This window comes from Accipiter gentilis, chromosome 10, assembly GCF_929443795.1.
Source record: "Accipiter gentilis chromosome 10, bAccGen1.1, whole genome shotgun sequence".
NCBI classification, from domain to species: Eukaryota; Metazoa; Chordata; class Aves; order Accipitriformes; family Accipitridae; genus Astur; species Astur gentilis.
Genome location: NC_064889.1, coordinates 38076654 through 38188665, shown reverse-complemented (window position 1 = coordinate 38188665; position 112012 = coordinate 38076654). Strand labels below are relative to the sequence as shown.

At 45.4% G+C, this 112012-nt stretch overlaps 3 protein-coding genes and 1 long non-coding RNA gene across 6 annotated transcripts in view; 3 read left to right on the top strand and 1 right to left on the bottom strand.

Moving 5' to 3' along the window:
* Window positions 1-10988: 10988 nt before the first annotated feature.
* On the top strand, window positions 10989-46669 carry ABCA5 (ATP binding cassette subfamily A member 5). Of its 2 annotated transcripts, none has more exons than XM_049813136.1 (40): window positions 10989-11089; window positions 13824-13928; window positions 14596-14709; window positions 15447-15651; window positions 16741-16899; window positions 17119-17216; window positions 17830-18059; window positions 19555-19696; window positions 20534-20722; window positions 21073-21220; window positions 22029-22197; window positions 23800-23858; window positions 24414-24524; window positions 24734-24909; window positions 25339-25458; window positions 26262-26400; window positions 26574-26664; window positions 26878-27017; window positions 28606-28725; window positions 29738-29939; window positions 30189-30358; window positions 31183-31316; window positions 32269-32406; window positions 32993-33106; window positions 33481-33651; window positions 34593-34706; window positions 34964-35101; window positions 35606-35680; window positions 36210-36301; window positions 36831-36957; window positions 37054-37171; window positions 37277-37368; window positions 37519-37694; window positions 38225-38300; window positions 38392-38486; window positions 38887-39006; window positions 39230-39379; window positions 40372-40451; window positions 40708-40763; window positions 41491-46669. In XM_049813136.1, the coding sequence occupies exons 3-40, from the start codon at window positions 14605-14607 to the stop codon at window positions 41596-41598; spliced, it is 4947 nt and encodes a 1648-aa protein (XP_049669093.1). In that variant the 5' UTR covers window positions 10989-11089; window positions 13824-13928; window positions 14596-14604; the 3' UTR covers window positions 41599-46669. The 2 variants fall into 2 exon arrangements, with proteins under 2 accessions (XP_049669093.1, XP_049669092.1); XM_049813135.1 differs by lacking the exon at window positions 10989-11089 and adding an exon at window positions 13535-13706.
* Window positions 46670-46760: 91 nt separating this feature from the next.
* On the top strand, window positions 46761-73088 carry LOC126044022 (ATP-binding cassette sub-family A member 9-like). Of its 2 annotated transcripts, none has more exons than XM_049813134.1 (39): window positions 46761-47280; window positions 50264-50376; window positions 50898-51108; window positions 51321-51479; window positions 52376-52476; window positions 52847-53073; window positions 53863-54001; window positions 54495-54680; window positions 55271-55403; window positions 56076-56247; window positions 56991-57049; window positions 58035-58145; window positions 58630-58805; window positions 59136-59255; window positions 59606-59744; window positions 60281-60371; window positions 60989-61128; window positions 61587-61727; window positions 62267-62426; window positions 62719-62885; window positions 63308-63435; window positions 63862-63999; window positions 64571-64684; window positions 65115-65285; window positions 65448-65561; window positions 65734-65844; window positions 66441-66509; window positions 67053-67144; window positions 68156-68276; window positions 68622-68739; window positions 69002-69093; window positions 69849-70027; window positions 70497-70572; window positions 71086-71180; window positions 71781-71903; window positions 72160-72300; window positions 72459-72538; window positions 72627-72682; window positions 72808-73088. In XM_049813134.1, exons 1-39 carry the CDS (start codon window positions 47166-47168, stop codon window positions 72895-72897), a joined length of 4968 nt encoding a protein of 1655 aa, XP_049669091.1. In that variant the 5' UTR covers window positions 46761-47165; the 3' UTR covers window positions 72898-73088. The 2 variants fall into 2 exon arrangements, with proteins under 2 accessions (XP_049669091.1, XP_049669090.1); XM_049813133.1 differs by having other exon boundaries at window positions 61587-61736.
* A 2253-nt stretch (window positions 73089-75341) lies between these two features.
* Window positions 75342-98964, top strand: LOC126044025 (ATP-binding cassette sub-family A member 10-like). Its single transcript, XM_049813137.1, has 39 exons — window positions 75342-75435; window positions 77167-77276; window positions 77678-77888; window positions 78303-78461; window positions 78706-78806; window positions 79626-79852; window positions 80182-80320; window positions 80694-80879; window positions 82030-82177; window positions 82692-82863; window positions 83422-83480; window positions 83901-84011; window positions 84104-84279; window positions 84666-84785; window positions 85148-85286; window positions 85421-85511; window positions 85834-85973; window positions 86598-86717; window positions 86889-87084; window positions 87819-87985; window positions 88731-88858; window positions 89225-89362; window positions 89908-90021; window positions 90313-90483; window positions 90819-90929; window positions 91572-91700; window positions 92541-92609; window positions 93066-93157; window positions 93596-93716; window positions 94069-94186; window positions 94694-94785; window positions 95161-95339; window positions 95927-96002; window positions 96282-96376; window positions 96793-96912; window positions 97142-97282; window positions 97557-97636; window positions 97718-97773; window positions 98356-98964. Exons 2-39 carry the CDS (start codon window positions 77175-77177, stop codon window positions 98452-98454), a joined length of 4893 nt encoding a protein of 1630 aa, XP_049669094.1. The 5' UTR covers window positions 75342-75435; window positions 77167-77174; the 3' UTR covers window positions 98455-98964.
* Window positions 98965-108603: 9639 nt separating this feature from the next.
* LOC126043943 (uncharacterized) overlaps window positions 108604-112012 on the bottom strand; it is a 7796-nt gene continuing 4387 nt past the window's right edge. The window contains exon 5 of the long non-coding RNA XR_007507543.1: window positions 108604-108986. This is a non-coding gene — a long non-coding RNA (uncharacterized LOC126043943). The remainder of the gene's footprint in view (window positions 108987-112012) is intronic.

The window sequence follows — 112012 nt, the reverse complement described above, 5'->3', positions numbered from 1 at the left end:
ATTGGACAAACATGCTGCAGTTTCAGGGCACTACTGAAAAATCTCCCCGCGTTTGTAAACACGAGATTTGTGCTGAAATATGTATTTGTTTTAGGCACGACTTCGTTGCCAGCATTCGCTTTGATCGGGTCGCTTGGAAGGCGAGCCATGTCATGTGGTGGGTTTGTCCAGTAAAAATACAATTAGAGGCTTCGGTTTCAGTGTTTGCGCGAACGATCGCTTGTGGATCACCGACAGGCCAAAATTTAATCCCACGGCTCTGTCCACAAACAACAGCGAGCTCGAGGGGTGCAGCTTCTCAAAGTCGTCCCGCTTCACTCCTGCAAGCCCATTGTCAGAGTTCTGTTATATATTCCCATTTCTTACATCTCGGCGGGGAGGGCTATGTTTTCCCCTGGTTTACATCCCTACGCTAAGAATTGGTTTGGAAAATTCAGATGCTTGTCATGTGTGGTTTATAACTGTTATAAGCATAGATGGTGTGAAACAAAAGCACAACTGGTGTCCAAAACACCTCTGGTACCTCCTCGTACATCCTCGAACGCTAAGACCAGGTTTTTGGGCTCAAATCACGGTTTTCCCAGCGTGTCACACGGCGTGAAGGTGCCGTAGCTATTGCTCTGAAACTGTTGTGTATTTTGGATGACAACCCTGTGCAGGGACGGACAGAAGTCACGGTGCCTGGGAAGTGGGATCTTCCAAAAACAATATACGCTTTGCAAATGAAGAAATGGAGCGGAGCGGAGCAGAGGAGCTTGGTGAGCCAACTTCCATGGAGCCGGAGGTGGGACGGGCTCCAGCAGGACCTCTGCAGAAGGACCCAGTGGCTATTTCGGTTTCCTTCGGTTCCGGTTCATGTTTTTGTTGGATTCTGCTGCTTCCAGCCATCGCCTCCCTTCATGGGAATGGGACCTGGGGAGAAGGAAGGATATTGGGGGGCAAGGGTAGCCAGGGTTTGGCACAGTCTGTCCTGTGAGAGAGTGTAACGGTGGCTTTTAGAGACAACAGGCAAGACAACGATATTTTCAAGCGTGATCCTATCCCTGTGAAATTTCCTGTCATTTTTTAGCTGAGGTAGTGGTCAGCCCCCGTAGAGAAGCGGATCTGATTGCATGCGGACAGGTGAATGCCAGCCATTTCCCTGATGCTCCGGGGATACAGCACGCTCGCACCACCGTGCCGGTAGAAAATAAAAAAAAATAGTAGGAATAAGCACACTAAAGGCTCCGCTACGGGGCAGGCAGGCAGGGCAGGGCTCTTTGCTACAGAAGGTGAAGAAACGGTAGGAAGTTCTCCAAGACAAGAGGGACCAGCTGGAAAAAGGGATACCCCCGAGAGGATGTCTGGGATAGGAGCTTGAAGAAAAGCCAAAGCAAACAGCGGGTGCAGATGCTGGGGAGGAGAATACGGCTTGACGAGAGGGAAGGTGAGAAACAATGAGCCGGCCACAGCGTGAGCCGCTTATGGGAGCAGAGACCATCTGCTCTTCACCGGCCTGAATGGTGCCGAGCGATATCCTGCATTCCTTTGTTCCCCGGTTTAAAGGGAATTGCAGGCTGCGAGCGTTTTGAAAGCCAAACACGGTTCCTGAGAGTTCAGCTACGTCTTAACTTTTCTCTGAATTTCCTCCATCTCCTGCTCCTCAAGACTCTTCTCTTGCAGCCGTTGGCTCGTTGCACGTTTTCCCACCTTGGATCTCGAGGAGGTGGATGAAGAGCCCAGGAGGACGCTGCAGTTGGCAGAAGTGAAACAAACCGTGCTGCCCTGGTGCACGCAGAGTTGGGAAAGTCTCTTTTTGTGGCTTTAGCCAGATAGCTGGGATAAAATGACCCAAGAAGTACATGCAGCTCATAAAAGCGGCAGAGGCCAATAAATAAAAACTACTTTCAACTTAGTAACCTAAGTAATAGTAAGGTCTTAGAGCCGTAAATCTGGCTAGATAATAATAATAATAATAATAATAATAATGGGTTGAGCACTCTCTTCCAGGAGGGGTGAGGGTGATGCTGGAGTCTATTAACCTAAAGAAGAGGGGCAGAGATGGATGTGGAGAGCCATGACATCTAAGAGCCAGATAGGATTTTTTTAATATTTAAAAAAAATGTGAGGTTAACACGCAGATGAACTAAAGCAGCCTCATGCCTCTGGAAATCATTTACTTGGGGGCTGGGGGAAAAGGTGTTTTTATATGGCGTACATTACACTGCATGTCCCTCCTTCTGAGACTTGCATTCGTGCTCGTGGTGATGTTTTTGTCTCTTGTACAAAAAGCCTGAAATTTTACCAGGTACGTTTTACGTGGTCACCTTTTTGCTGTGTTGCTGTACAGAGGTGTCCACGCTCAAGACATGCCCTGCATGCAGAAAGCCCCCATCGGCCGTCCTGTTCCTCTGTCACACGTTTTAGGGTTGGCATGGTAGAGGCAGAGCTAAATGTTGTGGTGGCTTTTTCCTTGGCTGTTGGTGGGGGTTTTAACGCTGCAAATATTGCTGGGGTTTTTTTACTGTTTGCATTTCCTCCTATCTGTACTCCCTGCATATATATATATACGTATATAATAGGTTTTCTGTTTACTCTGGTGAAGTAATGGACCCAAATGCATCCTTCAGGCATCTTGTGAGCACTTAGTTCAGCCTTCAGCCCCAGACCTTTTGTGCTTTGCTGGATTTGCAGCGCTGGCTCCGGGTCGTTCCCACACGGCGTGCGTCCCCAGCCCCGCGGCATCGCTCGGTGACGCTGCTGGGGCTGTTCTTGGCTGGGTGTAGGTGGAGGCACAACCTTTGGCCCGGCGGATGGCAGTCCCTCTGAGTCATCTGCCTCGTTTCTCTCGCTCCCTGGCTTACATAGGCATTTAGGTTTGGGGTTTTTTTTCACCTTGTGGCACTGCTCTGTACTTCAGACTTTGTTTCTCGCTGTTTTTCCCCCGACTCCTTTGTTCCGCCGATTTTTTTTTTTTTTTTTTTTTTTTTTTTTTTCAGCAAAACGAGTCGCAGGTTCATTCGACAACACAATTAAGGGTTCAACTGTAAATGGGTCATTACTCTAGATTCCCCCTGGATGCAGACCCGGGCCTCCAGATGCTCCTGCCCAGGGAACAGGGTTCCACGGGGGGTCCGAGCATCGTGGGGGGGTCCGAGTATTGTGGGGGGGGGTCCGAGGGCTTCCTTCGCTGCCAGACTAGAGGTGCCTGTAAGCTCTGCGGGGTAGGGATGGTCTTTATCACTCGGTGCGTACAACCACCACCACGTGAGTGTTTTTGTGGTGGTGGTTTATTAAACCTTTATTCTTTTTATGTAGCCCCCAGCGTAACGTGATCTGGAGTTAATTACTGGAGCTGGGTTTTTTTTTTTGTGAATACATCTGACGAGTTTGTTAGAGGTAGGCTTTTGCGCTCCTGTTTAACGTGATAGAAATTTGGATGGCTCGCTGTAAACGTCAGCAGCGGGGGGGCTTGGACGCTGAAGGGGAAGGCGACCACGAGCCCTTTTTGCAGGGGGGTTCGCCTCTGCACGGCAGGTCTGTTGGCAAAAGCCCTGCCTCGGATGTAGGTGCCTGATGATTTTTTGGGTATGGATGCAATGGTACACGGTGTCCCAGGTAGGAGACCACCTGGAAATTCCTGGTACAGAGCATGCAAGGCAAGAAGAAGCCCAAATCCTGAGGGCTAGAAGCTGACGCCTTACTGGCAGCCAGGGAGAGGAAGGAGGAGGAGGAATCCACTGCAAAAATGTTCTCGAACACGGTTAAATGAGGCTGAGCAGCTCCAAAAGTGAGATTCTGAGAAAAGCAGTGCTAAATAAGGGCAGGTAGCAGCCTCTGTCTGAAGGGATATTTTTATTGGGCCGGCAACAGGAAGCATAATTTTCCTTTAAATGACAGGTATATCTAGAGTATGCTGTAATACAGAGCCAGCCAGTGCGGTGTTTTTTTAAAGCGGGAAATTATATTTCATAATCCATACAGCAAAATTCACTGGGAAGGGAACACGGCTGGTGGTGGGCAAGTGTTTGACGGCCGCTGGATCAGGGGCTGCTGCCACGCATGAAGGCAGTGCTGATGAAAAATACCTGATTTCTGCTACAACCCCGTCAGCGATGGGGCACGTTTGCCCCCTTTGAACTGTGCTGATTTAAAATAGGCATTTTGGTTCTTTTTTCTGCAAACGTGGGGTATCATTCATGACCAGAATGAATAGAAGTTTATACCAACGTGGCTGCGATTACAGTGTTCTATATGCATTGAGTACAATATATATATATATTATTCTTGTACCCCTGGCACTGCTGTTGTTCAGAGTCTGTCGATGCTTCAGTTAGAAAACTTGTTTTTTCCAGAGGTTTCTAACTTCCCATAAAAGTCAATACTGGGCTGAAACTCTCTGTGCCAAGTCTTAGGCCAAGATTGCAATTCCTTTTACGAAATTTCATTTTGAGCCAGTTTGAATGTTGTTATAGAAGGTGGATAAGGGCAGAGAGTAAAATTTGTGTCTTGCATGCTATGAGCAAATCTGACTCCTAAGAACTTGCATTTTGCGTAACTGTTTATAGAGGTGCAAAATGCTGCCGTTCTCGACAGGGTTTTAACCCTTTTTCTTGATACGCAGCTATAAATTGCTATTGGTATTGGCCTGTACTTGATAATCGTGCCCTGCTTCTGAATATTGGGGAAGTTTTTGGTGGCAAAGAGCTTGTGGCTTTGGCAGCGGCAGAGCACCCTTCTCAGCTGGGTGCAGCTGCAGCCTCTGAGCAGTAAATGCTGAAGGAAGTTGGGTTTTGCACAGTTTATTTTAGTCTCCTTCTAGCTCGCAGAAAGAGGCAGGTCTCCAGATTAGGTGCTCTGAATTGCTGTCGAAGGGCTTCCCTGGCAGAGGGTCCGGGCTCTAGCGTTAGGTGATGCAAATGCATCATCCTTGGTGCTCATAAACAGGTTTATTGATGCAAACACATCGTTTCCAGTAAATATGGAGTATATCTCCTCTTTAAAGCCTGTTCTGTCTTCTTATAAGCCATCGCTTCTGTTCTGGCAGGTGGAATAATTGCTTACGGAGAAAGCTACCTGATTTCTGAGAATAAGTTTAACCGTTGATGGCAACTCATCTGATTCATTAAACCTAAAAAAAAAATTCCGGACAACCTGCTTTTTTAACAGCTTTACTTTGTTTCAATCTGGATGAAACCAGAGCAGGGAAGCAGCTGCGGTTCCCGTGCGGTTCCCGCTCCGCCAGGCACCCCCGATGCTCCTAATGAGGGACGGTGCCGCATTCTGCCTCGCAGCCGAACAAAACTCCCCGTAATGAAAAAAGGCACAAGGAGATTACTGTGGTTTTGTTCTCCCCGCCCGTGCCCTGCTGAAGTGCTGGGCTCTCAGGAAACGCTGTCTCCGAATAGAAGCAGGACACAACGGGGAGCCCAGTTTTTCGCCTGTAATTTGGTTCTGCCCAGCGCGGTCTCTAATAACGATCCCTCGAAGAAAGAAAAGAGCCGATTTTCAATGCAGACCCTTGGCAGCGAGAAGGCAGGCTGCTGGCACGAGGCAGAAAACCCGCTGCCGGCGCTCGGCTTCGATAGAACCGCGACCTTTTTGGATGAAGGAGGAGCTCTGCGTCGGATGGGAATATCTGTGTCCTCTGACGGCGTGCCGAGAACAGCTATGGTTCACAGTATAAATGCCGTTTCTTTTTTTATTTCTGCTTTCTGGGAGGCGAAGGTACTCTTAGAATGCAGAAGGAAGAGCGTGCCAAGGGCTCCCGGCGTAAGTAGCCCTTAGGTTGTGGTCGCTCGGTCTCCCGAGGTCAGGAAAGCGTCTGCAGCGGAGCAGAGGGACAGCCAGCGCCCGAGCCGTGAGAAAAACGGATCGAAACGGGGACAAGAAATGGGCCGGGAGCAGGACTCGGGTCAGTTAATAAGCAGGTGGTGAGTCCAAAGGAAAATGTAAAATGATCTGGTTTTATCTGCGCTTGAATCTCAGCGATTTATGTGCTGGGCCTCTGGTTCTCAAAGGGCTCAGCAAAGCTTTTGTAAAAAGAGAAGCAGTGAAAGAGCAGCTGCTTACCTGAAGCTTCTGCATCACTGGACAAAATCATTTTGGCCTTCCTGGGCTTTTTGCAAACTCTCTGCTGAATGGGAAGAGCAATCGGAGCAGGCGCATTCTTTCCAGCTGCAACATAAAAGCCGTAGGGGACAGAAGGGCCACATCCACCAAACTGAAATTCGAGAATAATGTTCCAGCTCTGGCCATTTATTTGTTGTCGTGATGCTGAACTTGTTCTCCACTCTCAGCCCAGCACAAGAAAGGATGGGTGGAACCTCCCATATCTGATTGCAAGAAATAGAGCCTGCTCTGCTGTCCCCAGCTCCCTCTCGCTCTGTTCCACGTCCAGCTGTAGCAGGTTTTGCACAGTCCTTTACACCAACAAGATGAGCAGGGCAGCTACCGAAGAATTTGGAAATGGTCCTTTGTGATTTTAATGCTTTTTCTTTTTACTTTCGAAAGGCTGAGTCACTACCTACTTAAAGAAAGGAAATTCAGTTAGTCATGTTTCCTTTCCAAAACACGATGGATTAGTGCATTACAACTGCAGCGCATTGAACTGTATTTCCATAATATCCTGTTCACTGAATCCCTTAGGTGAGTGCCTGTGCCCAACTTTCTTTTTCAAAGAAATACTTCTGTAAGGAGATCCTTTAAAAAGACAGTGGAAGAAAGGGCCGACCGCAGGCTGGCAGGGTAGAAGTGCCATTCGGCATGTGCTGCTGTGGCTTCAGAGCTCCCGATGCGACGCAGAGCCCATCAGCCCAAAGCCATGAGAACTGGAAAAAAAAAAAAAATCCCCGCTGCTTTGGCATGAGCTGTCAGCCATTCGGGTACAGAAAACAAACTAGAGACTTACTAGCAGAAGCACCGGCAAAATACGGAGTTTGGATGTTGACGTTTTCTTTAAAGTTTTAAATTCTATATTCCATCCGTATTACTTATATACCCGGAGCGGAAACAACGTGCTAAGGAGGAGCTGAGGAGCCAGGACCACCCTGGCACCAGCAGCATCTCCGCAGGCGTTGGGTACCTCAAACCGAAGACAGACCGACCGCCGGCACACGGACGGCGATGGGGCCGCCCTACAGCTGGGGGACAACCTCTGCCGGCGGGCGCGAAAGTCCCCAGCCCGCTCGGGGTTTGTTGGACTGGGGCTGTCACATCACCCCACCCATCTCCAAGCACCCCCCCATTAATTCCCCCTGCTCTTCAGAGAGTTTCAACTCAGACTTACTTTTCCCGAATGCTTTTTTATTTTACCTTTTGTCATCAAGCTCACGGAATTTAGTTTAAGCAACAACTACAGCGGGTTTACGCTGGACTCCTGAGCAGCGGGAAGAAACATCCCAAACTTTCAAATAAATGCGTAAACGTTACAGCCCGCTCCCCGTGCTCGGTTTTTTTGCCAGGTGCCGGCTTGGTTTGTTACTGGCTTTGACGCTGATGGAGCTGCAGAAGGGGAAGCATCGCTATTCTAAGCAGAAAAAAGTTTCCGTGAAAAAAGTCAGATGGCCGGTACCTCCCAAACCTTTGTGCAACCGTGCGCTCAGCTTCGTTGCATTTGGTGCCGCTACCTGGGCGTAGCTGCTTAGATCTTTATTCCTGTTAAAGAGATGAAATTGCTTGCTTTGTCTTTAAAGTTTTTCGCTCAGAAGTAGAAGTTGGACGGGTTTCTGGTGCCCGCCGCTCGTAATAAGCGGTGCCCATCCCCGCCTCAGACGCAGACTCCTTTTGGCCTTGAACAAATTACATCACCCTTGGCTTTTTGTATCTATAAGCGGAGATTATGTTTAAAGCATCTGAGCATAGAGGGCTGTTGGAAAAATTAATTAGGTAGTGGTTTTAATGTACTTTGAAGATGAAAAGCCTTGCAGTGCTTTAGATGATAATTCCTCTCCGGAGGCTCTCTCCCCATCGTGCAGGTTGGGTTTGACTCTCGTAGCGATGCCGCCGCGCGTGTCCTCGGTGGCTCTCCGGCCACAAGCAGCACCCAGTACCACGGGGATCTCGCCCGTCCGCCGGTAAAATGGATTTTAGGGGATGTTATCTTCCCGTAGGACACAGCCCGATGTTTTGGAACACCGCCACGTGAAGCTGCTGCCGTGCTTTGGGCGGACCGTTTGTTTTTTCTTGCTCTGAGCTGGGGGCCGGGGGGGGTTCTTGCTGCAGACCCCGAGCTCTGAGCCCTGGGAAGGACGAGGTTTGAGCGGAGGGGTGGTTGTGCTAAAATACCCTAAACTCCGCGGAGTTTGAAACTTTGCAGGTAGAACGTGAATATGAGTCGTTAAAACTTTGAAAGTATAAACAGAGACCACAACCAAACATCAAAGTGACCAGAATTCAGCCCCAGACGGGCTTTTATTCTATTTAATGCTAGATGGATGAAGATAAGGAGTTTAGGGTTTGTTTTAGTGAAGCTCAAATTATGTCATTGTATTTACGCTGTATTCATTAAGCAAAACTAAAGGGCATTATTTAATTAGACTACTTTTATCTAATTCTCTTTGTTAAGGTGGAAACTAATGAAAAGAAGAAAGTTTCCAGTTAAAGCAAGCCTTTATGATTTTTTTTTTTGTTTGTTTTTTTTCTCCCCCTGAAGGAAGCGCTAGCATAAAGATTGGATGGGATTTGATCATTTTCTGTATGTGAGGTATCTGAAAAAGCCTGGACCCACCGCTGCTGGGCCACACCGCACTCAGGGGACACCTGATGGAAGCAGCTTCCTCCCCAAAACCTCGTCCCCAAAAATGTCCTCCCCAAAATCCTCCTCCCCAAATCCTCGCCGTGCCGGCCCACGGGATTTCTGCCGCTCAGGGGCTGCAGCAAAGGGTGACTCTGCCTAACGAGGGCCCTGGGACCAGGGCTGGGATTGAATCCGGGATATTTCCGATCATCGCTGTAGGCAAAAGTGTGAACGCAAAGGTTTCTGCGTGGCCGTGATACCTACTCGTGTAATCGGTGCTTTCCGCTTCGTACTGTGCTTTGAGACCCTTTTCTGCTTTCCAGGGGAGGACGCAGCCTCCTCCGCTCCGTTTTCCGAGTAAAAATATTGAGTCCGTACTGTTCTTACAGAGCTGCGCTTCAGCGCAGGCGTGCGTGACGCTCGCGCGGCTCCTCGGGTGCAAAAAAACCCCAACTCGGGCAAGAAATTTCAAATATTTCTCCGTCAAACTGCTGTGCTCCTCTGCAAGAAGCCGAGCAGTCGGTCCTTGCTGGAGCACGAGGAGTTCACGGATTTTTTTTTTCCTCAGCAGGCACACAGCACCTCTGCTGCAGGACTCCAAGTGCCCAGCGACGTTCCTGGGTTTCATTTTCAGCTCAGCCTTTCCCAGCAACTTGCAGGAGGCATTCGGAAAAAAAATGGGGATGTCAGATCGTGGTCACGGGAATGGGTTAATTAAGATCTCGGTGGGTTTGATCCCATTCTGGTTGTCAGCAAGAGGCTGTCACGGACTAAGGTGAAGGGCCCAGCCGGAGGGTGGTGGGAATATTTGCTGGAAAGGGAATAATTCCGGTGGGAAACATCACGCACCGTCGAGGCGCCGAGGTAGGGAACCACCAGGCGTAAATGACGGGAATTCAGCATTTGTATTCAAGGCAGCGTTTTCAACGCTTTCATTCTATTTTGGGTAATGCAATAAAATATTGGTGACCTTCGGGATGCAAGGAGGAACCAGCACCGCTGGATGTGTGGAGTCGCTCCCACCCATCCGTAAATCTCCGGGTCCCCGGGGCCGTACTTCCAACCCTTTTCCTTTGCTCCCTGGTGAAAGGGGGGCGGGTGGTCCCTGGGAGAGGGGGTGCCTTGGGTGGGGGGGGGGTCCTGGGATGGAGGGTCTTGGCAAGGGGGGGGGTGTCTCGGGAAGGGGGTGCCCCCAGAAGGGCGTCCTGGGATGGGGTGGGTGTCCCAGGAGGGGGGTGTTGGGAAGATGGGGGTGTCCTGGGATGGAGGGGTCTCGGGAAGGAGGTTCTTGGGAGGGGGTGTCTCAGGAAAGGGGGGGTCCTGGGGCAGAGGGGTCCTGGGAAGGAGGGTCTTGGAGGGTGGGGTGCTGGGGAAGAGGGGGTCTCCAGAGGTGGGGGGGGGGGGGTCTCAGGAAGATGGGGGTCCCAAGAGGGGGAGTGTTGGGAAGGGGGTGTCCTGGGATGGAGGGGTCTCGGGAAGGAGGCTCTCGGGAGGAGGTGTCTCAGGAAAGGGGTGTCCCCGGGGGGGGGGGGGGGGGAATCCCATGAGTGGGCATCCTGGGAGGGGGGGAGTCGCAGGAGGAAGGGGGGTGTCTCAGGAAGATGGGGGTCTTGGGAATGGGAGGTCTCAGGAAGGGGGTGTCCCAAGAGGGGGGAAGGTCTTGGGAAGATGGGGGTCCCAAGAGGGGGGGGTCTCAGGAAGATGGGGGTCTTGGGAAGGGGAGGTCTCAGGAAGGAAGTGTCCCTGGGGGGGGGTGTCTTAGGAAAACGGGGGTCCTGGCAGAGGGGGAGTCCCAGGAGGGAGGGGGTCTCAGGAAGATGGGGGTCCCAAGAGGGGGGGTCTCAGGAGGGGTTGTCCTGGGACAGAGGAGTCCTGGGAAGGAGGGTCTTGGGAAGGGGGGGAACTGGGGAAGAAGGTGTGTCTCAGGAAGATGGGGGTCCCAAGAGGGGGAATGTTGGGAAGGGGGTGTCCTGGGATGGAGGGGTCTCGGGAAGGAGGTGTCTCAGGAAAGGGCTGTCCCCGGGGGGGGGGGGAAATCCCATGAGTGGGCGTCCTGGGAGGGGGGGCGTTGCAGGAGGGGGGGATGTCTCGGGAAAATGGGGGTCCCAAGGGGTGTGTGTGTGTGTGTGTGTGTCTCGGGAGGGGGGTGTCCTGGGACAGAGGGGTCTCGGGAAGGGGGTGTCCCGGGAGGGGGAGGGGGGTGTCGGTGCCCAGCCCCTCCCGTGCCCGGCAGCGCCCCGGGGGCGGTGGGTGGGCAGCAGCCCCCGCCCCGCTCCGCCCCGCTCCGCCCCGGGGCGGTGGTGGTGGTGGTGGAGCAGCCCGGCCCCTGCGCCCTGCGCCGGGCGGGGAGCGGAGCCGAGCGGGGCCGAGCCGGTGAGAACCGGGGGGGGGGGGAGACGGGGAACCGGGGTGGGGGGGGGACGGGACACCGGGGGCGGCTCTGCCGGTCGTTCTCCGCTGCGGATGGAGGCGGGGACCGCGGGGGGGGGGGGACACACACACACGGCGGCTGCTGTACCGGGGAAAAGAGCCCCCCCCCCCCCCCCCCCCGAAAAAAAATAAAAAAAAAAAAAAAAAGCGGGAAGGGGAAGGAAAAAAGGAGAGGAAGAGGAGGAGTTTTGCTGTTGGTGGGCGTCATTACTCGAGAGTAAATGCTTTGGGGGTGGGGGGGGGTATTTATTTTTGTGGTTAGTGAGGTTTTGGGGCTGGGGAAATGGTGAGGAATCGGTATTTATAAAGGAAAAAAAAAAAAAAAGGAATGGGGGTTTTTCCCCACCCCGGCTCCGCGGCTGTAACTGCGGGAGTCCCCGGGGGGCGATGGGTTTTGGGGGGGGGGGGGGGGGGGGGATGCGGGGAGGTGGGCTGGGAGCGGCCCCGCTCGGGTTTTTGGGTTATTTCGTTCTCCTGCAGCGAAACCCGGAGGAGCTGGGAGGGTTCGTTCTGCAGATGCTGGGCTCCGTGGTGCTCGGCAGCCCCAGGCGCGGTTGGTTTCCCTTGGGATTCAGGGAAGGGAGAAAATCCAGCCCGGTTTTCAAAATGCTTCAGTAAATCGTTTCGCTTTCAATAATTCAAGCGCAGTAAAAAGCGCTTCAGAGTTTTTCGTAAGGAGCGTTTAGGCTGCCGTCTTCTTGCAGCAAGATCAATAATTTATTTTTCTTATCTTTCTGCAGGTGTTGTTCACTGATAAGTTGGGGTTTTTCCCTCGAGCCGCAGCTCATTTAGCTGAGGCTCAGACACATACAGCAAGTTTTTTTAGCTTCAAACCCAAGGGAAACGTAACACGCAGCATAAAAATCACATAAACTGACCGTTGTCAGGTTGATGGTTGGGGGAGCAAGGGAGGTTTTCCTAAGTATCATCTGATTGTTACTCTCCTCCGCCCCCCGTAAAAAGCACTAGCATCTCTGATGTGGAATTAAAGCACAAAAAGAAATGAATTTCCTTGAGCTTGCTTTGATCGAGAAGCCCACAAATAGTTGAGTTTCAGCCCCTTCTGTCAGCACAAGATCAGAAGGAAGAGGCTAAATCGGGGGGGACTTTCAGCGGTTAAGAGTATTTTCATTTTGTCTGGTATTATTCAAATAAATGTCTTGGCCGCTTCTTTTTCTGTTCGGCCTACAGGTTCATTTTTTTCATCTGGAGTTTCTAGGAGGGTTTGGTTTGGGGGTTTTTTTCCCCCAGATACAATTTTTCACCGTTCAGGTGATGCTTCTTCAGTGTTCTTAATTGTGCGTTATGTAGCTTCATTAGCTTATGGGGAGATGGCAGGTATCGAGAAATTAATTAATGTTCTTAAAGTGACCCTTCCTCCAACCTAGGTGATAGAAATTAAAGCATGGAAACGTTCCGGTGAAGATGTGGAAGTATTACTGTCTCCGTTTTTTATAACTGGATAGAAAATAATTAAAGAAACAGTAACTGGCATTAGCGATTGAATCCGATTAAATCAGCTTTGCCCGTTTTCTGGATTTCAGTAAAACAGAGGAGCGTGACTGAGGGAAGGGGTTTAATGCAGCCGTGTAGCATTCAGCAAGGATCTCGACGGAGCTTCTCCTCTTGGAAGTGCTCTTGAAATCTGCTCCTGAACGCAAACGGCACAAGCGCAAACGCTTAACGGGGCACTCTGTGAGCAGAGGGGAGAAGCGTGTTATTTTTTACGACCTGTAAGCAATAGCTGCTGCTCTCGATTATTTTTAAAACACTCTGCTGTCATTTCGAAGCATTTCTTGCTGAAAAATATCCAGAGGAGTTGTATGCGGTTTTTTTCTGCGAGAATTAGTTGTTAGCATAGGTCGATGTTTAAGTGTTTTGTGGTTGGTTGGTTTTTTTAATCAAAGAAATTTTTTTTAATTTTTTTTTTTTTTCCCCCCTCGTTTTTGAAGTAGATTCGATGGGACTTGATCGGAAGCACTCCCAGGCTCTAGGTGGGATCTCTTCCCAAGGTTTGCTTTTCAGTGACGTGCAGCCGTGTCCCACGCGGGTCCTCGCGCTGCGTGTCCCTGCGGGGGGTCACTGGCCCGCGGGGGACCCCGACACCCACCGGAGGAAGCCGGGAGCTGTGGGTTCGGTTCCTCGCGGGCACCTTTCCCCGCCTCTCTTCCCTCCTACGCTCAGAGAAAACGCAGGCTCCGACAGAGCTGTCTCTCTAGGAGCAGTTTGTGTATTTGAAGTTCTTCAAGCTGAGCTCGTAGCAGCGGTCCTGACATCTGAGCAACCTCGTGTGTTTCTTTAGTTGATGTCTGTGCTCCAAAAATAGATTTCCATATTAAAATACAGCTGGGGAAGGAAGCTGGAGCCGTGTGTTGTCTGACAGATAACATGAGAAACCGGGTCCTGCTCTGAATACGCAGTCCCCAAAGCCATCAGGTCGCTTTTTTGAATAAGCGTCGGTAGCTGTAAAACCTGGACTACGGATAAATTCTTAAAATCTGTGCCGTCTTTTGGCTGAAACGTTGAGAAACGGCTCAGTGGCATGCAGGTGTTGCTGCAGGTGGGACTTTTCGGCCGGAGCGGTCGAGGGGCTGGAAGGGGTTGGTGGGGTGAAGACCCGCGCGAGTTCTCGCGCTGTCTCTGCCCAGCGGCTCACGATTATATTTTAATTTCGCAGGTGAAGAAACGGAGAGAGATGTAGATTGACCGGGGGCTTCGAACCTCGGACAGCAAAACCGGGGACAGAAAGCTGGTAGTTCCCCAGCCTGCCGTCTCTTGCCAGGTACGTCCTGGTGGAATGGGATGCTGGAGTTTTCAATTTTAATTTACCTCCCCCCCCCCAAAAAAAAAAGATTATCTTCAGCACTACTGTGCTGTGCGGCTGGCTTAATGAAAAGGTAAAAAATAATGAAAAGGAAAATAAGTGCTGTTGGATCTGCTCCAGAATGAAAAGGGGTTACTCGCGGTAAATTGAACAGTTTGCCTGGGGTGAGATGGCTCGTGGTTTCGGATGCGTGGGGTTGGCTGGCTGCCCTGAGCCCATGTGATGGACACTGGAATTGCGCTCCGAGATAAATACTTTGGTTCGGAGTTTATACGTAGCAAAAGGAAAATAAGCCCAGGTTAGCTCGAGTCTTGTGAGCTGGCGTAGAGCTGGTCCTGCCTTTGGGTGGAAGATTGCTCGGGTGGCATCCCGAGGCTTTCCCCAGCCGGTTTCCCCAGCGCTCTCATTATAAATGAGTACTAGCAATTTCTTCATGTAACCGGCATCTAGCATATATATATAGGAAGGCGTTAAAAATATGAAAAACTGAAAATGGAAACTTTATATGAAAATATAAAAATACGAGATGCCGAATGCTGCAACTGCCTGGCTTTTGCTTTTTAAATTGTTTTGTCATTTCCTATGGATTTGGTTTTTGTTTGTGGTTTTTTTCCCCTTAAACTAGGCTTGAAAAATGGCACCAGCAGCTCCAAGAGAAGCGGGAGTATGGAGACAAACCAGAGCTCTCTTATTCAAGAACTGTCTTATTAAATGTAGGACTAAAAAAAGCAGCGTTCAGGTAAGCGGAGGGCTTGTTTACTGCTGCCTTCATGTCTGCAGTTATTCTGCATTTAAGTAGCTCCTGAGTCAGAGGCACTGCTCAGTTTTATTATAATGTTCCTGAAGCTTCAAGGTCTGCTCTGAATTTTAGGTTGAAATAGGCTTTTTCAGAAGGTATTTTGTGATTCTTTGGTTGAAAATGTATCCTAATGTGAAAGGCATTCCCCAGAAAATATCCTTGAATTAATATTGCAGTCTTAAAACACTTCTAAAAACTTCGGCACCTCTAACTGAGCAGTATAATGGGATTAGACCTCTCCAGAAGATTTTTATCGTCTCTTAACGGTTTAGCCCTGTGCATAGGTGAAGTGTATGATACTTTAAGATGAATTTTGGGGTGAAGAAGAGACAGTACAAAGCTTGGCTAGACTTGTTTAATGGTTCATGCTTCGTGTTCCGCTACTTTCCAAATAGCGTAAGTGTGCTGGTCTTTAAAGCATGTAGGAATTATCCCTTTATACCTTAAAATGGCTTCTTAGGTTACCAACGCATGCGATTAAAATCCTGCTTCAGCGCCAGAGAAGGATTTGGCATTAAAATTATTGCTGCGTTGAAAACATGCGGGGAGCGTTACAGTCAAGTAGTCAGACTCACAGTCCCTCCTTTAAGCTTCGTGTAACTAAGACAAATTTTTGGAAATCCTCGTTCCGACGACTGCTCTTTGAAGTTTTCGTATTTCTTTCTTTCTGTGCGCAGGAGGTCCTTTTCCCACTCTTTTTCTTGTTTTGGCTGATTCTGATGAGCATGATGCACCCGCACAGAAAATACGGCGAGGTCGCCAACACCAACCTCGGCACCCTGGATACCTCCATGCTGGTGAATTTTGTCATCGGGTACACGCCGCCAACCCGAATGGCGCGAGAAATCATGAAGAAAGTGGCTTTTGATAACTTCGAAGATGGTATTCAGAACCTAAGCATTTTGTTTTTCTCGGTATATCTCATGCCGTGGCTTGTGTTTGAAGAGGGAGCTCGCTGTCGCTGCTGCTGATAGAAAAAAAAAAAAAAGCATTTGTTTTCCATCGCAGATAGAGAACAGACTGTGAAGGCGGTTTTTTTGCTTGTTTGGCAAATGTTCTGGCACTGCCATCTCAAAGTGGTTCCCATTCTCCTGTTGCAGCCAACAAGTGTTATGTGGCTGCAGGAAAGGTTTTGGCAGGACACAAATGCAAAGTACAAATTGCCCCTGAACAGCTCTAGGGCTAATTAATGCTTGTCCTGTGACATCCTGGGGCAAATTCAGGAAATGATGCTGTCCTGCAGATATTTTAGGTTGTGTTTTCTATCCTGTTGTTACTATCAAAGCAACATTTTTAATTTATATTTTTTTTATGTGCTGATTCCCATTAACAATGTCACCTCTTCTTTTGAAAGCGAGTTTTCTTTGTTTCTTTTTTTTTTTTTTCTTTAAAGTGCTTTGCCTACACAGCTCACACATGTAGCGGGCACTTATCTCTCCAAAACCACTCTGATGTATTTTTAGTTTGGTATCTTTGATTCTCTTCCTTGTGGTATGCGTGCTTCAAAGGTACTGTGGAGAAACAGCCCAGCCCGGCGTCCGCATTTTCCTTACGGGTGCCCCCCATCCTCTGCTGAAGTTGGTGGCAAAATACCATGTTTTTCATACATTTAGCCCTCTGCACTGGTTAATCTGCCCTGTACAAGAAAAGTGCTGGTGCTGGAGAATAAACTCACGGGTAGCCGCCAGAGGATTAGGGCACAGAAGCTGTTGGAGCAGCAAAAAATAAGGGGAAAAGGGGAAGATTTGGGGGTAAATTTGAATTCCCCACCCTGCTACTGAGCGACACTCCTGCAGGTTTCTGTTCAGAATACTTCCTTCACTGGGACAAAAATACAGCCAGATATATATATCTCCAAACCCAAACAAATCATTAATGATTAACATGATGCTTTTTTAAAACTGTCGCACAGTTTTTCTTCCTGCTGTGCTGGTACCTAAATCGACACGATAATTTCTTCTCTTCTCCCAGGCATCATCACAGAGGAGTATTTAAGCGAAGAGGAGCTGCAAGAGGCTAGTGCTTTTAAACGCTCAAACTTCGTGGGTGTAGTGTTCAACGATGCCATGTCCTACCAGCTGAGGTTTCCCGATTCGGTCGCTATGTCTTCCATTTATATGGAATCGAGAGGTAAATGCGCACGCTTTTATATGTACTCCGTAAGGGGATAAGCTGAAAAATCACGCCCTCTTTTTCCTTTTTGGCCTGATGGTGCATATATTGGCTTGTGGAAGTTTTTTTTCCACCATTTATAAGGGATCGCCTTAAGCTGCACCATCTTTACATTGGGGATAGGGCAGCTGTAACTCTGGCTTTTTGCATTTTAAAATGCCTTGCTTTATTCTGCAGCCAGTTGTTCCAACCTGCGGAAGGGATGCGAATCGGTAACGTACTGGAGCTCGGGATTTACGGCTCTGCAAGCCTGCATCGATGCTGCAATTATACAGGTAAATCTGAAAAAATAACAGAATAAAACCAAGGAGGTTCAAATCCGTGGACTGCCTTGCGTCTGGCTGGTTTTGTTCTATTGTCTGTTAATTGTCTAAAATGCTATATCAAAAATTAGCTTGAATCCCGTGAAAAGGCAGAATGTTTCATGTGTGTTTTGCCGTATTTTGTGCAGAAGTGTTCTTGTCCGTTGAATAATGCGGACGTTTGTCTTCGTTTGTGTCCGAACGAGCCTGAACCATACGTCACAGCGGTCGTCAAAACACGAAGGCTTGACAGCGCTCGCCCCAAAATGCTATTTAAGATGCTGTACCGAAAGGGGCTGCAGAATTTGCCTGACCATTTTATTGTCAGTATTTGTCAGCAATGCCCTTTGCCCTATTGCTCTCCCGTCATGCCGCTCGCGGTGAGAGCGAGTCTCATTTTTTAGGTGATCGGAGTTGCAAAATTGTACGTTTTATCTCCAGGTGTTTAGATATTCTCCAATTTCTGTGCTTTTGGGCTGGGATTTGGGGACAGTAGGGTTTCAGGGTCTCCAGATCTCTCCCTGTCAGCGGGGATGGAGACCGGGCTGAGGGATGCAAAAATAACTTTTCCTTCTTTTCCTTTTAGCTGAAGACTAATCAGTCGGTTTGGGAACAACTTGAATTGACGAGAGCAATGGTCATGGGAGAGGCTGCCGTGGTGGAAATAGATAATTTTCCTCGTGCGATCATTTTAATTTACCTAGTGATCGCTTTTTCACCGTTTGGGTATTATTTGGCAATCCATATTGTGGCAGAAAAGGAGAGGAAGTTGAAGGAATTCTTAAAAATATTGGGACTTCATGACACTGCCTTTTGGTATGTGAGTGTTTGGTATAACGCATTCTTTATAAAAGAAATATAAAATATATAAAGAAATATATAAAAGTAACACTTTCTAGGAAAACAATTCTATCCCATCCTCCAGTTTTTTAATTGTTTTCAGTGTCATTAAGTGAAAACAGTTGAAAAGTGAGATACTCTGTAAAATGGAACACAGAGATACTTGCAGTACCATGAAAATAGGCATGTTTTAATAAGTGAATACCAGAGTAACACTTGCATTTTTGTGCACGTAAAGTTACACCAGACTTACAGGGATTAAATGTGATGATGCGTGAGATTTTTATGTAGTTTGGTTTTAAATATTTTTGGCTCACTCCCTCCTTTTCTGGAGGCTCAACAGGTGACCTGCAGTCTCTCTTCAGAGCTTAGCAGCAGTTTCCCCGCCGTATAATTAAATGAATCTAACTCTATCATTTTAACATGACAGAGTATTCTAAGCAACAGATTTTAATTTGTTTCCTTACCATGATGGAAATTGTCTTATGCAATATAATGGTTTGGGTTGTTGGGGGTTTTTTTCCAAATGAGAGGATGTAGGAATCTGAAGTCATTGATAGTCGCAGAGATAAAAGCGGGTTTAGCTTTGCCCTTCGCCGCAGCGCCCGACAGCTTTTTAGCATCTTTCCCTGCTGCACCGTAACAGCCAGCCGGGGTTCTCTGGGTTATTTTTTTTTTTTTTTTCTGGTTGCTTTTGTCTTCTTTCTGTACCCAAGCTCTTTTCTGGCAGTCGGTTCTGTTTGTTTGCGGTATGTCCTTGGGGATAAATCTTATTCAGCTGAGTCCTTCACCCGCAGCGTTGGTCCTCTGTCCCCACTCGCCCCTCACGCAGCAGCATTTGAGTAACTCCGGTCTGGGGAAAATGATTTTACTTTTCCCAGGGTGAAACGGGAGCGATCTGCAAAGGCACGCTGGTAACGCAGCTTTGATCCGCCACTGAATATAACTCGGAAATTTGTTTCTGAGGAAGCTGTGTCACTTTTTACTACCTGTACACAAACCGCCCTTGTTTCCCGAGGTCAGAATTGCTCACAGACTTGCAGCTCTGTTTTTAAAAAGAAAAGGATTTTATTACCCTGCCCAGCTACTGGAATGACTAATGTATTAAATTTTAAATAGAATTTCTTTAATTATTGAAACCTACTACTCAGTTACCCTCTTTTGGTTATGCCATGGAATTAATTATGCAAGTTAAAAAAACCCAAACAACCACCATGAATCGTCTAATTGTGTTTCTTTTTGATGCCATGGGTATTGATGTGCGTGCTCTAATGGCTAGAACATTTACAGGGATGTTTACAAGAGCTCTTTTGATTTGGGGGCTCTTGTTTTGTTGCAAGCTTGTCCTTTGGTGCAGCTGTCTGGAAGATTAAAGAATGGAAGTTTTAGCTATTTTTGTGCGTGAATAGTTCAGGCTATGAATTTGTTGACTGATTTCTGTTCTCTTCCCCCACCCCCCTTTTGCTCCTAGGCTTTCTTGGGTGCTGCTCTACATGAGCCTGATTTTTGTCATGTCCATTCTTATGGCAGTGATTGCGACGGCCTCTTCCCTCTTTCCCCAGAGCAGTGCCTTTGTGATATTTCTCCTTTTTTTCCTGTACGGAATCTCTTCAGTAAGTATTCCTGGTCTCGTTGAATTCAGCCATCCCATCCCTGTGGTCTGCTCTGGTTTGGGATGGTGTACAGGTCTCAGCCGTCGCTATGAGAAGTATCTTTCCTTACTGAAATATCTGAGTTTATAATAGGACGAAGGGTAATGATTTTGAACTGAAAGAGGGTAGATTTAGAGTAGATATAAGGAAGAAATTCTTTGTTGTGAGGGTGGTGAGGCAGTGGAACGGGTTGCCCAGAGGGGTTGTGGATGCCCCGTCCCTGGAAGTGTTCATGGCCAGGTTGGATGGGGCTTGGAGCTAGATAATCTTTAAGGTCCCTTCCAGGCCGAACCGTTCTATGATTTTATGATAATCATCTGTCTTTGAACTGGAAACAGTGCTGTTTTGAAGTCCAAACCCATGCCCCCGTCTCAACATTTGTCGTTACTATATAGCATAATGTTAAAACCCTCTTTAAAGGTCAGAGAATTAATTTATACGTCAAATTACTTGTCTGAGTTCATAAGCCACCAATGCAGAAATAGTTATTTGTTTACTGTCTGTCATTTACAGAAGGTGTACTAACCAGGGTGAATATGCACGCTCAGCTGTACGGCTCCTTATTTTTATTTTATAATTTCTTTTTCTGCGCTCTGTCACCTGGCATCTTTGGGAAATCTGTCCCTCCCGATGGTCTCTTTGTAAGGGAAGTGTGGGACGTGGGGAATACTGTAGTGACTATACCAGGAAAATGATATGATTGAAGCCGTGGTCTTTCTACTTTAGTTTTTCTACACCCTGTGTTGTTAATTTTTTTTTAACATAGTACCTTCTTGTACCTTTTTAATCTGTTCTTAGGTTTTCTTTGCACTTATGCTGACACCTCTATTTAAAAAGTCAAAGCACGTGGGTATAGTGGAGTTCTTGGCGACGTTGGCTTTTGGTTTTGTGGGCCTTAATATTGTCCTGCTGGAAGATTTCCCCAAATCTTTCGTTTGGATTCTCAGCCCCTTGTGTCAGTGCAGCTTCTTGATCGGTGTCGCGCAGGTAAATAACCTGCTACTCCTCCGACTGCAACCTCATCGCGCTCGTTTGTCTTGCATCGTTTTCAAATAGGTCTTGACGTAAATAAATATATATTTTTATTTTTTTTTAATAAACTGATGATGGTGGGGAAAAAATGCCTATTTTAATAGCTTCCTGTGGCAATTTAATATCAAGTAAAATACAACGCACCATCAAGCAACTGTTATTCTTCGTGTTTGTTGCTGTGATCTCAGTCACTTTTTCATTAATTTTTTGTTGTTGTTGCTAAATTTTGCACCGTGCTGTTGCGTCTTTCCGGGCTGGTAGAGTGCTGGTGTGTAACAGCTCCATTTATCTGTGTTTGTTGGCAGGTCATGCATCTAGAAGATTATGAAGATGGTGCGACATTTTCAAATCTAAATCACGGGCCTTACCCGCTCTTTATCTCTCTTATTTTGTTGGTGTTGGATAGCATATTTTATCTGCTTGTAGCCGTCTACCTTGATCAGGTTATGCCAGGTACGTTGATGAGAAAAATGGAACTGAACTGCGCTGGCGTCGCCCATTCCTGAAGTCCTGAGCCCCCCAGGGTGACGTGGCTGGTGGAGCTGGGTGGCATTTCTGACTTAATTTCAACGGTGGAGAAAGGAGATGGTGCTGTTTACAAATGTATTTCACGCTGTGACTCAGAATAATTTTGGCTGCAATAATGTATATTCTATTAAAACCGAGATATGAGGGGGGGTTGGGTATTTGCATATTTGGAATTGACGGCCCTTAGGTACGCCAGCTAAACTTTTTTCCCCTCTTTCTAGAGGAAAAGCTTCTTTACCGGGTTAACTAGTGGCTCAGCCTTTGCAATTTGCTCTTCTTCCAGGGTTGAAAATTAAAGACTGCTCTGCCTGTTCCAGACCTTTCCCTGTGACGGCAGTAGTTTAACGTGAAACGCAGAATCTAAGTTGTTAGTCTTGCGACTAATGCCGGGTTAAGCCCTTCAGCTCCCTTTCCTCTGATCTCTCTGGATTTATGGTGCCTGTGTTTTAAGTCAACTGTTCTTTCAGCACTGGGGATTTCTCTTGCATCACAAGAGATTTGCCCATATAGTTAAATACTGAGCAAAACTGGAACGTGCTAGCGGTGTCGATGGGAACCGTGGCTTCGATGCGGATAAAGTAAATTTGGCCGATGAAATCCCTCCAGGACGGGGGTGTGGGCTGGCCCCTAAACCTTTAGCAGGATAGCTCAGGGCTTTTACAGCTAAAACCCAGGAGCTGAGGAATATCTGTAGTTACCGTTAAGAAGTTCTCTTTTCCCCTTTACTGTCCAGGGGAGTTTGGACTACGCCGCACGCCATTTTTCTTTATGAAGCCCTCGTTTTGGTCAAAGCGCAGAAAAAATTACAAGGAGTTGTACGAGAGCAGCATCAATGGCAGCTTAAGTTTCAGCGAGATCGTCGAGCCCGTGCCTTCGGAATTTCAGGGGAAAGAAGCCATCAGGTACGATTCCTGCTCTGCCTCACGTGCAGATGAGCAGATCAACCTGGGTCCCTGACGTTTTGGTGTGTAATTTGAAAATCGCTCTTGTTTCTCCAGTCGTTGGGATTCAAATAGCATATGGTATGCATTGCAGGGAGTTCTCCGCACACACGCGGCACGACTAGTTTCCATTTGCAGTGAAGCCCCATCATCAACGACATGGATGCTCTCCAAGGATAAAACACTGGGCTTAAAGAAAGGGTTTGTTTGTGGATTGTGTTCCTTCAGTTGGAGTCCTGTCAAAACCGGCCGGTTTTCCATTCCCTCAGTTTCGCTGAGGCCGCAAGAGGCGTAAGCGGTTGCAGATGTTGAAACGCCTACTCTTCTGGGAGGGTTTAGTTTCTGGTAACACACATTTGAGGAGAAAAAGCTGAATTCTAGGTTTGTGTGAAGGTCGTTGTGTTCTCCGTAGACCAGAGAACAACTTCATGGTGGTTTTACCCAGCTGCCGTATTTAGGAGGGTAAAACAAAACTGAAAAATAGATGGCCGTGCTCTCAAGTTTCGCATTGCATTTTGTGTCACCTGTTGTCTTGCGTCTGGACTCTCATGTATTTTTAGTGTGTCTCAGATATTATTTTCAGTATCTTCCTTCTAGCCTTTGTTTCCATCATTTCCCAATGGCATAGCCTGACGTGAGTTGGGGAACTCTGCGTCTTCACTCCTCCTGGTTGGCTCCACTGGTCTCAAATAAATATTTGAGCTTAGTCACCAGAATGAGTCTTGTGTTGTCCGCACTCTCCATGTCTCTTTGGGCATCAGCCGTAAGTTGAAGGGTCCAGTTTTAATCCTGATGTCCACATGAGAACATTGTGGCCGTTTTTGCTTTATTCATCCACCCTGGACTCTTTCCATAGCACCCCTCCACCAGCTCTCCATCATTTTCGCACTGTCTTGTCATCTTTACATGTACAGGTTTTGTTTTCTTTCATACCCAGGTCTCCTCCCCTCTATTCACGCCTGTAACCCACTCTCCATCCTCATTTTCAGGGTGGCCAGGCTTGCAAAAGCCATCCTTCACATGGTGCCTTCAGATAAAGGGGTTGGTTCTTTTCATTTTGAAAAATATGTGGGGCTGGAAGGCAGGTTTTTACCTTTCTTGGAGAGAAAGTTACCTGCTTTCTTTTGCCTAATTTTGATCAAGAGCTGTCAGTAATCACATCTTCGGGGTCTATTCTACTAACACCTCTTCTCCATATCATGTCTGTTGAGTCTTCTCAACGGTATTCTCCAAGTATTGTGAAATTATTGGGGAGTAGCCGTTCCCTTTTCTAGCTTGGGAAACCTCTAGTGCCTTGTGCTACTGTATGAAAGAAACACAGATTTGAAATAATTCAGTCTGTCATCGTAGAAAATACCTTAGGAGGTGACCAGAAAAAGCTTTTTGGTACCAGGACCAAGTTCTCCGACAAGATGCCCTGTCTCTTGACTTGCCTCTGTGGGTCGTTAACGTGTCTAGTGCCACTTCCATATGGTCGTCCTGTGACTGTTGCCGAGTGTTGATCATTCAAAATGACATATGAAGGTCCTAAAATAGTTTATAAAATGACATGTCTTCTTTCAGAATCAGCTGTGTTCAGAAAACATTCAGGAAAAAGGGGGAAACTGTGGAGGCTCTCAGAAGTAAGAACATTTTAGCTTTTTAGCTGCTTATCAGATGCAGAGGAGCAATAGCTGAATTGTTGAGTGATCTTTTGTGTTTCAGTTCGGGCTTTTTGGTTTCTTTTAGCGGGGTGGGACATTGGAGCATGAATGCCAGATGTGCTTGCGCGTGTCTTCTCTCACCGCTTTGGCAGTAATCTTGTTTAAAAACGCTACCCCAAAAAGACGAGCCCTTCCATCACTAAAGAAAGCCTGCTGGCATCAGCCCCGTTATTCCTCCTCCGCCCGTGTCGACAGCGATATGATCTTCCCTGCCCCATCTCCTTGATCTTTTCATCTCCTTTCCCCGTGCGGCTTTTAAACGCGGCCGCCCCACAGCCGGCACGGGGACGGTCCCAGCCCCGCGGTCCCGTGCCGTGCCGGGACGTGGAGGTAAGGCGTCCCTTCGAGCAAAAAGTTAAATGCATACCCCATATGTCAGTATTTGAATTTACCTCTGGGGTAGGAGCCGGCTCCAAGTGCCACGGGCGCATCGCTAACGTCTCCTCTTTCTCTCGTGCCTGCCTCGGGGACCAGATTTATCCTTCGACATCTATGAAGGTCAGATCACGGCTCTGCTCGGGCACAGCGGGACCGGGAAGACGACGCTGATGAACATCCTTTGCGGGCTGTGTCCGCCGACGGACGGTGAGCTTCTCCGGTGTTAGGAGGTTTTGAGTACCCTGCTTTTGAAAATCAGAGCTTTTCAACTTTATGGCTGTTTCTGGGCGTACGAAATTTTGCTCTGGATAATGTCTGAAAGAGGCCGCTTTAGATTCATGTCCATGCTGCTCTCTGGCTGGAAAAAACCTCTCAGTTGATTGCTCCTGGCTTTTTTTTTTTTCTTGTTTTTTTAGGGTTTGTCTCTGTCTATGGGCACAAAGTCTCCGAAATCGATGAAATGCTTGAAGTGCGACAGATAGCAGGGGTGTGCCCTCAGTCCGACATACACTTTGATATATTAACCGTGGAGGAGAATCTCTCCATATTTGCTGCAATTAAAGGAATCCCTCAGAATGATCTGATACAAGAGGTAAGTCAGCTGGGCACAGATACTGTCTTCCATGTTCATTTTTAACCTGCAGGGCACCATAGCCTTGTATTGTACAGATGTTTCCTTGAGATGAGTTTGCAGGGGAATATTACTTTACAACCTAACAGACAAGGAGGCAGAGTACCGACAGATGTTTCTACACAGACAAACTGTTGATTTTTCCTAGAAAACTAAAATGCTTGTGAAACATTTTAAATCCTAGCATTTGTGCTTAGGCATGGACACCTTTTAACTTCCTCAGGTTTGCTGGAGCTTAAGACCCTGGTCTGGATGTACACAGGGTGCACGGTTCAGATACAGAATACACTGTGAATTAGGGACAGTTAATTTGAATGTTAGTTGTTAATAACGTGGTTAAAAAAAATATAGCTTTTTTTTAACGACAGTTGCGTTTCTTGCATTTTAAAGGTGCAGAAAGTGTTGTTGGATTTGGATATGCAGCCTATCAGAGATAATCAAGCTAAAAAATTAAGCGGGGGCCAGAAGAGGCGGCTGTCGGTGGGAGTTGCTGTTCTCGGGAACCCGAAGGTGAGTGTGATGGAGGGGTCCCCGACTTGGTGTCACCCAATACACCCAAGGGTCGATGTCTCTTGTCAAACCCGACTAATGCATATAATAATACATAAGATGCAGAAATTGTTACTTGGAGCATCTGTCGCTCTTTTTTTCTTCGTTTATGGTTTAAACGATTAAAATCACTTCAATAGCTCGGCCTTCGTGCTTGAGGATGTTAATGGCTTCGGTAATGGCAGTAGCTCTGGATTTGATCTCTTTGTGAAAGAAACAGCGTGACAAGTTTTATGCCGTTTCCAGCAGATAACGTTTAGCCCCCAACAGTGAACCTGTCGGAGATTTTCCTTGCAAAGCTATCCAGGCGCTTGGAGCAAGGACGGAGCCGGAGAGCTCTTTTGTGTTACGGATCTATTTTTTTCTGGCCTGTAAGAATGGGGACTACTTTTAGATCTGTATTTAAAAATGATGCACGTGACAGTTCACTGGCATTTTAAAAGCATGTGTGTATATTTAACTATCCCGTCATACAAGGAGTGAATCCATAGCTAAACATAATTTTATTAGAAACGGCATAAAACGGATTATGGCATTAACATACTGTATGTTTTTTCCATTTGTCACAACAGGAGATGAATTTATTCAAATCATAGTGACGATAGCTGCCTTGCTTACTCTAGGGCGTTTCCTGTACGTTTTAGAGGACTAACTAGCAGGCTTCAGACAAAAATTCCTATATCTGTTACTTAAGTAGGATTTCCTGAGGTCAGTACCTTCCACGTGGATATGGCTTTGCAAACGCTTCTTGGTTTTGCGCAAAGGTTTTGCTGCTGGATGAGCCGACGGCGGGTATGGATCCGTGTTCGCGGCACATCGTCTGGAATCTCCTGAAAAACAGAAAAGCGAATCGCGTGACCGTTTTCAGTACCCACTTCATGGACGAGGCAGATATCCTTGCCGGTGAGTCCTGCCGCCAGCCCCTGGGTACCCAGTCCGTGAGGGATAGTCGCTGTAGAGCAAAAGTGATGCTTCTCTAACGGCGGAATAACACCTTTATTTGAAATATCTAGGTGTTTTTTGGAGCAAATTGACAATCTTCTGATTCAAAGGGCCTTCTTGACTTTTGTTTCTAGATCGTAAAGCCGTGATTTCTCAAGGGATGTTAAAATGCCTCGGATCTTCTCTCTTTCTCAAAAGCAAATGGGGAATTGGCTACCGCTTGAGGTATTCTTTCTGTGTGATATCTGTTACGTGACATAGTGTATCTTTTTTTATTGCTTTCTGTTGAAATCTATAAGACAGCACCCCTTCCCCCCCCAAAAGATCCTTTTATCGTCTTCATAGTGAATGTTCGCTGCTCTGCTGGCTGATCGTTCTGACGCGGGTGTAAGGAGAAAAGCAAGCTTCAAAAACTCAATTTCTTGTGCGTTTTCGTAGTATGCACATCGATGCCTATTGCAACACGGAGGCTACAACCTCGCTGATCAGGCAGCACATACCTGCAGCCAGCCTGATCCAAGAGAACGACGAGCAGCTCGTGTACACCCTGCCGCTCAAGGACATGGACAAGTTCGCAGGTATCGACGTTTTTGTTGTGCCTGCGGGGTCGAACGGCTGTAAAAGAGAAATCCATCGAGCGGGGCCGTAGCCTACGGTTCTTGTTAAATTGCCGCTTCTGCATTTATGTGGTTTTATACATACTCGCTCTTTGGCTGTGACTTGGCTGATGGTCGGTCAGCAAGGTCTTTCCCAGGCAAGCTTGGACCTCGTTGCTCCCTCCGACGGGGCTGTGGTATGTTACGAGGGATTTGGGGACCCGACAGCAAGTGCTGGGGAGATGCCTTTAGCAGAAGGGTGAAAAGCCCCTTTTGTCCAAGAATCCCCTTGTCCTGCAAAAGCATCCTCTTATTGCAGAGCGTTTTAATGAGCAAGGCTGGCCTCCGGTGGGAAGCCAGAAAGCCCCAAGTCCTACACAAATTAATCGCCCTTGTTGCGAGCTGCAAAGAGCATCGCGTCGCTGCTTTAAAATTCACTGGCGAGAGGGAGCATGGAAGAGATGTGTTGGTTTCACTAGGTGGCAGCAATTATCTGATGAGTCCTACACGAGGCTCCTCGCCCACCTCCCAGGAGAAAATGGAAGAAACAGTGTGTCCTTTGCGCTCTGTGGAAAGCTAAGAGAGAATCAATACTGATGTGGATGCGGCTCATATTTCATAAATGCTTTTTTCCCCGTTGCATTTAACCAGTTAATAATTTATTAGATTTACCTTTAGCATCCATTGCGTGTACTTTTGGAGAAACGGGCATCTTTATGCAAGATTGAGTCAATTCCCTGAACTATTTTAAGGAGAAGCTGAGGTCAGGAATATGCCTCAGCTACTGGGGCAGAAGAAATTGCGGAGATCTGATGAGCATCGTCAAGTATCCAGCTGCTCTTCCCATTTTACGCATTTGCATTTCCCTTCAGTGTGACCTTGGCTCTGAAACTCCTCATTTTGTCAGGTCCTTCACTTCATAGGACTGGCAGGAGCCCAAGAGCGTGTTTTATCCCAAGGTGCTAATAAGTGCTCTTACTCTGAACATCATTTTGGTCTTCAAGCTATGCATGCTGTCCAGGATCTCCTGCCCAGTTAAGCTGGCTTTACAGATCTGGGTATTTATTTTTTATATATATATATATGTGTGTGTGTGTGTGTGTATATATATAAAAAAATATGTAAAATTACTTAGTGGTTTTACTTGTAAAATCTCTTTGTTGCCTGGGCAGGGCTCTAGGTAGGACGAGCTGTCCTGTGGTCCCCGTGTGTGATGTTTCCAGGAGAGGGGCTCTCGCAGCCAGGCAGGAGGCAGCTCGGAGCCCAGGAGCTTTTAGGATGCCTGAGCTGGTTTTCATAAACGCTACAGCTTTGGGAAAATACGCCGCATTTCCCATACCTGACCACAGAGGTTGACGTTTTGTGCTAAAAGGAACAAAAACCCAACCTTGGTTCTCAAGCCGTGACCTGCGTCTTTGTAATTAAGCAACCGTGTTTTACGCATAACCTGCTTTTTTTTTTTTCTACCACGCAGAAGGCTTTAGGGATGCCTCTGACGTGCTCGAAGATTTCTCGGGAGATGGTGTGATCCTGTTTCAGGGCAACCAATATGTTTTGTTTCTGTCTCTAGGCTTGTTTTCTGACCTCGACACTCATTCCCATTTGGGTGTTATCACCTATGGCGTTTCCATGACGACGCTGGAGGATGTCTATCTGAAGCTGGAAGTTGAGGCAGAGATTGATCAAGCAGGTGGGGTGAACCAGGGCTGTTTTCCTGTTTTCCATCATATTTGACTTAATTAGTGTAGAATTGCCCATACCACATCGCTGCCAGAGGGCGTTTTGCTATGGAGGGAAGAATAAAAAAATCCCCTCGCGGAGTGCTACATCCAGCAGCATGGGCTACTTCGGTCTCACGGCTTTCCAGGCTTTTGAAATATTTAACACAAAAAACACGCAAAAGCAGCGAGTTGGATGGGGAGTGATTCTGGGAGGATCCAGGCGAAAAGCTTTTTACTGGCTGTCTCTGCAGTGATTAATTTTTTATCCAGTGTACTTGCATCTAATTTCTTTGCTTTACAGTTCCACTTTTGATGACTAGCTTTTTAAAATGTGCTTTATTTTCCTAATGGAGCTTACTTTCAAGAAATTGTAAATGCACAGTATAAAATTTATTTCCAACCTTCTGCGTGAACAGTAATATTAGTAGCCTGCGCTTAAGGCTGAAATAGGTGGACTTGTCTTTCTTCCCCTCCTTTAAATTAACTTTCAATGGAAATGAAAAATGGGGACCGCTTAATATTACTCCAGAATTAATCAATTCTTCTTTTGATGTCAAGTTTGAACGGTTTAAGATATCTTAATCTTTCTAGAGCTTTCTGTGTGATGCAGACTAGTAAACTATCCTGCTCTGCAAAGCTTTTGCTTGGGTATAAGAGGGTTTAACAGCGGAACATGCCGGTACTGAATAATACAGGTGTAAGCATAGGCTAATGGTATGACATTGGGGCAAGTCTGCACCTTTCGAGCGGCAGAAATTTGTATCATCTGCCTGAAGTGTCTACTGTGTGTGTGATTCAGAGCGGTGGAGTAGATCGGTGTCGTTGACCTTGGGGTTGAGAGACTGGGATGAGATGAGGTGACTTCTGCAATAGCAAGGGGAAGGAGCTGATGGCCAGCCAGCTTTCTCCAGCCCTACCACTTCAAACCGCGTTAGCTCTGTCGGAGCATCAAATCTGTAGTTTTACTCTCTTCTTCTTCAGATTATAGCGTGTTCAATTCCCAGCAAGTGCAGGATGAAATGGATACAAAATCCTTCGACGACATGGAGCAGAGTCTCCTGATGCTCTCGGAGACGAAGGCGGCAGCAATGAGCAATACAGCCCTCTGGAAGAAACAGGTTTCCACCATAGCGAAAGTTCATTTCCTTAGTCTCAAGCGCGAAAACAAATGTGTGAGAGTTATGTAAGTATTGGGGATTTCTCATTTGCATACAAATTCTCAAAACCGGTTTCAGTGACACCAGAGAAAGGGCAGGATGCGATTAATTTTTTTCCCATAGTTACATTTAAAAAATAATAAGTATGAAGGTATCCGTTACTGTTGAATACATGCTTTTTGGGGGGCGAGGGAGATGTTGTTTTCATAGCATGCACATAAACTGGGTTGGCTTTTGCTGAATTTTAACAAAACTGAAACTTTTATTTCTTTCAGGTTGTTGCTTTTTCTGATTTTTCTTGTGGTTCAGATTTTATTGTTTTTCATACACCACATCATCAAAAATTCTGTAGCTGCTATCAAACTTTCCCCAGATTTGTACTTGCTGAAGCCCGGAGAGGACTATCACAAGTACAGGAGTCGTCTCCTGCTGCAGAATTCCACAGGTAGGAGAGCAGAGATGCTCCACGGAGAGAGCTCCTGTCTCCACCTCTCTCTTTAATGTAGCTTTTCACGTCGTGGGCAAAGAAGGTGTGTGCTACTTTGGGGGGTTGAGACAAACTTTTTCCTTGAAATTAACCCAACTGAAGAGTTTCCACGTACCCAGAGATAGTAGAGAGTGAGTATCCTTTGTGCCGAAGGGTTTGGTTTGGAGATCTTCCTCCTCCTCCCGTGTCTGGTAGCCTTGTGCTCGCTATGTCATGCGATGACCCGTGTGAAGGAACTGGCCAGAGGGACCTTTAGATACATCAACGTTAAAATCCTGCTACAAAGCATTCTGGAAAATTCCTTTTTGTTTCAACTTAGGTTGTTTTAAAAGTGCATAGCAGCAATCCAGGCAGTAGAAGCGAGCGTCTGTTTGAGCTGTTGGGAATTTGTGCTTAATACAACTTAATTTCTCTGGACACCGTATCAAAGTGCTACTGGTTTCCTGCTCTCTTAGCTAATTCTCTGTTCTACTGAAACTTGGAGTATCCGGATAATTCTCGTTGGCAGCTCCGCTTCCTCACTGCTGCAATTAACTTGCACAAATTAATTGGAGACTGTAACAAAAAAATTTTCTTGAATTCTTTGGAAGCTGTTGAGTAGGAAGCCAAAATAAAATCATTGATGTTGTTCAAAATAGCAGAGGACTCTCTTTGGTGGGCACGTGTAAGGAAACAGTCATCCTTCTTCATAGGGTCATATCGATGAGAAAATGCATCAATAATTTTGTGTAAAATACTCGAAGCCGGTAATGCTTAATCGTGTTTTCTCTGTCTTACACCAGAATCGGATATCGATGACATTGTCCACTCTCTGGGGAGCATGAACATACTCTGGGAGATGTTCAATGACAGCGATTACGTCTCAGCTGCACCTCACAGCGCGGCTTTAAGCGTGTTTGACCTTGAATCCAGACAGGTAAGACGGACAGACCAGCTCGGTCGTATCCCAAAGAGCAGACAAGCAGCTGGTTAGGGGCTGGGTTTGTTGTACTCTTGCCTGAAAGGCACGTATTGAGTCATATAATCAAATAATGTCATACAATATTGCTTATACAAGAGGCCTGGAAAGAGGACTTGTACTAACAGAATGGAAATATTATCAAAATAAATGTTCTTCCATGATGATAATTATGGTAGGCTAATAAAACCTCCATTCCCCTTTCTTCCCCACAAGGATACAAAAAGCCAAGAGAAATACTTTACTTCACAAGAGACCTGGCGTAGGAATTTATTTTTTATTTTTTTTTACTGATACTGGCTGAATTATACAATTTGACAGAAGTATAATTCCATGGTGCTCTCATGTGTAAAGAAAAATGAGTTTCTTGGATTGTAAGTATTCATTTCGGTATGGTCACTGAAGGAGCATCAGAAAGATTTGAACATTGGGGTCGTATTTAATCTCCAGTAAAGGAACTGCTCTGCAATATGCCAGCTCTGTCTCTCTCGGTCCCATTTTTATTTATTGCAAACTCTTAATATTAGTGTGACAGCACAGCCCTTAGATAATGTAAATTTTTGCCTGTCTGGTTTTTAAATGCATTAGCAAGAGCCTACGAGTGCGGGTCATCATGTGTTTTGTTTTTCAGACTGTAATTGTCTGGAGCATCGTTTGTCATAGCATCACAGTTACATAAAACGTTCTGGGAATTTATTCCAAATAATTTGTTCTCCACGAGCATGACTGTTTTCTTGAATTAGGTTACGTGTTATAACCACCCTGAGCGGCCCAGAGCTTCTTGCAAAGCATACTCTATTATGCAAAGATTTTTCCCGATGTTCAGGTTTGATTAAGCCCGTAGGAGAGCCCTCCCAGGGTATTACCCTTCGTGCAGAAGAATTAATATAGCACATCCTTTCCTTTCCAGAATTACGTTTTCACGATCGTATTCAACAGCACCATGGTGCATTCCCTGCCAGTTTTGATGAATATTGTAAGCAATCTACTTCTGCGCAATTTAAACGTGACGGAGAGCATTCAAATCTGGAGCAACCCCTTCATTCAGGTGAGCTGCAGCGGGGGCTGCACGGCAAAAATCATCCTTAAACACCGGGCGGGTGGCAAAGCATCCCTGGGGTGCGAGGGGGAGTGGAAAAACACGGCGTGAACGAAGGGAGAAGCTGGTACCCAAAGCCCAGGGAGTAAGTCCTTGGTGGTTCGGACCTTTGCAGAATTGAAGAGGACTTGAAAGGTGCCGGGATTTTGTTCTGCAGCTTGTGGGAAGTGGAGGAAAAAGGGGCTTGGAAAGAGAATGTCCCGTTGGGAATTTGGAAGGGGTTTGTTACGGGTTACCTGCAATTCTCGGAGGCTGAATGCGGGGATGGTGGAGGTCTGCTGCCTCCTGGGCAGAACTGGGGTGGCCTTTAGGAGAGGAGAGGACCTGCTGCAGGACAGAAACGCTCTAGGAGTTCATCAGACACTCTCATAAATACTCCCCAAACTTCCATAGGTATTTTTCTCCATGCTGCAGCTCAGACGATCTTGAGATATGCAGAATATATGTGTTACCAGTTATGGTCACGCTCCAGTTCTAAATGCATTTTTTTGGTCACGCACATTCAGGTACTGAAGAAATCTGATTTATATTTCAGAATCTTCCAGACACAATTTTCAGACTAGAGATCTATTTTGAAGCTGTGTTACTGGGAATCATTATTACCGGAATGCCACCCTATTTTGCCATGGACAATGCAGAAAACCATAAGGTAAGCTTCCAGGTGTTGATTCAGAGACTGCACAAGAACTTCGGAACCTTGGAGTTTGGGGAAAAACCTAAGAGGTTTTAAGTAGTTCCTTGTGCTGTGAGAGGCGCAAGGCACGGCAGTATGGATGTGACTGCTGTTTGCTGCCTGGGGTAGAGCGGATTTGGGAAAAGCCCTTTTGCTTTCTGTGGGAATGCTTTTTTTCTTCTTTGGCAGCTAAAATCAGCAATAACTGGGTACCACGCTGATGCCACCTCGGTGTACGAGCAGTGTATTAGAGGGAAAAACGAGATCCCGCTCACGTACCCAGGCAGCTTAACACAGTGTTCGTTTTAATTACCATTTAATTAACCTTGCGTTTTCTTTTCCTGTTGCAGATCAAAGCATACACGCAGCTGAAGATAGCGGGGCTTTATCCCTCCGCTTACTGGACTGGGCAAGCCGTCGTCGACCTCCCGCTGTTCTTCTCCATCCTTGTCCTGATGATAGGCAGCCTCTTCGCCTTTCACTACGGCGTTTATTTCTACGTGGGCAAGTTCCTCGCTGTGGTGAGTGTGGTGGGGAGCAGAGCACGCGTGGGGATGCGAGAGCGTGGTTGTGCTGTTTTCTGCAAGCGTTTTGGTTTTTTTTCTTCAACGGTTCAGCGGAATTTTTCCAACCGATACACGTGGAAAATGCCTAATTAAGGCTGGTGGTGCAGAGGCACCAGTCAGGCTGCACCAAAGGCAAAATAGTACTGCTTTTTGTGCGGAAAAATATTCCAATTTTGGAGTTTCGTTCAGAAGTGGAATAAAACGGAGCTTAAAATACCAGGATCTTCCAAGGAAGTGCTCCGTCCTTTTTCGCCCTGCTTGCTCAGTCTGCTTTGCGCTCCTTGCTGCCGATTGATAATTGCTTCATTTGCATCGGCGTGCTGCTAATGACAAGGTTACAGTGACTTTGAACGCAGACCAGCTCCGCAATGAATTGCAGCATGTGATTAAATTGAAGAGACTACAAGTCTTCATGTCTTTTATATTCCGAGCGGGCTTCCCTGAGATACCAGCTGTAATTGAGAAGAATCAGATTTTCCTAGCTGCTTTCCCAGAAGCTCTGAGTTAATCAGGTTTGGAATGTGACTGTCGTGCTGCAGGGCTATTTTTCTACCAGTACATCTACCCTTGTTTTAGTTGCTGCGAAAATCCTAAGGCTGAAGGTGGAATTCCTAATGTTTGCCAGAAATGTTCAGGTCAATGTTTATGGGAGCCTGTGTTGTAAAAAAATGGGAAATAGTTTTAGGAAACGGAGCGAGTGAGGTTCCTGCCTTTTATTTGTGTCTTTAGTAGTATATGCTGTATGTACCAAGGTGGCAAAATACATCAAATTAAGTGACAAAGATGAATCCAGAGTTACGTAACACACTAAAGTAATACCAGTTGATACGTATACAAAAAATTCACCCCTAGGTTCTTGCTGTGCGTTTCCTGAGAAACCTTTCCTATCTCTGCAGATTTTTTGCCTGATCGGTTATGTCCCGTCAGTCGTGCTGTTCACTTATGTGGTCTCCTTCACGTTTAAAAAAGTCCAGAATACGAAAGAATTTTGGTCGTTTATATTTTCAGTGGTGAGTAACTTTACCTTGGTGTTGGTTAGGTGGGAAGATTGGTTCTCTCCAAAGCCACAGCAGGCTTCCCAGTTATTTTATTTAACTGTGTGTCCTTAATGCACAGGAAACCTAAAACATTTACCAATGTCTTTGGATTACTGCCATATCCTAAGTGATAAAAACTTTAAAAAATGTGCCTCGATTTAGGTAACTTACGCTTAGGGGGTCTGAACTGCATGAAAAGTGACTTTTTTTTTCCCTTTTCTTTTGCACAGACAGCCTTGCTCTGTACGGTTGTCACTGAGGTGGCCTTTTTTCTGGACTATTACCTGGTAACCACCATCCTGCATTATGTCTTCTCCATCTTCATTCCTATTTATCCTCTTATTGGCTGTCTGATTTGTTTTATAAAGGTAAGGGGACACAAGAAATCCTCTCCAGAGCACTTGTAGGTGGCTGGGGTTGGCTGCGGGTCTGTAACGATAACAAGACAGGCCTTAGCTGCCTACTGGTGTCATGTCATCCGGAGCCATTTAACACGTGAAAAATAGCAACCGCTGGTGAAAAGGCACCTCTTTCCTCTAAGCAAAGTGTTGCAGTTCTAAAATGAGGAAAGCAGCAAGTCTTCCATTAGATATCCGAAGGAAAACCGTGCGTTTCTCAGCCTGTGGACTGAGCGAGCCCGGTGACGGGAGATGGGTTAATTGGGAGCTGGTGGCTTTAAACTGGGAGCAGCCCAGGGGACTTTGGTGGAAGCTGACTGGTGTCGACTTGGGCAAGCAGGGTCTCTGCAGAGCTCGGAAAGCGCTTGACCAACACAGGACTTGAGTGACTGATTTGAGATTAAAGTGCGGTGTAGAATACGCAGCCTCTGGTAGGTGATTATTTGCTCGAATGTGGTTTCTTTGCGTTGTCAGGTCTCCTGGAAAGGCAAGCGAAAGAATGGAGGGTACTACGACCCGTGGGACCGGCTCCTGGTGGCAGTTATAGCTGTAAGCATGGTTATTTGGTTATCACCTGCCATATTTGCTGTAGAGAATTGCTAACTCTTGCTGGGAGGCCCCTTCTGTTCAGGCATCTTTATTAATAAAGATTTAATCTAATGCTCAGCATCACTGGAGCCTGCAGCTTTGCAACCTGTTGCAAAATGAACAGTATAAGCAGAAGCTGCTGTGCCTACCAGCTCAACATCTGCTGTTTCAATATCTTATTAACGGTGCCGATATTAGTCCTGATTATTACGGGAGTCCGTGCTGATGGAGCAAGAACTCCAGAGGAGGGGACAGTCCCTTCTCTCTCCAAAAACCCCAAATAATTGCCATTAAATCTAACCAGGCTCTGGTTGTGCGTCTTCAGCATCAAGCCACTGAGAGCATCTCATGATATATTTCGTCTTCTCGGAAATCTCAGCTCTTCTCTGGTGGTGAAGAGCTGGAGCTTCTTGTCGCTCATCGCGCTGGTGGGATCACCCATAGGGGTGATCACCCTCCGAATAACCAAAACTGAATTTGTCTGTTTTAGCCCTATTTGCAGTGTGTCGTGTGGCTCTTCCTGCTGCGATGTTTCGAGCTGAAGAATGGAGGGAGGACCGTTAGAGAGGATCCGTTTTTCAGGTGTGTCTCTGTTGAATAGACTTTTAAAAAGTAATAGTCCAAATAAGCCTTTTTTAAAAGTGATGCTGGTGATGAAACTGGAATATGCAGCGTATAGCTAGGGGGGATATTGCAAAAAATAAAATATCTTTTGGTTGTATCCCATCCCAAGTGTCTAAAGAATTTGTTTTCCTAACTTTAGTTGTCTGAAATTCAGTCAATAAAGTGCAGAAATAGGTTGGTTTACTTCCTTTTAAGTTATATCAGTGCAAAATCAGGAATTTTGTAAGGATGTCCCCTATATAAAAACAGGGGAACTTCCTTTCCCATTGCATGGCTCGAGATCCCATACCCCAACAAAGAGCTCAGCGTAAAGACGACATAGTTGCAGTCGTTGACAGCTCTTTCTGCTCTTTTGGGGCTTCTCAGATGTGCTGCAGAAATGTGTTACTCCTGGGTTTGTCAAACACGGATCGCTTTCTGCATCAAAGCAGTGAGCAGATCTCAACTGAATGCCAAGAACGGCATTATCTTGTTTTCTTCCCCTTAGAAAATGTTTTACAAAAGCTAAAACCTGGAAGATCCCGGATGTCCCGCATGACGAGAATGAAGATGAAGACGTGAAGGCAGAGAGGCTGCGAGTCCAAGAAATCCTGAGCAGCCCCAAAAGTGAGGAGGTAATGCCGTGCACCCGCGGGCACTACCCAAACCCCAAATTTGGAGGTTTTCCCAGAGCTGCTGGGATCTGCAGCCGCTTCTCTCTTCCCTACTAGATGCCGGCAATCCTGGTCAGCAGCTTGCACAAAGAGTTTGATGAAAGAAGGGAATTTCTGCTGGGGAGAAAAATAAAGAAAGTGGCAACGAAACACGTTTCTCTCTGCGTAAAAAAAGGTAGGAGTGCAATTACTTGCCGTTCAGCTGTTTTATTCACAAAACCAACTCTTGAATCCATTTATCAGACCACATGGGCAATGTTCTGTGTCGTCCTTTCTTTAGGAGAAATACTGGGTTTGTTAGGACCCAACGGAGCTGGGAAAAGCACGTTAATTAATATGCTCGTTGGAGAGATTGAGCCAACCAGTGGGCAAGTACGTTATATGCTAAATAGAAAATGAATCTATATTTAAATTTCTTTATTATTATTGCAAGCATTCCCAAGAGGTTTTTGCTAAAACTTTACAAAAAGAGTTCTGAAACTTAGAATATTATTGAGTAAGGTCTGTCTGTTTTCCTTGCAGGTTCTGATGGGAGATTGTTCTTTTGGCCTGAACAGCGAAGATGACTCAGTGAAATTTGTGGGGTACTGTCCTCAAACGAATCCGCTTTGGCCTGATATTACATTGCAGGAACACTTCGAAATTTATGGCGCTATCAAAGGAATGAGTCAGGCTGATGTTAAGGAAGTCATAAAACGGTAAGCAGTTTATGTAGAAATGTTTAAGGTTTAGCTATCTTTTTCTTAGCAGGTTTGGTTTTTGGTTTTTTTTTCACTTTTTCTAATGCAATCTTTTTGTCATTTAAGTTTGATTGGATCTTTTCAGCAAGTTCAGCAAGTGTCAATTTGTAGGTTAGGAGATACAGATTCAGCCACACAAAATTCAACTGGTTTGGGGGGTTTTTTGAGGTTTTTGGGTTTGGGGATTTTTTTTGTTTTTCTTTTTAAGTTATGAAGTGCTAAGGATGACCTTTGCAGAGGCTGGGGAGTCCAGGGCTTGGAGCTGTTTCTGGGTTGTCACTGCGGGTTCCTCTAGGACAAGAGGCAGGTGGTTTTGCATGGAAGCACCCAGCTCCGATTCTGCGTATTGCTTTGGTTTTTTTCTACTTTATATACAAATATTTGTAACTGAGCTCTTCAAACGAGACCGTTTGGGTACTGTGCGGTGAGGGGGAAGGCGAACCGTCCCCCTCGCGGCTTTTCACGTGTGGTCCTCCCCGCTTCCGCAGCATCGCGCGTGCCCTGGATTTCAAAGACCACCTGCAGAAGACAACGAAGAAGCTGGGCGTAGGGCTGAAACGCAAGGTAGGAGGGAGCTTCCCGAGCTGCCGTGTTGGGTGTCTCCAGCAGCCGTTGTGTCCTTACCCTTTTTTTTTTTTTGTTGCCTTTTTCCCAGCTCTGCTTTGCCCTCAGCATGCTGGGCAACCCCCGGGTCACGCTCTTGGATGAACCGTCAACTGGGATGGATCCAAAAGCCAAGCAGCACATGTGGTGAGTGTCACCAGGGCCACGCTGGCCCCGGGCTCGATTCTTTTGGGGAATGTGTCCGATTTTACGTGTGCGTTATGCCTTTTAACGCTAGGGAGAGCCATAGCCAGGGAGTCAGCCCAACCGTAGGGCCAGGTGCGCTTCATCTCTGTCCTCTCCCAGAACAGCTCGGAGATTAAAAGCTTGAAAGTCAAAAGGAATCTTTAAAATAATGTAAGGAGCACGAGATTCGAGTCAACTTTGTGAAAAATTCAGGTGTTAATTGTTGCTGTGGGAGCAGTATCGGCCCGTAAAATAACGGGTTTGCATTTGACCATCACACTCCTCTTTTCCTGCTAACCCAGGATTTACCGATACGTGCCAGGTGTTTTATTCGGGGATGGTTTTTTGCGTTTTTTTGTAGGAGGGCAATTCGAGCAGCATTCAAAAATAAGGAGAGAGCAGCTATCCTGACCACTCACTACATGGAAGAGGCAGATGCCGTCTGTGACCGTGTGGCCATCCTGGTGTCCGGGCAGCTCAGGTACCACCGGAGCCCTTCCCTGCGGGTGGGTGTTGTGGCAGGGAGGATAGGATAGTGTTATTTAGAATAGATTTCTTCGAAAAATATAGGCGGACAATTTTTTTGCACCTTAAACTTGGAGCAAAATTCAACTTAAACTGCAAAAAGGGTCTGTTGGAAGTTAGGCTGCTTTTTGAGTGTGGTGTAACAGGTCCAACTCTTATTTTCTCTCTGCAATCGGTAGATGTATAGGTACCGTCCAACACCTGAAGAGTAAGTTTGGCAGAGGATACTTCTTGGAAATGAAATTAAAAGAAACAGCAGATGTACAGCAGGTGGAGTATCTGCAGAGACAGATTTTGCACATCTTCCCAAACGCGAATCGTCAGGAAAGGTGAAGTTTAACAAATACACAGAAAATATTGATATTCGTACAAGCCCCTGATTCCTCAGCAGCTCCTTAGCACCGAGCAGGGAATGCCACGATAGTAAAATTAAAAAAAAAAAAATATTTACACGTAGCTTAAAAAAAAAAAAAAAAAAGAGGAAGGGTTTTGCAGGCCAGCAAAAGCTGCCAGGGCGGTGGTTGTGAGCCCTGCGTGCAGATGTTCGGCCCGGAGGAAGCAAAACTGGATTTCTGCATAGCTGTTGCCTGACAGCTTCCTCCTTGGTTTGGGGCCTCTGGGAAATGGGTAAAATCTGAGTCACTGAGTCACTGGCCCTTACCTAGAAATGCTTGAACGTTTTCTGGGAGTACCTCGAAGTTGGAGGGTGGGTGGGTTGGTTTTCCCCCAACCGCTTTGAATTTCTGCTGTATGAACTCAAGGGTCCGGCTTGGCGATGGCTGAGGAGACCCTCCCGAAAGGGCACTGCAGGCATCCCGTAAGGAGCATTCCTCAAACATGGGAGAGCTGGAAGAGAGTTCGTTTTTCAGAGGCAAACGTGTGGGGTGGAGCAGCTCCCTGCTCTGGGGTCTGGATTGCGGGAACCGCTGCATGATGCAAAGTCCCAAAAGATCCTGTGACCTCTGTCTGAGTTCATTTGAAAGGCAAAACCTCATCACTTTGGGAGTTCCAGGCAGCGATTTTTCTTTCCTGACTTTATAGGCAGAACATAAACGGTTGAATCTTAGCTGAAGAACGTATAAATCATAGAGCGGTCTCAAGGGATCTCAGCTGATGCACCTGGACCTGGACCTCTGAGCCAGGTTTTCGGCTGCTCTCCTGGAGCCGCATCGTTCCTGTTGTCTTGTCTGATGATGACAACTAGTCAAAATGCCTGGAGTAACCTTCAGAAAATGAGTTTAAATCCATTCACTTGCATATTAATGGTTTTGCTTTGAGTAATATTACCTGAAGCTAAATTTGCTTTGTTTCTTTGTTCCAGTTTTGCTTCTATTTTGGCGTATAAAATTCCTAAAGAAGATGTGCAGTCGCTTTCACATTCTTTTTCCAAGCTGGAAGAAGGTAATTAAGCACTTGCCACACATCATGTAGAGAAATCATTTTGTCTCCCATAAGTGACGCATTTGCCATGCAGTGGCACTTTGCATTTCTGTTCCAAATTCAATTAATTTATTTTTTCTATTATTATTGGTGTTCCCAACTCTTTTTCTTGTGAAATGAAGAGTAAGTGCCTGTACCAGCTTAAAATGCTTTGAATCCAGTTGTGTCAGACAATGAAGTATTGCTAAATATGTGCTCTCATTAATTCTTTTAACAGTAAAACACGCCTTTAACATCGAGGAGTACAGCTTTTCTCAGGCAACACTGGAACAGGTATGTTAAAGCAGATTATATTTCGTGGAAGTAAACCCTGCCAGGGCGAAGGTGTTGCAGGTTTTTTTGACGGGGTTTTCGCCGATGTCGAGCGGATTCATTTTGCCCCTGCCCTGTAAGAGTTGTGCATCCAAATTTGGGCAAGTTGTAGTGGATGGAGGGGCTGATGAGCCCTGCGCAGGCAGCTTGTCCTCCGTGCCTGGCTTTCAGGCAGCTGGGGCCGCTCTGCTGACGCCTCTTTGGGCATTTTTGGGGAACTGAAGTCCCCTTTCCCAAAGTGAATTGGGACTGCCAGTTCCCCTGCTCCTCTTTATTCCCATTTTCTCCTTCAAAAATGAGATGCCAACTGCAGTGACTGGAGCAAATTAAATTTGTGGCGTTAGTGGAAATGTCGTTCTGATTTATTCAAAAGACGGGCATTGCTGTTCATTTCTGAAAGGAGCGTAAAGCTGAGGCTTATTATTGCTTATTCTGGATTAGTTATTGCTGACAGTAAATGTCCTTCAGTGTGTATTTAGTCCAACTTCCTTTTCATGCAGCTCTTGAAGAAATGAGGTGGGAGGGTAGGAGCAAGGAGAAAAAAAAAAACTTGAAATACTAAAAACTTCCTTCTCGGAGATGAATAATACATTCAATACTCTTGAGGTTTTTAGCATGAATTCTATTTGTGACCAAGAAAGTTCCTACAAGGAGTGTGGCGTATTCACATCCTTTCTGTCTGCTCCAGGTTTTCGTCGAGCTTGCTAAAGAGCAGGAGGAGGAGGACAGCAGCTTTGGCACCCTGAACAGCACGCTGTGGTGGGAGAGGACACAAGAAGACAGAGTAATTTTCTGAGCTCCTTACGGTCCACGTCTGCTCAGCAGCTCCTGTTTTGTGCCCGCGATGATCCTCCACGTGCGTGGAAAACGTCAGAGCTGGGATGGATTAGGAAAATTGTATTTGGAAGCACCGAGCGCGTCCCACCATCCCGGCCTTAGGAATAACGCCGCGCTGGCGGTGAGCATCCCCACCCGTTATTCTGGCTGATCTGAAATTCCTTCTCCCCTCGCTGGTTTCCCAGTTGGCGTTGAGTGAGAAGACGCTGCCACGACCCCCAGTCGGTCATCTCCTGGGGTCCGTCGCTTCTGCGGGACCACCCGCCTGCTCGGTTGGACCGCTCCGGTGTCAGGGCTGGCTGCCCAAGGTTGGGTTCTCCTTACTGGAAATCGTGCGTTTGAGCAAACCCAGTTGCCGCTGGAGCATCTCGCCCCGCGGGACCCGCTCTCTGGTTCGCGGGGTCTCGCCGTGCCCTCGGTCGGGCATCGCTGCCTGCCCGGCGAGGTGCTGTGCCGACACGCGTCCCTGCGAGGTCCCGCTCCCCCCGCCGGCTGATCCGTCCCTGCTTCTGCTTAGAAGATGCACCTGCTTAGAAAAAAGGGGAAAAAACACTCCAAAGTAATCGTATTCACTGCAAAGAGGGTCCTGAATTCCACTGCGAGCTTAGCTTGGTATCCAACCAACGTGAAGATATTCATTTACAGATATAATATGGCACTTGTCGACACTTATATTCCTTTCTACCGCAAGTTGGCAGATGTGGCTAACTCCTGCTGCCTTTCTGGGTGGCATTGATGTTTGTAATGCATGCACTGTGGGCTTAGAGGGGGTGTACGGAAGCGGACGCTTTCTTTCCCCTACTTGGTAAAAGTACAAAGACATAACTGCGTAGTGACGGGATTTGCAGAGATGTGAGTGTTTCTTGTCTTCCTTAAACACAGTCTAATTCTTTCGTTGGGTGTAACGACATGTATCCTGCCAGCTGCTTTTAGAGACAGTCCTTTTTAGATGTTTTCATTTTTCTTGACAGTGAATTCATAAGCGCGCGCAACAGTATTTCCTAATCTGTCTTTGTTGTGATAGCAGTAAGTAATGCAGTAGTGTGCTCAGCACAGGAACGTTTTCATTGTCCTGGCCTGGCAATTTTTCATTCACCTTTGTTAAACCCAAAAGCAAAAGATCCAAATTCACAACCTCATCAGTAGCAATGGTGCCTTTGGTTTGCATAGAAGCACTGAGAAGAGCAGAATATGTGATCCTTTATCCTAAGATGTGACAGATGTATGTTGAAAATATATTATTTTTTTGTTTTTTCTACACAAAGCTATCGTCACTTTTTTTAGTTTTATAAGGTGAAATTAAAGATTGCTAACAGTTCGTTGCGTTCTGCAATGAACAAATATAGAGATGCATTTATATCGAGACGTTGGCTTCATAAGTCATATCAATTATGTCTCTTCACACTAAAGTTAGAAAAGACCTTTGTTTTTCTTGCGAAAACTCAAAAAACTGTGGGTTAAGGCGGAGTCGTGTGTCCCAACTGTTTGTAATTATTGGGCAATAATGTATGTAGTATGTCTGATAACGGTTTATCATCGCATGGAGCCAAAATCTGTTGTCATTAGCTTCTTACTCTACTGTGGGGAGATGTGAACTCTTTACGTACAACTTCTGCTTCCTCTTTTGTACCTGTAGATTGCACGTAAATGTAGAGATTTTGTTTTGTAGTTAAAATCTGAGCCCAAGAACTGCAGAAACACCGGGACGTCCCGTTTGCTTCCCCCGACGGAGGTCCCTTGCCCTCAGGAGCGCAGACGGTGAATCTGCCCGTTCTGATGAGCCCTGAGCCACGGTACTTGCGTATGCCCCGATCTCCTGTGCTGGAAACGAAACAGAGGTAAAGAACGGGATTAAAGCAGCAGCCTCGAAGCTGCAGCTCCAGTAGCAATCTTTCCAGGGCTGAAGCTTCCCTGTAAGAAAACAAAAATGACCCAAATTCAGCTCTTTTGTTTATGCTGCCTTTTATTTAGCCCCTGGGAATCCCCAGCCCGTTGCTCCCAGCTGCATCCCTGCTGCTGGCCGGTATCTCTGAGCATTTTCCTTTACACGGAGCGAAGGTGGGACGCAGAATTTTATCTCGCGTTACTTTCCCATGTATGTACATACAAGTTAAGCGTGTCTTCTCCAAGTCCCATGTTTCTTACTTTCGTCTCTCTTTGTAAATGGTGTTTCAGCTGAGTGTCATCTGCACGTCTGTCCAGCAATGTACAGCACGCTCTCTTCACCTGAACTTAGGAAAGCACAGTTGTGACCTCTTAGCCTTGATGTCGTCTTCTAATTTTATTCTTTAACTTAGAGTCAGAGTTAATAGTCTGTAAAGTGGTTCTGTACTATCCGGATGATGTCACCCAATTTCAAATAGTTTCTTATTTTCTAATGTTTCAAATGGATCGTATGAAAACTTTCATTAGCAGCTAGATTTGCTCAGTTTGGTACTGTTCTTGATTACCCTGGAGTAACCCAGTTGATGGTGGCACCGCATTGATGCAGCTACACGTACAAAGAATTTGGCTCATAAGTTCACTGTGTAGTTGGGTGGGATCTTCTTGGTGTGGTGACATCATGTGTCACTGTGGTCTAAGATGCCACCCCAAAACATCACTGCAACCGTAGTGTATTGTGTCAGAAGTCTTTCCAAGTGTCACACGATGTCTGTAATTCCCCGAATAGGGAAAAACACATGGAAAATTAAACCAGAGAATCCCCTGGAAAGGCGAGAGCTTTATTCCTGCACTTTCAAGTCCCTTTGTTCAGCTGTGATCAGTGACATGCCAAATCCCAGCCATGCAATACACACGCCCCGTTTGTGCTCTCGGAGATAAACCAGAGACGAGGCAGCTGGATTTGGGCTGACTGTGGGACTTGGGGCAAATCAAATCAGTTTGTGCCACTCTTCCCAGGTACAATGGGTTTAGTTACCTCGCAGGGTTGTTGTGAGAAATAGTTAGCTGGTATATCCAACACTTGGAAGATGCATTTACTTTGTGGTATTATTATAAGGTTGTATTTTTCTATGGAGGAATTTAATGTTCTGATTTTTTTTTTTTTTTCACATTACCAAGAAAAGCCCTTATTTAAAAATATCTCTGTATAGCGAGTGAAGTCTATTGCATAGCCAACATCCAGTACTCTGGTAGCAGAAACAGAAGGTATTGAGTCTAAAGGTGACACTCCTCCTGATGTTGCCATCAGGGACTTTGAATCATTTGCAGTTTATTTTATACACCTGCCTTTCTCTTACCACTTTGCTGTATTTGTAAAGTCGAGGTTTTTCCTTTTCCAGCAGAAAGTACTACCAAAATAAAGATGGATTGTATTGTTAAACGCTTGTGTTTCTATCACGCGTGTGTTTTGCCGTGCTAGAAATGGAGCTTTTGCTCTTCCCTGGGGTGCACCGGGGCTTGCAGGGGAGGGGGCTCGGGCAGAGCACGGCTCTTGACATGAATGGGGGGTGTCAGGCTGCAGTAATTGCGTATTTTTAATTGAATTCAGGGAACTGCAGTATTGCAACACTTGGGATTCGACCGCCCGCAGTCGTGTCACGTTTCGCAGCCGGATTCATTCAGCCCAACTTCAGGCTGGGAGCGACCCCGCGGCAGCTGCGTGCTCCTGGCGCCGCACGTCGTGCATCTGCCGGGGTGAATCGCCTTCATCCGCTCGAAAATTAACCCCACGGAAAAAAAAAAAAAAAAACCACACCAAAATTCATTTTTCTGGTTGGATCCGTGCCCGAGACAAACTCGCTGGGTGGCTGGATGGGCGCGAGGGGCGGCGGAATTCTGCCGGTGAGAGGTTTGGCTAAAGTTGGGACGCGAAGCCGTGGTCTACGGGGATGGAACACGCTGCCAGCTCCCGGTGTGACCCACTGGTGAGGAGGAGGAGGTCCACCTCCAGCCCTGGGGGTCAGTTAAGGAAAGGACCTTGCCAAATGAAAGGGGTTTGTGTTCCCTGGACCCCTCAGTGGGGAGGAAAATCACCCAAAGAAATTTAATCTGAACTTGGTGAAAGTTCCCAAGTTTTTTTTTTTCCATGGTGTGTTAAGGGCAGCGTGCCGTTTATTTTTTTTAAAGCTGTACAATTAATTTGTTCTCTCGTAATGCTTCCTTCAAGAGATCTTCAGAAAGTCCCTAATTTAGCATGCTGAATTTCTCCTAGATAAGAGTTTCCTGGAGCTTTCAGTTCTCCTTTTGCCCAAAATCTGTTGCTTGGAGGGTGCTGGCTCCATCCCCAGTCCCTCTCCTCCTCCTTGATAGATATAAGGGCTGATCCAAGGCTGGTCCTAAGTCCGCTTCTCAGAAATCTTGTGGAGCAACCACTTGGGGATTTAATTAATGATATTTGGAGATGCTACGTGCTCTCTAGCTGCTCTTCAGTGAAGCCCCAACGGGTTGCCTTGGACTGGGGTCCCACTTCAGCAGCACCCAGTACGCAGGATGGGAAACCCCAAGGTGCACTTGTCGCAGGTATCTTTTTTTTATGTTAAAATGTGTTTTCCGTAGATAACGTGCAGGCGTGTCAGGACTCCGCACTGCGCCAGGTACTGCCAGGGCACTATGGCACAGGGTATGTGTCAGAAACGTCGTGGGGTTTTAGGTTTTTTAGTGAAGTGCATCCGAGATGTGCTTTTTTGCAGTTACAAGGAGCCTTCCCCATTTCTCCGTTGTTGCCCAAGGGGAAGTGATGCAGGAAAACGCTCTGCTCCTCTCCTAGATGAGCTCATTCCTTGAAAATGAGTAAATCGGCAGCTGCAGAAGAGCTACGGCCTTTTGTTAAGCAACAACCAGCCGGCTCTCGTGTTTTTAGTCAGCTCTGCAAATCAAATGCAGAGTCCTCAAGCTGTTGAAGTTCCAGGACAGTCAAATTCCTTTTTAACTAGTTGAATTATCATGTGGCCGTAAGCCCCTCCAACTCATTTGGCTTTCCCGGATTATCCGATTTCCTCACCTCCCTGTTTTGAATGTACATCCATTAGAAAGCTATTTTAAAAAAAAAAAAAAAACAAAAAAAAACAAAAAAAAACCAGCAAACCCCATCCTGATTCCAGCTCTGTGGCAGCTGCTGGAAAAGCAATTAAAAGGAGTGGGAATTAAAAAAAAAAATAAATTAAAAATGAAGGGTAAAAGAGAAACAAGAAAGAAAAATTCCGTTGGACCTCGGATGTAGGATTCACCTCTGCAGAGGAAGGAGTGTTTGCTGACTCAGGCTCTGAGCAAGATGGGGAGAAGGCAGCGAAGTTCTCCCTCCAGCAAAGCTCGGGCTTTGCTGTGATTCATGTTCACCCCATCTCGAAGCACGCAGCTCTCCCGCCGCGGCTCCCCCCAGAACTTGCAAGCCTGGTAGAAACACTCTGTTAAATCGCACGCCGTGCGTGTGTCGTGTTAAATACTAAAAAATATCCCGTTAATATCTGCAAGCTCTAGGCCAGCTGGTTGTAGGGATCGCTCCCCGACCGGGTGGTTGCTCCAGAAGCATTGAGAGTGCTCCCACCGCTGGGACCGGCCTCTGACGTCAGGCTGGAGAGGGGCATGGCTATCGGGCTGTGCTACAGCCTTGAACCCTCTCCAGGACTGCAAAAAGACGAAGAGCCCAGACATCTCAGAGCTGAAGGAGACGTATTTCTAATGGAAAACACATTATCAGGTAAGGAGTTGCATGCTTCTCTTTTGTGAAGGGGAAATTATACCTAGGGCGTTTTCATGCAGGGGTTGTGTTCGGTGATTAATTTTTGCTTTATTATTTTAATACAGTGTTATGCTGAATGCGTAAGAGCTGTGCTTGCCAGCTCTGTTCTCTGACAAGCACTAAGCTTTGCATCAAAATGTTTGAGGGCAAAGGAGCAAAAATATTCTGCTTTTCTGGGTGTGCGGGGATTTTGATTCTGGCCGCTGATGTACTTTGGCTCTAAGCAAAGAGCCACAGGTTGGGCGCTGGGTCTTCCCAGCTAACGATCCCTCCCTTCGCTCCCCCTCCTCCAGCCTTGCTATCACCAATAAAGGCTTCTAAAACCACGGACCCCCAAATTTCATTTCTCTGTATGAATTAAGGTGTTGAACTTTGATACAGGGCAGGCTTAGGGCTGTTTTTCTCGAGTGGAGAGTAGGAAAAAAACCTGTTTAAAAAAACTGCGTGTTAAAGAGTAGACTCGGTACAAATCTATCTCGTATTTATCAGGAGTTAAAGACAGGGCTGCGTAGGGGCCAGATGCAGGTGTTTTGTGACTGCAATAACTGGCAAACAGGAGGGGATGGAGAGGGCACGTTCACCTCTGCGCTCCCCACGCGCAGGAATTAATTATCGGCTCTCGGAAAGCTGGCGGCTCCTCTGGGAAGCACGAGACACATCGCACGTTGCTTTCTCCGTAGCTAGCATTGAGAGGTTCCTACCAGTGCTCCTAAGGAGCAGCTTGCTTTTAGGAGCTAGTCACAATATGCTCTGTTAATTTTTTATTAGAGGGGAAAAAAAAAAAAAAAAAAAAAAGAAAAAAAAAAAAAAGTCTGAGGAGGTGCCAAATAGGAAATCCCTGAGATGGTAAATAAATGACGTGGTTATGTGGGACATTCCTTCCCGGGACAACCTTTGGTATAGCAGAGCTAGACAGGGGATCCCAGCAGAAGTTACGGCAGTGCCTAGGGCTTGTGTTCCTGGAGAGCATTTAGGGAGCCCTCGGGAGGGAAACGCTTCCAGAGACATCCACTTTTACAAGCTCTTAACTGGTTTCAAGCTTCTCAAACATCGTTGCCTCCCAATAAATTTCTGATGTTTGGGTTTTCGTCTTCTGAATCTGAAGTTTTGAATCTCAGGTCTTGTAGAGGCAGCTCTACTGCTTATGTTTTTTGTCTTTTGATATCTCTTTGAAAGTTAACTTCTTCCTGACAAAGTTCGTGCAGCACTTGTAGGCTGCATCACTTGTTTGAATTTCTGGCTGCATGTTTCAGCTTCCAGCAGTATTTGCTTCTTGCTCTACTGACAAAAATAAGATTAAAACTGATAGAAATTTAGTTGGAATTTTCTAAAAAGTTGTAGGTTAGCTCCATCTTTTTTTTAATGACGTGTATATTACATAGAAATTCAGTGCAGTTTTTACCAGACCATCACGTTCTCCATGTTATCCAAATACTCCGGCATGAACCTTTGTTTACCACCCCAGCATCCTGGGCTGGGCTGCTGCTTTCAGTTCACAACAACTGAAATCCAGAGCTGGGCAAAAAAAAAAAAAAAAAAAAAAAAAAAAAAAAGGTAGCCCTTCCTAGAAATCTCTTCCTAATTGCCTTTAAGCTTCATTGTCAGCTGCGGTGGGGAAGCACGGGCGGGCGAAAGCTCTAGGCAGGGAAGGGAGAGCACCGGGGAGATAAGCCTTGTGTTAACAGTCAGAGGGTAAACAGGGATTCTGGATCCATCGCCCCTGGAGTACGCAAATATTTAATTCTTCCAAAAACAAACAATGAAGGGAACAGAGTAGTAGAACCATTTATTAACTCCAGCTGCCCAATCCGCGAAATCAGGAAATGATGTCCAAGGGGAAAAGAGCACTATGCGTTTGAGGTTGCTTTGATTTTTGGCTTCAGCCATTTTAAAGGATTAAAATACAAAAACATGTTCTGAGGTTCCCTCCCCTGCTCTCCTTCTGGGAAGGTCGTGAAACCAGTCGCTCTGAATTTGCTCTTGTTCTTGTTTAGGATACTTGCTGCTTGGCCACATGATCAAAGCTGGAGCTGAAATAAATATTCCCCATAAAAATATCCCCCAATAAATACTCCCTGCTCAGTATTTAGGAGGGTATAAAGAAACACAGTGATGTTTTAATGCTGCCCTGCTCTAGCTATACTAGAGTTATAATTCATTTTATTAGCATTTGGGTGAAACCAGAACAAATTGGTCTCTTACCAGCCTGCTTAAGGCAGACAGTGGCAGCAGCTATTTTAGGCTACCTTTAGCATCTAACCAGTGTTTCTAACTTGGCCTCCTAGGTGGGGAGAAGGTCTGTATGTAATGGGGATGGTTTAGGGTCTAGTTACAATATCTAGAGCAGACGAGCAGCGGCTTGCCAACAAACCGCGTGTCTAAGGCAAGGGATGAATTCGCTGCAAGAAATGCAGAATCTGAGGCTCAGCTCAGACGTGCAGCGCAAACCAGAGCTGCTGCACTCAGGAGCTGGACTTGACACTGCTGCTGCTGCTGCAGATCATGTCTGGTTTAAGTATTTTGAATAACTGCATAAGAAAAAGGAAATTAAAATTTATGTCTTTCTTCTGTACGCCATCCAATCTTCTCACATTTTTAGTACAGGACAGAGTGACTTTTCTGTTGTTGATTTTATGTAAATAGAGAATCAAACTATAGCCGGTTGAATGCCTCTTTCTACAAAGCCTCTTTGGAATGAAGGAGGAGGAATCTGTGCACGTGGAAGAGGCAGCTGAGTCCGGCCCAGCTCTCTGTTCCCTTGGCTGATCTTGGGCTATTTCTTTTGAACTTCTCCTTGGTTGTCCAAACTGTAAAATGGAGAGAAGTTCTTAACCTTTGGCATGTTATTGGCTTCTTCCGAAGTGGTGTTTACCCAGGTAAATGTATTAACTTCCAGAGATCTGTTTTATTCTAAATGATATTATTTTCTTTCTCATCCTAGCTGGAAAAATGCAGGGGATATTGAAGAAAGCCTCAAAAATCTTTCAGCAAACCCGAGCTCTCCTGTGGAAAAATATTCTTCTGGTGTGGAGGATGAAGACAGAAAGTTTTCAGGCAAGTACTGGCTCTTCCAAAGGAAAGTTACTATTTCCACTACAAAGTATTTTTACGTTGCATTGTTTTTATGCTAGGTGATATATGAGAACCCTCAGCTGGTAGTGTGGTTCTCTGGAAAATGTCAACAGTTACGCTTCTTCCCGTGACACTACAAAATCACGGCATAATAAGGGCTTGTTACAAAGCTGACTTATTGCTTTTGGTTGTTGATCCCATTTCTGCACTGTCCAGAGGAACACAATGTCTAATTCATGATCACGGGTGTAAAATTATCAGCAGACCTCGTTGGCTCCGGTACTAAGAAAACATGTTTTTCACTTGGAACATTCCTCATATTTTAAAATTATTACACCTGTGAAACAGCTCTTCCTCCTGTACAGAAAGAAGGCTTTCACGGCCGGAGGAGCTGGACCGTGCAGCCAGATCAACATGGGATGAGAAGGGTCCTTGAAGACACTTTCCATACCACCAGGTCACTGGGCTGCCACTCACCTTTGCATTTCCTTCCTTTCATCTAGGAATGGATGACATCATTGTTTTTTCTCTTAATAATACAAATATCATCCAGTTTGATATTCCACTACCCGCGGCAAGAAATCCCTTATGACTTTCTTGGACGATTAGACGACCCAGCCTTTAACGCTACGGGAGTTACACTCGCGTACACACCCGTCACAAACACCACCAGGAGAATAATGAGCAAAGTGGCTTCGGATTCTGCAATGACGGGTAACGCTGCTCTTAAATCTTTGTTAGAGCTGCCCTGTCTGAACTGACCCTGGCACAGTCCTCGTTGGGGTGGGGGGAGAAAAGCATTTGGACAACACAATTTTTGAGGGTACAAATTATCGCTGATGCCCATTTTTGTGTTGTTGCATGACTAAACACAGTTTCAGCTGTGGTGGTTTTATTTATATTTTTTTTCTTTTCTTTAATGACAGGTATAATAATAGAGGAGGAGGAAAATGAGAAAAAAATGGAAACGAGAGGAATTTTGGAGGAAGACATTATTGGTGTTGTTTTTAAGGATGATTTCTCCTACTGTCTCAGATTTCAAAGCTACAGTGTGGTGTCTCCAAATGATGTCTTTGAACACATCGGTAACAAAATAAATGAAACCAGAGAATTTGGGTTTACATTACAACATGCTTAGATGGATCTCTGTGCTGCCATGCCACTCAGAAGGGCTTGAGACTGTATGTGCTAAGTGCATCAAGAAATGTATTAATTAGAATTTGAGGTTTTGTTCACTTAGAAGGAAACAAATGTCAGAGAAAAAAGTTTTTAAGAACATGTACACATTATCCACAGTCCTTTTCGTCCCTCTCCCTTCCATGTCTTATCATGTCAAATCGTGCCTGGGAAACGAGCATTGTGTGTGCACTGCTATACTTCTAACATATAGTGCATTGGCATATATTTAATACATTAAAACATAAACCTGCACACACGTTTGTCTACATTACTACTACTTTGATCAAATGCACCCCTATTGACTGAACAAAAGTAGTAAACTATCGGAAACAAAAAGTAAGCTTATTATCAGATAATAATCAAGTGAGTTCATCATTTGATGGGGGAGGGGGGGGGGAAGTTTTTTGCTAAGAACTGGTCTTGGGAAATGGAAGTCATGGAGAGGCTATTTATTCTGTCTACACAAGTCAGTTGGGCACGTTTACGGTTGCCGTACTTGGAGCCTGGGCTCCTGCCAAAATAGGAGAGCTGAGCCTGGGCGGCTCTTCTGCACCGTGAAGACAGACAGGATTGATGCCACATCAGGTTGGCCCATGGAGCCAAAGCCACCAATTCCCAATACCACATTATTCCTGGAGAAAAATGGCTGCTCCAGGAAAAAGGCTGAGTAAAACTAAACCTTGATTTCCCGACTCTTAGGTCAAATACATTTTAAAGCCCACACATTATACATAAGCATTTATATACACAAATATATGGGAATACATAGATAAAATTCTTCATTTTTTTTTCTTTCCTACAGACACCTGCTCCAATTTTTCATCAAGTAACTGCAAAGTTCCTTTGTACTGGTATGCAGGTTTCCTAACAGTGCAGTCCAGCATTGATGCAGCAGTCATAGAAGTAAGTATGATCATGATAGAAAATACGTTTTCTGTTCTTTCCAAAGTTATCTGTAAATTTAAAAAAAAAAAAACAACCAAAAAAACCCCCAACACCAAACCAGTTCATTTTCTGTGATCATTAACTTTTAAAATACATAGCGTGATTCAAAAGTTAAGAGAATGATAGATCATTCTCATGGCTCAAGGCAACATTTGTGTCTATTACGAGGCAATACAAAAGATACTAAATATTGAGGTTATTTGCCACTTATAACTGTAATGTTGTTATTGACAGACTCATACTTTTAATGCTTATGAAAACCTGTTTGTTTTGATGTTGGCTGTTCCATTACGGCAAATCAAATCAATGGCTAATTTCTTTTCGTTAGGTGAAAACAAACCATTCCGTCTGGGAAGAGATGAAGTCAATTAGCGGTGTTCGTCTGAAATCACCCTTAATCAAACCTGTATATAAACTGGATTATATTTGGTTTATTATTTACATTACATTATGCTTCTCCCCATATATGTACTTTTTATCAGTGAAAGTTATAAGAGAGAAAAAGAAGCTCAAGGTGTTAATGAGAGCAATGGGTTTGCAAGATACCGCATTCTGGTAAGTCTCATAGAAATAAACTGTGTAATTACAGGAATTATATTATCTTACATATATAAGATGTATAGTAGCTTGCAGGATGGATGTGGGTCTGGTACCACCGCTCAGCTGAGCAGTAATTCCCCAGACTCCAGCAGCATTCACAATTGCCTCACCGTACGTCTGGGCATGTTGAAGCCAAGTTTTGCAAGTTGTTGAAGCAAAACCTTTGCTGCTTTTATCTGTAACAGACCATTTGCTGGAGGACCCCAGTTTCCGACAACATTGCTCTGATACAGAGGGGTTTTTGTTGTTGTTTCCTATACTTGGCTCTGCTCTCCTCCCCCCAGAAATGAAAGCACTCTTCCAAGTAGCAGAGATGCATGTAGCAAGGTTCTTGGTGTTGAGGTGTTGCTTGCCGCCAGGAAATGGGTGACTATGCACAGAGAACACAAGAAGTGAAGAAACAACAAATTTGGGGGAAAATTGCAAATGATGAAGCACAGGAGGGACATAGAGTCTATCAAAACAGGCTCCCAAAGCCACCTGAGCATGAGTATTTCACATCATTAGGAAAAGCGTTAAGAATAAGTGATCCTGGCTGCAGAGGATGCCCTGTGGCTCTTTGCTGGCATCATTTGGGTAGGTGCAACACATGGATATTTGCACCTTTCCAGTCTGGAAACTGTAAATGGAAGTGTATTTGGAATTACAAAGTATTTGAATTAAAAAGAGTGTGTCTTGTATTGGCTATGTCACGGCAAGTGCTGTCATGCACAGAGGCAAAAATAACTATGCCTTCATTTGTAGGTTATCCTGGAGTTTGCTGTACACAGTTTACGTTTCAATAACGGCAAGTCTGCTCACACTGATCACGATTAAAGGAGTCATCCATGATCACAGCTTCTCTGAAATATATTTTTTTTATTTCTTTTATGGCATAGCATCTGTAAGTCTGCTTTTGTGTTCTTAAACGATGCACAATTTTTTCTGTTTCCTAATTAAAACACCTGAAACTCAAAGTCCACAGAGTACTCTAGGGCTGGGAGTTATAAGAGAAAGGAACAAAAATTTCTCCACTACTGGGGTTTATTGTTATAATTTGTAGCCTAATATATTACTGCTATTATGTTTTGGGAGATTCTGGCTTGAAATCAAAGAGAGGTGCTGGCACCAGCATTAATGGGAAGGCTGGGGCTGCCTCCTCGCATCCAGCCTCCTCGAGAGGCCAAGAGGGGTCTGACCTGTCTGCCCCTATAGACCTGTCCTAAATATCAGAGCTGTCTGCTAAATGAGGCAAGCCTTGTGATGTGCCATTTGCATCTGTAGGGGACAACTGAAACTCAGCTGGGTCTCTAATTTTGCTCGTTGGATTTTCACGTTGTTTTTTTTAATTGCCAGCAGAAGTACATCCTGCTAACTACTGGTTTTCTCTTCTGCAGATTCACTTCTGTTTCATGCTCAGCTCCTTGTTAAAGCAGCCAAATATTGCCAGTTTTGTTGGATTTGTCCTTTACGTCATCTTTGGATTCCTGGGCTTTTTGACACTGTTTGAAAAACTACCACCATCTTCGGAATGGATTTTTAATCTCTTCAGTCCTTTTGCTTTTACAGCTGGTATCTCAAAGGTATGTTCAAAATAAAGCCAGCACATCATAAAAGTTCAGCCCACAGCAAACATGCTGCAGACTTCTGCCAGATAACAGTAACTGCCATACGTCACTTGCATTACCGTAACGACCCAATCACACCCCTCTGCCCTAAACGCTTTGTGAAAAGAAAACTTGACTCCAAAAAGTACATGCCAATTCATAACAAATACAGTTGGACTTTCAACTGCATCATGAATTTTACTGGCTGTATATACAATAAATTTCGATCTCTGGAAAATTATCACAGCAGTGGGATGTGTCTGGTGGGTACCAAGATTTGCAAGAACTGTGAGGTCTTGAAGTGCTGACTTAGCAAATACCATGTGCATCACTCTTCTGGTATAGTAATGACTTCTCCACGATTTTGAATTCAGCTTACCGAAGCACTTCTGATCCTTGTGATCGTAATAAATGTTGCCCTGCTTAGAAACAGCATCGTGAGCATGAGCGGGCATGGGTTTCTGGCAAAAACCGTCATGATGACACAGCAGTGGCTTGCACATAGTATTTCTGGCGAAAGGAAGTGTTGCATCTGACTTGTGCTTTTTTCTTTTTTTTTTCCCTAGATGGTAAAATTAGAAAAATATGGACCAGCTTTTACACCAGAATTGTACCCTTTCTTTAACCTATACCTCATACTGAGCCTTGACAGTGTCTTGTATCTGCTCTTGGCCATCTACTTTGATAAGGTTTTGCCTGGTAAGTAGAAGTGTGAGGGAAAGAACACAAATTGCCTTGCATTTTTCTTCTATAATCCTCTCCCGTTATAGGGGGAAAGTCACCAAAGGGGCAGCGGGATAGAACTGAGAAAACTGCAGTCTACGTGGAGCAACACAAAAGGTGTCCCGGTAGCGAGCTCCTCGGGTTGTGTAAAGGCATTTTAACAGCAATGACCCTTGCCACGCTAGGTCAGGGGATGAACACTGGATTTGCTGGTTTGCTGAGGAAAAGAAAAATTGGGAAGAATCCAGTTTTCCCAGAAGCTGGGTACATGTAGCTACCTCGTTTGGCCCTGTCTCAAAAACAGGCTCCAAAAGGAACATTAAACCCTGCAGCGCGGCACAGAGATCCTACTCCAACATCCCTAACACTGGGTTTAAAAGGATGTTGTAGGACTTGACCTGATTTTCCTATATCTTCTGGGCCAAAGAGCTTGTCCATGAGGTCTTTGCTGTGATCGTTCCCCACCTGCATTTACAATATGGACGACTGGACAACTTTAATTACAGAGCTTACCAATCCTTTTACGCTGCTGAAAGTCTATATTCTGCAGCTATAGAGGAAGAGATGGCTGGACATGGCACTTATCAAAGTTGAGATGACAGGTGCCAGTTTGGGGCTGATATTTCACCTTCTCTGTTTCTGAATTAGGCAAATACGGAGCACCCTATCCACCTTCGTTCTTCCTGAGACCATCGTACTGGTTCAAGCCCAGGAGTGGGTACACGGGGGTGCGAGCTGGCAGCGAGAGCAACCACGGTCCTATCCCCAGCAATAACACGGAGCCGATGCCTCCAGGCTTTGATGGGAAGGAAGCAATTAGGTAAAGACTCCTGTAGGCATGAAAAATAGAACGCTACGTGTTATATTTGACTCTAGAGACCATAGCCGTGTTGCACTGGTAAATGTCAGACTGAGCCGTCTAACATATACAGATCAGGTTAATGGTAAGCATGTGAAAGGGAGGGTTTGTTCAGTGTTTCATTCTGCTCTAGACCTGGATTCGAACATTTATTAGACATCGTGCATCCTCTGTGCCAGGGACCGGCTCGCTGCCCCGCACTTTCCTCTTTTCAGAGCAGCAGCAGCGAGTCCGTTCCCCTTCACCATCGTCTTTGAGAACACTGCTGATGGAGTGTGCTGCATAAAATACTGCTATTTACATCTTTATGGGGCTAGTTTGGCCCATTGCTGTTCCCGCCCATTGCTTATTACTAGAAAGCAAATATAAATCTGCTAAAATAATAACTAGGTCATCATTTTTAATTGTATAACCACGTGTTGTCTCATTCCCTAGGGCCTCCTGCTTCATTCACTAAGTGTTCATTGAGTTTGACTTTGAAACATTTTAAGCATCTTTTAGAAAAGTACATTAGCTAAATCTGCTTTAAAGTGCACAAAAAACAAATTGCATAAAGCAATTCCTTCAGATGGTAAGGAGCAGGACCAGTTTGAGGAGGAGGTTGAGAATATTCTTCCAGTAGTTTCCAAAGGTTACTTCGAGGCAGAGGAAACATGCCAAAATTGTGAGATTCAACAGTAATGGCTTGCTTACCTTTCCTTTAGACTAAACAATATTAAAAAAATATACAAGAAGAAGGACAAGAGAACCGAAGCTTTAAGGGGTAAGAAAGGTTTTGTAATTCTTTTAATTTCATTTTTCACTACATAGGAACGCAAACTGTTTTGAAATGTACTGGACGTACTTAATTCTGCCTCCAGCACTGTTAAAATACATTATGCGATGGTTATTTCTGCTGGGGTAAATCACCGGCAAATTTCTACCAGGTTGTTATCTTCCTGTTCACTCCAGGAAAATTATCATTTATTGTATTTTGCTACAGCAGAAGTCTCCTTAAAAGCTGTGGGGTTTGCAGCAACGAACCACTGCAAAAATGCCTTCTCAAACCTCCCTTTCAAGATGTGAACTATTTTGGGCAAAAAAACCTTGGCTATAGCCAGGGACCAAAAAAACAAATCTGCTGTCACTGGCTGAGCAGTGTTCTCCAAGCACTTGCATCTCTGCCAACTGCAGGTATGCAAGTAGTTGGCATAGTCGTAGCATAGTTGTAGGTATTTATTAAATACCTTTGTTTAACAAGAACTCCAAGTGACGGTGAAAATATCAATATGGTCTCAAAGGTTTACATTGAATAAAAAAAACCCAACACAAACAACCCACAAGAATACAAAATAAGTCTTTTTTTTCTTTTTTTTTTTAAAGGAAATGAGGTAGCAAATTCTGGCTGCTTTGAAATAACTCCTGAAATCTCAGGCGTTGGAAAGGCTATGGGCTCTTCACTTTCTGTGGACTCTCTCTTGAGCCACGCTAAAATAAAAGGTTATGAACCTCGTAGAAAATGGAAGGCAAAATTCTTTAAATATTAAAGTTAATACACTTGTTCCCTGAATTCAATCAAGACATGACTGTATTTTCCTTATTAAGTTTAGTCCTAACTTCTGAAGATGCAACCCATGGTTTTGGATCTGTGTTTTTGCCCCTGAGCTTCAAAAGAAATGTCACTCCTCTGTCATACCTGGCAGCAAGCTACAGGTACGAGTCTATTTCTCACCGACTTTAATCCTAATGTTATCCTATTTCTATTCTAGGTGTGTCCTTAAATATATATGAAGGCCAGATCACTGCATTGCTTGGTCACAGTGGATCTGGAAAAACTGCTCTCTTACACGTGCTCAGTGGATTTTCCAAGCCTTCAGCTGGTAAGATGATGGACCTGGATGCTGAAGAGATGCTGTTTGTTTTTTCAAGTGTAAGGGGGTAAAGATGCAAGACCCCAAGTTTTCCCTCAGTCATTCAGTCTGGCTTGTTGTCAGTGCAGATTGCTGCTTCAACACGAGCTTCACAGCTAATCCCTTGTGGATACGCTCATGTGTGCAAGCATACACAGATGGTTATTTCTCCATCTGGATAGCCTGATGTTTTCCACGAGCTGCATACCTATAGGAAATATGTTTTAGTTCTTAAGGGAGAAATTTCGTGCTCTGAAATACTTTTGAGTGGTATTAAAGCTCTGGACAACTCAAAGATATTTTGGCTTTTTTTTTTTTTTTTTTTAAACACTTGAGAAACATCCACAATGCTGGAATTAATGTCAAAGGTATGAACACAAAGCAGTTTGCTTTCCCCTTATAACTGGGAAATACTGTACAGTATGAAATTTGTTCCATTCATTCCCGTGTGCAGGTTCTGCAACGATCTACAACTACAAAGTTTCTGAAGTACAGGATATGGAGGGAATACAGGCTATGATTGGGATTTGCCCCCAGTTTAATTTGCATTTTGAAGCCTTAACGGTGAAGGAAAACCTGAGAACTTTTGCTCACATCAAGGGGATTCAGTGGAAAGAAGTAGAGCAAGAGGTTGGTATGTGCTTGTCAGTCACTGACCTCTGTTTTATGGCATCTTGGACAGTTTGAGCTTGCTTTATAAAAGTTTATCACCAGCATCTTGTTCTGTGGAAATGAGAGCAATCCTAATTTAGGGGAGAAGTGATTTTTCAATTCTTTCTTATCCTCATGTCCGAAGAGTTAGAATTCAGATTTGCAGTATTGATCTCTAAGCAAAGCCATTTAAAGCAGATAAGTTTTAAATCTTGAAGTTATACTCTCGTGTACTGTGTGTAGCCATTTATCAATTAACAGGCAACCAGTGCTTTGGAAACCTGGCTCTTGTCTTTTTATATTGCCAAGGTGCAGAAAGTTCTCACGATGTTGGACCTCACCGACCTTCAGGACGTTCGCTCCGATGCTCTGAGTGGGGGACAAAAAAGAAAATTGTCTCTTGGCATTGCAATTTTAGGGAATCCCCAGGTAGGGACTGGTCATATTTACACATACACAACACGTACAGTTTTAGCATGTAGCTTTGTATTTTGTCTTGGCACGCAGACATTTGTACTTTTCCCCCGGCACTCCAAGTCTGTTGACTTACTAATTCACTCAGCTGCTGGAAAGATTAAGGAACCTAGGTCAATAAGAACCACATTTTAAATTAAAAGGATAATAATATTGTAATAGAAGAAAGAGCATTAAAAATGGCTGATATTTGAGGATGCATTTTATTCTTAGAGTGTGATCATCAAAAGCATGAAATGAAAATTATGTAAACACAGAAATGCCGGCTTGGACACATGGAGGTCTGATCTTATTCACCTTTGCAGGTGTTGCTTTTAGACGAGCCAACAGCTGGGTTGGATCCCTGCTCCAGGCACCACGTGTGGAGCCTTCTGAAGGAACGCCAGGCTGGACGCGTGACATTCTTCACGACCCAGTCCATGGAGGAGGCTGATGTTCATGCTGGTGAGCCCAGATTTTCACACCGTAGTTGACTACAGTTTGCAAATGAGGGTTTCCCATTGCAGAGCCCATGTACGGGTCCCACCATGATGCCACCTGTGCTCTCTGGACATGTTTTGCCTGATAGCAACCACCCAACCCAGGCTGAGCAAAGGCTAAAACTGGACTAACGTGCCCCTCCAAGACCTTGCTTGTGCTCTGCTTCAGGATGGAGCAGTTGCATATTACCTGGATATACCGCTAGCAGCACCCACACAAATTAGTGATATTGCTTGAATTGATATTTTTGCTATTTCCTTATTGCTCCTGAGCTGCATGGGCAATTGTCCACAAGCCTGTAAGATTGCATAATTAAAAGATTAACCTTCATGCTTCGGAGAAAGGCAGAGGTTTAAAAAGAAACCTTCAGCACTGGTCTGGTTTTACTCCTCCCGACTTCATTATAAAAATGTCTGTTGGGTTCAGAAGGAGCAGAGTGAGATCAGACTGCCACACTGCTGTAAATTCCCCCTAACCCCTTTGTATTCATACCTCCTTAGATCGGAAAGCTTTCCTGGCAAATGGGAGATTACAGTGTGTTGGCTCATCTCTGTACTTGAAGAGAAAATGGGGAATTGGGTATCACTTAAGGTAAAGCCTTTTCTTTTTGGTCATCACGCTTTTTATGAAAAGCTTCTAGTCGATGTGCCTATGTTCTTGTAGAGTCTGTGTCTCTATAGAGTTTCTATATAGAGTAATAGAAATCTTGACAATTCGTTTTAGAAGACTTTTGAGGCTGCCAAAAATATGTTGCTTTGGATAGCAAGCTGCTTTTCTTTGGAGCCTGATCCTGAAAGCTCTGAGCATGTACCCAAAAAGACTTTGCAACCTGCTTTGAAGCCAAAAGGGGACCAGAGTAAGATGAATTGCAATTTCCACATATTCCGTGGTGCCAGAGTGACATACAACAGCTTTAATGTGAAGTTGTTCTTTGAATTTTAATTTCTGTGTTCTTGGTTTAGCAGTACTGGCCAGGGTCGTTATTCTTAACCTCAACTATTTCTTGCATGCATGGCAAAACCAGGGGCACTGCAGATGTCTATAAAAATTCCCACTGAAATGCTGCCCAGTTCTGGAGGTTTCCCTGTGGCCTGAAGAACGACCACTGGCTTTGTATTTTAAATGGATGATGCATACCTTTTTTTTCTTTTTTTTTTTTTTTTTTCTCCTCATTTAATATCATAGCAGTTGCTTTTTGATACAAACAGGATGCGCATAAACGAGCTGTGTGACCCTGAGCTTACATCATCCCTGGTCAGACAGTACATCCCCGATGCTGTGCTCAAAGGACAGAAAGGGGACGAGCTGTGTTATATGCTACCTCTGGAAAACACTGATAGCTTCCCAGGTAAGACAAACCTGTCGTTGTACCTGTTGTAAAGAGAAACCAAGTGGTGGGAAAAGCAGAAAGCAAAGTTGCTGTGAAGGGAATAACTAAATTCTGTGGTCCATACTACATGGGAGCTGCATAAACATCAGACTTAAAGAAAGCCTCTAATGGACATACTAATATTAATAATGCAGATGAACAAAAGAAAATCCACCAACTAATCTACAAACTAAAGGCCACTGAGTCTCCTCTGGTTCAGGATGAGATTTCTCCTACCAGGAAGGCCCATGGTAATCAAGAACTCTGAATTTTCTACTATTTACCTCTAAAGAGCACAATAGTTTTGCCATGGCTTTTAAGTTATGGAGATTAATGATGCGAATGCTAGAATGTACAATATGAATCATGCCCGTCTAGTGTTGAGTGGAAACTCTGCCTTGGTTGCTGGGCTGAGTCTGGTTGTTTCTATTGTGCAGATCTGTTCAGCCATCTCGAGAGCAGTCTTTTGCAGGGGGTTGTTAATTATGAGGTTAGCAGGACAACCCTGGAAGATGTTTTCCTGAAGCTGGAGCACAACGAAGCCATCGATCAAGAAGTTAAAACGTTGACCCCAACTGGCAAGTGTGGTATGATTAAGGTTCCATGTATACATATGTTTTAACTGAATGTCTGATGAGTTTCTGTTCAATGTGAATTTTGGTAGGTTTTGGTAGGTCAAGAGTTGCAGTTGTATTCAACTTTCCTTTAGTGAAGAATATCTTCTTGGAGAAGTCTAGATGATTCAGTCTTGACTTCCCACAGGCTTTTAAGCACAGGAATTCGAGACTGATGTTGGAAGGGTGTTTGCCTTTGAAGGGTATACTGCCCAGACCAGGAGGTGGGAAGAGATAAAGTAGCCAGAAGGCATTTCACAAGGCCAGTGAAGTTATTGGATGTGTTGCCATATGAGCCCAGGTTCAGCCAGTCTGAATTCACCGATATAAATTATGTTCTGGATAAATTATGGCCCATTTTCTCTGCCCTTGTTTCTTTTCTGGCTGAAAAATAAAAGTCTTCCTCTATTCAGAACAGAAGATCCTTGTTGATTGTTTGAGGTTAAAGCGTGTCCTTCGAACGCTCTTTGTGGATAATGGTATTTCTCGTGATGAACATGCAGAAGACGGAGACCTCGAGGAGAGGGACCAAAGCCTCCCGGTGTTTTCCGAGCAAGGGAGCGCGGCAGTGAGCGGGATGGCACTCTGGAGGCAGCAAGTGTGTGCCGTCATGAGAGTTCGCTTCTTAAAACTAAAGCACGACGGAAAGTTTCTCAGGTCCATGTAAGTACGGGAGCTCTCGCCTACTCTGCAGCCCTCATGTTGGCTTGGTGCTTTTCGAAGGATTTGATCTTTCCCGTGGGGGGAAGGCTTAAATACTGGTGGAGATGTTTAGAAGCAGAGAATTAGGTGGAAAGTGTTTAAAAGGTGCAGTAATAAGGACAGTGGGAACTTACTGGTAGAGCTCTGAATTGCTTAAGTTTTAAATTTCCCCTTGTCTTTCTCAACATAAATCACATAATTAGTTAAAGGTGGAGTTCCCCTAGACCCACTTCTGGTCTGTTTTTCCATCTAGATTGCTGTTCTTTGGAATATTTATCCTTCCAATGCTGATGATTTTCGTTGAATTTCAACTGTGGGACAGCTCCTCTAACTGGGAAATGACAGCTAGCTCGTATTTTCTTCCCACTAAAGAGAAAATTCGAGATAAATCAACAAATCTTCTCATCTTCAATGATACAGGTGAAGAACACATGATGTTGATTCACTTTCTGCACCACTCTCTGTCCTCTTAGAGTTGATAGACCAGCCTTGCCTTACTCTTTCTGTGTGTTCTTTTATATATTTATGGCTTTGGGAAGTGTTTTCTTCTGAGCAAAAGAAAATCCAATTTTAGTGATGACAACCAAGTAGCGGATATTTAAAAGAGTAATGAACTAGGCAAATTAAAAAAAAAATAAAAAAGCAATAAACAAAGTAAGTATGGAAACATACATTCTGTTTAACGAGTTTAATTAAAATAGAAAAAATAGAGGAAATATGTTTGCATAGATTCTGAATGTTTGGATTTTTTTAACATACCTCTGCAAGTGGGAACTTTTCTATATGAAACTGTTTATTTTTAAAGAAAAAACCTATAATTTCTGTCCTTGATTTGATTTCAGGTTCAGAAATTGAGGATTTCATTGCTGCTTTGAAAACTCAAAACATAATCCCAGAAATAACTCTTGAGAAAAACATCACAAGCATTCCACTGTATAATGGAGCTATAAAAATATCCCTGGAAGGCAAGGTGAAGGATATTTTTTCTTCTTTCATCCTGCATGTCAACAGGATTTTCTGAAATGTGTTTAAATGAGGCACAGTGAAATACACACACCAGCAAGAGGGAGACTATTTGACATATTAAATAATACGGGTAGTCCTGTTTGTGGGAAACCAGGATTATATTTGGCTCTTTCCACTGTATGCTTCTTTACAGCGCTCTTTAGAGAAAAGCATTAAGGCAAGTTTTTTGTGCTTTTCTCCAGAAATTGTGTCTTTATCAATCATTTCGCTCACGGTACCTGCTAGCACACTTCCACGTCTCCGTCATCTCACCAATAAAACTGTCTGCCTTTGTCGTTGCTTTTCTTTAAACCCTTCACATCTGGTCAACTCATCTTCACCCAGGACCTCACGGGCATGACGGTAACGTCTTTCGCTCTTACATCTTCAGAGCTACCGATTCACGGTCATGTGCAGCGCAGAACCCATCAACTGTTTCCCCGTGCTCGTGAACATCCTCAGCAACACCTTCCTAAGGCTCTTCAATTCCACTGCCCGTATCCGCGTCTGGAGTGAGCCCTTTTACAATGTAAGCGTCCTGCCTTTCTCGGTGAAAATTAATTTAAATAGCCGTGCTGAAGTGATAAGGGCTGGATGGGTTGGAAGCCTGGTTGGATGAGCAACCTCCGAGAGTTGGGGGTCAGTGGTCCAGCTGCTGGCCGGTTCCTTGGGGCACTGCTCGGCAGTCAATACCGGTGCTATTTAATGACAATTTCTTCTGCAGTGTTTAAGAGCTCTGTAGGGTTTCAGTGCCATAAGATATTTAAGCTTCTTCTATACGGCAGTGTGGCAGGAATACAGCAGTAATACTTGCAAACCCCACCTTTCTTCAGCATCTGTTTGGCAAGAATCAGCATCAAAAAGATGGTCTCTATCCTGAAAAATTTACAGTAATTCCAATAATTTTTGCAAATTTTAAGATGCTAAGTGTTTGGGTTTGTGGGGTTTTTTATTGCCTTGTTTTGTGTTCTTAAACACAAACGACTTACCATTAGTGTTATTGCTCACTTGCATGTTTAACCATCACATGAGCGCCGAGCTAGCTAGATTTTCCCTGGGCAGCTGTTGATTATTACTGACTCTGAATTTCTTTTCCGCAGACACAAAGCCCAGAACTAAAGAGTGATATTTTTTTCGTCTGTCTCGGCTACATGCTCATTTTGGCTGCTGGTTTGCCTCCTCACTTTGCAATGAGCAGCAGGGAGGATTACAAGGTAAAAAGCGGGTGCTGAAAGTGGTCTTACGCAAAAAGCAAATGCAAATACAATGTCTCTGGAGAGCAGTTCATGTACCAGTGGTCTGGCTGGCATTTCTAGGTAGGATGCTAGAAGAAATACAGCCACACAAGCACAACATTGTACCAAAGCGTGTTACCCTGCATCTCGGGGAATCAGCTGGGGCTCAGAACAATTTGGGTGTTAATAAAGATTTTGGGGTCAGGAGGATTTTATTTTTTTCCCCCCTTTTTTAAGAATGATGTGGTTTTAAACAATAGTAGAACTGAGAAAGAATTGAAAGTGCTTGGGAAGGAGAGGAAGGCTCAGCCAGGGAAGGGAGGAGTGAGGGTAATGGAGAAGGAGAAGGAGCAGGAATGATGCTTTAGGCTCTTCTAAATCAGTCCCCTTTTCCCATTTGCTTTCGCAGCTCCGGGCTCGCGCCCAGCTGCGGCTCGCGGGGCTCTTCCCCTCGGCATACTGGTGCGGGCAGGCACTGGTGGACGTCCCTCTCTTCTGGACCCTGCTGTGCCTCATGTTCGGCGTTCTGCTGCTCTTCAACCGTTTCTGCCCCTTGCCAGCCAGCACCGTGCTGCCCCTGGTGAGCTTTTTGCGTGCGGGAAAACGGGCAGACAGAAATCCCCTTCCCTTGTTTCTCAGTGAGATTTTGGTTTAAATATTTTAATTAAAATGGACCGCTCTAGGTGGGTTTTCATATATCTACATCCAGCTCCCTGTTGCTGATATCAGTCTCTCTCTCTAGATCATTTGCGTCATTGGTTACGGAGTATCTCTCGTCCTTCTCATTTATTTAATTGCTTTTAAGTTTCGCACTGGACGAAGCAATCGTTACATTTGGTCTTTCATCTTCATTCTGGTAAGTGAAGTGAATCTTCACTCTGAAGCGTTTGATTTACACATCTTGCCACTTGAGGTTTCATTTTTCAAATATATTGATATTCGCAAGAGTAACCCAAATCAGTGACAAATAGCCTATTTTTAAGCAACAATACATTAATATTGAAAATACTTTTTCTGCTTTATTCCAGGTGAATTTCACTCTCTATATGCTCAGTGACCTACACGAAGAGTTTTACTTCACCGTCTCTGCTTTGATTCCTGTGTTTCCACTGCTGGGCTGGTTGATATTTTCCACACCAGTAAGTAAACACGTCCTACTGAATTCAGTAATGGTCCTAATGGTGCGAACTGGAAAAGCAAGAGGGACTTTCCAAATTCCCTGTCTCAAAGTGCCAACTGTCAAAAAGACAGAGTGAGAAAAGACAACAGGAGAAGAAAAAGTCCAGGCTGGGGAGTGAGAGAAGGGATGAAGATTTCACTTGTTAAACCTTTATTTGATTGGGATATTTTTGGTTTGTTTAGTTACAAAAAGCTGTTACAATGACTGTGTTTTGGCAGCCAGGGTAGCATGGGAGGGGAAGGTGGTGGAGTGGGAAGACCTGCAGGGATGAAGTGAGCTGGCAGAAGGAGGTGAAAGGATTGAGAAGAGAGAAGCAGTGATAGAAAATATCAATCTAACCTGGCCGATTTGGGGCACCTCTGAATTAGCTGTAGCCAAGGAAGCTGCAGCTCTTTGAGGCAGTATGAACCCCCCAAAATAAGTACAGATCAAAGCTCCTTTATCCCATCCTGAAGAAAAGCTAAGCATCCCTACATCCCATACTTGCTCCAACCCTGCACTGAGGCACACAGTGCTAAGGAATTTTTCTAATTTACTGATATTTTTTTCTCGTAGCGTTTCTCATCGTTTCAAAGTGTTGGTCTTCTTGAGTCATGGAATCACATCTTCGTAGCTGTCTTTGCAGTAAGGAGCAATTTGATGACGGTTGTTTTGGAAAAGATGACTGTTCTAATGCAATGGACTTGCACTGGGCTTGTATAACTCTCCCATAAATAAAGCATGGATTATGTGGTCAAAGTTTCACATTAAATGTTGGCAGGGGAGGTATATCCAAGTAATCACGGGCTTGTGACCCCTGGATGCTGTACCTTATGTGCAAAAAATGGTGGGGGGATTAAATACAGATCAAGTATAAGGCAGAGACATTATTAATCAACTAATCAGTCTAATGCTGCTTCTGCAAATGAAAGATGTGATCTCTGCTCCTGGAGGATGTCTGCTGGGGTGCAGATTATCTGAGCTAAAATTGCAGTATGAAGTCAAGGCTTTTGCAAATGCATATGAGATGGAAATGTATGCAAAGCATCAATTTCACTTCTGCCACTTTTGGACCTTTTCAATAGCCAAAGTAAATGAGATGGGTCCCTCCATCCCCTTATAATTAAAATTAATCGAGTGTGTTGTTACCTTGTCTCCATGCAAACCTAATTAATTTTTGCTTTTTAGCCTTACATCCATTGTGTGATTTTTGCTTTTCTCCTGCGCTGTTTGGAGATGAGATATGGAGAAGCAGTTACCAGACTTGATCCTGTCTTCAGGTGTGTCCCGGGCAGGCGGGGTACCTTGCAACCCATGGTTATCCCGGTCTGTGGGGTGGGCTCGGTGCTGCGCAGCCAGGCAGGACCCTCCTGGCTCACCCCCGACAGCAGGAGGAGGGGAAGAGTGAACTTAAAAACATTCTGCAAACTCTGGACAAACCCCATATTTTTAGTTTTAACCAGTTTATCTGGAGGAGGGGGGAATTGAGAATGAAGGGAGGGATTTTTTTATTCCTTTGGGTCATTACGGTTTCCAACTTTACTTACTGGAGTTCCCCTGAATGTGTCTGGAGACAAATTCCCACCCAGTGTGTTGCAATAGAAGGTCAGTTGAACTACAATGTCCTAGAGAGAATAGTAAATGTGATTTGAGATTTTTTTTTTTTTTTTTAATAAATCTTCATAGCTGAGGTTTCAGGACACTTCACTACAGCTGCCTAAATTAGTAGTTACAAATTGAAATCCAACATTTTAACTCCTTTTCAAATATGTCAGTATTGCTCTCTGCAGGGTGGAGATTTCCCCTAAAGCTTCATCAGGCTGGGCTCATCTGCTACCTGCTCTCTGCTTCTCTGTCACCAACAGCGTGCTGCTGACCACCTAAGTCATGTGGGAGAAGAACTGTAAAAAATATTAAATTGTCAAACATCAACAAATGTAACTCAGCTAGGAGCTAGATGTCCAAATAGCTTTGAAAACCTGCCCCACGTATTTTAATTCTCCTTGAACAGATCACTGGCATGTGTTGAGCAGGGGACCAGTCAATACTTACTGATGACGAAAAATCTATAGCTGGCCTTTATTTTCTCATGCATGCCAGTGGGATTTTTTTTTTTTTTTTTCTCCCCCCATGAATCAATATATGAGCAAACACAGTTTGTGGAACAGCTCCCTGAATTCAAATAAATTTTGCAGGGTGCTGCATTGGCACTGCCCTGGGAACAAACTTGTAAACCCAAGCCTTTTTGGAAGCGATTCCCAGTGACACCATCTCTCTTCCTCTGCTCATAGGATCCAGCGGAGGAGAGCGGTCACCCACCAGAACAGGGACCATCCTGGGGAGGAATCCCCAGAAGTCCAGGCAGAGAGGGAGAGGGTGAGGAGCATGATGACTTCCCTGCAGCAGGAGGAGGTGAAACCAGCCTTCTGGCTTGTTTTCTTTTTCATTCTCCATCTCCAGGTCTGTCTCTGCTTTCTTACTTCATGCATTTATTATTTACTGATCTGATGTCCAAGTGCACATCTCGCCATCCAGCCCACGGTCACCCTGGCACCAGAAGGAGTTTAGCTGGCACTATATTTTTATTCCTGTTCTGCTTTTTTCTTTTTTTTTTTTTTTTTTTTTTCCTGTTGCTCAGTTTCCTGGCTTTTTAATTTAGAAATTTTCTCTTTAAAGAGTCATACTTAATGGTAAGAACAGATGAGCTGTCTCATGGGATAGAAGAGAGTTTTTATTTCCCACTTCATCTCTTCACAGGAGTCAGTTATCATTGTCAACAGTTTGCGCAAGGAATACGAAGACAAGAAAGCCAGTTCCGTCTTTAAGAAAAAGAAGAAAGTTGCTGTCAAAAACCTCTCTTTTAGTGTTAAAAAAGGTTCAAGTATCTTGCTGCACTCCCTAAAAATGACTAAAATCTAATGTGAAGGTCACATTTGGAGACCATGTTTTTGTTAGAATTTTCTTGTGTGCCACCAGACCCAACGCACCCAGGCTCCTCCATTCACAGTTTTAATTTATGGGGATAAGTTAATGAACAACCCTTTCTCCTACTGTACTTTCAGATATTGCCTAGCACACAGAGAAGAAGGTCTTATTAAAAATAACTATTATTAACAGTTCTTGCATATTTGTTTCAGGAGAAGTATTAGGTCTGTTAGGACCCAACGGATCTGGAAAAAGCACAACTATAGACATGATTTCTGGAGATGTAACGGTGACTGCTGGGGAGGTAGGTGATTCCTTTGGAGCAGCTGGGGGGATGACCTTGATGCCTTTATAAATTAAGGGTGTGATAAGGTGATCCGGCAACGCAGTCCTTATGTCAGGCAATTTATGTACATGCAAACCTGGATATTTACAGAAGTAAGAAAAAAGTGTTGATTTATACAAAGCACATTCTAGTTTTCATCAAAATCAATGTTACAGTTTTAAGGGTTTGAGCTACATAATGTCTTCGATGTGCATTTGAAACCCATCGTGAAATTTCACAAGACCTGTAAGAAATGTTGACATCTCAAAAAAAAAAACCAAACCCAACAACCCGTCTTCAAAAACAGCCTTGCAAAACCAGGAAATTGAAAACTAATGTGAACAGGGTTGGGCCAGTAACAATCCATCACTTAATTATGTGCAGGGTGATTAATGACATGTGCTGGGCGAGGGGAAATACCACTGCTGTTACAGATTTGGGACTGAATGTTTGAAATAGAAAAGTACTACTAGGAAAAGCTAGTCTCGTGTTGGTACTATTACTCAAAGTGGTAAATACTGTTTGGTTTTGTGAAAACGCTGTCCTGGATTCAGGTGAGCAGAAGCCGTAGTAGACGGAGATGACCACCCCAACGATGTCGGCCTTCCTCTCCCATGTGCTAATGAGGTTCCTCACAACACGGGAGCAAACATGACCGCGTTTCCGAGGGGGTTCATTGATTCACCCCAGGCTAAAACATTACGGCTACGGCGGTGGGTGTGTGTTTTGTGCAGGTGCTGCTCAAGGGCTGCGATGCGGCTGCCTCGGCCCCAGGGCAGGAGAGCCCGGGTTACCTGGGCTGCTGCCCGCAGCAGGACCCGCTCTGGCCAGACCTGACGCTCCATCAGCATCTGGAGGTGTACGCTGCCGTGAGAGGGATGAGGAAAGAAGATGCCGTTGTTACCATCAGCCGGTACGAAGCCAGACGGTTTTAGCTTTTGGTTAGTCCTCTCTCCGAAGGTATAGGACGGGGAAAGGTTTTTCTGCTAATAAAGCTGGCTAGTGTGATTAAGAGACAGCACCTTCAGTGCGTCTTTACCTTGGAGAAATAGGATCTCCTTCTAATGAGATCTGCTACTTTAGAATATTCTCAGTCCCTTGTCAATGAAAATTGTGCCCCTAGTTTATCTAGAAAACATCAGAAAAAAAACTAAACTTGCTCCAGTTCATGACCAGTTACATGAGTAACTCAATTCTCTCATTAGCTGCACTTACTGCCTTGAGTTTCTGCAAAAATTCCTTAATTTACTATCCGAGCTGGAAGTACAAGGTGATGCATATCAGCCGAAACAAGTATGTTAGTCTGGTTCCTCAGTACCCTTGACACAGCATTAGCAGAGAGAGATGGTCACTTCAGCATTATTCCTTTCCACTCCCCACAGCATAGCAAAGGCCTTGGATCTCCAGAAGCATTTAAAAACCCCAGCTAGGAGGTTATCTGCCGGAGAAGCCAGAAAGGTACGTGTTAGATTTGTGTTTGCTACTTGAGCAAGTCCTGCTCTTTCTTCCTTGAACGTGGTGCACCGAAAACCGTCAGCAGAGTGGGTTCCTGGCATGATTCGTTTTCTTGAGTAGCTTTTGAATCCAGCCTGGCAGGAACCGCCCCCCTCCTCTTTCCCCACTCTCCCATATTGTGTGTTTAATAAATGCTAACCACAAATTGAATTTACAAGGTAATAACCTCTTCATGCCCCACCACATGCATCTGCCAGTAAATGGGATGGAAAACCACTTTCAGATCTTTGGCAGGCTTGGGAGTTTTGGGGAAAGCTGATTTTAGGAGATTAAAATGTTAACTAAGAACAACTGAGGGTTGAGGTGGGTTTTTTTAATCCCTATTCCTCCTGCATTTTGGAAGAGCTCCAGCTTCTAAAAGATTCACAGGGATTAAGATGTAGCAGGACAACACACCGGTTTTGCAGATAAAGTAAAAGCAGACCTGACCTGACCTGAGTGTCTTTCCCATTTCAGCTGTGTTTTGCGCTGAGCATCCTTGGAGATCCGACGGTAATGCTTTGGGATGAGCCGTCAGTGGGCATGGACCCGAAAGGGCAGCGCCATATGTGGTGAGCAGCTCTGTTTTAGCAAAGCTGAGAAGTGTGTAACAGGTTTAACAAGATGGGGTTTACCCTCCGTATCGTAATAATTGTTGAGCAGGCAAAGAGGTTCTGCCTCAGTGGCGGAGCACATCTGTATTTTCCCTTTTTCCTAACGCACAGGGGTTGGGGTACCACTTGCTAAACTCCTTATTCAGCAGGCAGTAAGCCCTTGCTAACCACCAGATGTAATCTTAATGATAGTGTACCCCAAAAAAATCTAGGTAGACGCCAGCTGAACCCATGCATTTGGTACAAAGGACAAAAATTCCTGTTTTCTTCAGAGCAAGAGAAAAAAATATAGGTAGTTCTTCCTTTTCGTCATTCAGACCTAGTGCTTGCTCTGGCTTTTCATCAAGAGTTTAGAATTTGGAGGGATGCTGACATGGCAAATTGCAACATAGGATTGGCATCCACGTGTGATCTTTAAGCAAGATGACTGAAACCTTTTAAATAGTCATCCACTTGTTTATAATTTTATCATTTCGGTTGGTTTTGGGGGAAGAGACATAAACCAGGAGATTTTCTCTGCCTGTTCCTGGGAACTAACTGTGACCCCTCTGTTCCCAGGAAAGTGATTCAGACTGCCATGAAAAGCAAGGATCGGGCAGCCATCCTCAGCACACAGTACCTGGAGGAGGAGGCGGCGACGATGTGTGACCGGGTGGCCATCCTGGTGTCGGGGCAGCTACGGTGGGCACCGGGGTTGCGTTGCTCACCGGGATGCCACGCTATTTTTAGCCTGGGGTTTTGCTGGGGATTTTTCCTTCTTATAATCTAATAGAAACTGTTGGTTTGGATTGGCCCGGTTTTGTGAAGGAGGTAGGTTGTTTTAGCAGCACAGGATAAGCAGCTGCTGAACAAGAGGATGTCTATTTGCTGCTCGTACCCAGTGATTGCTTTATTTGCTGATTCTGATGGTTTGAGCAATATTTTCCCTCCTCTGCAGGTACATCGGTTCCCTTGAGGAGCTGAAAAGTAAGTTTGGCACAAGTTACCACCTAGAAGTCAAAATGACGGACATGGGGCAAAGTGATGCTCTCCACGCCGAAATTCTGCAACTCTTCCCCTACGCGGCTCGGCAAGAAAGGTCACTACCCTGTGGGCTGCACACCCAGCCCAGCCTTGTTCTTATTGACCTTGCTCAATAATTTACGTGGGAGTACAGTAACACTACAAGCAACCCTAAACCTTGGTGTTGAGTCACAAAATGGTGAATTGATTTATTTTTTTTAATGACATTTTCAGGACTTCTTCTTTGCTTACCTACAAGATACCAATGGAAGATGCATTACCTCTGTCCCAGGCTTTCTCCAAGCTAGAAGCCGGTAAAAGGAAACAATCAGTTAGTAAGATTGCTTTCAAATTGTTCATACGGATTTGTTTTTTAAGGATGCCTTCTCCATCCCTCCGCAGCTAAACAGAATTTCAGGCTTGAGGAGTACAGCTTGTCATTGCACACTTTGCAACAGGTATGTTGATGTAGAAGTTACAGGTTAAAAACTACTTGTATAAAAAGAAGAAATAGCCTTTGACCAGTGTAAATACCGTCAGTCCTTGGCAATAACAGGGTCATTTCTGCTGTGGCACATTGCAGGTGTTTGTAGACCTCACCAGAGACCCAGAGGAGCATGACCTGGATGCAGCATCCAACAGGGCTGTGGAGCGGAGACCGCTTCATGCCTGAGCCCTTGGAGCCACAAAGGAAAATATTCAGTGTATTTCATCAATGTTACTGATATGTGTGATCGGATGCAGCCCTAGGACTTGGTTACCCATGTCGCAACACGTACCGCTCTGCAGGTTTTCTGCCTCACAAAGAAAAAAAAGAATGGTTCTTTCAATAAAGCCTTTATCCTTTGACAAATTGATGCCTGCCGTTCATCTGTACCCCTGCTCAGACTGATTCGTGAAGATTCGCTGCACTGAGGAATAACCCTGCCAGGATGAATTTCTGGTCCCAAGGCAGCGAGGTGGGCACCACGGCTGTGTGGGGGGGCTCGGTCGTTGGAGAGAACCATGTGCAAGCTCAGAGGAGGCTCTGAAACCCTCACTCATCCATGGCAGGAGGACACCAGGGCTTTGGCTTGCTCAGTTCTGAGAAGCATCCTTCTGGCTGGTATAATGCAGCCAAAAAAGGTGGTGTTTTCTGGTGGAGGGGTGTGGGGCTGTGTTTTGACCCAAAAAGTTGCTGTTGCTGTGTGTTCTAGCTCAGGCCACCTTGGCCCATCTCTGGTCCCCACCACTGGGGACATGGAGAGAGGAAAGGACTCAGCAGTGCCTGGAAACGTGTAACGAAAACTGGCAGCTCTTAGATAACCATCTTTAAAAAAACAATTATTATCGGGAGTCAAAATAAGATGTGCTTTGACCCAAAGTAACGCTGGAGCAGGACAGTAGGCTGAACAGGTCTTCTTCTGGCCACAGCATGTGTATCTGACTTGCTTTGGTGATCGGGAAGATGGGGTGGGCTCCTCACTAGCACTCACCCTTTTTGGGTGCATGGGAGGAATGGGGGCACTGGTGGGGAGACGGGGACAAGCACCAGCACCCTGACCCTGTCTGAGCATATTAGCATCTCTTCATAGACATCTGCCTGCTAGGGCTAGCTTTAAATAATAATTTTTTTAAAAAAAACTAAATAAAATAGAAGTTCCCTAAATTCAGGAACCCAGGTTTTTCCCCTGGTACCCTGTTGCCCTGTCCCCCAGCATCCCCAGCCTCTGGGAAAGGCTGGGCTGGGGACCCACTGGAGGACAGAAGCAGTGCCATCCCATGGGACAGACACAACAGCAAGACCCTCACCCACGCCATGAGCTTCCCTGGTTCACGTGGGCGACGCTGGTGATGCAGGTACGGGTGATGCAGGTCTGGGCAATGCGGGCAAGGAGGATGCTGGTGGTTTTACACAGGCACAGATGCGTGTCTAGGCAAGGGATGTGGGCAAGCAGGTACCAGCAGGTGGCTGCCGTGGCTCAGCGATGGGCTGCTCCTGCCAGGACGAGCCCCCAAAGCAACCACCGCACACCCCCAGAGAGCTGCTTTCCATATGGATCTCCAAACAGCAGCTCCTCTGTCAAGGAGGTGGGCAGGGAGGTTTCTGCTTGAGATTCAGTGACTGGGACCTGGCATATCCACTTCTCCACCTAAGTTGTTTGGGTTTTGGGTTCCCCCCCCCCCCCCCCCCCTTTGCAAGGAGGAACCGAAAGGGGAGGAGAAGGTTTGTACACCTAGGAGATACGCTGGGCACAGGTCTTAACTTCATTCTGAGTCCTGACTTGCTACGCCTCTGGAGTCTGCCTAGCCCTGAAACATCTGAACGTTATTTAAATCTTAGGGGTGGATTTATTTTTTTTTTTTTTTTATCCGCTAGGCAGAGCAAAAGGAAGCAGATCCAGCTTTTCCACATTTGCAAGCCCAGCCTCTGTCCCGGCTGGTGGCTGCTCCCTCCCACCGCTGGTCCCTCGGCCGCGCTGTGGTAGGGGATGCCACGATGGGCGACCGAGGGGCAGGCGTGCTCCGCAGCCACGCTCTCAGCCTGGGCATGAAACCAACCCCATTCCCTTTAGAAGCACAGACTTAGTCAAGAGAAGTTTATTTCAATGTTTACAAGACGGTTTTTAATCCGGGAGGCAGCGCTTCACTGCTCTTCCTACACCGGGGCTGGTGGCATTGAAACAGTTTGCAAACACAACCTTTGCCATTCGGAGATAAGCGAGAGTCACCGTTTACTCCTCCGCCTGCGGCAGCGTGCCGTGATACTGTGATATTGCTGTTGACTTCAGCCTCTCTCGCTGCACTGAGAAACATAACGGAGTTTGCCAGAGAAAGGATTTTTGTGTGGTTTGTCGTTGGGCTCGTTTTTCTTCTCTTGGCCAAGACTCAAGAATTTCCTAAGTAACTTTTCAGAGAATCTGCTCCAGCAACTCAACAGCAATATGCTCTGTTTGCTTTTTATAACATAAATAAATCTGAAGAGCTGCCAAGGAGGAAGCGGGGAGGAAGCCAGGGAAAAGCGAAGTGATGGTGTGAGGAATGCCTTTTGGCAGAAGTGCTTGAGTAAAAAAAAAAAAAAAAAACCAAAAAACCAGCGCGTGGACAAAAGAGCACTGAATGCTGCTGGGACAAAACCGGCAAGTCCATCCCAGAGAGGCTCAGCATCTCCACTTTTACAGGCACGCTGCAAAGGACAAGCTCTGGATTCCTTTCAAACCTTCCTGTTAAGGTAAGTCTTAATTTTTTCCTTAAAGCAAATAACAATTGTTATTTAAAAGGTATGAAAACATCCAGTAATTAATAACACCGTTAATAATGCAAGGTGAGAATACAAATGCGTAGGTGGGACACTGGGCATCTTTCTAACAGGCTTGAGTTAAGCTTGTGATTAAGCTTAGTGACTATTTGAAGGCGATAGAGTCTTTCGAACCTTACTTTGATACAGCAGAGGTGTATTTCCAGTGTTCCTTGGCGCTAAGAGGATGCGGTACGTTCAGCTCAGCTCAGTATTTTAAGTAATCCAGCACATATGAGAAACAGATTTCTTTCCCTACATGCAGCGTAAGCTAAAGATTGAATTTTAAAAGTCTTCTGTCTCTCTCACACTCTTAAAAATTCCCCCTGAAATACTGAAGGAGCACTGAAATCAGCTCTGCCACATTTCCCCCAACTGCCCAAACTCAGCAGCAGCGTGGTTGGGGGTCAGGCAGCACTGAGGGGTGATGGGGGGGCACATGGGACATCCCTGATGGGTACCTGCTGCACCGGCTCTCCATCCCACCCAGGATCTCCTGGGTGCGAAGCTGAAACTCCAGTGGCGTGTCAGCTTGTTGAGGTTACTCTATGTGACTATAAAACGAAAGACAAACTGGAAACCTGCTTTAGCTGTGACCCAAATCCCGTTTCAGTTGTGGAAATGGGTACGGGTGATACACGCCGTCTTACGCCTTGCTTCTGGTAGGTGACAAAGTGACCAAGCAATTGCAAGTTTAACTTCCCAGTTTCCTCAAGGAAGCCTGGAGATCATTAACACAGGCTATATTCAAATTTTTATACGCCTGGATTTAGTGAGATCATCTGTAAGGGACAAAAATATTCCGAGACTGATGGCAAAATAGCAGATTTCTGCCACTGAGCCAATGTCCCTGCCCCATCCTCCTGCCGTGTCGTGCCAGTGCATGTGTTTGCAGAGTGCAGCCAGGGAAGACCCTTTGCTGCAGCTGATTTTCCAGCATTTTGGTGCCTGCTGCCTCCTTACAGCCAAGACGTGCCTGTCCTGCTGAATACAAATATTTGGAAGAAGACAAACTCCGTCTTGTCCGTCAGCACCAGAAGGCATCATCTCCCAAAGGGAGCAGGACAATGTAAATCCTCCTGCCATACGACAGGAAGGTTTGAAAGGAATAAGTCTATAAATGCTCTCTTATTTCTACCTGAGACTTCACTTATAGAAGATCAAGATTTTGTATGAAAGCATATTTTAACTACATATGTGACAGCAGAGCAGTTTGGCTACATGAGTGTAGCTCTTCCCATTTGGGTACTTAGTCCTTTTAAAGTTACTTGTTATTATTTTACTGATGGTTAATATGGATGTATCTCATCTGCAAAACTTACTCTGACAGCCAGCTTCTTCAAGTTCCCACCACTTGCATTAATCCAGGCAACAAATCCTTGTTTTACTTTGACCGCATCTTTTTAAGGATGATGCCACATCTTTTGAAGTAACACACCACTGCATGCTCGTGGCTATCCGTTTCTCTCTCGTTTTCCATTAATATCCCTGAAAACAACAGCTCTCCAAATGCACTTCCAAGAATTTGTTCTCTCGTAGCTCCAAGTTGCCTTTAACCGACGCTGCTTTCCGTATGAGCTCAGCTGACCCTACAGCCAGGAGTTGCTCAACAATTCTTGGTGTGAGGCCTATAGCACATTATAATATGCATAATAATGGTTGTAGGTTCAAAGATGAAGACACTTCAGAGAAATATGAGTGTATTCCAGCAAACTAAAATTCTCTTGTGGAAAAATGTACTTACAAAGTGGAGGATGAAGATGCAGAGCTTTCAGGTAAGCTAAAAAAAAAAAAAAAAGAAAAAAAGAAAAAAAAGTGAGTAGCTAACTGTAGAGTGGCCAATCCCTGCCTGCCCCTATACCCCGATTTCTTTTTGTAAAACAAAAAGTTAAAGTACTTTTGGAAAGCCTGACTGGTAATGAACACTTTATGAGACTTCACTTTTTTTAACGGATATTATTCCTGTCTTTTATGTGACATACGAGAGCGCAGATGGGCTCTCTGAGCAGAGTAATTTACAGAAATGACATGCACAATGCCAAGACCATGTTAGTGAGTCGACATCTAAGAAACCAGTGTGACTGAGTGCCTCTTGTTTATATTTTAATCCCACAGAGAATATGCTCTTATACTGTTCTATTATTAAATTCTCTCCGCCGCTCTCCCCCTTACCTAGGAGTGGATGCTGTCTCTGTTCTTTCTGCCGCTGATGTTCATAGTGTGCACGTTCATGATGAACATCCGCTACCCCGAAGTGCCTTACAGCTACCTCGGGCAGTTAGATGATCCTGCCTATGATGCCACTGGGGTCACCATCGCTTTTACACCCATCACTGTGACCACAAGGCAGATAATGAATAAAGTGGCCTTGAACTCTGTCCTGATAGGTACGTTTTGCTTTTCAAATATTTAGCTTTGTCATTATTTAACCTGTTAGACGTGTATTGTGTTTTAGTGGTTCTCCAGTATTTTTGGTCAGTAGAGAAAATTCTTCCCAAATCCTCCATTCTCACAATTATTTCTTCTCTAGTATTTAAATTACTAGTGGGGCCAGTGTGTGCTTCTGAGCTGTAGAGCTTACCTGATATTCACTGTGTAGACCAATACTATTGAGACACCTTGGTTCATCCTTTTGAGGTACGCTTTCTTCATTGGTAAAGAATAAAGCATTTAAAGGTGCCACCCTGCCCAGTGAGGAGAACTGGAATGGAGGAGCTGCAATGCTAAAAAAGCAGAATATACATCCAGTGCCTGTGCACACATTTCCAGACTCATCGCAATATTTTTCTTACACACTGCAGGTATAAAACTAGAGGCACTGGATAATGAGAAAGCCCTGGAAGACGCCTGGATTTCAAATAATGAAATTATAGGGGTTGTATTTAAGGACAACTTCTCCTATCACCTCAGGTTTCCTACTGGGAAGGTGGCTATTCCAAATGACAACTTTGGATATATAGGTAATACAAAAATGAGAATTTTATGGGTGGGTGATTGCCTGGCATGGATAGCCATCGCTTTGTTGGAATAATCCATATGTGTTAAGTGATTTAATAATTTTTATTTTTTTTTTGTCAGTGGGCCACTGTCTATTTGAAGAGTTTCCCTTAGTGCATATGCATGTTTACCATCAGCTTCTGTAGTGAAAATGAATTACGTTCTACTGCTCTTACCTGTGATGCCCTTAACCTTTCACCCTTGCAGATAACTGCTACAATTTCTCATCGCGGTACTGTGACAGCCCAAGGTATTGGTACAGAGGCTTCCTGTCCCTGCAGTCCAGCATTGATGCTGCTATTATTGAGGTAAATCAAATTTATGAATTGATGCAGGTGTCCTTTTATTTTAAACTTGGTAGAAGAAAGACAAATTGTTCTGTGGCAATAGCAAGGGTCGGGCTTGTCAGAAAATTCTGCAGAAACCCAAATATTTTAAAATACTGAGCCGCCTGAGTATTATTGGCAGTGACGGTGAGAACTTGAATGCAATCGGCAGTTCCTGGAAAAAATGACCGCTTTCAATTTAATTTTAAAGATTTGTAATAACTTTTGTTTCTCTATAAAATGGCGATTTCTCTTAAAGGCTAGGAACCAAGCGTAATACAACTATTTGATTTAGAGTATTTCTCAGATACCAAGCAGAAGGCAGTTCTTGCAGGAGGCTGGGGTGGTATGCGTATCTGCTGGATGACTTGGATTCAAAGTAGGCATGTCTGTCATTTCTTGTCCTTCCTTTCCGAATTGTTCCTCAAAAGTATGACCAGGGTAGGCATCATTCCACCTGGCTGTGCATCTCCAGCCCTCCAGGCTACTTTCGTACCTGGGGAGAGGAAAAAGACCTTGGGGAACGCAAGTCATTTGTGTGTCTGAATCTTTACCTCTGGGAGAGCTGAAGGATTTTTCTCTCTCGATAGACAAGGGAAGAAGTTTAGCTGAGGTGCACACACACAAGCGAGTCAGATGAGCCCTTCCCATAGGGTTTTATTGCCTTACTTGTTGATGTTTTCTATAAAGCTGCACCAAAAAGTAAATGTAGGGGTGATGGATCAGAAGGTTCCTTATGTGAGTACATCTCACTGCAGAAAATAAATTAAATACTGAGATGTTGACCTTGAATTCCTTTAGGTGGTGGCAAATCATTCTGTTTGGGAAGAAATGAAATCAATTGCTGGTGTCCGTATGAAGTCCCGAAGCGTCATCTCCTCGATTACACTAGAGTACAGTTATTTCATGATTACTATCGTGATGTGTTTCTCTCCGTTCATGTATTTCTTATCAATGAACGTTGTAAGAGAAAAGAAGAAGCTCAAAGTATTGATGAAGACAATGGGGCTGCAGGATATCGCGTTTTGGTGAGTTGTTTTTTAATTTCAGTATGTTTGCCAAAAATCAGTATACTTCTGGGCATTTGTGCAGTCAGTTAATAAGTATAAATGAGTTCATAAGTTTTCTCCAGTACTCTACAGACAAACCAGAAGGGTTGAGCATGGCAGCGGTGTATTCTTCTTCCTTGGTTATTTCCTCCTAGAATGGATCATGCTATCTGTTCTGCCTAGGATGTGAATGAGTTGACCCTGGGAAAGAACTCATATTTTAATTTAAAACAGTTCTGACGTGCAGATGAAGTTGTAACAACAGTTCTTAACTAAATGAAATTGTAATGCCACCTTTCCATCCTCAGGCTCTCCTGGAGTCTGCTGTACGGTGTTTACGTGACGGTCCTCTCCTGCCTGCTGACAGCTCTCGTGGTCTGGGATGCTTTCTACCTCAGCAGCTTCCCCGCAGTCTTCCTGCTGTTTTTCCTGTATGGCCTAGCATGTGTAAGTCAGGTTTTAAAGCCAAATTTTCTCATCACATGATTTATTAGTATGTCAATGAGCCTAAGCATTACTCTAGAGCCTTTTGTGCAGTGCTCAGGACTGTATCCTTTGCATGGTCATACTAATTGAAACAGCTGAGTGGATCCTCTGACTCAGCAGCAGTGATTTGAATTGCAGCCCGAAGGTCTGACAGGCAGTAAGTTGGCTACAAAAGACCTGATCTGAAACTCAGACCAACCTACTAAGAAGGACTTTAGTGTATTTTATTACAGGGACTCAGCTCACCAGAGATCTGTTTGCCTGGCAAATGGAAGTGCTGCTGTTAAAGATAATTATTTCCTTCAGTGACTGAAGGAAACTTCTGTTCTTACAGATCCACCTGGTTTTCATGCTCTGCTCCCTCTTAAGGACCTCCAAACTTGCCGGCTCCATGGGGTTCCTCATCACCTTTTTCTTCGGATGCCTGAGCCTTGCATTGCTGATAGAAAATCTTCCAGAACAATTGAAGTGGTTTCTCGGGCTCTTCTGTCCTTTTGCATTTAACGCTGGCATTGCAAAGGTATGGGGCATCATCTCTGCAGCTGAACCTTCCCAGCAGCTTGGGAACAGAGTACATTTTGTCACGGACAGTGGCAATAAAAGACCCTGCTGTACTTTACTGATAGAGAAAGGCATAGGAAGTCATAGTCCTTATTTCTGAAGACCATCTTGCCTTGAATATCTAGGAACCAAGCGTAACACAACTATTTGATTTAGAGTATTCTCAGATACCAAGCAGAAGGCAATTCCTGGCAAGATGGTCTGTAAAAAAAAATATCTGTATCCTATTTTGAAACCTCCATAGGAGCTGAGCTGCTGTTGGGCAGCAAAGAGGAGCTCCAATGCCCCCATCCCACTCCCCTATTTAAAAAGCAGATGAATGCAAAGAAAACCACTGCCCTCGTCACAAATAATCTGCTGTTAATTCACTTCTGTAGCGTCCACATGAACCTAAGGAAGCCCCAGCAAGCCCCTTGCCGCACACAATAGCACCATTATCCGCCGGGGCTGGACCCCAGGCATGCAGGAGTTGACTCGAGGACACCAGCTCTTCGCCGCCCAGTCATTCCCCTCTCGCTGCAGCGACTCTTCCTGGCAAGAGAAACTGTGAAAATAAAATTTGAGTCTTCTGCTGCAGCCATCCTTCCTCCATCCCCGCTTTGGATAATTCTGTGCAGTTTCCCACTTTTCCATCAGTCCTATCTCCATAGGTCTGAGTGATGCTTTCTAGCTCCAGTTATTTAATATTTGATTGATTTCCTGATATATAAAAATATCTGCCTGGGAGAGGAGATTTCTGCACCAGCAGAAAAAGAAACTGAGTTTACTGCTAATTTACCATATGGTTAAATCAATCACTATGTAAAACTATACCATCTTTGTCATGTCTCTGTGACATCAAGGGTGCCAATGTCATGTTTCTTGAACGATTTTTCATAAAACTCTGATCTTTAATTCTGCTTCTGGATTGTTCTGGAAAATTCTGAATGAAAACATAAGATCTCTGCCTGGAGTAAACTTATCTCCCTTCCTCACTAGAAAGAAAGGAAGAAAAATTGGTCAGTACTGCAGATGATTTCTGGGTTAACAAAGTCAATTGCATCCATGGTTTGATGGCATAGGCATAGATTTCCAGCCTGAAAATTATTCTTCTTTGTCCTTTATTTCAGGTTTTCCATTTAGAAAAATATGGAATCGGTTTCTGTTTTTCTAACCTGATGGAGGAATCATACTTTTTATTTTCGACTTACATTATACTGGTCTTTGACTCAGTCTTGTACATGCTGTTAGCTATGTATTTTGACAAAGTTCTGCCAGGTAGGTATGATTTATGCTTATGATCATACTTTCTTCTTTTATATTTTTTATTTAGATGCATTGCATGTAATAGCTCCTCAAGGAAATGATGGGCTGCTCCATTCTCTGAGTCAACCAAAATAGGTTTTGAACTAAAAAAAAAAGGTATTATATCACTGAGTGGCTTTTCTGTCCCTGGCACACACTGGTAGTTCCCAAATCAAAGACAACAAAGTATTTAGTGTTTTTTCTTTCTAATTATACTGCTGTTGAACTGTTTATGAGAAAATACTGTCATAATGTGTGGGACAATATTTTAATTCATTAAGTAAAATACTGAATTCATTAGAAATAACCCTGAAGCCAACCTTCTTGTCATATCTAACCCAGCTCCAAACCTTTTTTTTTAACTGGACAAAGTACCAATTTTGAGGCAGCCAAGCATTTATTAGACCCTCCTAAGTGTTTAGTCTAGGATGGTGTCTTGGTTGTGGCATAAGTTAATGACGGGTCATCTTCTTTGCTTTCTTGTCAGGCAAATACGGCATCCCACATCCCCCTTTTTTCTGCCTGAAGCCCTCGTACTGGGTGCGGAGCAGGAGAGGCTCCACCAGGGAGATGCCCAGAACTGCAGCAAGTCCCGAGGAGCTCCTCGGTGATGACGTAGAGCCGGTGCCCCCTGAATTTATGGGGAAGGATGCCATCAGGTTAAGAAAGAAGGAATTGCTATTCATGCTTTTTGAGTTGGGTAGCTTGGATTTAATGCTCCCACAGACCACTGCTTCTGCCATCAGCTTTGTTTTGACCCAGCCAGGCAGTTTTCGTGTTCATGAAGTTCTGGCAAAACTCTTTGTTTCACAGAGGAAAATTAGAGATAAAATGCAGGTGGGATGAATAGATAATTCAGGCTGGTCATTAACGGTAAAATTTGGATAAATTCAGATTAAAAAATAAAACCAGGAGTTTTTTTCTGTGGACTTTACTAACTGTCCATTAGGGACAACAAAGGGAATCCATCTGTTGCAATGGGCTTGACTTTGTCTTTGCAAGGCTTGGTGCTCCTGTATTGCATGCCAGGTAGCGATGTTCACGCCTGTGTACGGATCATGCCAAACCCTGCTGAATCTCAGGGTTGCTTCCCAGTACCTCTTGCTTTTCATGCCATTTCTATCGTTTTCAATTAAAGCCCATAAGAATGAAAAAAGGCACCAGGGAAATGTATTTACATGAATCCTGAAATAATATTGTCCTTACCTTCCTTTTAGACTCAACAATATTAAAAAAGCGTATAAAAAGAAGGACAAGAAGACAGAAGCTTTAAGAGGTATGAAACCTGTGATATTGATTCCTGTTAAAGATAAGGAAAAACAGTTGTGCAAACATTTCTGTCAGTCAAAGAAATAAAACAACACTTGCATTGCTTGAAAATTCATGTAAAATGTTAATTGATGCAACTGATTACTATTTTGTTCAGTTTTTACTGATTTTTCCATCTTTAGTAAGACTAAAGAGAAGATTTTTTTTATATTGTTCTATTTCTGTCTTTTCTGATAAATACATAGCAGCTTCTTATGTCTTTAGTTAGAGGTTTGTAGAACTTTGCCCCACATTCCTTAATGCACTTTTGGCTAATTATTGCCACTTAGTTCTTATACTTCTTGACTTGTCTTGCCTTGCCTTCAACAATGAGTAGAGGCAAGTCAAACCTCATTTATTCCCAAACTTGATGTTGTTTTCATTCTAGGTTTGTCTTTAAATATTTATGAGGGTCAGATCACTGCCTTGCTCGGCCACAGTGGGGCTGGAAAGACAACACTGTTAAACGTGCTCAGTGGACTCACTTTGCCTTCCGAAGGTAGGACCGCAAACAGTGGGACAGGGTGGGCTTGATTCAAAAGCTTTAAAGACCAGTTTGTTCCACCTCATCGTGTTTATTCCTGTAAACAGGCTCTGCAACCATATACAACTACAAACTCTCTGAGATAGGAGATAGGGAAGAGATTAGAGAGATGGTTGGCATTTGCCCACAAACCAACTTACAGTTCGAAGTCTTAACGGTGAAAGAAAACTTGAAAACTTTTGCAGAAATCAAAGGCATCAAGTCCAAAGAGGTGGAACGAGAGGTAAGTGCGTGTCCCCCTGTAACGCATCCCTGTGCAGCAACGTGAGGCTGTAGGCAAGCCCCGCATTTCAGTAAACGCTCCTTTTGCACTGGGAAGCTCAAAGGGTCCCACCTGGCTGCGTCTTCTGCAAATCGAAGTTGGTGTCGAGCTTCTACCAGGTTAGTAGGCAAGCTTGTGGGCTTGACGCAGCCACAGCGATTCCTTTGCTCAACCCAAGGAGGTGAGGGGACGTAGCAGTCCCTGTAGCGGCTGCTTCTGCTGCTGGTGGTAGACCTCGGTAAAGCTCTTAGAAACTCTGCCTTCAGCCCCAGCCAGATCTCCTCCGTGGCTAATAAAGGATGGAAGGACAGCCGGTGCTGAGAATGGACATCCTTCTGCTGTTCTAGGTGCAAAACATTTTGGAACTGCTGGATATCAGTAACATTCAAGACACTCAAGCTGAGAAACTGAGCGGTGGGCAAAAACGGAAGTTATCCATCGGAATAGCCATGCTTGGAAACCCCCAGGTAAAGCAGCAGGCATGGCTCTGTAATATTGGGAATATTCAGGTTCTACATAACTAAAGCCTTAGGCGTCTACTTCACTAAAAGTTTGTGCGTGTCAGACCTCTTTAAAGCACTCCTAGTTATTAAAATTAATAAATTTAATAATTTCATTTTGTTACATTCGTAACCCATCTTGCCAGTCCAGTTTTAAAGCAGACAGATAGCGCCCTGACCTCTGCACAGCTCCCGGAATACCTGCCCTCGCATAAAAGCTTCCCTGGGTCTCTCACCTTCAGGACCCGAGGCTTTCAGGGGAACACCAAACCCACAAGCCGTGCAATTTCTCCAGCAACGAGGAATGTCTGGTTTCATCCTTTCTGCAGGTTTTGTTCCTGGATGAGCCAACGGCTGGGTTGGATCCTCTTTCCAGGCACCACGTGTGGAGCCTCCTCAAGGAGCACAGGGCTGGACGGGTGATCCTGTTCAGTACCCAGTTCATGGACGAGGCCGATATCCTCGCAGGTAAGCACAGGCTCCGTCTGTAGCATCTCTGGAGAATAACCCTAGAGCAGAAAGCCCATGTGAGGTTCAGCTGCAAAAAAATTTGTGAATGACCGCTCTACAGTACAAGTTCCTTTGGCTTTTTCTTTCTTTAGATCGCAAGGCTTTTATCTCGCACGGGAGGCTGAAATGTGTTGGTTCTTCTCTGTTCTTGAAGAAAAAATGGGGGATTGGCTATCATTTAAGGTATCCACTTCAGCTCCAACAACTGGTATCTGGGAACATACATGTACAAGGAACCACCAGAATGACTGTAGGGGGGGAACCGTAGAGCAGATGTCATCAAACCAAGAAAATTAACTGGATTAATATTCAGTTAAATTAACTGAAGCAGCACTTTACTCCAGAGTAAGGAAAGAATAAAGTATGCTGGAGTTTTCTTTTTGTGCATCCTAGCAAATACAATGGTGGTTGTTGTTTGTTTGGGTTTGGGGTTGTTTGGTTGGGGGGGGGGTTGTTTGTTTGTTTGTTTTTTAAACTAAGCATCTGGTTTTTTTCAACTGAACAGGATTCATGTCAGTGAGTCTTGTGACTTAGAGAACGTGACATCTCTGGTTAAACAGTACATCCCCAATGTCATATTCTCCGGACACAGTCAATATGAGCTGAGATATAAACTGCCATTAGAAAACGTGAATAAATTCCCAGGTAATGTATATTAAAATAATTGAGAATTGTCCATAGAGACAAAAATAATCACAAATGTGGGGAAAGAGAAATGAAGAGGGAGATTTTCTACAGGAGTCACAGAAGGACTTTAGAACTGTTGCGTTTTGGTTTTCCCTCTGTAATTTTAGCATCCATACATTTAAGATCAAACGCTTTTCTGCTGTTTGTAATGAAAAACTCTAGCAGGCTAAACTGGGCTATGTGTGTTGCTGAGAGTTTATTTGTCTTTCTGTTAAAAGAGAAGATAGTGACAAGAGAAAACTCCATACAACCAGTACTGCTCCATACCTGCAATGGCCCCAGGCAGACCCTCACTCACCACGTCCGTCACATTCAGTCTGACAGTCCCACAGCCCCGCTGCCTCCCAGGACACGTAGTCTGAAATGCTGGTGCTAAGGAGAAAAAACATCTTCAATGAGCTATGGATCTGGCAGTTCTGTGTTTCCCCAGACCCTTTGTATCCTGGCAGCTCGCTGCTTTATTTTTTTCCCTGTCACTGGAGATGCTCCAGTCAGGTCAGCTCAGCTGAACCAAAGTCTGGTCTGGAGATACGTGCCCATCTTCGAAACCTTGAACGCACTTGTATGATCTCTGTCCTGCAGATCTGTTCAGTGGCCTCGACAGCTGCTCTGACCAGGGAATTATCAATTATGGAGTTAGCATGACAACCCTGGAGGATGTCTTCCTGAGGCTGGAGGAAGAAACCACAGCGGATCAAGAAGGTACAATCGTGGCTGCAAATATACAATCCGCAGCCGAAGAGAACGGCTACTTTGCAATAACCCCCGGGCATGCCTCCAACAGTTGATTACTAGGTGGCTCTTAATTTTTCACACATTACAACATAGAAGCTGGTCTTAGACATAAATGTGCGCGTGGAAAACTCTCTGCAGATGAGCACGTCCTTGGGGAGGAGCGGGCAGAAGCAGGACCGCGATGCCCCGATGAGACGGAGCCGGGCTCCCTGCTGCTCTCGGACACCGGGAAGGCGGCAGTCGGTGGCTTGGCTCTCTGGAGGCAGCAGGTCTCTGCCATGGCATGGGTGCACTTCTTAAAGCTCAAGAGTTCGGTGAAAAACCTGCGGTCAATGTAAGTACCAAAGTGATTTCTCTCCTGCGGAACTGGAGCTGGACACAGTCGCAGCAGCGCGGGGACAATTTTCACAGCTCTGTTTTGAAGAGCGTTTGGATTAATTGATATCAGGTCTTGGCTATGAATGATCTTGGTCATCTGAACTCAGAGGAGAGGAAAGCTTCTTCCTTTCCAGCGCCAGTAATACAAAATCTCCATTTCGTGCATTTTCATTTCTATACTGAGTGATCTATGCAAGGGAACCCCATTTTCTTTCTGAAGAAAAGAATCATTTAGAAACACTTTTATTTCAAATGGAGGGGGAATTTTTAAAACAAACTAGTGTGTACAGAGAGAGGAGGGGAAAATACTACTTTCAGACTTCCTTTTTAATTTTTTTAAACTTCTCTCATGTTGCTGGCGTCTGAACTCATTTGGCCCCATTGGTCTTCAAGCTGGCATTTCCTGGTGGGGCGCAAGAAACAGAAGGGAGATGCTGATTTATGAAAAACTTATGTCTTAGGGAAGTCTGAAAGGCATTTCATGGCCCTAAAAAGTTGAGCACTCCAGATCTGAGGCCCTCTCCCTGCTAAATTTTGAGGGCCTTTGAGAATGATCAAGGTATGAGACTTCTGAAAATAAAATTGCCAACCAGGAAGAGCATTTGGTAACCTGAATATAGTATACCATTCCCAATACTTTCTGCTGACTATCTGTTTTCATAGTCTTTATTCATGTCTTTCTTTATGTAGTTTGCTGCTCTATGTGGTTTTTCTGCTTCCTCTGGTTTTGCAACTGTCCCTGGTTGCTGCCTGGCAGAGTGTGAGTGCTTGGGAGCTCTCGTCTGCACGGTACTTCTTGCCCCTGGGGAAAAGAGCTCGCTCGGAGACAACCAGCCTCCTGGTCCACAACAACACGGGTGAGGGGAAGGAGCCTTTCCTCATCTTTTCCTCTTCTGGGGTTTCTTCCTGTTGCAAAGGAAAATAAGTGAAAGATCAGATGGTTGTAAGATGTTGGGGATCTAAGGGGTGATGAAGGTTTTTGTGGCAGAAGAGCATAGGCGTGGTCATTTTTAAAGGGTTGTGAATGAAGCCCGCTTTGGCCTCAGCAGCTGGTGAGATCCTGATGCAATGACATGGAAAGGGATGTCATAGCAGATGACATTAGAAAGGACCCAGTTCTTTCCGTGCCCCAAATCCAGACCTCTGTCCAAACAATTTCTGCATTTTCAGAGGGTGGGGATTCTCAAACCAGGCACAATACTCAACTAAGGGCTCACTAATGCTGAGTCAAATTAATGGTCTACTTCCAGAGTGTTACGTTCAACATTCCTATGAGTGGATGCTATTTTATGTTATTTGGCCAGAGTATGATACTGTTGGCTTCATCAGACCATCACGAAGGAGAATACATTCTGTAGCAACTCAGCAAAGGCAAAAAAAAAAAAAAAAAATGACAATGCAAAAATTCAGTCAGTAAGACTGAAATCCATTAACTTCACAAAAAATAATATGCCATGGTCCACCACATATGTGCTGTCTGATGTCCACAGTTATTAGACTTTCTCTGTTTTTGTTTGGTGGCCATGGATTAAAAAAAAATAAAATCAAAGACTTTCATGTTATTTAGTGTTATGATTCTTCTGCTTTTGGCTTTCACACCAGGCACAGGCATTGAAGACTTCATCCACATGCTCGAGAGTCAAGATCTCACAGTGGAGATAACGAGCGAGGAAAATATCACAGAGGAGCTAAAACACAATGGGGCTATAAAAGTGTCTCGCAAAGGTCAGGTGAGGATTTTTGGTCTCCTCCTCCCGTTTCTTCCCAACAATTGAATAATTAAATGAGATGCCTCCATCAGCAATACCTGTGGGATGGTCCTATTCAATAAGGCCCACAGGTACAAAGATTTGAAAGTGTTTTAACCAATAAACTACAAGCTAGAGAAGACCTTATCTCCCTCATGCTCCTCCTCAAACTTTATATCTTTGTAGCACAGATATACAGACTTCAACATCTCCTAGTTTGGTTTTTAGCAAACAAGGCATAAGCAAAATTCTTTCAGGCCTGGATTCTCCTGGTATGCTCCTTTTCTACTGCTTCTCTGCAGATGAGAAAAGCCAAGAGTTTTCATCTTGTTTTCTTGCTCTTTGAAGAGCTACAGGTTTACTGTGTTATGCCACGTGGAGGCTGTCAACTGCTTCCCAGTGCTCGTGAATGTCATCAGCAACGCTCTGCTGAGAGCCCTCAATTCCACCGTGCACATTCGGATCTGGAGTCATCCGTTTTTCTCTGTAAGTGTCAGAGCCTGGCAGCCAGAAGGTGTCAGAAAATAGTTCTTAAATTTGCTTAAGGTTTCAGTAAGTCACCAGATTTTAATGGGAAGCTGGGTGGGGCTTTCTGTACCAGTAAACCCACCTTCCTTCGTGGTGGCTCTGGAACCACCATGTTTGACTTTAGGAAAACTGAAGCTAATTTTTCCCTTGTGGGTCGCGAGGGCTAATGAACGGAGAGGGTGGCTGGGAGGCTTTCTTCAGGAGGTTCCTTATTCTCTATGTCAAGTTATTCAAGCTGTGGCCCATCAATTGACAAAAGAGATAGCTCACCACAAGTCTGGGATGGAGGAGTGGGACCTGCACCACCCATGTCTCCTCACCAGTGGCAAGCGCTTTGCAGGGCTATGGTTTGGGGCAAACCTTTCTCCTGCCAATATTTGGTTTCAAATTCCACTTTCTGGTCATACTGCCCTGTACTTTATGAGAAATGCAGTATGATGAGTTGTGGCATCTAGCCATTACATTGCAGATGTTCTACAAATGCTTTGTTCTTCTGTTTTCAGATAGATGACCCACGATTCTGGGATTATTTTGTTTCTTTTTACCTTGTTTATATGCTGCTGTTATTCCCTGGTTTTCCTCCTCACTTTGCAATGGGCTACATGCAGGATTACAAGGTAAATGCCTTGAAAGGGAGCAGATTTGGGGTGGGCAGAAGGGATTACAACTGCATTGCTACAAAGACATTTGATTATGATAGGCAGCTTGAGGCATTTTTCTCTGTATTGCCATGAGCAGCTTTGCAGCCAGCACAAAATGCTAAAAGACAAAAAGAGGTGGAATTTTACCCCAGTATTGCAATGGAAACAGCTTTTTGTTAGCTTTTGATTTCCTGGAGCCATTCCCAAGGGTGCAGTTGGCCAACCAGGCACCAACAATAAACTGCCCTTTGCGTTGTGCATTCCCAGGTGGGAGCTCGCGCCCAGCTCCGGATCTCAGGGCTCTTTCCCTCAGCGTACTGGTGCGGCCAGGCACTGGTGGACATCCCGCTGTGCTGGTTCCTTCTCTTCTCGATGTTCGGGCTCCAGTTTGCAATGAGCAACAAGTTTTCCAGGAACATTGACAGTGTCTTCTTGCTGGTACATCCCATTCTGGTGATCGCTGGTTCACTAGGGAGGGATTGGGGTAATATTTTGAGCATGTGTAGGGGTAGCTGAGACAGCATGGGTGCAGACGGTGCTGGCACACCTCTGGGTCCCCAGATGCTTACTGACCTTCTTGTTTCACCTCTCATTTGGGTTTCCCCAGCTGGAAATAAAAGGCAATAAATCTTGCCTTAATATACTCCTTTACACTTAGTAGTAAAATTGTGGTAATATCTGAATGCTCTGATCTTGATGTATGATCGTATATAAGCTTCTTATTGTTTAGATCACTCCATTTTTCTCCAATGAAAGCTCTTTTTCTTCTGTAGATCACGGGTACTTTTGGCTATGGAATTTCTATTGTTCTCTTCATCTACTTGATCTCCTTCGCCTTTCGTAAAGGATGGAGCTGTGATTTTTGGTCTTTTATCCTGATAGTGGTAAGCACACAGCTAAATACGTGCTGTAGGGTTTACAGAAATGTGTTTTGACATCTAAAGGATGAACTAGAGGTCAAAACACCAAGCGTAGATGTAGAACATAAATACGGGCATGTGTTTTGTAGCAGCCAATTCTATGTTAAATTCCTGTCACCGTGTTCTGTTCCTACAATCCTGCTGTGGCACAAGGAAATGCTTGGATCTACCCTGAGCTGGTGCAGGAATGGAGGCAAAGAAGTTATTTATCCCTCTGTTTGACACCTCACGTCCAAGGGATATAAGGTGTTGAGACATGAGCCATCAAGTTAGACACAGATAGCCCAAGCCTGGCCTGGAAGGGGATGGGTTATTTGGCACGAACTAGGATGGGAAAGAACAGGACGGGATCCCATGTTTCATTCTTCTGCCCAAGGCAGCCCTGTGTCTGGGAAGAAGTTTCCCCCGCTGACCCAAACCAGCAGCCTACCCTCAGGCAGAGGCAGCTGAGGACCTCCTGAACCCTCACTGTTCCTCATCTTTATATTTCTTGTCCATTTTTAGAAATTCAACAGGGAATTGAACAGGTAGACCCACACAATATTCAGGACCAGTGAGGAGCGTAACCTTCCCATCAGCTAAGTTACCTTCTTGGTTTATTTTTAGGTATGCTTTGTTTCTTATATCATCAGCAGAGTCATGGATTTCTCAATCGATACTAGAGTCTCCCTCTACGTTGTATCTCTCTTGATTCCCATATACCCATTGCTGGGTGTAATAATCAACTGCCAGCAGGTAAGGGGTGGTGCTGGGCGAGGAGAGGGACCCCACCATAAAACGCAGCTGTGTGTCCTTGTGAGCAAAGTCCTGGTGGCAACCACACGCTGCATTCTGGGAAGGCTCCTTAGTTTCCTCTTATGGGTAGGATTTTCCAAATGGCCAGAGTGCATTGTTAGGTGACCGTTTCAGATCAAATCTAATTTTTCCAGCTGTTCGTTATGGCTAGGGGCTACTTCTCGTGCAGTTGATCTGTGGCTGCAGATTAGGTAAGCACTCTTAATTCTTTCCATGCAGAGTTGAGCAGCTTGGCTTGAACAATCTTAAGAGAAAATTCAAAGTTATGCATCTGACTTTGCATGGAAACCGAGTGAGAATTAAGAATACTCACAAGGTGCTTTGCTCCATGTCAGCTGAGGGTGGTCACGGAAGGTCAGCTAAGAATTTAACAAAACCCTCCAGCTATGTGCAAGACCGTTTATGAGCCATAAATTACTTAGGAGTGAAGTCCAAATAGAAAAGATTCCTCCTCTGTCCTGTCCCACTCACCTCCACCTCTTCTCCACTGGGACCCCAAAGGAGAGGAGACCAGATGTTTTCCTGTCATAGGCCATTACCCCCAGGAGGAGAGTCTAGTACACGTACTGGGTGTCGTGACATTTTCTGGTATAGGACTGTGATGCCCGAAGTCAAACATTTGTATTTATTCATCTGTATGGTAAATATTTTGGGTAAATCAGAAGCTTTGGGACGTTTTCTAAGTATTCGTTGTTTGCTTTTAACCCTTCCAAAATTAGCCAGCATTACACTAAAGAATTATAGGTCTTCATTATGTATTTTTTTTCTTTATTCTTACAGATTTTTATAGAAGACGCTGAACTATTTGGCATGGCTCCAAAGAATGATGTACTAATAGCTGTCTTTGCAGTAAGAAAATATTTAAGATTGCTTTTGTTTAGGAATGTGTGTCTCCTAAACCCCATCCTCACTTATGAGGAAGCAAGCATGAACCCTGAGTTCATTTCATGCAGAAGGAGGATCTCGGTGGGTCTGGATGACAGATGACCCCCCTGCACAAAAATAACCTTGCTCCTTTGAAATGGGGAAGGGAAAATAAAATGAGACCAGATCACTTAATGCTGCCCTGTAATTTTATGAATTGTATTTTTCTTATACCATTGGTATTTTCTGCGGTATTGGTAAGTGATAGTAGAGTTCACAGCCTTCAGGATTACCCTGAGTTTAGATGTTAATGGCCTTTATTTTCGCATACTGTGTTTTCCCCCCACGTATTTTATAACACTGCCACCATCTTCTCAGTTTCAGCCATAGTAGGATGGAAGGCAAGGCTGTTAATGTGGCAACCTCTTTTTTTTTTTTCAGCCTTATATCCATTCTGTGGGTTTCATTTTTCTTCTTCGATATTTGGAGATAAAATATGGAAGAGCAGTTCTGAGAAAGGACCCAATATTTAGGTTTGTATAAACACACACGCACCACAGGCACATGTGAGATCTAAACTCCTACTACATTGCTTTCCCTTGAAGACAACATTTTGATCAGATATCATTGCCTTTGTGTCCCTATTTTTAAATATTTTTTTTTAATACTAGTGATTTTTGACAACTAAAATAGCCCCTTAAATGCTACAGGGCTATGATAATACAAAACAGCTCTCAAGCTTATTAGTACCTCCACAGAGTGCTGCCTGTGTTGTGTGGCTGTACCAGCGTGGTTCTTTGTACAACACAAAAAGATTATAAATATAAAATAATTTTAAAAAAACAAACAAACGAGCAAACAAAAAGAAACATTGAACCAGAGGGACGGTCACTCTTGGTCTTTCCAAAAATACATTGGTGGAGAACAAGGGTAAAGAACAAAATGCTAAGATCAACCTGGTGGGTTTGTAGGATTTCCCCAAGAAGAGAAAGCAGCCACCAGCACCCCAAAGAGCTTGAAGAGGAAGATGAAGATGTTAAAGCTGAAAGAGCAGCAGTGAGAAATGCCATAGCAGCTCCGAGTCAGGAAGAGGTATGACTACATGTTGTCTTTCTCACTTTATTTTATACCACTACGAAGCCCACTGGTAGAGAACAAACCACCAAGTATCAATAAGTGCAGGTCAGTGCCCTGGCTGTATTATTCTCACTGGGAAAATCAAACTCCCAAATGTAGAGCGTGGGTGCCATCAGGGTAGAGAAGAAAGCTGTTAAGAGGAATGGGGACAATAAAGTGTCCTGTTGCACCTCATTCTCAGTGAACTATAAAACAAATACAAAGATCTTTCGAAGGCTTTCTTCCTTTTTTAATGGAAAAATATTACTGAAGGATTAATTCTATCCAGTATAACAGACTAACCTTTCTTCTTCCTCCTTGCTTTCAGAAATCAGTCATTATTGTCAGCAATCTGTGCAAAGAATATAAAATAAAGCAGGCTGGTTCCGTTTTTAAGAAGAAGAAGAAAATTGCCACCAAAAATGTTTCCTTCTGTGTTAAAAAAGGTAAGAGCTGGAACTGTTCTCCTAGACCTGTTTTGGACCCCGAGTCATACCCAGAGAGTAAATTCTCTGCAGATTCTCAGTTATCTGAGCAAGGACATAAAGGTCAAATCTATTTGCTCTGTGGTTAAGGCATGTTCGGTCTGTGGTTGATGTGTTAATGAACAACATGAAGTGGATGCATCCTATTAGTTACCTTTGACTCTCCATTATCTAAAATAATGTAGCCTCCGCTTTCCAGGATCCACTTCAGCAGAGGCCTGAGAGACCTGGGAGCAATGCCTAGACTTGCAGCATCAGTTAGAATTGAAACATCATGGGCTCTCAAAGCATATCTCTATATATACACATATACACACACATATATACACTGTTTACTTTTATTTGGCCTTTGATATTAGCCAGCTCTCTTTTTTTTTTTTTTTTTTTTTTTTTTTTTGGTGGGACTGTGCCTGACATATATTTGTTGAATGGGGAGAATTACTAAGAAATTGTATGCACCGATTCCAGGAGAAGTACTAGGACTTCTGGGGCCCAACGGAGCTGGTAAAAGCACAGCTATCAAAATGATCACTGGAGAGACGACACTGACTGCTGGGCAGGTAGGAGGCATCTGGAGAAAAGGGATAGATCCATGATAAAAGTGCAAGTGCAAACCTTGCACCTAGGCTAAGCTGTAATTTTTTCAAAGCATTATTAGCGATCAAGGTTCTAACTGAATTCATCGTGCTATTAAATTAAATATTGTGTTAATAAAAAATATCGTGAGCTACTTCTAACTTTGACAAACAGTTGCATCTACCCCACTTGGCCATGTTTATATTTAGAAACCATGTAAATGAGGGTTGCAAAATCACTCCCTCGCTCTTCGGTTTTCCTCACCTAAATCCCAACCAAGCCCGTAGTCTTCCTCTGAACCATACCCTTGCACCTGGACAAGACAGCGTGAGAGCAAAACGACCACCCTGGTTGCGCAGGTGCTGCTGAAGAGTGGAGATGGAGCAACGTCCCACCTCCAGGACCACGCGCCCGCCTTCCTGGGGTACTGCCCACAGGACGACCCGCTCTGGCCGGACCTCACCATCCACGAGCACCTGAGGGTCTACGCAGCCGTAAAAGGGGTGCGCAAGGAGGATACGGCTGCTGCTGTCAACCGGTATGGATGGAGGGTGTTTCCAGGGATTGGTCAATGTTTTATCTCCTAGTCCCAGGGCGGGGGGGACACACACACACACCAGAAAGTCAAAACTCACTGTGAGCCAGAGGCAACCTTGAAGGAAATTCGGGAAATGGAGTTGCAAAAGTGATTTTGTGCTAAATGCTGTCATTAAATGAGTGGGTTAAGAAAATCTCCAATTTGCCTAAGTGCATTTAGTGGGGATAAATTTACCACTAGTGTCCTTTTAAATATGTTATCTTTAGGAAGCATTTCTAAAATCTCCAATGTTCTAGTTTGGCTCTACAAGAAAGGGTGCTTAAGTACTGCCTGCTCAGCTGACACTGGCAAGGTGGAACGGATTTATAATACCGTTGACACTAATGATGGGTTTAGAAAAGAGCTTGCGGCTTATTCAGTACACTCTGCTTCAAATATTCACTTACATTTTAATAACACAATGAAAGTTTAATGAAAACAAGCAGGAGTCAAGAGGGGGGAAGAAAGTTCCTTATCATTTGGGGTGAGAGTATTGAGTTGGGAGTAACAAAAATGTTCTTTTTTTTGCTTGTTCCCTCTCCCCACAGAATAGTGAATGCTCTGCAGCTTCAAGATTATTTAAAAAAACAAACCAGAAAATTATCTGCTGGGATAACCAGAAAGGTGTGTTTTGTCTTACCTATAATGAGCACTGTAATGCTCATAGCACAGATCAATAATCCCTTCCATGATCGGAGGGACTTAGTTGTGCTCTGAGCTACCCAGGAGACCATCATGTTGTCTCCCATGGTGGGGTGATGGACATTAACCTTTTCCAAACCCACATTTCCTATGAATCAGAACCTTGATTCCCATAAATGAAGCAATGCTGTCCTCAGCTCTTTGTAGGCAGACTGCCAGGGACTGCAAAAGATGTGACTCAAACCCCTTTCCCTGCCATAGCTGTGTTTTGCAATGTGCATGCTGGGCGATCCCACGGTCCTGCTCCTGGATGAGCCGTCAACTGGCATGGACCCCAACGGGCAGCGCTGTGTCTGGTGAGTAGGACCTTGGGCACTGTGCCACCATGGTGGTAAAGGGGTTGGAAGCCAAGAGTAGATGACTACGGTTAGGTAAAGAGGTTTTTTACTCCATCTGTAGTTAGTGCTGCTCATCACGTGCCAATGGTTTTATTGGAAACTCCATTTTTCTGGTTCTCTCTAGTTAAAGCATGAGCAAGGAGAGAGAAAAACCATTTAACCTTCATCCTTATTGCAAACTTTAGGACAGTCATATATGTTGTCATTTTTGTCATTATTTCAAAGTATTACCGTGTGCACATCGGTCTAAAGTTACTGTATGTAAAGTTTTTACATTTGTTTTAGGGGAGAGGCATTTGGAGGGACAAGTGTCTGATATTCCTAGGGAGTGTTAGCTTTTTTTTTTTTTTCTTCCCCCTCCCTCTGGTCCTCAGGAAAATGATTCGTGCAGCCTTGAAAACCAAGGAGACGGGAGCCATCCTGACGACGCACTACATGGAGGAGGTGGAGGCGGTGTGCGACCGCGTGGCCATCGTGGTGTCCGGGCAGCTACGGTGGGCAGCAGCACGGCCGGCAAGTGGCTGGAGCTGGGCAGTGGTCCATGCAGCGACAGGGGCTTCTCCTCCGGCCTCACCTACCTGAGCCCGTCACCATGGGCTTGATGAAGTGCTCCCTGTGATTTCACCAGCAGTACAGTTTGGGAAGGAGCAGACGGTGGGGCACCAATGGTTTCACACTGATATCTCTTTTTTTTTTTTTTTTTTTTTCTTCCCTCCCCTGCAGCTGCATTGGCTCCATTCAGTACCTGAAGAACAAGTTTGGCAAAGGCTATCTACTGGAAATTAACGTCAAGGATCCAGAGCGCGCTGATCTTCTCCATGCTGAGATTTTGAGGATTTTCCCAAGTGCAGCCCGTCAGGAGCGGTAACTATAAAATATGGGATGAACAGTGGTTTCAGCACTCCCTCATCCCTAAAAATGTGCCCGGTGTGATGGCCAGACACAGGATCTCAGCTGGAGAAGGATGAACAGCTCAGAGTCCCTGTATGGGGATCTGATCTGATAATGTCACCACATCCAACCCTGCTGTGATCCCTGCAGCAAAACATCCATACATCCAGCTCATAGCATGACATAAAGTTTTGATCCCAAAACCTCAATACAGAGCAAGAATCACCTTTTCTCCTTTTTCTTCAAGGTTCCCCTCTTTGCTAGTCTACAAAGTCCCAATGGAAGATGCGCTGCCCCTGTCTCAGTCTTTCTCCAAGCTAGAGGAAGGTAAGAGCAAAACAAGTTGACTTTTTCAAAAGGTGGAACACAGACTGCTAAGTTTTGGGTTCTCTTTCCATTTCTCCACAGCCAAACGAAACTTCAGCCTCGAGGAGTACAGCTTCTCTTTGAATACTTTGGCTCAGGCAAGTGATTTCAAGGCTAGATGTGCTCTAAAGGCATAAGCAGGAGCAAAAGCCGCAGCAAGACCTGGGCCAGTGCAGTGGCAGAAGGCTGGTCCACCAAAAAAGTGCCTGGGGGTGGTGGACAAGGGGTCCTCTACTGGGAAAGTGGTGAAAAATGGTTCTTTTTTTTTTTTTTTTCACTGCTGCAGTTTAGCATGGTGGGAACAAGCCTAGGCAAAGTGTTGTTGCCTGACTCCATTTACCCCATCTAAGGGATGGATGCCCTTGGTAGATGCCCATGTCCAGCCTCTGTGGTTGCTCCTGAAGCAGCAGGTTATTGCTGCTTGTACAAGGCTGGTGGCAAAGATGAGGAATGTTTATGTCAATCCATTGGTGGGTAAAACCTATGGATATACCTATGGGCAGCAGGTTATACCACAGAGCACAGTAGTAGGACTCTCAGCTACTGCATATGTGCTCCACACATAAAGCTACTTGACATACCTCTTATAGGGGACGCAGAGCTGCACCTCCTGTAAAGGAGCAACACAGTATCTAGTGAAAGTCAGAGAAATAATCAGAGTTTTATCTTGCCCATTTCAGGTGTTTTTGGAACTCTCCCGAGAGCAGGAAAAGGATAATTTTGATCTGACTTTGGATGGGACCTTCGAATGGAAACAACTTCAGCAGGAGGACTGTTAAAGATCTAAGATGCTCATTTACACATTACTCGGTATTAACCTAACTGATGTGATACTGCACATATTTACTACCATTATCAGCGTACCACGAAGAGGAGGAACAGGCTCTGCCTTTCCAGAGAGCATCGGCTGAGGGCTCCTCTCCAATGAAGAAGACATTTCACTTGGACTCTGCAGGTGTCTACACTGAGCCCTACCCCAAGTCGCATTTCCAATGGCTGGTTGATGAAATAGTACCTGCACTGGCGAGAGCTCTTCTCAAGCAGAGCAGCGTGCAGCAGAGGGACAGAAAGGTTTGTAGAAAGAAGGGTCATAACTCATCTCTGGGGATGGAGGCTCTGCTTTGCTCGGTGGATCTGGGTGCATCAGGGAATCTGAACACGCCACCAACCCGCTGGGCTCTTCTCCCACCAGTGCGTGGGACTATTTGCCTACGACGTGTTTAAATAGATCGTATTGAAATTTGCACTCTATTTTTATACCCTTCCAATAAATGTCTCTATGGAAACCGCGGTTACAACCTCATATGTCATCATTGCTGTGGACCGTCAGGAACAGCTGAGAAGCTCAAACTCCTTCCCCGGGGGATGGAGGTGGCTGTAGAGGGCTTGGGGCTGCTGGCCAGGTGGTTGTCGTCCCTCACGGTTACTATCTCCCGCAGCCTGTCTCGGCAAGCACGGTCATCCCTGCCCTCCCGCCACGCTGGGGAGAGCAGTTGTCACTTCTGCCTCTGGAAAACAGCCTGGGTTGTTCAGCCTGGAGAAAAGAAGGCTCCGGGGAGACCTTATTGCGGTCTTTCGGTACTTAAAGGGCGCCTAGAAGAAAGATGGGGAGCAACATTTTAGCAGGGCTTGTTGCAATAGGACAAGGGGTAATGGTTTTAAACTAAAAGAGGGTAGATTTAGACAAGGTATAAGGAAGAAATATTTTATGATGAGGGTGGTGAAATGCTGGCACAGAGAGGTGGTAGATGTCCCATCCCTGGAAACATTCCAGGTCAGGTTGGACGGGGCTCTGAGTGACCTGATCGAGTTGGAGATGTCCCTGCTCATGGCAAGGGGGTTGGACTGGATGACCTTTAAAGGCCCCTTTCAACCCAAACCATTCTGTGATCCTATGATTTTCCTCCTGACAACTGGGGCACACATTATCCCTGTGCCCAGCTCATTTGCAAAGGTTAAAACTCTCACAGAAAATATGAAGTCCAAATCTCTTTATATAATCCGCAGCAGTGGCTGTGTTGCAATCGCTGCCTGTGTACGTTCCCCACTCAGCTTCAAAACATATTTTGGCAGTTGGAGGACACATATTTAGAGAGATCATGATTATTTCTCTCCTGGTTGCACAACAGCTCCGTTTCTACTCCTCACCCCTGGGAAATGGGTAAGTGAAATCACCGAACATTTCGGTCACCTGTTCATACACTCAGCTCCGGGAAATGGGAATTCAGTGAAAGGGAAGGGTTTTATTTCATCCCCTGGGGATATCAGCAGCAGTAAAGAACTCAAGCCGTGAGGCTCCTGATATAATGACAGCTCATACAATCCATTCCTGCCGGGTTTTTTTTTTATCAGCATTTTGTGGTTTGAGCCTCTGGAGATGCTGCTGGTGAGAGGGGACCCTCTCTGCTCTTACACACAAACCCTCGTTTCTTCAACCAGGCAATCTCTTTTCTACCGCACAGCAGGAGGGGAGCGGGTCCCTTTGGACGTCTTTGAATGATGTAAAGACGCAAACAGGAATAAAAGCCCCAGCAAACAAGTCCTGCCCCAGAGAGAGCATCTCTGGGAGCTGGAGAGGGGAAGAGGAATACATGGGGATACAGGGAAGATAAGAAAGCAGAGAGCAGACTGAGGAGTGAAATATTCTTGTGGCAACTGTATTTCCTTCTCTGGGGTGAAGACTATCTCCTGCCTTGGCTATTCCTTCCAGCACCGCTTCCACAGTTGTTTCTTCTAAGTAACTACCACCAACCCACTTCAGTCTCTGCTACCACAGGTTTGACAGATTATTATCCATGGTATTAGGGGCTTTCCATTGCAGGGGAAGTCTTTCCTCTCCTGCACAAGGAGAAGAAGGAAAAAAACCCACAGAGAGTCCCCCAAGGGCAAGCTGGTTGGAGCTGGGACTTTGCATCAGCCTGGAGGGGAGGGGGACAGGGCTCGGTGGCATTGCCAGCACACAGTCGAGATTTCCAGGTCCTGGCCCGTGACCAGAGCTTGGAGAAAGGGGTTCTGTCACCAGCACAAAGCGGAGCTTAGCTGGCAAGAGGGAACGAACAAAAGTTCTCAAAAAGTTCATGAGGACTTAGCTTTTCCGCTGGAAAAAAAAAAAAAAAAAAAAAAAAAGAAGAGCAAGAGAGAGATTTCCTGGAAATGAACTGGCTTCTTAAATATTCCCTTCAGAGGTCACCTCCGCCTCTGCCCTTTCCCCTGCCCTGAGCTTGAAGGGCTGCGGTGGAAAACCATCCCCCAGCAGCTGCAATTGCTCTACCTGCTCTTCGAGTGCTGACAGCAACCTGGTGGGAAGTACCCCACTCCAGCTCCAAAACCACCCTAACATTTTGGTTATTCTCCTTGTTTTCCAGCACAGCACAGGGTGTCTTTGCTGATAAACCTGAAGCAGAACGAGTTGGTCGTGCTGGATGCAGCCTGCATCCATCGTCCCGGCACAAAGCGGGAGAGGCAGCTCCCTGCTGAGGATGCTGCACGTTCCCCGCAGTAACTCATGCAATAACTTAGTCCTATTAACAGGGAGCTTCTTATTTATTAGATTTAATAATGCTCTCTTTATGCAGCAAAGCGACAAAGCACACAAAGGGCCATTCACCACCAGTCGCCTCCAGCGCTTGTCCCCGAGCACCGTGCCCCAAACAGGCATCCCGGAGCGACAGCAAAAAGCAGCCCATGGCTTTCAGGTTAGGTGAGAAAAAACGGTGCCGGCTGATAGTTTTTGAGCGCTGGGGACCAGGGGAGCAAAGCACATGTGTCTTCAAGGCTTGGGAACTCGGGGACGGCGTTTCGCCCTGCAAGATTTTGGGGAGCAAAGGGGTATTTGAAAAATGTCTGGACAGGAATGACAGGGTTTTCCAGGTCTCCTCATCCTCTCACAGCTGTGATAGAGAGAAACATTATCTAGTTCAACTGCTAGTTAAGCAGGTCCCCTTAAGCGCAAGTAAGCAACAACAACAAAAAGTGGTATTTCTGTGAATTTCAAGGAACTTCACAAAAAGCAGTGATGCAAGCTTCGAAATAGCCATGAGACAAATTTCTGCAGAGGAGGAGGAGGGTAAAGGACTGGTGTCCTGCAGAAAGCCCATAGGAGGGCTGCCTGCAGTGGCCTACAAGATGGTGTCATGCCCGCAGATACCCCGTGGGGTAAAAAGGCAATGCTGTACCCCAGTCCTGTGCAACTACTCGCAGTCCCTCCTGTATCCCCCCTTCACAGCCGCAATGCCACGTCCATGCGTGCTTTCCCCTGGGCAGGCACCTCCAGATCTCACAGCTCAACTGGACAAAAAACCTCCTTTCTTCAGAGCAAAAAAAGCCAGGAGACAGGACCAGCATCAAACAGAGAGTTATTTCTTTGCTCTGGAAGGAAAGGCACCGTGAACGTGCATTTTCCTGTGCCATAAGGGCAGCGAGAATCTCAAGCCGGGCAGATACCACACTCCAGCCGGCAGACCTGCAAGAAGCTTTATCACAGCGAACACAGCTCATTCCCGTGCAACACAACTGGCCGTACGTGGCTGTCCCAGAGCAGAGCCAGATGTTCTTCAAGCAGAAGAAATGAGGCAAGGCAGATGTTGGCAACCTCGACGGCGCGGGAGTCCAATTCTCTTTTTCCATTCGCTTGAGACAAAAGAGGAAATCAGTGTTGGATTACATCTCCGCATGTGAACCGTGGAGGGGGTGAGCAGAGTGTATCAGGTCCTCAGCTAATGCGAACCAGCGTACGCTCTCTGGTTTGCAGCACGTGAGTACCAAGCTGTTGTAAGAAGCATCTCTCCGAGTCTTTAATTTTTAAGGCATATGCACGTGAAAGCCGAGAAGAAGATTTTTCTCTTGCATTGGTACTCCCTAATTCTACTCAGCACCTCAAAACCCTTTTGAGACTCTCAGCTCAAAATATTCTCTTTAGCAGCAGATGGATAAAATATCAGGCAGAAGACTATGTGTGGCTGTGACAGCAGCCAAACCCAACAAAATATTTACTTCAAAGCAGGCAGAAGGATAACTTGTCCAGCTGGAAAAAGCAGGAAACGTTTTTTAGAAGAGTGGAAGTGGGGGACAGAGAAGGAGATGATTGTGCAAGTCATGATGTTTCAATTAGATCATGCCTGAATGATAACAGAAGTTCATGAACTTATGTTCTAGGCAAAATGGAGGTGTCCGGTTTGTCCCTGTGCATCTTCATCCTGGCACAGACATCGGATGGTGTTTTATGGACAGGTAAGGAAGGACATGGGCTGTGCAGCAGCCGAACTAGAAACACACCTGTGTGTCTGTAGATGCCACCGTCACGAGGACTGAATACATCCCTCCTGCAGGGTCTTAATGCTTTTCAGAATGAATTTTGGCTACTTGAAAATATCAGAAACCATCTAGTCCGGTAATTAATGTCCCTGGAGAGGTCTTGGGTTGGGTCAGAGATGGTTGATGGATGTCAGTGGGAGCCCAGATGCCAAAGGCAAATCGTTCCTGTGGATTTGGGGCACGCTGGAACAGGTCCTTCTGTGTCACTGTGGCAGTAAAATATCACGGGTTTCCTGAAAGAATGGTCACTGCCATCAATAACCTTGTTTCTCCCAGGTAAATGGATGCAGCTGTAGGAACCTATAACGCCTATAAATAATTAGCTCTCTTGCAGGTGGCCACACCAGCCTGACCCTGGCTTTGAGCAGTTTCCTTCTTTGCAGCAGTCTTCTCGCTCTGTGTCTCAAAACCTTGAGAGCCAGGAGCCAGCCCAGCCATCAGCTCCTCCGACCGCAAAACCCACCAAGACGACCTAAGGCATCTTCCTTCTCATCCAGGCATGTGAACGAAGCTATTTTTGCCCACCATTCCCTGCCCAAGACACCAAGCCTCCAACAACCACACATCAGGCTCAGCAGGTCTCCAATGGAGGTAACCGATACAATTCGGCAGCTGGAGCGCTGCTGGGAAGGGAGGTTAGTACCGTCGGGATTGAGCTGTAAATGGCTTTTTTTTAGATTTCTTCAGCTATTTAAGTACTGCGTCCACAGATGGACTAAGAGACAAGGTCTGCACTGGGCTATTAGAATATATATTCCCTATGTTCCCAGTCCCAGCAAACATTTGTTATCTGACTTTAAAGCAAGTGTTGTGGGATGCGAGGAGGATTTGAGGTAGTGCTTGGCCTCACCTTAGACAGCTGAGGACATCTACTTGCTGGCACTGGCTGCTGGCACGGGCCACAGGTTCCTCCACCCACGCACCTTGGTTTTCTTTGGCCTCACTGTGAGAAATTCATTTCATGTTCTAAATGCAAATCCTCTAAAGGGTTTTCAGGATGCTGAGTAGGAATTCAGAAAGAACAACAAAAAGGAAGAAATCTTTTTTTTTTTTTTGCTTTATTTTGAAAAATAACTGGCCTTGAAACCACTATGTTTTTTCCTTCTCAGGATAGGACAGAAGACTCCTGCCAACATTATGGAGCTGGGCTATACCGCATTTCATGTGAGGATTTCTAATTGCCTCTCACAAGGGACTGAAAAGCGAGAAATGGGCTCCGGTGAGCAAATGATTGCACAACATCTTCTCCATCTGATCTATCTACTGTCCTGGGGCTTTCCTGGAAGACTGGCTGTAGCAGTTACAGGAGGCAAACAGATGGGGACTCTCCGAGTGGGAGGGACAGAGGCCAGCAGCTCTGTGTCCCCCCCCCAGTATCCCCTCCACGGGGGTCTCTTGCACTGATTTTTCCAGCCTGACATGAAGTCAGCCGCATCCACGAGGATGCTGTGCAAGCTAAAAGTTGAGCTGGCTTTAAAAAGTGCCTAGAAAAATTCCTGCAAGAAAAAGCCACCCATGGGGAGGTGCTAAAGCCCCTCTAATTTTAGGGACCCCCGAACTGGGGAGTAGCTGGGGAAGGGGCAGCAGCCACTGGTCCTGCACCCAAAGGACCCCAACGAGCGGCCAAAGGAGGTGCTTGGTCCCTCTTCCCTTGGGACCCCATTAAGTTGCTGTTGACTGTTTCAGTTAACTTTTGACATGTAAACCCAAGAAGGGAAAATTGGGAGAGAAAGAACTCTTTTCTGGGAAGAAATCACCTTTTTGGGGGGTTACAAACTGGGCATGGGTTAAGTGGTACGGTACGCGGTTTACCAACAATAGCAATGCATTTCAAAATCGTCCGTTCAAGCGAAGTATAGACAATAATTTCCTTGAAATGCAATGTTTCTAGCAGAAATGCTGTAGGTCAGTGTTTCACTGAAAGCAAATCTTTCTTCTGGTCTGTAATGGCTGATGTCTTCCTTCTACATCCTCTGTTCTGCCTTTGCTAGAAAGGGAAAATTGCCAACGTTTAGGAAAAAAATACCGGTTTGCCATTTCTAGCTGTATCAGTTCAGACGCAGGTGCCTAAAGCGTGCTCCCGCAAGGCAAGATGGGCTAAACGTGTCCTACAGGGAAAATGCATTTGATCCCAACTGGGAATCAGCAGATTGAGACCTGCAGGGGCCAGGACCTGTCCTTGCTCCGCCACGGACACCTCCAGCCGTTGCACTGCTGTTGGGTCTGCTTTTGCAGGGAAAACCTCTGCAAGCTGCTGACTATTAATATGATATAAGGCATAAAATGAAGTTTCTTTAAGGAATGTACTGACAGATGGGATATTAGAGCAGTGAATGAGGGCACCCGACAGAGGAACAGGAGTCGGCCGAGGCTCTGCTCATGCAGAAAAGCCATGGGGACGCAAGACAGTGGATGTCCTGACAGCTGCTTGTTTACAAAGGGGGGGAAAATGTGCTCATTTTTTCCCCTTCTTTCCAAATAAAATGTAGGTTTTGTGCCTTTTTTTTTTTTTTCCCCCCCTTCCCCTATGTGAAAAGATTTTGCACAATGGGTTTCCGAGAAAGAAGATGCGAGATTTTTCTTCTTTTTCCTGGAACTGCCCTAATGAATCACTTCGTTCCATTTTAATGGGGGGGTCGAGGAGGGTGGGTGGGGGGACGACGACGACACCCAGCCCACCCGGCTCAGGGTGCGCTCCCCCCCCCCTCCCCACCCCCGGAGCATCTCCATTCGTGCTGTGCCACCTCCTGGTGACACCGCAGCTCTGCACGGCTGGGACTCGGGCTCCTCAATCATCCCCCCCCCCCGGAAACACCACAGGGACATCCCTACCTTCCTCAGCAACCAGGCAGTGGCAGGTTTGCATCTGCAGGATATTTTTTTTTATTTTTTTTTTAATTTTTTTTTTTTGGTCCTCCCTCCTCCCCCAGTTATCCTGCTTCCATCTCTTAAGGTGCCAAGGCGGGGGGGGGGGGTTAAGGCTGGCTGTGCCCCCCAGGTCCCTCTCCATCAAGGTGCATGCTGCCCCATGGCATCCTTTGTGTCCCTGCAGGGTGAGTCTAGCTCTGGCATGGAGGTTGTCACCCTTCGTTGACGCTTTGCAGGCTGAGATAAGTCAGACAGGACTGAGCCCCCCCACACCCAGGGATGGGTGGGGGTGAGCTGAAGTCCTGGAATAAAAGTGTGAGCAAAATACCTGCTGGGATCATAGGGACCTGGGCCTGAGAAAGGGCTATGTTAAAAAAAAAAAAAAAAAAACAAAACAAAAAAAACCAACCAAACAAAAAAAAACAAAAACCAACTTTTGAGATTGTGCCAGTGACCTGCCAAGGGATGCTCCTGGTTGCCCCAGGCAGAGGGACAACCCCAGAATCCAAGTGCAAGACCAGTTTGTATCTTAATTTCCCAGCCAGGAGCAACTACCAGGATGCCAGCGATACCCTCGTCCCAGGGCCGTGGTTTTATGAGCATCAGCAAGGGAGGAACGCTCACGGCGTGGGACCACAGCCTCCCGAGGCCAAAACGTGGCAGGTGAAGAGGATTGTAAAGGACTGGGCTGAACCTGAGGAAAACTCATCAGGTAATGCTGTGTCACTTAAAAAAAAAAAAAAAATTTAAAAAAAGCTGCTCAGATTTTCCCCTTTCTTAGGGAAAACTTAGAACAGCAGCAGAATCTTTCATCAGAATATTTCCAATTTTCTGTACAAGGCATCCAACTGAGGGAAAGCTGTCCAGCTGGGAGAGCCCCTGGCTTTTGGGAGAGGGGCTCAGCCCCCCCAAAAAAAGCCTGGCTGCTCTGTGCTGAAGGTGGCACCACTGCCTCTCTTATGAACAAGAACCTCGGTCTGCAGCTCTGCGCTGCCGTCCGACAGCTTTGGGTGCACGCCGAGGACTTGCAGATGGAAGAAGGAGGTCAAAAAGCTGGACCACAGATGCTGTGGACATGGCCAGCGGCCACGGGAATGCAGCAGCCACCACCAGTAGGGATGCTCACTTCTTCAACGCGTCCACGGTGAACCTCCCCAAGGACTTTTTGTTTGTTCAATACGTTTCGTTTGCACAGAAAGTTTCGTTTGCACAGACCTCACCAGCAACACCAGGCCTGGTTTGAGTTCAGGGGCAGACAAAGCCCAAAACTCCGCTTTGCCAGGGGTACGTCTCGGTATCACATGTATCAACTTGATACTGAAGAAAGAGAGAGGAGAATTAAACGGGTATTATTCTAATATATTCTTCTTCTCTCCTCCAGGTCAGGTCCATGTGCCAGCTCCGTTGCGCTACTGATACGATGAAAAGGTATCCCAGCACTTTCCACTGCAGTTTGGGGTTATAGCTATCTGCAGCGTTTAATCCCTGCTCAGCCGAGAAGAGTGTTTCTGGTCACTTGTGCATTAATGCTGCTAAATCAGACTCTCTTTTTTTTTTACAGTCGTAAAACTTCACCTGGTCCCATGCTGACTTCAGCAGCCATAAATCTGTGCCCCCTTTCTACTTCAAGGGCCTGAGGATGCCCCCGATTCAGGGCGAGAAGGAGCAGTTAATTGGTACGAAAAGAATAACAAGTGTGGGCACAGATCCGAAACCAGGATTTATTTAGGAAGATTTTCTGGTTATTATCTACTTAGGAACAGAGGATTTGTCAGAACAGATCAGAGTATTTTCATCAAATCTCGCATCCTGCATGTAGTGGAGATAGCGAGAGGATGTATTACAGGAAAAACTCTTTCCAGTCTCTCCCAGAAGAGCAGGTACAGGGCCTGGCACTGTCGGGATTGGGGAGCAGAGGGAACGCCGTGGGTAGAACCAGAACTGGCTGGAGAAGTCTGGTCCCTGGGAGACTGGAGCCAGCAAAGGCAGCTTCAGCCTGAGTCGAGCCTCGGCTCGAGCTGACCCAGCCGAAGGGGAGGTGATGCTCCCCTCCTGCATGCAGGCTGGGCGAGAGCGAGCCTTGGGCTACAGCGCGTTAATCTAAACCCAAATGCTCTTCCGACTCGGCCCTAACGCGGGCCACATCCAGCTGGCTCGGCCGAAAGGATCCGTCGGTCCTCTGCGTCGCATCTGGCCGCTGGGAGACGGGCAGCGCAAAATCCCCGGGCTCCACGATGAAATACATTTTCTGATATTGGCGCTGATGTTCGAGTAACAACATCATCTGAAACGTCAAGCGCTTGGGAAATGCTTGTTTTACAAAGTGGGGTAGGAGCTGCTACAAAAAACAATCCCCATTTTTTAAAAAGAAAATATTCCCTTGTCAACGAGCAAAAAAAAAAAGAAAAAATAAACGTGTGTGTGTTCCCAAAGGAAAGAACCCTGGGAAATGCCCTTTCCCATGCACGATGGCAGGGCTGCTGGGGCTCTGGCAGGATAGCAGAGACAAAAAGCTCGATGGCAAAGGGTGGGAGCACCGAGGCTGCGGTGGCCTCAGCCGCATGAGCCGAGTTCCTCGCTGCTGTTCTCATTTATAAATAGAAAGGCAGTTAGTTATTATTAGAGCTTGTCGAGCGGGTCTGGAGGAACTACAGAAAACCTTTCCAAATGAGCTGCTTTCCAGTTCAAGCAAAGCTCCTGGGGTCACGTCTGGAGGAGACCGTCACGAGGAGCACCTCGAGCCTTGGAGACGGGTCTGGGCTGGTCTCAGAATGAAGGGCTTCAACTTTGCACCAGGTCACGGTGCTCCCAGCGTGGCTGGGGTTGGTGTAGTGGCACCTTAAGGATGGTCTGTCCTCACCCCACTCCGTGCACCCATCTTTCCCGTTCCTAGGATAACAAGGCAGGCCATCAACAGAGAAACTTGCCTTGGGTCTTTTCTCTCCAGCACCTTCCCCAGGAACTCGGAGGACACAGCCGGCTCCTGCAGCGTCACACCACCCCAATGCACACGAGGAAGCTGTTTCCCACACCGGGTAGGTGGCACAAGGAGACCTTCTCATCACATCTTCAAGCTGCCCCAAGACCTCTGTGGGCTCATGGGTGGGCGCAGAAGGAGGAAGATGTACACCTGGAAAACCCAGAAGGTGGGTCAGTTCTGGCTCCGGCAGAAGAAACACCACCAGGTACGTTAGCGTGGCTTTTGTGTGTGCGGCCCATGTTGTCCTCGTGCCCGGCCCCGGCCACCCTCCTCCAAACCTCTCCTAGAGAGGAGCACACAGGCTCTGCCTGGGGGCTCTCAGCCATGAGATGATTTTTGGCCGTTTCTCCTAAAGTCATCAAGGACGAGATCTTTCAATAGCGTTTAGCTCCTGAAAGATGTGCCTAGGCACATCACAGGCTATCTTATCATGCCTAAGCTGCTCTGTACCACCTAGTTGTAGCGGTCTGGCTTTTAAATCTTATTTTTCTTGCCTGTCTCTCTATTGGAAACTACATTTTTCATTTATCTATACACTTTACCTTCTAAAATATGTCCCTAAATATAAAAACCTGCACCCAGTAGTAAGCAGAGATCCGGGACCGAAAGCATTTTGTTAGTGAGTGCCCTTTACAGAGCCAGCAGGGTCAGAGGAAAAGAAAAACAACACACATATGATCAATATTTTTTAAAATAGGATTTGAAAGCAAAGCCTGAGAAGCCTCTATCTGGTTTTAATTTCAAATGAAAAAATATGGCTATTAATATACAGTAATGCTACTCTACCATAAGAACAAAGTGTAGATAAAACCTGCAAGCTTAATGAGGCTCAGGAAGAATAAAATTTGAAAGCAGATCTTTGAAAATCTCCAAATAATCTCTGTTCCATTTATCATTCTTTGGCAATCAGAAAGTAAAACCAGGCTTAGCATAATGAAGAAAATCAAACAGGCTTTTTTTTTTTCCCCCTGCTGCTCTAAAATCACAGAAGAATATAGACATGGAAAAGAAGAAAAAGGAGGAACTTCTGCCCTCCTGCTGGCACACAGGGAGTCTAATTGCAAAGGTTTCTTCCTGCATGTCTGAGTAGACTATGCGAGACTGGAATTTTTTAATCACAATATTTAAGCTCTCCTTGGTGACACAGAACTAGTGCAGTGGTCCTCTCTTGATCCCAGAGATCTAAAGGTAACAACGGTTGATAACTGAGTCACAAGCTGAGAATGTGAAAAAGCCAAATAAAAATTACCTCCCTTGAATTCTCCACCTGGACAGGTCAGCAGCGCAGCAAGGGCTCCGGCCAGGCTGGGGAGATGCTGAGGACACCGGTGGACAACATGGCTGAGGGGGCTTTGCCTGTATTTTTTGGGCTGTGAAGTGCTTTGATGACTGCAGACCCCTGAATCTCCCAGTCACTGGAGTGGGATCGGGCCGTGCACCCCTGGAGCTGCTACGTGACAGCCTGGCCAAGCACCGCTCCCCCTGTCCGTCCGTTTTGGGGACAGACATGGGTGAAGCCCAAGACATCATATCTAGCTCCTGCCAGGGCTCACGCCGAGTACTGCCCCACAGCACTGGTTATCTCTGCACCTCTTCGCTCAGTGGCAGGGGCTGTGGACCCAGAAGGAAAGCTGGTATTTGGAAATCAGGTCTCTAAAAGCCCCAGATGGTACCGCTGGACTCTGCGATGGATGCTCCCCGTCATGACGCCGCTGCTCCTGTAGAGCTGCAGGTTGTCCACGTTCAGATGGGGCATAAAGTGTTTGTGGTCCCTGCAGACTTGAAAGTGGTGGTCCCCAAAACATTTCCACACACAGACCCATTTCCTTGGCTACCCCAGATCTTAGCAGAAGAGTCTTGTTGGTAATTTTCTATTGGGCTGGGAGTCCCAGCACAGCTGCTGGGTCCCTACATGGCGTTGCAACCCTCCTTTTGGAGACCAGTTCTCCCTGAGGGTATTTCATTTCTCTGCAGAGCCACATAGAAAGCCACCCAGTAGCCTTTAAACTGCCTCATCTGGCTACTGACAGCACCAAGCTCAGAGCAGGAGGCCGTAGCCTCACTATAACATGTCCAAAACATCTTCAAAACAGTGGGCTTGACCCACTTGTCCCTTGTCAGGTCCTTCAGCTGTAGTTTCCCCATGGAGCACAATCACAGTACAGTTCTCTCCCCTCCCACTGCTACAAAGCTGGGCTGTTTCACAGTTTCCATATCTTCTTGCCTATTAATCAGGGCAGCGTGGGGATCCTTCAGCTAACAGTTCATTGGAAAGCAATTCTAGATCCTTGGGTGAAAGATTAAATGTATAGTTGATGCATTATTCCAGCGCAAACTGTGGCTGCTACGGACAAGGACCACACGTGGGGCCATTTGGAGGTAATAGGAGTTGCTTTTATCTCCTATTCCCTTTGGCAGTGGCCACAATTATTGCGCTTTGAAATCACTCCTTTTGCAGATAATTAGGAGGAGGGAGGAATTCTTAGCAATTAGTCAGTCTAAATCACATATGAGCATAAAAATAAGAGTAATTGCACTTTCTTGAGCTCACTGCAATGAGATTGGATACATGCAACCCACATATATTCATATTTTGTCTCCAGAGCCAACACTACTAAGGATTTCGTTTTCAGCAGTGCTGAGCGCATGGTGCTGTAAAATGAGCATTTGAATGTTGTCTCTCTTCCCAAAGGTGCTGTAATGATGAGAACTGCAATGAGCATAAAGCATTTTAAGACTGTGCAAGCAGTGTTACAGGGCTCTTCCCTTTACCGCCCTTAATTCTGCTGGAAGATGGGTGTAAGAAGAAATAAATAAGTAATGATCCAGGCAGAAGCTTGACTGGTTGGGGCTTTCTGCTTCCCTCGGCTCGTGCCCTTGGGTAGGACAACAGTAACGAGCAGCTTGGGTTGTCTACTGCAGGAGGAAGACAGGGCTGGATTTAGACTGCCAGTGCTAGGTGTCTGGCTAGCTTCATGAATCTATCATGATAGCTGCTTGCTGTTCTCTTCTCATTACATAGATATTAGAGTGAATGCTCACAGCCCGGATCTGACGAAGCCACAAAGCTCAGCCTTGAACTTTCCCACAGCTACAGGGTTGATCCCTGCAGCCACCTCCAGCTACGAGCAGCAGGAACAAATCCCAGCTTCTCTCTCTCTTCCTCACCTCCTCAG

Excerpts from the sequence above, each read along its gene's own strand:
- LOC126044022 (XM_049813133.1), top strand. The coding sequence starts at position 47,166 with ATGGCTATCGGGCTGTGCTACAGCCTTGAACCCTCTCCAGGACTGCAA. Across the intron at positions 50,377-50,897 it reads TGAAGACAGAAAGTTTTCAG|GAATGGATGACATCATTGTT; the intron begins GCAAGTACTGGC and ends CCTTTCATCTAG. Across the intron at positions 64,685-65,114 it reads GCAGCAGGGAGGATTACAAG|CTCCGGGCTCGCGCCCAGCT; the intron begins GTAAAAAGCGGG and ends TTGCTTTCGCAG.
- ABCA5 (XM_049813136.1), top strand. The coding sequence starts at position 14,605 with ATGGCACCAGCAGCTCCAAGAGAAGCGGGAGTATGGAGACAAACCAGA. Across the intron at positions 20,723-21,072 it reads TCTTGATCGGTGTCGCGCAG|GTCATGCATCTAGAAGATTA; the intron begins GTAAATAACCTG and ends GTTTGTTGGCAG. Across the intron at positions 34,707-34,963 it reads GGTCGTTTATATTTTCAGTG|ACAGCCTTGCTCTGTACGGT; the intron begins GTGAGTAACTTT and ends TCTTTTGCACAG.
- LOC126044025 (XM_049813137.1), top strand. The coding sequence starts at position 77,175 with ATGAAGACACTTCAGAGAAATATGAGTGTATTCCAGCAAACTAAAATT. Across the intron at positions 84,012-84,103 it reads ACTCACTTTGCCTTCCGAAG|GCTCTGCAACCATATACAAC; the intron begins GTAGGACCGCAA and ends TCCTGTAAACAG. Across the intron at positions 84,786-85,147 it reads CCATGCTTGGAAACCCCCAG|GTTTTGTTCCTGGATGAGCC; the intron begins GTAAAGCAGCAG and ends TCCTTTCTGCAG.